Below are 144,179 nucleotides of genomic sequence, written 5' to 3' on the forward strand. Positions count from 1 at the left end.
GAGAGAGAGGAGGCATCCCAAAAGTTTATGCAGGAATATCATAAGCGTGAGGAAGCTACTCAAAAAATGATACAGGATTTGCGTGAACAACTTGAGAATACTCAAAGAGAAAGGGAGGAATGGCGTGAGCAGGCTGAGAACACTCAAAGAGAACTGCAGGAATCCCAGGAACGGGAGGAAAGAGAACTGCAGGAATCCCACAAACGGGAGGAAGCTAATCAAAGAGTAATTCAGGAATTGAGAGACCAGGTAGAGAACACACAAAGATCAGTAAAGGCATTCATGGAATCCATTAACAAAGAGCTGAAGGAAGTCAGGGAGACCACAAAGGGAATGCTGAATGGAACCCAACAGAAGGAATGGGAGTCCAAAGAAATCATAACCAATCAACTAAGTGATTTGAGAACAAACACTGAACACCAAATTAAGGAAGTAAAGAAATTCATACAAGACCTAAAACAGAGCTTCAACAAAGAACTTGAAGCCATCAAAGCTGACCAATTAGAAGGAAAAGAGATAAAAAACAAAGTAGAGAGTCTTGACAGCAGGTTAGAACATGCAGAAGATCGAATCTCAGGGATTGAAGACAGCCTAGATATTATAGAGAAAGAACATACAACCATCCAAGACAAGTCCAAGAAGTATGATAGATCTATTCAACACCTAGAAGACACCATCAGAAGGCCTAATCTAAGGATAATGGGTGTAGAGGAGCACCTAGAAACAGAAGTTAATGGTCTAGGAAATTTGTTTAACAGGATCCTAGCAGAGAACTTCCCAAACATACAAAAAGATAGGCCTATTCAGATACAAGAAGCTTTTAGAACCCCAAATAGACCAGACCAGAATAGGACATCCCACCGTCACATTATAATCCACACAGGATCAACTCAGACCAAGGAAAAGATCCTTAAAGCTGTCAAGGAGAAAAGGTTAATCACCTATAAAGGGAAACCAATTAGAATCACCTCAGATTTCTCAGCAGAGACAATCAAAGCAAGAAGAGCCTGGAATGATGTATGCCATGCCCTAAAAACAAACAACTATCAACCAAGAATACTGTACCCAGCTAAACTCTCCTTCATAACTGAAGGCCAAATAAAAACCTTCCATAGCAAAGAAAAATTGAAACAATACATCTCCACCAAACCAGCCCTACAAAAGATTCTTAAAGATGTCCTACACATAGAAAACCAACAAGACCGCAACAAAGGCCAAGAAACTGCACCCAAACTGAGAATCCAAGAACCATAGGAAGAACCTAGTTTTCGCAGCCCCCAAGAAGGTGGATAACATGGCAGGAACTCCCAAATACCTCTCAGTCCTATCTCTTAATGTTAACGGACTGAACTCTCCAATTAAGCGACATAGACTGTCTAGTTGGATTAAAAAACAAGACCCTTCTATCTGCTGCCTGCAGGAGTCACATCTTGCCCGTAAAAACAAACACATTTTCAATGTTAAAGGCTGGAACAAAATCTACCAAGCAAACGGCCCCCATAAACAGGCGGGAGTTGCAATCTTAATATCAGATAAAATAGACTTCAAATTAAAATTCGTGAGAAGAGATAAAGAAGGTCGCTACATACTAATTAAAGGATCTCTCCTTCAGGAGGATATTACAATTCTAAATATCTATTCGCCAAACAATGGAGCACCCAAATTTATCAAAGAAACACTACTTTCCCTCAAATCCCATATAGATCCAAAGACATTAATTGTTGGGGATTTTAACACACCACTCTCCCCACTAGATAGATCAACTCGGCAAAAACTCAACAGAGAAACCGCAGATCTAAACAGCTGCATAGATCAACTAGACTTAACAGACATCTACCGAACATTTCACCCAGCAGCATCAGAATACACGTTTTTCTCAGCAGCACATGGAACGTTTTCTAAAATAGACCACATTTTAGGCCACAAAGCAAACTTGTCTAAATTCAGAAACATTGAAGTTATACCTTGCATTCTCTCTGACCACAAGGGAATAAAATTAGAACTCAACACCAAAAGCCACCAAAGAAAGTCCAGTATCACATGGAGGCTGAACAACACACTGCTGAATCAAGAGTGGGTCATGGAAGAGATTAGAAAGGAAATTCAAATGTTCATGCTATTCAACAAAAATGAACACACAAATTACCAGCTCCTCTGGGACACAGCAAAGGCAGTACTCAGAGGCAAGTTTATAGCTCTGAGCTCCCATATCAACAAATTGGAGAAATCTGAAACTAGCAATTTAATGACACATCTAAACCTCCTTGAAAAGGAGCAGCAAGATAAACCCCAATCCAGTAGACGGAAAGAAATAATCAAAATTAAATCAGAATTAAATGAATTAGAATCCAAAAAAACTATAGAAAGAATCAACAAAACAAAGAGTTGGTTCTTCGAAAAACTTAACAAAATTGACAGACCCTTAGCAAATCTTATCAGAAAAAGAAGAGAACACACCCAAATTAATAAACTCAGAGATGAAAATGGAAACATCACCACGGAAACAACCAAGATTCAGAACATTATAAGGGAATACTTCTCAAAACTTTATGCTAATAAGTTTGAGAACTTGACAGAAATGGACCTTTTCCTAGCAAATATTGACATGCCAAAACTAAACCAAGATGAGTTAAACCAGCTTAACAGGCCCATATCAAGCATTGAAATAGAAACAGCAATAAGAGACCTCCCAGCTAAGAAAAGTCCAGGACCAGATGGTTTTACAGCGGAATTTTACAAGGCCTTCAAAGCAGAGCTCACACCAATACTCCTCCAACTCTTCAATGAAATTGAAAGAGAAAGCTCACTACCGAACACATTCTATGAAGCCATCATAACCCTCATCCCAAAACCAGGCAGGGACTCATCAAAGAAAGAGAACTATAGACCCATTTCTTTGATGAACATTGATGCAAAACTTCTCAACAAAATTTTGGCCAATCGACTTCAACAATTCATCCAAAAAATCATACACCACGATCAAACAGGATTCATTTCAGGGATGCAAAGCTGGTTCAATATACGCAAATCAATTAATATTATTCATCACATCAACAGGAGCAAGAATAAGAACCACATGGTTATCTCAATAGATGCAGAAAAAGCATTCGACAAGATCCAACACCCCTTTATGATGAAGGTTTTGGAAAAATTAGGAATCCATGGAACATTCCTCAATACGATAAAGGCTGTATATGACAAACCTACAGCCAGCATTATAGTCAATGGTGAAAAACTAAAGCCATTTCCTCTTAACTCAGGAACAAGACAAGGATGCCCACTCTCTCCACTTCTCTTCAATCTAGTATTAGAATGCCTAGCTACAGCAATAAGACAAGATGCAGACATAAAGGGGATCCAAATAGGGAAAGAAGAAATAAAACTCTCCCTCTTTGCAGATGACATGATCTTGTATTTAAAGAATCCCATAGACTCCACTCCCAAATTACTCAAGCTGATTCAAAACTTCGGCAAAGTAGCAGGTTATAAAATTAACCCCCAAAAATCAATGGCTTTTCTGTATGCCAACAATGAGAAAAGTGTGGCTGAAATTAGGAAAGCAACTCCATTTGTAATAGCCCCACAAAAAATAAAATACCTAGGAATTAACTTAACTAAAGAAGTGAAGGACCTCTATGATGAAAACTTTAAAATCTTGAAAAAGGAAATCAACACAGAACTTAAAAAATGGCAAAACCTCCCATGCTCCTTGATTGGAAAGATTAACATCGTGAAAATGGCAATACTTCCCAAGGCTATCTACAAATTCAACGCAAAACCTATCAAAATTCCACCCTCATTCTTCAAGGAAATAGAAGAGGCAATCCAAAAATTCATATGGAACAATAAAAGACCCCGAATAGCAAAAACGCTCCTGAATGGAAAGAACACTGCTGGAGGAATATCAATACCAAACTTCAAACTCTACTATAAAGCCATAGTAATCAAAACAGCTTGGTATTGGCATAAGAACAGACCTCAGGACCAATGGAATAGAATTGAAAACCCAGAAATGAACCCACAGACCTATAGCCATCTAATCTTCGATAAGGGAGCTAAAACAATAGAATGGAAGAAAGACAACCTCTTCAGTAAATGGTGCTGGCAAAATTGGTTAACTACATGTAGAAAACTTAAGCTAGATCCTTATATATCACCCTGCACCAGAATCAACTCCAAATGGATCAAAGACCTTGAACTCAAAGCAGACACTCTGAAAACATTACAGGATGGAATAGGAGAAACCCTAGGTCTCCTTGGCTCAGGCCGAAATTTTCTGAATAGAGACCTGGAAACACAACAAATCAAAGAAAGGTTGGACAAATGGGATTGCATAAAGTTGCAGAGCTTCTGCAGGGCAAATGACATAGCTAGCAAGATCAATAGAAAGCCCACGGATTGGGAGAAGATCTTTACTAGCCATACAACGGACAAGGGTCTCATATCTAAAATATACTTGGAACTCAAAAAATTAAACCCCCCAACAACAAATCCTCAAAGAAACAACTGCCCAATAAACAAGTGGGCGAAAGACTTAAAGAGAAACTTCTCTGAAGAAGAAAGAAGGATGGCCAATAGACACATGAAGAAATGTTCAACATCCCTAGCCATAAAAGAAATGCAAATCAAAACAACATTGAGATATCACCTCACTCCAGTGAGAACGGCAAAAATCAAGAACTCTAACAACAACAGATGCTGGAGGGGATGTGGACAGAAAGGAACCTTAATTCATTGTTGGTGGGAATGTAAACTTGTTCAACCACTTTGGAAAGCAGTATGGAGGTTCCTCAAAAGACTCCACATAGAGCTCCCCTATGACCCAGCAATCCCACTTTTGGGCATTTACCCTAATGTTTACAAACAAGACCACACTAAAGCTACCAGCACAACTATGTTTATTGCAGCATTATTTACCATAGCTAAGATATGGAACCAACCCAGATGCCCCTCAGTAGATGAATGGATCAAGAAAATGTGGTATATATACACAATGGAATTCTATGCCTCCATCAGAAAGAATGACATTGCCCCATTTGTTAGGAAATGGAAAAACTTGGAAAAAATTATATTAAGTGAAGTAAGCCAGGCCCAAAGAAACGTAGGTCCCATGGTTTCCCTTATTTGTAATATCTAGTATATGTATGAGTCAAGCGGAAAAGGTCAGATAATGTGATGTCAGGAAAATGAACCCTTAGATGTGTATTTTAATGTTTTTTTCTTTCATGCATGTGTTTCTAACACATTTATAAGATTATCTCTTTGTTGCTTTGTATGTCCCTCCCCCACAATATAACCCTTGCTTTCACTACATTTGATGTCAGTATAACTTGTGGAGGAGATGGGGAAAAACCAGTTGTTTAAGGATACAGGTGGACCTGTTGCAACAATGAGAAGTACAAGTTGTCATGTCCAAAACGAACTTTACAATGTTGGTGGGGGGGGGGCTGGGGGGAGGGAGGAAGGAGAAGGATTGGGATTAGGGGGGGAGGGGGGAGGCTGGGAAGGGATGTGAAGGATAAACAAAGGAGGAGGCTGCAATGCTTGGTAAGAAATGTACACATTATCCTGCCCATGTAACTGTAACTCCTCTGTACAGTATGTTCACAAATAAAATTAAATTAAATTAAAAAAAAAAAAATTAAAAAAAAAAAAAATTAACTTGAGTGTTAATTCAACATTCAAAAAAAAAAAAAAAAAAAAAAAAAAAAGAAAATGCTTAGGACTACTCCTAGTTTCTTCGTGTCTAGGATTTCATGTAAATACTAGTGTAGACTTAAACTCAAGAATTGGAATCATGTTCAAATATTTCTGCAAAATTGCACCCAATATTTTATAAAATTCAAAAGGAAAAATACCACTTTCTACATATGCACATCATCATAAACAACGTGATTTCAAAACGACCATAGCTGGTGATCACATTCTGAATTCAAAAGTCTAACTTATATTCAAATTATAGTTCCCAACTTTCTTTCACACCTTAGATTTTCATAAATTTTACTTATTAACCAGTATACGTAGCAGCCTGAATGTTTACAGTGTATTATTCCTTCATGTGCAATACAGGCTAGAAATGAATTATATTTTCAGAAAAAAGATATGCATAACACTGGCATGTATGAGCAATGAAAGACTTTATGGGAAAAACACAAGCATTGATGATTTCCCTCATTGGTAAAATCGATTAATTGGAAATTGATTGGGAAGTGTTTATAGCATATCAGTACTTTCAAAATGTGCAGTAATAGAGTTCTTAGCATTTATCCTAATTGTATATTAGAAGATTGTAATTTGTCTTTGACACAGGGTAGAAAGATCAAAAACATAATTCTAAAATTATCATGACGAAGCATTTTTAAAGAACTATCATTACACTGTTCTTAAACCTACATCAAATGTTTATGGTTCCCTTTGCTCTATGAAAGAATTAGAAAGTGACAGAGCCTTCCTTTATGCCCTTTCTTCTTCATATTTCGTGTATTTGGTTTGTTGGCAATTACCATTCATTCTTCATCCTTTCATTTTTATGAATGGAAATCTCAAAATATTGGTCATGATAACTCTCATCTGGAATTTAGCATAACAAAGAATATTTGAAGGAAGATTTTGGACTATTAAAAATATCCTCAATTCAATTTCATGCCTGTTTTTACACTGTAGAATGCATTACATCAAACTACTATCAATCAGTCAAGGAATATTTGTGTCCTTTTAGTCAATTGGTTTTGAATCAAACATATTTATATGAAATTTCATGTCTTCAATATTATTCATCCAACATACAGGAAAGACATGATATAAAAATACATGAAAATATATCAAAATGAGTGATTTACTATCTTCAAGAAAATTGCATGACAGTTGTATCTGGGCAGGTAGTAAATTGATATGCAGTAACTATGCTCAGCTGGATCTACTGAACATGATTCTTGAGGCAAGTTTTAACCCTTCAAGTATTACTCAAGTAGGAAATTATAAAAGCATGTCCCTCTCTCCTCTAAGTTTTATGTGATTGCTACTTTTTAGTAAATGATCAATAAAAACTGACAATTGTGTACAAATGTCTGATAACTATGTATATGGTAGAGAAAGTTTTATCGTATAATGAAAATTTTTCCATTGAAAATTATTTGCTGCCTTAAGTACTAAAATGAGAGCAGGATGTAAGAGTTGATATACAGACTATGCCATTGGAAATTAGCCAGTGATACTTCCTAAATGCTAAATCAAACACACTGTGTTAAAGAATTTTCACCTTTTTTCTTGTGTGAAGGCTGGAGTTTCATTGATTCATTCAGAAAAGTGAACAGCAATTAAACTGAAATAAAATTTTAATGTTTACCACTTGTTAATTAATATCTACAATGACTTATTAGTGTCAGAAAAAAAATATTGTCAAATACATTCTGGTTTGAAAAATGAGGAGAAAAATCATGAAATTACAGGTCTGAAAGAAGATGGTGGATGTTCAGCTGGGGATTAACAAGCTCTCGCATAGAAAGTAGGTTAAGGTTTCTAGTGAAAAGTCCAAGTCTTCAGAGTCACACCAAGTGTGCCAACGTAGTACACAGACTTTGTCCAGAAATGAAATATCCAAGTGCTCATATCCAGATTTGAGTTGTTGCAGTGTGGTGGTGGTGGTAGCTCCTACCACTGCCTACATATCAATTGAGAGAGCCCAGGAAAAAGGTGCCAGAAGTGATCTAGGAGTGGAATCTACTCATTGTCATAAAGAACCAAGAAGAAGTGAAAATCTTCATCCTACTGACCACAGACAGTAGACAATTGAGGACAACTCTGAAACCAAGAGAAAGATGTGTGCACCCCCACAACTTCCTAAAACCTCACGGAGTAGTAGTGGGAAAATAAACCTGCACGCATCAATGGAGAAGATCTCAATCTTTGATACTGACAAAGACCTGACCGGAGTAGCCAGCACATAACTCAGCTTTTTGGAAGAAGACAATAGGAGCCATTCAACAGGTCAAAGTAACTTCAATTACATGGCTCAGCTTGCCCCAGGCAGAGGAAGATCAGCCCATGGAAGAGTGACTTTCTTTACTGGGTAAACAAAGTCAGCAGATGCCACTATGCCTTGCAGCATAGGCAACAGACTTGGTAGCAGAAGGCATAAAAGAGACGTAATTGAAACTCAGGAAACAAAAATCCTGAGAATTGCTCCAACCTGAGCTGTGTGAGTGTCTCAGGAGCTAGACCCTTAAGGAAAAGCTACTGACTGTTGAAGGTCTCAACCCTACCCACAACTTAGCCCCACCAGAGCAACTCCAAGATAGAGGAAACAGGAATCTCCCTGTTTGATGATCAAAGCTGATTTACCTCCCATTGAACTACTCTCGAAGGAGGGTCATAAATTCTCTGAGAAGGCAGAGCTTCTTTATGTATGCTCAAACTGATTTAAGAAACCAGTCAAGCCATGAGACTTTCAAACAGAACAGGAAAACAGAGATTCCACCAAGAGACTGGTTACAAACACAGGGTACACCAATTTTTCCCCGCTTACTGAAATAATCCAGTAACTCCTTTCTACCTAATTTTTAAAAAAATGTTGTTTTCTTGTTTATTATTTTCATCATTTTTATTTTAGGTGTGTGTTCTAAAAAATTATTTCTATATTTTTCTCTTTTGGTCATTTTGTGTGTGTGTGTGTGTTTTTACAGCACTTAGTTGCTTTTGTATTCATCCACAGGTATATATGCAACTTCTATTATTAGGTCTTGTCCATTATTGTTTTCATCCTTAATTCAGGTATAAATCCCTCAATTCACAAACTGTGATTTAACTTCTTTTATTGTACTATTATTACTTTATACATATATAATTTTTAGCTGTTTCATTTTTATTTTTTTCAATTTTCGTTTCCTTTTTTTTCTTTTACTCTTCCTTTCCTTATATGCTCTCTGAACCCCTCACTCCTTTTCCCTCCCACATTCCTCTAATCTTACTTTTTCACCACAATTCTCCCTACACCAATTAATTTCTGATCTGCTGATTCCTTCTTTGACTTGCTTAGATAATTTATTCAGGTTTGTTCGTTTGCTTACTTGCTTTTTGTTGAACTAGATTGTATGTGTTGAACTAGATTTTATGTGTACTTACATTGACTGCATCAAAAAATCTGGGCAACTACAGGTCTATGGTTGATTCTTGCCTTAAAATAGTGTACTAGCACCGAATTGATTTTCTTTCATTCTCAAACTTGAAGAACGAGTCAGAGGGACACAAGAAAAATATCATCCAGGAACTCAACTTCCTTCATGATAATCAGCAACAGATGTGTAAATGAGTAATCCAGACAAGAGTTCCAAAAATTCTCCACAAACAGTACTGTAAACATGGTGAATGAAAGGAAAGAAAGCTTGGACAGGTTCTGAGCATAATGGGATTACCCAAACATTATTACAGGAATTATGGAAGCATGATGTCTACCTAAATATTAATAAATGAATTTCAGATAAATACAGGAATTGCATGAGAAGGATGAGAATAAGTAAAGATTAATAGAGGCAATCCTGTAATCCACAAACAGAAAGCGAGGGAAATCCATAGGGGCCATAAAGGGAATGCTGAATGATGTCCAATAGAAGGAAAGGAAGTCTAATGAAACTATAAGAACTGAACTAAGGAATTGGAGAATGAACACTAAAACTCAAATCAAGGAATAAAAAAAGCTTAAACAATGCTCCAGCAAAGAAATCAAATGACAGAATCTGAATGTTTACAAGGAAAGAAAATTAAAAAAATAAAAATAAAAAAGCCTTTTCAGTAGGTTAGCTAATGAAAAAGACTGGATTTCTGGGATTGAAAGAGCTAGCCATTACTAAGAAACGACAACTATTCAAGACAAATCCAAGAAAAGTGATAGATCTATTTCATATTGAGAAGACAGCATGAAAAGGTCTTATTTATGGCTTATGTGTGTAAACAAATGTTTATAAAAAGAAGTCTAGGAACTTTATTTAACAGGACTTTTACAGTGAACTTCCCAAATTTGCTAAAATATAGGGCCATTCTAATACAAGAAGCTTCTAGAACCACAAATGGAGACTGGTCCAGAACAAGACATCCTGATATCACATTTTAATATGCACAGGATCAAATGAGACCCAGGAAAGGATCCTTAAAGCTGTTACAGAACAAAGATTAATCACTATAAAGGGAAAACAATCAGAATAACTTCAGATTTCTAGTCAGAGTTAATTAAAGCAAAAAGAGTCTGGAATGATATATGCAATGTCCTATAAACAAACAACTATGAGCCAGGAAAATTGGATCCAACTAAGTCTCCTTCAAAGAAAAGGTCAAATAAACTATCTTCCACTGCAAAGAAACATTCAAACAATATATCTCTACCAACCCAGCCCTACAAACGATACTTGAAAAATCCCACATCTAGAAATCAAATAAGAACATGATAAAAGCAATGAAATAGTTTCGAAAGAGAGAATCTAAAAATCATAAGAAGACTCCAGATGGCACAGGTCAGAAGACAATGAATAACATGGCAGGAACTACCAAAAACCTCCCAGTTCCAATTCTCAATATTAGTGGATTTTCCAAGTAAGCAACATTGATTGTCTAGTTAGAATAAACAAGATGCTTCTATCTGCTGCCTTCAAGAAACACTCCCTTTCACATAAACAAACGTATTCAGAAAGTAAAAGACTGGAATAAAAAGGACAGAGTTGCAATACTAAATAGCAGATAAAATAGATTTCAAATTACAATAAGCAAGAAATGACAAAGAATTAATGAATCAACACTTCACAGGGATACTAGAATTCTTAATATCTCTTCACCAAAAAACAGAGCACCCAAATTCATCTAAGAAACTCTAGATTCCCTCAAGTCTGATATAGATCCAAAGACATTAATTCCTGGAGAATTTAACACATCACAATCCCTACTGGTTAGATCATCCCAGCAAAAAGTCAACTGAGAAACCTCATATCTACACAACTCCATAGATCAAATAGACAATACACATCTACCACATAATTCACCCAGCAGCACCAGAATACACATTCTTCACAGCAGCACATGGAACATGCTCAATAATAGCCCATATTTTAGGTCACAACGCAAATTTATTCAAATTCAGAAACATGGAATTTATGTCCTGCATTCTCTCAGACCACAAGGGAAAAAAATTAGAATTCACCACCAAATACCTCCAAAGAAAATACTGTAACACGTGGAAGCAGCACAACACACTGTTGAACCACAAATGGGTCATGGTAGAGATAAGAAAAGAAATTCAAATATTCAGGATATTTAACAAAAATGAACACAAAAATCATAAGGTCATGTGGGATACATCAAAGGCATTAGTCAGACGCAAGTTTATAGCTGTCAGTTTCTATATCAACAAACTGTATAGACCTGAAATCAACAATTTAACGAGGCACATAAAGCTTTTTCAAAAAGAGCAACGAGCTATACCCCACTCCACTAGAGGGAAAAAAATTATTAAAATTTAATTACAATTAAATGAATTCAAGTCCAAAAATACCCTAGAAAGCATCAAGAGAGCAAACAGTTGGCTCTTTGAAAAAATTAACAAAATTTAGACCCTTAGCAAATCTTATCAGAAACAGAAGAGAATACAATCATATAAACAAATTCACAGATGAAAATGGAAACATCAACACCTAAAGAACCAAGATTCAGAACATTATAAGGAAATACTTCTTATAACTTTATGCTAATAAGTTTGGGAATCTGGAAGAAATGAACACATTTGTACGTAATATTAACTTGACTCAACTCAAGAAGTTTATTTAAACCAACATAATCGACTCATAACAAGCATTGAAATAGAAAGAGCAATAACAGTCCTCCAACCCAAGGAAAGCACTGGACCAAATGAAGTTACAATGCCTTCAAAATAGAACTCACATGAATACTCCAACTGTTCAATGACATTGAAAGTGATAGTTCAGTGCCAAACTCTATGAAACCATCAAAACCATCCCCAAACCAGGCACGGACTCATCAAAGAAAGAGAAATATAGAACCATTACTTTGATGTCTATCAGTGACAAATTACTCAACAAAATTTTGGACAATCGGCTTCTACAATTCACCAAAGAATGATACACCATTATCAACAGAATTAATTTCAGGGATGCAAAGCTGGTTCAATATATGCAAAATAATTAATGTAATACATCACAATAACAAGAGACAAGATAAGAACAAATGGATTATATCAATGGATGCAGAAAAGCATTTGACACAGTCCAACACATCTTTATGATGAAAGTTCTGGAATAACTAGGAATTCATTGAACATTCCTCAATAAAATAAAGCCTGTTTATGATTACCTACAGCGATGATTATACTTAATAGCAAAAAGATACTCATTACCTGTACACTCAGAAATGAGAGACGGATGTCCTCCACTTCTCTTTAATTACAAGGCATAGAAAGGTGAAAATATAAAAAGGATCTACGCAGGGAAAAATGAGGAAACACTCTCATTCTTTCCAGATGACATGATCTTGTATTTAAAGAATTCTCAAGTATCTACTCAGAAATTACTTGAGCTGATCAGAAATATTGGCAAAGTAACAGGATACAAAATTAACCCTCAAAATCAAAGACCTTTCCATATGCAAACAATGAGAAGAGTCCAGCTGAAATCAGGGTATGAAAAACTCCTTTTGAGTAGCCCCATATAAATAAAGTACCTAGGTGTTGAGTTAAATGAAGAAGTGAAGGACCTCTACAATGAAAACTTTAAAAACTGAAAAAGAAAATTAAACAGAAGTAAGGAAGTGGAAAAAAGCCTCCCATGCCCCAGGTTTGTGAAAGTTTATGTGAAATTACAATACTCTCAATGGCTAGCTACAAGTTAAATGCAATATTGGTCAATGTTCCAACTTCACTTCATTCTTCAATGAAATAGAAGAAGCAACCCAAAAATTCATATGGAATAATAAAAGACTCTGAATAGCAAAAACACTCCTTAGAAGAAACAACAGTGCTAGAGGAATAATAACACCAAATTTCAAACTTTACCACAATGCCATAGTAATGAAAACAGCCTGGTACTGGCACAAGGAAAAAAAGAGAATGAAAGAAAGACAGTCTCTTCTGTAAATGGTGCTGACAAAGTTGATTAATCACCTGTAGAAAACTAAAGATAGATGCCCATATATCACCCTGCAATAGAAACAAACAACTGCAAATGGTCAAAGACCTCGAAGCCAAAGCAAACACTCTGAAAACATTGGATTAAGAACTAGGAGAAACTCTAGGGTTCTTTGGCACAGGCCGAAATGTTTTTTAATAAAATCCCAGTAACTCAAAACCTCAAAGGAAGTTTGGACATGAAACTACAGAGCTTCTGCAACGCCAAGAGCATAGAAAGACCAATAGAAAGCCCACTAACTGGAAGATCTTCACTAGCTATACAATGGACTGGGGTCTCAAAGCCAGGAGCAGGTGACTCAGCCTTTAATCCTAGCTACTTAGGAGGCTGTGATTTCAGGATCACAGCTCAAAGCCAGCCTGGAGAGGAAAGTCTGTGAGAGTGAGATTCTCATCTCAAAAAACAGTATAAAAGTCGGCAGTGGCCCTGTGGCTCATGTAGCCCACCTTGAGCTGAAAAGCACAGAGATACAGTCCAAGCGCAGAGATTAAGCCTCTTGACGATAAATTTAAAAATACAGAAATAAATGAAATATATTAGAATTCAAAAAATTAAAACCCCAACAGAAGATCCCCAAAGAAACAACTGCCCAATAAATAAGTTGAGTAAAGTCTGAAAGAGAAGAATCTCTTAAACAGAAGTAAGAATGTCCAATAGACAGAGGAATAATTGCTCAACTTCTCTAACTATAAAAGAAATACAAATCAAGACAAAATTAAGAATCCACCTCATCCTACATAGACTTTCTTTTTTTATTGTGAAAATACTGTACAGAGGGGTTACAATTACATTGGGAAGATAGTGAGTACAGTTCTTATCAAGCATTGTAGCCTCCTCCTTTGTTTATCCTTCCTATCCCTTCCCATCTTCCCTCCCTGCCCACCCAATCCTCTCCCACCCGCAAGTTGTCTATAACCAAGAAATGTATGAAACATTCCTCAATACAGTAAAGGCTGTATATGAAAAAAACTACAGCCAGAATTACACTCAATGGTGAAAAATTTAAGCCATTCCCTCTTTACTCAGTAATGAGACAAGGATGCGCAACCTCGACACAGCTATTCAATATAGTATTAGAATGTCTAGCTACAGCAATCACACAATATACAAACATAAAGGGAATCCAAATAGGGAAAGAAGAATTAAAACTCTCCCTCTTTGCAGATGACATAATCTTGTATTTAAAGAATCTCATGGACTCAGCTCCCAAATTACTCAATGAGATTCAAAACTTTGGCAAAATATCAGGGTATAAAATAAACCCTCAAAAATCAATGGCTTTTCTGTATGCCGACAATGAAAAAAGGGTGGTTGAAATTACGAAAGCAACTCCATTCATAATACCCTCAGGAATTAACTGAACAAAAGAAGTGTAGGACCTCTATGATGAAAACTTTAAAAACGAGAAAAAGGAAATCAAAACAGAATTTAGAAAGTGGAGAAAACTAGCATGTTCCTGGATTGGAAAATTAACATCGTGAAAATGGCAATACTTCCCAAGGCTATCTACAAATTCAATGTGATCCTATCAATATTCCAACCTCATTTTTCAAGGATATAGAAGAGGCAATGCAAAACTTCACATGAAAAAATAAAAGACCCTGAATAGCAAAAGAGTTCCTTAACAGAAAGAACAGTGCTGGAGGAATATCAATATCAAATTTCAAACTCTAATATAAAGCCATAGTAATCAAAACAGCTGGGTACTGGCACAAGAACAAACCTTGGGACAAATGGAATAGAATTGAAAATCCAGACATGAACCTACAAACTTATAGTCATCTAATCTTCAATAAGGGAGCTAAAAGAATAGAATCAAAGAAAGAAAACCTCTTCAGTAAATGGTGCTGGCAAAATTGGTTAACTACTTGTAGAAAACTAAACCTAAACCCTTATATATCCCCTTACACCAGAATCAACTCCAAATGGATCAAAGACTTCGGGATCAAAGCAGTCACTCTGAAAACATTACAGAATGGAATAGGAGAAACCCTAGGTCTCCTTGACACAGGCTGAACATTTTTTAATAGAGACCCAGAAATACAACAAATCAAAGTTTGGACAAAAGGGATTGCATAAAATTGCATTGGATTGCAAGATCAATAGAAAGCCTACAGATTGCGAGAAGATCTTCACTAACCAATCAACAGACAAGGGTCTCATATCTAAAGTATAATGGAACTTAAAAAAAAATAAATCCCTAAAAACAAACCTTCGAAAAACAACAGCCCAATAAAAAAGTGGGCTAAAGACATAAAGAGAAACTTCTCTGAAGAGGAAAGAAGGATGGCAAGTAGACACATGAAGAAATGCTGAACCTCTCTAGCCATAAAAGAAATGGAAAACAAAACAACACTGAGATACCACCTCACCCCAATTAGAATGGCTATAATCAAGAACTCAAATAACATATGCTGGAGGGAATGTAGCCAGAAGGGAACGTTACTACAATGTTGGTGGGAGTGTAAACTTGTCCATCCACTTTGGAAAGCTGTATGGAGGTTTCTCAAAAGACTCCACATAGAACTCCCCTATGATCCAGCAATCCCACTTTTGGGCGTTTATCCAAATGATCACAAACAAGACCATAATAAAGCTACCAACACAACCATGTTTATTGCAGCATTATTTACTATAGCTAATATATGGAACCAACGAGATGCCCCTCAGTAGATGAATGGATCAAGAAAATGTAGTATATATACACAATGGAATTCTATGCCTCCATCAGAAAAATGACATTTCCCCTTTTGTTAGGAAATGGAAAGACTTTGAAAAAATTTTATTAAGTGAAGTAAGCCAGGCCCAAAGAAAACACAAGTCCCTAGATATTATAGAGAAAGAACATACAACCATCCAAGACAAGTCCAAGAAATATGATACATCTATCCAACACTTGGAAGACTCCATCAGAAGGCCTAATATAAGGATAATGAATGTAGAGGAGCACTTAGAAACAGAAATTAATGGTCTAGGAAATTTGTTTAACAGGATCCTAGCAGAGAACTTCCCAAACATGCAAAAAGATAGGCCAATTCAGATACAAGAAGCTTTTAGAACTCCAAATAGAACAGACTAGAATAGGACATCCTCTGACACATTATAATCCACACAGTATCAACTCAGACCAAGGAAAAGATCCTTAAAGATGTCAAGGAGAAAAGTTTAATTACCTATAAAGGGAAACCAATTAGAATCTCCTCAGATTTCTCAGCAGAGACAATCAAAGCAAGAAGAGCCTGGAATGATGTATGCCATGCCCTAAAAACAAACAACTATCAACCAAGAATACTGTACCCAGCTAAACTCTCCTTCATAACTAAAGCCAAATAAAAACCTTCCATAGCAAAGAAAAATTGAAACAATATATCTCCACAAAACCAGCACTACAAAAGATTCTTAAAGATGTCCTACACATAGAAAACCAACAAGACCAAAATAAAGGCCAAGAAAATGCACCCAAACTGAGAATCCAAGAACCAAAGGAAGAACCCAGTTTTCGCAGCCCCCAAGAAGATGTATAACATGGCAGGAACTCCCAAATACCTCTCAGTCCTATCTCTTAACGTTAACGAACTTAATTCTCAAATTAAGTGACATAGACTGTCCAGTTGCATTAAAAAACAAGATCCTTCTATCTGCTGCCTTCAGGAGTCACATCTTGCCCATAAAACAAACACATTTTCAATGTTATAGGCTGGAACAAAATCCACCAAGCAAACGGCCCCCATAAACAGGCGGGAGTTGCAATCCTAGTATCAGATAAAATAAATTAAATTAATTTTTAAATTAAAATTATGAGAAGAGATAAAGAAGGTCGCTAAATACTAATTAAGCGATCTCTCCTTCAGGAGGATATCACAATTCTAAATATGTATTCACCAAACAATGGAGCACCCAAATTTATCCAAGGAACACTACTTTCTCTCAAATCCCACAGAGATCCAAAGACATTAATTGTTGGGGATTATAACACACCATTCTCCCCACTAGATAGATCAACTCGGCAAAAACTCAACAGAGAATCCACAGATCTAAACAACTGGATAGATCAACTAGTTTTAACAGACATCTACCGAACATTTGACCCAACAGGCTAAAAATACACGTTTTTCTCAGAGGCACATGGAACACTTTCTAAGACCACATTTTAGGCCACAAAGCAAAGTTGTCCAAATTCAGAATCATTGAAGTTATACCTTGCATTCTCTCAGACAACAAGGGAATAAAATTAGAACTCAACACCAAAAGCCACCAAAGAAATTCCGGTAATACATGGAGGCTGAACAACACACTGCTGAATCACGAGTGGGTCATTGAAGAGATTAGAAAGGAATTTGAAATGTTCATGCTATGCAACAAAAATGAGCACACAAATTACCAGCTCCTCTGGGACACAGCAAAGGCAGTACTCAGAGGCAAGTTTATAGCTCTGAGCTCCTACATCAACAAATTGGAGAGATCTGAAACCAACAATTTAATGACACATCAAAACCTCCTTGGAAAAGAGAAGAAAGATAAACCCCAATCCAGTAGATGGAAAGAAATAATTAAAATTAAATCAGAATTAAATGAATTAGAATCCAAAAAAAGTATAGAAAGAATCAACAAAACCAAGAGTTGGTTCTTCGAAAAAATTAACAAAATTGACAGACCCATAGCAAATCTTATAAGAAAAAGAAGAGAACACACCCAAATAATAAACTCACAGATGAGAATGGAAACATCACCACGGAAACAACCAAGATTTAGAATATTATAAAGAAATAATTCTCAAAACTTTATGCTAATAAGTTTGAGAACTTGACAGAAATGGACCTTTTCCTAGCAAATATTCACATGCAAAAACTGAACCAAAATGAGTTAAACCATCTTAATAGGCCCATATCAAGCTTTGAAATAGAAACAGCAATAAGAGACCTCCCAGTTAAGAAAATTCCAGACCAGATGGTTTTACAGCAGAATTCTAGAAGGCCTTCAAGCAGAGGTCACACCAGTACTCCTCCAAGTCTTCAATGAAATGGAAAGAGAAAGTTCACTACCGAATATTCTATGAAGCCATCATAACCCTCATCCCAAAACCAGACAGGGACTCATCAAAGAAAGAGAACTATAGACCCATTTCTTTGATGAACATTGATGCAAAACATCTCAACAAAATTTGGGCCAATCGACTTCAACAATTCATCGAAAAAATCATACATCATGATCAAACAATATTCATTCCAGCGATGCAAAGCTGGTTCAATATACACAAATCAATTAATATTATTCAACTACAACAACAGGAGCAATGATAAGAACCACACGGTTATCTCAATAGATGCAGAAAAAGCATTCAACAAGATCCAATATCCCGTTATGATGAACGTTTTGGAAAAATTAGGAATCCATGGAACATTACTCAATACAGTAAAGGCTGTATATGACAAAACAGCCAGCATTATACTTAATGGTGAAAAACTAAAGCCATTTCCTCTTAATTCAGGAAGAAGACAAGGATGTCCACTCTCTCCACTTCTCTTCAATCTAGTATTAGAATGCCTAGCTACAGCAATAAGAAAAGAAGCAGACATAAAGAGGATCCAAATAGGGAAGGAAGAAATAAAACTCTCCCTCTTTGCAGATGACATGATCTTGTATTTAAAGAATCCCATAGACTCCACTCCCAAATTACTCAAGCTGATTCAAAACTTTGGCAATGAAGCAGGGTATGGGTTTTCTGTATGCCAACAATGAGAAAATTGTGGCTGAATTTAGGAAAGCAACTCCGTTTGTAATAGCCCCACAAATAATGAAATACCTAGGAATTAACAACCAAACAAGTGAAGGACTTCTATGATGAAAACTTTAATATCTTGAAAAGGAAATTTAAACAGAACTTAGAAAATGGCAAAATCTCCCATGCTCCTGGTTTGGAAAGATTAACATCGTGAAAATGGCAATATTTCCCAAGGCTATCTACAAATTCAACGCGATACCTATCAAAATTCCAAGCTCATTCTTCAAGGAAATAGAAGAGGCAAACCAAAAATTCATATGGAACAATAAAAGACCCTGAATAGCAAAAACGCTCCTCAACGGAGAGAACACTGCTGGAGGAATATCAATTCCAAATTTCAAACTCTACTATAAAGCCATAGTAATCAAAACAGCTTGCTATTGGCATAAGAACAGACCTCAAGACCAATGGAAAATAATTGAAAACCCAGAAATGAACCTACAGACCTATAGCCATCTAATCTTCGATAAGGGAGCTAAAACAATAGAATGGAAGAAAGACAGCCTCTTCAGTAAATGGTGCTGGCAAAATTGGTTAACTACTTATAGAAAACTAAAGCTAGATCCTTACATATCACCCTGGACCAGAATCAACTCCAAATGGATCAAAGTCCTCGAAGTCAAAGCAGACACTCTGAAAATATTACAGGATGGAATAGGAGAAACCCTAGGTCTCCTTGTCTCAGGCCGAAATTTTCTGAATAGAGACCCGGAAACACAACAAATCAAAGAAAGGTAGGACAAATGGGATTGCATAAAGTTGCAGAGCTTCTGCATGGCTAGGACATAGCTAGCAAGATCAATAGAAAGCCCACGCATTGGGAGAAGATCTTTACTAGCCATACAATGGACTAGGGTCTCATATCTAAAATATACTTGGAACTCAAAAAATTAAATCTCCCAACAACAAATCCTCAAAGAAACAACTGCCCAATAAACAAGTGGGCGAAAGACTTAAAGAGAAATTTTTCTGAAGAAGAAAGAAGGTTGGCCAATAGACCCATGAAGAACTGCTCAACATCCCTAGCCATAAAAGAAATGCAAATCAAAACAACATTGAAATACCACCTCACTCCAGTTAGAATGGCAAAAATCAAGAACTCTATCAACAACATATGCAGGAGGGGATGTGGACAGAAGGGAACCTTACTTCATTGTTGGTGGGAACGTAAACTTGTTCAACCACTTTGGAAAGCAGTATGGAGGTTCCTCAAAAGACTCCACATAGAACTCCCCTATGACCCAGCAATCCCACTTTTGGGCATTTACCCAAATGTTTACAAACAAGACCACACTAAAGCTACTAACATAACTATGTTTATTGCAGCATTATTTACCATAGCTAAGATCTGGAACCAACCCAGATGCCCCTCAGTAGATGAATGGATCAAGAAAATGTGGTATATATACATAATGGAATTGTATGCCTACATCAGAAAGTATGACATTGCCCCATTTGTTAGGAAATGGAAAGACTTGGAAAAAAGTATATTAAGTGAAGTAAGCCAGGCCCAAAGAAACCTAGGCCCCATGGTTTCCCTTATTTGGAATATCTAGTATATGTATGAGTCAAGTGGAAAAGGTCAGATAATGTGATGTTAGGAAAATGAACCTTTAGATATGTATTTTAATGTTTTTTTTCTTTCATGCATGTTTTTCTAACGCATTTATAAGATTATTTCTTTGTTGCTTTGTATGTCCCTCCCCCACAGTATAACCCCTGCTTTCACTATATTTGATGTCAGTATGATTTGCGGAGGAGTTGGGAAAAACAAGTCATTTAAGTATACAGGTGGACCTGTTGCAACAATGAGAAGTACAAGTTGTCTTGTCCAAAACGAGCTTTACGAAGTCGGTGGGGGTGGGGGGAAAGGATTGGGACTGGGGGGTTGGCGAGGCTGAGAAGGTATGTGAAGTGTAAACAAAGGAGGAGGCTGCAATACTTGGTAAGAAATGTATGCATTATCCTGCCCATGTAATTGTAACCCCTCTGTAGAGTATGTTCAGAAATAAAATAAAATATTAAAAAAAGAAAAGACAAAAAAAAGGAAAAAAAAGAAATAAGAAAAGTCCAGAACCAGATGGTTTTACAGCAGAATTCTACAAGGCCTTCAATGCAGAGCTCACACCGATACTCCTCCAAGTCTTCAATGAAATTGAAAGAGAAAGTTCACTACCGAACACATTCTATGAAGCCATCATAACCCTCATCCCAAAACCAGACAGGGACTTATCAAAGAAAGAGAACTATAGACCCATTTCTTTGATGAACATTGATGCAAAACATCTCAACAAAATTTTCGCCAATCGAATTCAAAAATTCATCAAAAAAATCATACACCACGATCAAACAGGATTCATTCCAGCGATGCAAAGCTGGTTCAATATACGCAAATCAATTAATATTATTCATCACAACAACAGGAGCAACGATAAGAACCACATGGTTATCTCAATTGTTGCAGAAAAAGCATTTGACAAGATCCAATACCCCGTTATGATGAACGTTTTGGAAAAATTAGGAATCCATGGAACATTACTCAATACAGTAAAGGCTGTATATGACAAAACTACAGCCAGCATTATACTTAATGGTGAAAAACTAAAGCCATTTCCTCTTAACTCAGGAAGAAGACAAGGATGTCCACTCTCTCCACTTCTCTTCAATCTAGTATTAGAATGCCTAGCTACAGCAACAAGACAAGATGCAGACATAAAGGGGATCCAAATAGGGAAAGAAGAAATAAAACTCTCCCTCTTTGCAGATGACATGATCTTGTATTTAAAGAATCCCATAGACTCCACTCCCAAATTACTCAAGCTGATACAAAACTTTGGCAATGAAGCAGGGTATGTGTTTTCTGTATGCCAACAATGAGAAAAGTGTGGCTGAATTTAGGAAAGCAACTCCATTTGCAATAGCCCCACAAACAATAAAATACCTAGGAATTAACAACCAAACAAGTGAAGGACCTCTGTGATGAAAACTTTAAAATCTTGAAAAGGAAATCAAAACAGAACTTAGAAAATGGCAAAACCTTCCATGCTCCTGGATTGGAAAGATTAACATCGTGAAAATGGCAATATTTCCCAAGGCTATCTACAAATTCAACGAGATACGTATCAAAATTCCAAGCTCATTCTTCAAGGAAATAGAAGAGGCAATCCAAAAATTCATTTGGAACAATAAAAGACCTGAATAGCAAAAACATTCCTCAATGGAACGAACACTGCTGGAGGAATATCAATTCCAAATTTCAAACTCTACTATAAAGCCATAGTAATCAAAACAGCTTGCTATTGGCATAAGAACAGATCTCAGGACCACTGGAATAGAATTGAAAACCCAGAAATGAACCTACAGACCTATAGCCATCTAATCTTCGATAAGGGAGCTAAAAAAATAGAATGGAACAAGACAGCCTCTTCAGTAAATGGTGCTGGCAAAACTGTTTAACTACATGTAGAAAACTAAAGCTAGATCCTTATATATCACCCTGCACCAGAATCAACTCCAAATGGATCAAAGACCTTAAGTCAAAGCAGACACTCTGAAAACATTACAGAATGGAATAGGAGAAACCCTAGGTCTCCTTGTCTCAGGGCAAAATTTTCACAATAGAGACCGGGAAACACAACAAATCATTGCAAATGGACAAATGGGATTGCATGAAGTTGCAGAGCTTCTGCATGGCAAAGGACATAGCTAGCAAGATCAATAGAAAGCCCATGGATTTGGAGATGTTTACTAGCCATACAACAGTCAAGGGTCTCATATCTAAAATATACTTGGAACTCAAAAAATTAAATCCTCCAACAACAAACTCTCAAAAAAACAACTGCCTAATAAATAAGTGGGCTAAAAACTTAAATAGAAACTTCTCTGAAGAAGAAAGAAAGATGGCCAATAGACACATGAGGAAATGCTCAACATACCTAGTCATAAAAGAAATGCAAGTCAAAACAACATTGAGATACCACCTCACTCCAGTTAGAATGGCAAAAATCAAGAACTCTATCAACAACATATGCTGGAGGGGATGTGGACAGAAAGGAACCTTACTTCATTGTTGGTTGGAATGTAAACTATTTCAACCACTTTGGAAAACAGTATTGAGGTTCCTCAAAAGAGTTCACATAGAGCTCCCCTATGACTCAACAATCCCACTTTTGGGCATTTACCCAATGTTTACAAACAAGTGCACACTAAAGCTACTAGCACAACTCTGTTTATTGCAGCATTATTTACCATAGTTAATACATGGAACCAACCAGATGCCCCTCGGTAGATGAATGGATCAAGAAAATGTACTATATATACACAATGAAATTCTGGAAACCATGGAAAAAATTATATTAAGTGAAGTAAGCCAAGCCCAAAGAAACATAGGTCCTATGGTTTCCCTTATTTGCAATATCTAGTATATGTATGAGTCAAGCGGAAAGGTCAGATAATGTGATATTAGGAAAGTGATTGCTTAGATATGTATTTTAATGTTTTTTTTTCTTTCATGCATTTATTTCTAATGCATTTATGATTATTTCTTTGTAGCTTTGTATGTCCCTCCCCCATAGTATAACCCCTGCTTTCACTCTATTTGATGTCAGTATAATCTGTGGAGGAGATGGGGAAAAACAAATCGTTTAAGGATACAAGTGGACCTGTTGCAAAAATGAGATGTTTAAGTTGTCATGTCGAAAATGAGCTTTACAACGTTGGTGCGGGGTGGGGGGATGGGAGTAGGATTGGGTGGATGGTGGAGGACGAGGCTGGGAAGGAATGTGAAGGTTAAACAAATGAGGAGGCCGCAATGCTTGATAAGACATGTACGCATTATCCTCCCCATGTAATTGTAACCCCTCTGTACAATATGTTCACAAAGTGGCTGGGAAGATGGCTCAGTGGTAGGGTGCTTGCCTTGCATGCTTGAGGCCCTGGGTTGGATTCCTCAGCAGCACATAAGCAGAAAGAAAATAGCCGGAAGTGGCGCTGTGGCTCAAGTTGTAGAGCGCTAACTTTGAACTGAACTGCTGAGGGACAGCGCCCAGGCCCAGAGTTCAGGCCCCACGACCGGACCTCCCCCGCCAAAAAAAATATGCTCACAAAAAAATAAAATAAAATAAAATGAGAAAAAAAATAAAAATAATAATTTAGAAAACTTTTTCCATATTCATTTAAAAGTTGTCGGGATACATCATTCTCTGTTTTAGTATGATGAAGAAAAATGCTTAAAATATATGAAATATTTTGAGTTAAAAGTTATACATTCCTACAGCTTGCTATAAGTGACCATAATTTTGGTAGTAGACAGATATCAATACATGTCAATTCAAGTGTGTCTAGCAACAAAAAGTATTAGAGATGAATAGGTTCTATCAAGTCGTTTCTCATATCGCTGATGAAATCAAAACTTTTAAGAAATGTGGTTTTGAAGTATTTCGTCATGCTTTCTCTCAGAATTTTTTTATCCGCAGCACTTGTTGATATTTAGCTGTCTGTCAAAATGGAAAAAGGTAAACATGTTTACGCACTTGTTATGGGAAATTACTTTAAATGATCTAGTTCATGCTATTTTTTCTTGTTTGGAATCACAGAAAGTATATTGACAGGAACTGAGAGAAAAGGATAGTAGGATTCGTCTTGATTGAATCTGAAACTTTAGACATTTTGATAATTATAAGTTTAACTTTTGATGTGCTAGATTGAAAGGTAAAAAGAATGTAAATTATGGGTACATTCTAGATTGAAATGTAAGAAAGCATTTAAATCAGGGGCACTCAATGTATGTATGCTTTCAGATGTTAAAAACAAATTCCAGAGTAATTTCCTTTGTCATATTTTGAATCTATATTCCCCAAATAGGGATTCCTGAGCTAAGGTAGAATTAGTATGGGAAAAAACATTGACGACTTGCATGTTCTCCAATATATTGATTTTCCAGAGCTATTTGTTCTCTTTCAGAGGAATCTGTGGATCCTGAGAGGTTATTGCAGTGTCCCTATGATAAAAATCACAAAATCAGATCATGCAGGTTCCCATACCATCTTGTGAAATGTAAAGAGGTAATGTTTCTTTAGAACATGTTGATAATACATTTCTTTAATTCATGGATAAATTTGAGTATTGTTTTTGTAATAAATTGTGGGAAATGTATGTGAAAATATGAGAGAGACTGTGGGCATAAATGTCATAGTGAGATTTTTGTATTTCTTCTGATATCTCAGCAGCATGTAATGGAAAGTAAGAAAATCATAGTCCAACTTTCTTTGTTGACACGTATTTCTAGATCCCTATTCAAAGCACAACAAAGGCAAGATGTTTTGTGTGGGCAATTATGTCAAACTGTGTGTGCCATATTTCACTAATATTAGAGGTAGTTCCCTTTTCCTCCCCATTGCCTAATGGCCATCAATGGTATTCTTAAACATTAAATTATTTGTTTAAAACACCCACTCTATTATCATATGGCCTAAAATTCAGTTTGTGTACTTTACTTTTCATGCCACGGTTATAAACAAAACATGGGAGGTGCATTGTCTCTTTTCTATATAGAAGGTATTTATTACAAAATTGCTCTTATTTTTATCAAAAACATTGCAATATTTGAAGATGCACTGTACTATGGGTAGAAAATTACTATTTTTCTTCATGTGACACTGCTACAATAAGTTCCAAAGCTTTAGTAGAGACATAGTTTCTGCTATTTTGTTTGTAAAAAAGACAAATGAGATAGCCCTTGGTTTTGGATATTTTCAAAAATGTTGTCAATCACCCTATCTATGCATTGGTCAATTGTATATAAATAATACATACTTGAGTAAACATAGGCCAAATTTAGCATATGTGTATTTTTCTACAGGTCCATATACAATTTATGGATACTGGTACTGTTTCCTCATTAAAGAGAATGTTTTGAGATCACTGTATCATTTTTTTAATGCCAATCCAGGCAGGAGAGTCATAAACCTTCTTATCTACACTATCAAATGAGAATAGAAGAAGTGCTGTGGCTAAAATTGTAGAAGTCTAGCCCTGTGCTAAAGGATGCCCTTGTTTTTTCTCTTCCTCACCCAAATTAGGTAAATGTATATACAAAATGCATTGCACTAGAATAAAATACAGTGAAAATAGAGTTTATACCATGGGGGAGGAAGAATCCAAATGAAAAAAGATATCACATAATTTAGTAAAATACATTAAAAAACTATAGCAAGTAAGAAAAACACCACTCAAATCCCAATCTTTGAGTTTATTTCATTTAACATCTTTTTTAAAAATAAGTTTTTTATTGTGAAAATACTTTACAGAGTGGTTACCGTCACAAGAATATAATAATGAGTATTTTTCTTAAAAACATTGTTGCCTCCTCCTGTAACTTTCCCTTGCCATCCCTTCCCCAGTCTCCAGAACTACACTCCCCTGCTTAAATTATAAAGTTCATTTTTGACATTGTGTATTTTAAAATAATTTTATTGTGAAAAAACTGTACAGAGGGGTTATAATTAATAAATACATTTCTTATCTACAATTATTGCCTCCTCCTTTGTTTTTCCCCTACCATCCCGTCCCTCCCAACTCTTCAACTACACACCCTCATCCCCATTCTTAGCCCTGTCTAGATTGTAAACGTGGTTATTTCAGTCTTGTACATACACTTGTTGAAATGGGTCAATCTGTATCCTTAGTTAAGCATTGTGTTATTTCTCTTCCTCTTCCCAAATTATGTAAGTATCAAATACAATGGAAACAGGGGTTATACCATGGGACATGGACATACAAAAAAAAAAAAAATCACATACTCCCTTAAATCTACGTTAGAAAAAATAGCAAGGAAGAAAACAAAAAAAAACCCTATGTCCCGATCTTGGGTTCATTTCGCTTAAAACCATCTTATTTGACCTTTGCTGCTTGTGCCACATATATACTAGTTGTTGCGAATAAGGGAAACTATGGGACCTCTGTTTCTTTGGGCCTGGCTTACTTCCCTTCATGTAATTTTTTCCCAAGTTTTTCCATTCCCTAACAAATGGGGCGATGTAATTCTTTCTGATGGAGGCACAGAATTCCATTGTGTATATATACCACATTTTCTTGATCCATTCATCTATTGAGGGGCATCTGGGTTGGTTCCATATCTTAGTTATGGTAAATAATGCTGCAATAAACATAGTTGTACTTATAATTTTACTATGGTCTTTTTTTTTTTGATTATGTGGGTAAATGCCAAAAGTGGGATTGCTGGGTCATAGGGTGGCTCTGTGTCGAGTCTTTAAAGGAAACTCCATACTATTTCCAAAATGGTTGAACAACATTACACTCGCACCAATAATGCAGTAGGATTCCCTTCTGGCCACATCTGCTCAAGCATCTATTGTTATTATAGTTCTTGATTATAGCCACTGTAATGGGGAGGGGAATCTCAATGTTGCTTTGATTTTCATTTTTTTATGGATAGAGTGGTTGAGCATATCTTCATGTGTCTATTTGCCATTATGATTTCCCCTACAGAGAAGTTTTTCTTTCTGGCTTTAGGCCACTTATTTATTGGGCAGTTGTTTCTTTGAGGATTTGTTGTTGGGGAATTAATTTTTACAATTTCAAGTATATTTTGTATATGAGACCCTTATCTATTGTATGGCTAGTGAAGGTCTTTTCCCAATGTTTGGGCTTTCTAATTGATCTTGCCAGATATGTTCTTTGCCTTGCAGAAGCACTCAGCTTCATGCAATCCCATTTTCCAAATTTTCATTGATTTGTTGTATTTCTGAGTCTCTATTAAGAAAATTTCTGTCTGGGCCAAGGAGACCAAAGGTTTCTCCTATTACAACCTGTAACATTCTCAGGGTGTCTGCTTTTACTCCAAGGTCTTTAGTCCAGTTGGAGTTGATTTTGGTGCAGTGTGATATTTAAGCATCTAGCTGTAGTTTTCTACAGGTGATCAACCAATTTTTCCAGAAACATTTACTGAAAAGGTTATCCTTCCATTATAGTTTATTTCGATCCCTTATCAAAGATTATGTGGCTATAGGTCTGTGGGTTGATTTTTGGATTTTAAATTCTGTTCAATTAGTCCTGAGGTCTCTTCTTGTGCCAGTATCAAGCTGTTTTGTTTAATATGTCTTTTTAGTAGAGTTTCAAATTTGGTGTTGGTATTCCTCCAGCATTGTTCTCTCTGTTAAGACTTGTTTGTGCTAATCAGGGTCTTTTATTGTTCTATATAAAATTTTGGATACTTTCTTCTATTTCCTTGAAGAATGGGGTTGGAATATTGATAGCTATCGCATTGAATTTGCAGATAGCTTTGGGAAGTATTGCCATTTCCACTATGTTGATCATTCCAACCCGTGAACATGGGAGGTTTTTCCACATTTCAAGTCCTGTTTTGATTTTCGCTTTCAGACTTTGAAAGAAGTTCCTTCACTTCTTTGATTAATTCCTATGTATTTCATTTTTTGTGGGGCTATTACTAATGGAGTTGCTTTCCTTATTTCAGGTGCTCTCTTCTCATTATTGGCATACAGAAAACTCATTGATATTTTGAAGGTTTCTTTTATAACCTGCTACTCTAAATCAGCATGAGTAATTTGGGAGTGGAATCCATGGGGTTTTTTGAAAATAAGATAATATTCTCTGCAAAGAGGGAGAGTTTTACTTCATTTTATACTATTTGAATCCCCTTTATATTTGCATCTTGTCTTATTGCTGTAGCTATGCAATCTAGTATTAAATTGAAGAGAAGTGGAGAAAGTGGGCATCCTTGGCTCCTTCCTGAAGTTAGAGGAAATGACTTCAATTTTTCACCATTGAATACAAAAATGAGCCTTTATTGTTTTGAGGAAGGTTCCATGGATTCCTAGTTTTTCCAGAGCCTTCAACATAAAGGAGTTTGGATTTTGTCAAATGCTGTTTCTGTATCAATTGAGATAACCATGTGATTCTAATCCTTGGTCTTGTTGATGTGATGAATTATATTAATTGATTTGCATATATGGAACCAGCTATGCTTCCCTGAAATGAATCCTGATTGATAGTGTTGTATGACTTTTTAAATGAACTGTTGAAGTTGATTGAGCAAAATTTTGTTGAGAAATTTTGCATCGATGTTCATCAAAAACATGGGTCCATAGTTCTCTTTCTTTGATGAGTTCCAGCCTGGTTTTGGGATGAGACTTACGATGGCTTTATAGAAAGAGTGGTAGTGTACTTTCTCTTCACATTCATTGAAGAATTGGAGAAGTATTGGTGTGAGCTCTGCTTTGAAGGCCTTTTGGAATTCCTCTGGAAATGCATTCAGTCCTGGGATTTTCTTAGATGGGAGGTCTCTTATTGCTGTTTCTATTTCAATACTTGATATGTGCCTGTTAAGATGGTTTAACTCATCTCGGTTTAGTTTGGTATGTCGATGTTTATTAGGAATCGGTCTATTTCTGCCAAAATCTCAAACTTATTAGCATAAAAGTTTCAGAAGTATTCCCTTATAATGTTCTGAATCTTGGTTTTTCTGTGATGATGTTTCCATTCTCATCTCTGAGTTTATGTATTTGGCTGAGTTCTCTTCTTTTTCTGATAAGATTTCTAAAGTTCTGTCAATTTTGTTAATTTTTTTCCCCGAAAACCCATTTGTTTTGTTGATTCTATATATGTATGTAAATTTTTTTAGTTATAATTTATTTAATTCTGATTTAGTTTCAATTATTTCTTTCCATCTACTGGTTTGGGGGTTATCTTGCTGCTCTTTTTCAAGAAGGCTCAGATGTCTCATTAAATTGTTGGTTTCACATCTCCCCAATTTTTGATATAGGAACTTAGACCTATAAACTTGCCTCTGAGTACTGTCTTTGCTCTATCCCGGTGGAGATGGTAATTTGTATGTTAGGTTTTATAGAATACATGAGTATTTGACTTTCCTTTCTAATTTCTTCAGTGACCCACTTGTCATTCAACAGTGTATTTTTCAGCATCGATGTCTTACAGGACTTTCTTTGCTGGCTTTTGGTATTGAGGTCTAATTTATTCCCTTGTAGTTTGAGAGAATGCAGGGCATAATTTCAATGTTTCTGAATTTGGACAAGGTTGCCTGTGACCTAAAATATGGTCTATATCTGAAAACGCCCCATGTGCTTGAGAAAAACCTGGATTCTGGTGTTGCTGGGTGAAATATTAAGTAGATGTCTTTTAAATCTAGTTGATCTATGTAGATCTTTAGATCGGCAGTTTCCCTGTTGAGTTTTTGCTAAGTTGATTTATCTAGGGAAGATAATTGTGTGTTAAAGTCCAGGAATTAATGTCTTTGGGTTTATATGTGACTTGAGGGAAAATAGTTTTTCTTGGATGAATTTGGGTCTCTGTTTTTAGGCGAATATTTAGAATTTTAATATCCTCCTGAAGGAGAGATCCCTTAATTCGTATGTAGCAACCTTCTTTATCTCTTCTCACTAATTTTAATTTGAAGTCTATTTTACCTGATATAAGTAGGGAAATTTCTGCCTGTTTATGGGGGCTCTTTGCTTGGTAGATTTTATTCCAGCCTTTAACTTTCAAAAAATTTTTGTTTTTATGGGAAGGTGTGACTCCTGAAGGCAGCAGATACAAGATTCTTGCTTTTTAACCCAACTAGTTAGTCTATGTCCCTTAATTGGAAAGGTAAGTCCATTGATATTGACAGTTAGGACTGAAAGATGTGCTGTCATGTTATCCACCTTCTTGGGGGCTGTGACAACAGGCTTCTTCCTATGGTTTTTAGATTCTGAGTATGGGTGCACATTCTTTAGACTTAATTTTGGTCTTGTTGGTTTTCTATGTGTAGGACATCTTTAAGTATCTTTTGTATGGCTGGTTTGGTTGAGATTTATTGGTTCAGTTTGTCGTTGCTATGGAATGTTTTTATTTGACCAGTTATGAAGAAGTGTTTACAGTATTCTTGGTTGATAGTTGTTTAATTTTAGAGCATGGCACATATCATTACAGGATCTTCTTGCTTTAATTGTCTCTGCTGAGAAAACTGAGGTTATGCTAATTGGGTCCCTGTATAGGTGATTAATATTTTCTACATGATAGATTAAAGGATCTTTTCCTTGGTCTGAATTGTTCATGTATGGATTATAATATGACAGTGGGATATACTGTTCTGGTCTGGTCTATTGGGGACTCTAACAGCTTCTTGTATCTAAATAGGCCTATCATTTTGCATGTTATATAAGTTCTCTTCTAGGTTCCTATTAAATGAATTTCTCAAACCATTAAGTTCTGTCTCTCAGTGTTCCTCTACCCCCATAATCCTCATATTAAGCATTCTGAAGGTGACTTCCAAATGTGGAAAAGATCTATCATGTTTCTTGGGTTTGTCTTAGTTAGTTGTGCATTTTTCTCTCTGCTATCTAGTCTGTCTACAATCCCTGTGATTCATTCTTTTCCATGGTCTAACCTACTGTCAAGTTTTTGCACTCTATTCTAATCATCTTTTCTTCAATTTATCGACTTTGATGGCTTCCAATTCTTTTTTGTAGTTTAATTTTTGATCTATGAACTTCTTTACTTTCTTAATTTTGTGTACAGTGTTTATTCTCAAATGAATTAGTTGATTATGGTTTCCCTGTACTCCCTTTCCTTCTGATGGCCTCCATTCAGCAATCCCTTTGTGGTTTCCCTGGATTCCTTCAGCTTTCTCTTTATGGATTCCATGAATGCCTCTATTGATCATCTATTCTTATCCTGCTCATCAAATTCCTGTATTTGTCTTTGATTAGCTTTCTCGTGCTCACATTTCCTGTGTTTCTCTATGGGTGTCCTCAGCCTGGTCACACAATTCCTGTCGTTCTCTTTTATGTTTTCATCTATTCACACAATGCCTTTCTCTTTGACTGTTCTCACTCTGCTCGTGCAATTCCTATTTTAAACTTTGAGTGGATTTCTAACACTGTGGAAATTCCTGTATTATTCTCTGGTTTTCCTCCTCTTGGTCCTTATCTTACCGAGTCCTTTGCAGGTTTTTAATCTTTTCATTCATTACATTTACATGTATTGTTTTTAGAGCTTTTTGGGATCTTTCCTCTGAATTGGTCATCTCCTCTGAATTGGTCATCTCCTACCCCTGATAAGCAGGTGACAAAAACACCTGCTTATCAGGGGTAGGAGATGAGATACCCAGACTTGGCATTTTCCTTGTGTTTTTCCTCCTTTTTCTGCCCATTTTGTATGAAAATATCAACAATTTTGTTTTAGAGCAGTCTTAAGGAAAGCATCAACCAAAGTCCTGTTGTTGCACAGTCAAAATGGCTGTAGGTACAATCTAGTTCAAGAGATACAATCTATTCAACATCAAACACCATGGATTAACAAACTAAGAAGAAGAGACAGGGATTCAGCAAACCAGAAATTACTAGTTTTAGGGAGAATTGTGGGGAAAAATAGGATTAGAGATATGGAGAGAAGTAAAAGGAGAGTGAAGTCAAAGAAGCCCTAATCTCAGAGGGGAAATGGATTTGACAGAATGATAGGAGGGAGATAAAAAAGCAAGAAAAATGGAAAAACAAAAATATAAATCTAAGAAATGAAACAGTTCAAATTATGTAACTATGAGGAAATGATATTGATAGAGGAAAAGTATAGGAAGAGAGGAGGCAAGAAATAAAAAGGAACATGAAAAATTAAAAAATAAAAATTCTTAAAATTGGAATAATTGAAAGTTACATAGGTACAAAGAGGTAATACGAATTAAAAAATTAAGCCTAAGAGGTTGTGAAATGAGTAATACTTTCCTGGATTAAGTATTTACACAGTGGGGGATTAGGTCTTATAAACCTTAAGGGTATATATCTGGGGATAAGCAGAACAGCAATTAAGTCATGTAAAAAAGAGAGAAAAATATAAAAAAAAAACCCAAAAAATAGAAAAATAAAACAAAAAAGGGCCATAAGATCAAAGGAGATTAATATATACACCTAAAATAAAAATATGAGATTTAAAAATGATAGAAAATATTGTTAAACAAAATAAAAATAAAACAAAGTAGACAAAATAGTTTTGTGATTTATTTTTTTGGGGGTGAGGAAATTCTTGTATCTCCTGTTTTTCTGGATGAAGGCTCTTGGAGTCTCTGGTCTGCTTGTGGTGTTTGCTATCCCTGTTGTTTGATTGGCTTCTTGTCAGTTTGAGTAGTCAAAAAATGCTCTGCATTGCTCAGGATTTTGTGATCTATCCCCCGAGGCTATTTCAGTGAGAGGGAGATCTGCTTTGAGTATCACAAAAGAGGGAAATGGATGTTTCCTCTAGCTTGGAGTTGATATGATAAGGCAAGGGTTTGGGGAGGGGTGAGACTTATCAGCAATCAGTAGCTTTTCCCTGAGAGACTAGCTCCTGAAAAACTCACAGAGCCCAGATTGGAATCATCTCAGGGTTGATGTTTACTGAGTTTCAATTGTTTGTCTAAGCTGCTGTGGGCAGGGGCAGGCTCTGGCTCTGTTTACCCAATGAAGGAAGACAAGCCTCCAGGGATGAAGCTCCCTCTGCCTGGACAAAGTGACTTTCCTTGGGTGGAGCTCAGCCTGGTAGGTCAGGTCAGGTTCTTGGGACCTGCTAAATGGCTGTTTTTGTATTCTTCCAAGGCCTGAGTTGGAGCTAGATGCTCTGTAGGGCCTTTGTCAGTATCAAATATGATGATCTCTGGTGGGGGAGGGCAGCCTTCTCACAGGTGCTCCATGAGGAGTACAGATGTCATGGTTGTACTCCTGCCACACTCTTGGTTTCTGGGCCATCTCCGGTTTGCGATCCTCAGGATGAAGATTTCTGCTCCTTTTCAGTTCTTACTGGTGGTGAGTTAAATGCACTGGCCCACGGCATCTGATGCCTCTATCCCAGACTCTCTCTGTTGGTATGGTGGCCATGGCTGCCTCCTCCACTGCAGCCACTGAAGCTGCAGCTACCTGCAAGGCTAAGATCTGTCCCTGGCTGGGCTTTCCCTCTCTTACCAAACTCTCTGTACTGTAACAGCACACTTGGTGTGTCTCTCCAGCCTAGGACTGTTCACTGGAACACTAAAATTGCATTCTATGCAAGAGCTTGTTTATCCTCCAGCTTCTCTTCCACCATCTTCCTCAGGACTTCCTACATACAGGAGTTATACCATGGGGAAGGGACATTCAAAAAATAAATAAATAAAAATCATGGGGTGTGAAGACTCAGGGTTTATGTTGAAGGGTCAGAATGATGCAGGCTCCGGCCTCAGGATTATCTGAGCACTGTGTTCCTGTATGTGTAAAGCTCTTGGAATGCCGGGCTAGAGAGGGAACAAGTTCTCTCTCTTATGCCAAAACACATATCACAGACTCCTCCTGGGAACTGAGGAAGTAGCTCTTCTGCTTGCTTTAGCATAGATGATCAGCTAGTCAAGCATTTTCCTGAGATTGGGGAAGTGGTTTGAGCTTGCTCTAAAATAATTTAGATAATAATATACAAAGAAATAATCTCATAGGTTAAGTAAAAATGTATCTGTTGAAAATTTTTGTGTGAATGTCTCCTGATTAATCTTGGCAAAGAATCATGCTTGCTTGCCTTTAAATACCCACTAGCAATAAAGAACAGCCTGCAGTGGCAATTGTTGTTTTCACTATGCATCCCCTGTGTCCTGATTTCGTGACCCTTACCCAGGGACCCCAACACCTTACACGTTGACAATGGGGAACCTTATAGATACATTAGAAACAATAGCAAGAAAAAAAAACAAACTTCTGTCCTTATGTAGGGTTCTTTGCTCTTAACATCATCTTATCTGAGCTTTTGTGCTTGTCTCAGACTTATACTAGTTATTGGAAAAAAAAAGAAACCTTGGGAACTATGATTCTTTAGGCCTAGCTTACTTCACTTAATATAATTTTTTCCAAGTCTTTCCATTTCCTAAAAAAATGGGGCAATGTCATTCTTTCTGAAGGAGTCATTGAGCAATTTCTCTTCTCTTTTATTTTTCATCTACCATTCCCTCATTCCTACCTCCTCAACTATAATCGATCCCTGCCTTAAACGCCTCTTTAATAGTAAAATTCATTTTTAATGATCCTATATACATCGCTTTTGAACATTTCTGCTTATCTTAAATATATTTCAAATAAGGGAAACAATGGACCTATGTTTCTATGGGCCTGGTTTACTTCAATTAATAAAATTTTTTCAGAGTCTTTCCATTTCCAACAAATTGAGCAATATCATTCTTTCTGATGGAGGCATAGAATTCCATCTTAATATATATACCACATTTCTTTAATCCATTTATATACTGAGGGCTTCGGGGTTGGTTCCAAATCTTAACTATGACAAATAATGGTGTTAACTTTAGTATGGTCTTGTATGTGATCATTTGGAAAAAGCACAAATGTGGGATTGTTGGGTTACAGAGGAGCTCTATGTGGAATATTTTGAGGAAACTCTATACTGCTTTGGGATACAGGTTGACTCATTGTAAGAATGAAATCTACAAGATATGTTGAAAAAGAACTTTACAACTTTATCTGTGTGGGCGGGAGTGGTAGAAGAGAGGAGTTGGGGAGATGAGGAGGGAAGAGATCATAGGGGAAAAACAGTGGAGGGAGTAGCAATGCTCTATAAGAAATGTTCTCATTACCTTATTCACATAATTGTAATCCCTCTGTACAGTATCTTTTCAATAAAAAAATGTATTAAAAAAGAGGGTGTAATAGCACAGTACCTATACCGTGGTGTCAGGTCCATGGTAGATATACTACCCAAAGTAATCTAAAAAGAGAAAATTTGAAAATGTTTCTCCATATTTGAACTTTTGTTATACAGAATCATCTTGATATTCCTGCCAAATTGACTACTTGTCCCTTTAATGCTCGCCACCTGGTTCCACGAGATCAACTCAGTGAACATATTGCAACTTGTATGCACAAAACTTCTCTTGAAGATGATGTAGATAAGCCTGATAACTAAAACACAATCCAGATCAATGAAGGCCATTTGCACCTGAATCCTACTGTGATACTAGTTTTTTCTTTGTTTGTAGATAACATCATATGGAACGAGAAACAAGACAAGAGTTCTGAATGTATATGGCAATATGTTTCCTCTGAGGAAGACTGGGATAAAGGTAAAAACTGGTTGAATTTTCTGCATTTTCCATTATTGAATCTCAACTTACCTTGTGCTGTTGTATGATTTCTTCCTTTGGGAGTGAAGTTAAAAATTCTTTGTTCAACTTGGATTGTCTTATATGCTAATATCAATAACAAATATGAAAATATGCAGTATTAACTGATTAAAAACCACGTCAAACATTTAAATGATATGGTTTTGCACATGGCTAAGAACTCACACTTTTCAATCTTCATTATCAGGCTAAAAGTTTCTTGGAAAGCTCTCGAGGCCTTCAACCTTGTTGTTTTTCTTTATCAAAAACAAAAAACAAAAAACCTTGTTTTTTTTTTTTAAATCAATGTATAAGTTTGAGCAATTCTAATCTAGCACCTCAATCAAGAATGTAACTTTCCCTTTGGCAGAATCCTTGGAAGATCCTAGCCCAAGTTTTGTTAGGGGCACAATCAAATCATCTGGCAAAAACAGATAAAGGAAATGCTTTCCTTATGATGTACTATTGTCTCTTAAAATTCACAGTAAAGAAAGATAAATGAATAACAAACTTTCTGTTCTATATACCCATATATTTTGCTCACTAAAAACGAAGCGTTTGATTGCTTTCTGAACTGGTGAACCTACGATTGGTGGCAAAAGTGAAGTATAGTTTCCCTAGGACCGATAAGAAATGTAAATACCCAATTTCCTTCAAATCACAATTACCTTATCTGAATGTTCTTCTCATTCTCTTATAATGAATTTAAATCAAGGCCAATCTTTTTATAATCATTTTCATGATATCAGGATTCACTCCTCACATCAATTCTGATAGTGTAAATGGCAATATCTTCAGTTGGTAATTGATAAATGTACTGACTTATGGATTTGTTACCATATATACCTTCTGAAATTCATTAATGAATAATATAGGAATGACTGATTTAAATTTTCTCCACGAATTACTGTAAGCTATTTGAGGAGATTCTTGAGATGATTTACAAATTGCACTTTGCAAATATACATATAGTAAAAGGTACTTAGAGTTATTTTAGCAGCCAATACATACATGGATTTCAAATTTTACATTCCTGTATAGAGTATATATACACATTGGATATGGTATAGATTGGAAATCCAAAATTAAATGTATAACTACGAAAGGTATGCTATCAATTAGTGAGTATTTATGAGATTGTTTAAAGAATTCTAATTGCTAGAATGAACTTGTCAGAAAATAGATTACATTTTTGATTTTATGGAATTTGAAAACATTGAGTCTCTCTGACATGGTAAGATGGCAAATAAAAGAAAACGTGAACAGTAATTGTTTTTTCCTGGAATTCTTCATGAACATTTATTTCATTTGGAATGATGTAATTTGTCTTGCTTGCCAATATGAGACCTCTTCCTTTTTATAAGTGAGACAAGAGATTCTAGATGTATTGATAATGTTAAGAATTTTCTCCTCTGATCAGTATAGAAAAAAAAGACAACCTTTTTCAACATAATACCAAGTTGAATTTATGTGAGCCTATCATCACGGTCAGGCCTCATATATTCTTCCTGTGAAAAGGTATTAAGCATACTAAGTATTTGTATTGAAATGTCTGCTGTATGTCAAACATATTACAATATTATGTGAAGGATGAATTGGCAGTTTATATAGTGAAGAAATTGTTGAGGAGGAGGAATAGTGATAGATAAATTCACCCTTGCATCTGATGAGAAGTTACTAATTCATGAAGATTATAGCAAGGACTAAAACTAATCCTATTTAAAAACTGAACAGATCAATTTAGAATTTGATCAACAGAATACATTTATTCTTTGGGTTAGGGAGTTTCTCATCCTCTGTCATGCAAAGGTAAATGAATATGTTATGGAAAACAATTTTTGGGGTAGAAAACCACACTTGAGCCAGGCCAGGTGATAATGTTAATTCCAGCATCTCACATGTTTGAAAAATAAGGATCTAATCATAGATTAATGAAGTGAAGGATTTTTTCAGATTCATTTCTAGAATTAATCCTCTCAAAATCAAAGACTATGGAGAGCATTATCTTTAAGAAAAACCATGGTTACTCATAGACTGGCAGTGTGCATGAATGTTGGGAACAGACAAGCTCAAAAATCATCAGCGCACTCTGGAGAACAGAGAAAAAAAAGCTTGATACAGGTTGCTGAGGGACCTGTAGGAGGCTGAGATCTGATCCTCAGAACTCAGTAATATTTGTCACACTCTCATCACCAATTAACCATCTCAAAACTGGAAGTGGCTCTGTAGCTCATGTGGTAGAACATTAGAGCTCTGAAGAGCTCAGGTATCGTGCCCAAGCCCAAAGTTCAAGGCCAATGACTAATAAGAACAAAAACCGAAGACAGGAATGTAATGCAATATTCATCACCAATGCCCCATACTCACTGGTATTTCCAAAATCTCTGATTTTTTTTCCTTTCCACATAAGAGCCAGTTAGATTTTATTTAGCCCCTATTCTTAATATCATGTATTTTCTCTCTGAATTTCAGAGAGTAATGTTTGATGGAGCAGTGATATTACTTTACTTCACTTTTTTTTTGGGGGGGAGGGTCCGTCGTGGGGCCTGAACTCTGGGCCTGGGGCTGTCCCTTAGGTCTTCAAATCAAGGCTAGCTAACACTTGAGCTACAGCGCCACATCCAGCTTTTTTTTTTTTTTTTTTTTTTTGCTTGTATGGTTCTGAGGAATCGAAGCCAGGACCTTATTCATGCAAGGCATGTGCTATACCACTGAGTCAGGTTCCCAACCATATTTCCTTACTTCATTGGTTATTAGAACACTTAATGTGACCCATTGGGATTACTAATTCTCCTCCCTTATGCTAATTTGTTTACTTATGGAATCATAATTTTCTGGCATCTAAAAGGTAGATGATACTAAAGAATCTGTAAATTCATGAGAAAATCTGTGACACTGTAGGAGACCATGTTACTTATTGATGGGTCTCTTCAAGATTTATCTAATCCTAGCTTTGCCATTTTATAGATAGTTAGATACGTGATCTGATTTGTGTTTGTGAACAGATACTTCTGTTACCTGTCCATTTATGGATGCAAATTTGTGTTTGGGTGTGTACAAACTAAAATGGTGTACATTTTTCCCACTCTGTTTCAACACCCATAAGTGGATGTTTTTTGGAATTGAAAAGTGAGGATAGTTTTCCGGCCTTCAATTCTTGATTTTACTCACTCATAATAAAAATTAATCTCAAGATTTCACGAATTTTTTTAAATGTGTCTTCTTTGGCAATTAGTATTGAATCCTTGATTGGTCCATTGATATTCAAGCCTCTTACCCTGGGCTTGATCCAAGTGATATATTCCAAATGTTGGTATGTCTCTGTCATATAATTCTCGTAACCATAACTATTTGAGAAAGCAGTGTTCATGTAGGAATATTACCCTAAGTTAAGTAAATTTTCTATGCTCATTTCAAAGTCCAATATTTCAGTGTTCTTACTGAGAGAGGATATGCATATGTGTCTTAAAGTTGATTATTTTTCAGAACTTCGGAATATATTTACCTGATACCACTTCACAATGTAATTGTGACTTCACAATAGCATTTGTTTTGTCCACACATAAGAATGGAAAAGCCGTTTATTTGTATGAGCCATGGAATATTTCTTGTAATTGTACCTGAAGGTATTTGCATGGAACCCCTTCATATTTTACTTATCTACCATAAAGCATGTATCTTTTGGTAGGATACATCCCATAAAACAATCACTCTTTGTGGTTTGTTTTTATGCATCCGTTCACAAGTATTGAAATGGAGTGTTGATTTAAGTTCATTGTAATAACATTATATAGTAAAACCATATGGATTTTCTTTAGTGTACAACCACGTGAAGTATATTTCTTCCTATTTTCCTGGATGCATGATACGTCCATATATATATTACAAGAGACCTAGTTCAGAAACTGTGCCAAGACATGGCGAAGCCTGAAAGGGTGATATTAGAATAAATTTTAAGAGCTGAAAAATAATCGCTGAAATAACAGATTGACTAGGGTCACACTTCAATTGTTTAGTGAAGTGTGAATGTGTTGAGGCAGAGAGTGTCCAAGTGTAATTAGTGTGGTTTGTATATAATGAACAAATTTCAATAGAAATGGAAGTGGAAGTACGCATGATTTTTTTAAAATAACTGATGATATGCTCTTATTAGTTTTTGAATATCGCTTGAACTGCTAGTGAAGTTCTTGTTCATGTGCAGAATTCAGAAATACATATTCCAGTGTTTTCCACAGAAAGGAAAATAATATATTTTTTTCTATTTCTTTTCAGGAATCATTCTATGAACAAACCACGAGGTCAAACTATTTCTCATTTTTTCATCAACGTCTTACATTTATTAATACATTGTTGATGCTCATTCAACCAAATGAATTCCTTTTAATTTCTACTACCTATTCAATCCCTATTCACCCTTTCCTTGAATCCAGAAGCAAATCTGGGTGTTTATGTCCTTACTGGAATTCACCATGTCACTATCCACATAGACATAGTAAGGTTGGAATATAGAAACTTTAATGATCAAATCGAAATCTACATTTGTTTCCCAATAGAGAACAAATCATACTTCTTTATTCACTGTCCTTAAGTTTGCCTGTGAATATCATCTTCCATTTCATATATTGATATAATTTCAGAGCCTAATAAATACATAACAAAAGTGTAATGATATTAGACCTCTCATACAAATTTACACCAATTATGTATTTCCATATAGAATGGCCATTAAAATTTCAAAGGGATTTTTCAACGAACATTTTGAAGTATAGTTCTTACTATAGAAGCTTCTCGTCTATCTCAATCATTTACACATGTAATCTCATCTAAGCAAGGATTCTGAGAGGTCCTCCCAAAACATGTGGCAGAAAAAAACCAGGTTAATGTATGTGCACACAAAATGACATTCAAAACTTATTCTTTTGAGGGGCCAAACTGCAATTTGTGAAGATAGCATGATTGTGCGCTACAAATGTGATAATTTTAGGGCAAGAGGATATGCATCTTTTGGCAGTGTATGATGTTCCAAGAAAGAGTGGACTGTATATGTAGAGTATTACAACCACACTTTTATAGGACTATATTCAATGACTATCTTCATATGTAATTTGTGTGTAATTGCCACACATATATATGCCCCCAAATCTTTATAGTGGTCCAAAATATTCTTGATGCAAAATGGAATAATTTTTGAAGCATATTTTAGGAAGATCCACCTTGTAAATATTGTTGTTAGGACTCCTGTGTAATAAATTTAGTTGGATCATTTGGGTACAGATGAGGAAGTTAAACATGTAAGAATGTGCCTCATATTTATTATTGCTGTTGAAATGGGAGAGTTTCTGATTATGGGTTTATTTGTGCACCTAGTATATAATTGCAAATATTTCCTGGTTATCCTTCAGAAATTGTTAGCAGGAATGAATTCAACATTAATTTGTGAAGGATAGTTTAGAACCTTCAGAATCAGGGAACTGAGCCTTTTCTAGTAGGGAGCTGAAGAGAACAGATCGTTCAACACATGTCTGCGTATAGACTGAAAGCCAATCTACATACACATCCATGTGTAAACTTATGAATATTAAAATAAACGTATCAATACTCTTCTTTTTCTTTAAACACATTGTCAGTGTAATGTACAAAGTGATTATAATTATGTATCTAAGGCAGTGAATGGTTTTCTTTTCACATGTTACTTTTTCCTCATTTTCCTTTATTCTCATTCAAAAATCGCGACCACCCCCGCCCCCCGCCTGCTGTAAAAGTCGTTTCCAACCTGATGTCTTGTGAGGAATTTTGTGGCATTGGTTCACCCCTTGTCCTCTATCTCTAAATTTTGATTTCTCTTCTTTGCCTATTCAGATTAAAGTTTATACAGTCCACAGTCTACCAAAATCAAATATAGTGACAAGAAGAGAGAAACCTTATGAAAAATAAAGGACAAAAACCAACAAAAAAGAAATAATTTTTCATAGTATTTTTAAAGAAAATACCAACCATGATAAACCTCATGTTTCTTGGAGATTATTTTTCTTACCCTAATCTTGTTCATATATACCTAGCAATTAAGCTCTTGCATTCCTCTTTGGATGAAACTGGACAGATACCAATTAAGACAAAATAGAAAGTAGGGCACCTATATTTTAAATGCCACTGCTAAAGAAAAAAATATGACTCTTCATTAGGAAGTTTAAAAAGAAGCAGTGTAAATGCTTTAAAATGAAAAATCAATATTTAATAAATAGTGTTGTAATACTCATTAAATTCTTATAAAGCTTAAAGATATATTATAAATCACCCTGTGTCAAAACACTTTCTTAATGGATTAGACCTGGAGGTTAAAGCAAATACCCAGAATGGAAGCAATAGAGAAATACTAGGTCTCGTAGAACAGGTTGAAACTTTCTCATTACAGATGCACAAATGTATCAAGTCAAAGAAACGTTAGACCAACTATATTGCTTGAACTTGTTCCAATTCTTTATACGAAAGGACATAACTAAGTAGGTAAATAAAAAGCGGAAAGATTGGGAGAAGATCTTCACTAGCCAAGAAAGAGAAAAGGAACTTAGGACTGAAATATAAACAAAATTCAAGTGAAATACCCCCGCAAAAAGAAAACCTGAACAATAACCCCACTCTATGAAAAAAAGTCTAAAAATTTAAAGAGAGACTTCACTGATGGCTAATTGAGAATGGCTAAAAGATATAGGAAGAAATGCTGAATGTCTGTGACAATAAAATCAAGCCAAATAAAATCAATACTGAAATTCAACCACGTTCCATTAGAATGTCAAAGTTATGTGCATTGCATAGGGAAAACCAGTAACCATTCCAGATGCCTGAGAGCAAATTAATGGATCAGAAAATGTTGGGTATAAACACAGTGGAATTATATTTTCCATTAGAAATAATGACATAGTGCCATTTGTAAGGAAATGGAAAAACTTAAACATGAATTAAAGGGCTCCAAACCCAAACAAATCTAGGCTCCATCGTTTCTCTTATTTCTCAAAACTGGTCTAAGTCCATTTTAGTCCTAGAATAGTATCACAATAGCATAATAGTAATATACATATGACCATAGAATATTAGGCTAAACAAACGCAACTCTGCAATAAAAATTAGTTTGTTTCTCTTTCTTGATTTTTTAAAATGTAGTATGTGAAGGTATTTCTCTTCACTTGCCTTTTTCCTTTATTTTCCTATGTTTTGTACAATGTTGTCACTGTATTTGATTTTGGTACACACTGCATTTCATGTAAGGTATTGAGAATTAGGCACAGGGAGGGAACAACAAAATCTGAGACAAAGGACAAAGGGCGAACCATACAAGAACAATCCCAACAAATCTATATGTAGGGAATAAATATTACACTTGGTGGGAGAGGATAGAGATTTTAGGCAAAAAACAGTAAAAGTGAAATATGGGTAAAAACCTATGATGAGACAACTACTCATTCATTGTTTACATATGTAGTTCAAATCCCTCTGTACATCACCTTGACAAAATTCCATTAAAAAAAAGAATATTGATTCATCCACTCTTCTCAAGTCTCATAAGTTTACCTGTAGATAATTAAGTCAATAGTACACACACGTCTGATTTTTTGACATTCCTAAAAGCAGACAGATTTCCCTAGGTCATGAGGTTTCAAGCCCACATTGACAAATTCATGTTGCAATCATTTTTTTCAAATATTTTGGTAGGAATCCAAATAGTCATTTGAAATCGCAAACCAAGAGATACTGATGCTCAAATATGCTCCAAATTAGCAACCTTCACATTTTCACAACTATCCTAATTGTAAGCAAGACTTTCCGATTTGAAACTTCCTCATCTGTAGTCAAATACTTCATCTCTTTTGATTACATAGGAATCTAACCAGTAATAAATATTTTTTGGCAAGGGAGATCTTCCTAAAATATACTTGAAAGTTTATTCCATTTACAAATAGGAATGTTGTGGGCCAAGAATGCCAAATGAACTAAAAAATGGTGGAGGGGCATAAATATGAGGGGCAATTTATACACAAGTCGAAAACGAATATTCATGATATATGGTTTCATGAACTGATCTTGAATTAAAATCATAACTTACAGATTCTTCTTCTCAGAACAAATTCTTGTCTAATAAATCACAGGTTCTCTGTACAAAATATGGTATCTTCAAAGAGTGCACATTGCCCCGCAAAACTAATAAATGTCAGCTGTTTGTACTCCTGCAAGAATCTATTTTTCCCTGCCACAGAAAATCGGAAGAATTCACAGATTTCTTCTGCAGATTAGACTACACATGAAAAATATTGAGATGATTTAGAATCTTGTGCATTGACAAATACGTTGTAAAATTAGGTGGTTTAAAAAATCGGTAAAATTTTCCTACCCATTCTTCTTTTTGGAACACAGAAATTATAGGGAAATTTGTATTAAGAACCACATATTATTTTAGTTTTCTTATATTTTTCTTATATTCTACATGATTAATAAGTGAAATGGAACATATTATTCCCAGACAAAAGTAACTATTGTGAGGGGTCAACTTACATTTAGAAGTTAGGAAACAATCCTTTCCTCAGGTTTCTTTCTTCACCCAACAACCTAGGCATGCTAATGGGCACTAGGGTAAGTCAAAGGTGTCCATGATACACTCGCTTATGCCTTGTATGCCATTCATTCCCATATTTTGTTTGATTGAATGTTCTCCAATTAGGCACAGTTATTCATTTTGTAAAATAGTCAAGATTCTTGATTCACCCTAAGATCAGAAAAAAGCTGATTCTTTTATATTTGCCTGGACCATTCCCTGTAACTCATGTCCCTGTCATTACAGTACAAAACAGTGTTATAACTTTTGCATTCTCAGGAGAGAATTAATTCCAAATTCAGTGATGGCATGTTAATATTCCCAAAGATTCCCTTGTACATTGGTAAATATCTAAAGTCAGTAACACATTCATGGAAAAGTTTGATAGTACATAACACATTGTTAAGAATGAAAGTATATGTAGGAAACGGCCATTAATATCAATATCACACATTCTCCCTTACATGGAAACCCCTTCGTAATGAGATTGAGATGTTTTTGAGGAAAATTTTGAATTGATAGATTCTGAACTTTGGCAAAGCTCTCTATACAATCCCTGCAAAAATGTCATGCCATCATAAGGCAGTGAATAATTTGAAACACTTCTGCCAAATATATTATACAATTCTTGCAAAAATGTCATCTCATAATAAGACAGTGAGTATTTTAAAACACTTCTGTCAAATACTATGCTTCCTAGACCTTCAAAATTACACAGAAATATTGCAAATGCTTCTCTTCTGGCTTTTTTTGTCTGTCTTGGAATTTGTACTGTGAGGTTGGGCGTTGTCTCTGCACACTTTAGCTTCAGGCTTTCGCTCTGCCCCTTGAGAGAGACTGCCATTTTCACTTTTCTGGTGGTCATTTGAAGAAAAAAAAATCTTATGGATTTTCCTGCCGATGCTGACTTTGAACCTTATCATCAGATCTCACCTTCCTGAGGATTACAGACCAGAGCCACTTGCGCTCAGCTGTTCTTACTCTTTTCTAATAAAATACCATAATATTGGTAACTTAAAAATTATCCACCGGTATTTAAACAACATTGAAGAAATTTGACAGCATCTCTGAAAAGAAAATGTGCATTGAAATGTTCCACTTCATTTTTATGTTGCTTCCTCCTGTAGAGGAAACACAGACATAAAGGAGGAAGGAAAAGGAAAATTATCAGACATGTAGATCTAAAATTAATAACTACACTCACAAAATATTGAAAATGTTGTAGGAAAATCGTCTTTCATGTGCACAGAATTCATTTAAGTGAGATTACATTATAACCCAGTGTTTTTCATTTTTAACCGTTGTTTATAAGTTTAGACACAGTTTCTCCACTCTATTTATTATCTACACAGTGAAATATCTTTCTCATCTAATATTCCCTTTCTGAAGAAAATTACTTTATACACAAGTACTTTTATTCACGACGACAAAACTTGTTAATTCACAACATTCACTATTCCTCACTATCCCCACATTTATCCTTCTAACCTTCATTGAGAAATGAATTCAATGCCTCCATGAGAAAGAATGACATCCCTCCATTTTTTAGGAAATGGTAAAACTTGGAAAAAGTTATTTTTTTTCCATTTTTTTTTATTTTTTTATTGTGAAAATACTGTAGAGAGGGGTTACAATTACAATACCAAGATAATGAGTACATTTCTTTTTTTTCTTTTTTTCTTTTTCTTTTTTATGAACACACTGTACAGAGGGGTTAAAATTACATGTGCAGGTTAATGCCTACATTTCTTATCAAGCATTTCAGCCTCCTCCTTTGTTTACCCTTCACATCCCTTCCCAGCTTCCCCCCACCCCCCCAATCCTCCCCGCCTCTCTCCCCTACCCCCTACCAACCTCTCCCCCCCCCCCCCCCCGCACCAACATTGTAAAGCTCATTTTCGACATGACAACTTGTACTTCTCATTGTTGCAACAGGTCCACCTGTATCCTTAAACGACTATTTTTTCCCCATCTCCTCTACAACTTATACTGACATCAAATATAGTGAAAGCAGGGGTTATACTGTGGGGGAGGGACATACAAAGCTACAAAGATATAATCTTATAAATACGTTTGAAACAAATGCATGACAGGAAAAAAAACATTAAAATACATATCTAAGGGTTCATTTTCCTAACATCACATTATCTGACCTTTTCCGCTTGAATCATACGTATCCTAGATATTGCAAATAAGGGAAACCATGGGACCTATGTTTCTTTGGGCCTGGCTTACTTCACTTAATATAATTTTTTCCAAGTCTTTCCATTTCCTAACAAATGGGGCAATGTCATTCTTTCTGATGGAGGCATAGAATTCCATTGTGTATATATACCACAGAAAGGAACCTTACTTCATTGTTGGTGGGAATGTAAACTTGTTCAACCACTTTGGAAGCAGTATGGAGGTTCCTCAAAAGACTTCACATAGAGCTCCCCTATGACCCAGCAATCCCACTTTTGGGCATTTACCCAAATGTTTACAAACAAGACCACATTAAAGCTACCAGCACAACTATGTTTATTGCAGCATTATTTACCATAGCTAAGATATGGAATCAGTCCAGATGCCCCTCAGTAGATGAATGAGTACATTTCTTATCAAGTATTGTAGCCTCCTCCTTTGTTTCCCCTTCCCATCCCTTCCCGGCCTCCCCCTATTTCCCCACCCAATCCTTCCCCCCCACAAGTTGTAAAGTTCATTTTCGATATAACGACTTGTCCATCTCATTGTTGCAATGGATCCACCTGTAACCCTATTTAAACGATTTGTTTTTCTGGAAAATATTATATTAAGTGAAGTATGCCATGCCCTAAGAAACATGGGTCCCATGGTTTCCCCTATTTACAATAAATAGTATAAATCGAGGAGGACCAGAAAAGTCCAAAAGCTATATACCTATGGCCATACAAGAAGATGATAAATGAAATGAATCCCTAGATAGGGACATAAGTTGTTTCTAGTTTCTTGAATTGCTTTTATGATTCTAAACTGTCCTATATGATTTGTTTCCCTTGTATGTTCTTCCCCCAAGTTATAAGCCCTGATGACAGGACCCTGCATCTTTTATATACATTTTTCTAATTTGTGGAGTTGAGGGACATAACAAATGCTGAAACAGGATACTGGTTGACATATTGTAGCAATGAGATGTATAAGATATTATAATGAAAAACACCTTTACAATTTGGGGTGTGAGGGAGTTGAGGAGGTGGGGTGGGAAGAGATTGTAGGGAAAAACAAAGGAGGAGGTGATAATGCTTAATTGGAAATGTACTCATTACCTTAGTCATGTAATTGTAACCCCTCTGTACACTATTTTTACAATATTTTTTTTAAAAAAGAAACTGAAGTTGTTCCTGCTGCCTCATTGTCGAGGCAGAAGAGCATGGTAACATGCTGCTTATATCTTCATTCTTTCAGTGTGAATTTTTGGTGGGACAATGTGAGTGTGTGTGTGTGTGTGTGTGTGTGTGTGTGTGTGTGTGTGTGTGTGTGTGTGTGTGTATGGTGAAATGTTCTGATCAGATACTAGGTTGTGAAATCAAACTAAAAAATGTGTACAACATGATTTATCATTTGGTACAATTATTATAGGTTGGAGTCAAGACTAAATTTTTTAGGTCCGGAAAGTGACTAAATATTAGTGTTCTTGCCAAGTATGCATGAGATTCTGGGTTTGATTCCTTGTAGAGAGCTAGCCTTGAGCTGAAGTATTGAAGGACAGTGCTAATGCCCAGATTTCATTCCAATGGCAGACAAAATAATTAATTTTTATAAGAAGGAAAAAGCTGACAAATTTGAGCTATAGTTACAAGTCTTTTTAACATCTTCCTAATTACCATTATCAACTTGAACCCATTTTGCCTCTAATAGCTTTATGGAATTTACAGGATGTACACATTTCAAGAAATGGTTATATGCAGTAGGCCAAAGGGGACTGATCTACCAGTGTTTGTTCCATTCATTAGCTATATTAAGTAATTATAACAATATTCATAGTCATGTTGCTATGTTTATTGTATACTAGTATGCAATCCTTCAGGTCAATGCAAAGGAATAGGATTGCTGATTGATACAGGAGCTGTGTATTTAATATATGAGCAACCTCCAAAATGCTTTGCAAGGTGGTTGAATCTAGTCTACATTAATACAACAGAATAGCAGCATTCCCATTTGGTCACATATGTGCCAACTTCTGATATGATTTCTTTTTTTAACGGGAGGTAGTAGGAATCTCAGTGTAGTTTCCATTTGCATTCTTTTATTCCTGGAAGTTGTTTCAAATTTGCAGTCAAACTTGATGTTAATGCAAGGAAGTTCCTTTGCTCTATATTATCAATCTTTTAGGGTAAGAAATATTCATTTGCTACCTGAGTAAGTGAATATCTAAAAATTACTATTATCAACATTGATTCTTTTTTCCTTAAAAGGCATTTGCATATTACTAGCCACATTCAAGGATAACAGATGATATCAACAGATAGGACAATAGATTAAAATCTTAAAGGAGAAATCATTAATATAAAAATATTAAATTCAATACAAGGTGCATCAAAGAGGACAAACTAAGAATACATTCACAAAAATCAACTGTGTGGAAAGATTATCAGCCCTTGTTTTCAAAACAGCTCACTTGAGTTTGGGGTTGAATAAATATCTTACCAAAATTAAAAGTAAATCAGTTCAATATAGTAATGTGTCTTACAGCCATAAAAAACCCTCATATTTCTTATCAGATTTCATGCATATAAATTCATGGTGATTGAAGTCACAAAGCTTCTGCATGGCAAAGGACATAGATAGCAAGATCAATAGAAAGTCCACGGATTGTGAGAAAATTTTTACTACCCATTTGATGGACAAGGGTCTTGGATATAAAATATACTTAGAACTCAAAAAACAATCCTCCAACAACAAGTCCTCAAAGAAACAACTGCCTTTCAAAGTGGTTGAACAAATTTACATCCCCACCAAAACTAGAGTTGGGTTTCCTTCTGTCCACAACCCTCCAGCATTTGTTGTTATTAGAGTTCTTGTTTATAGACATTCTAACTGGGGTGATGTGGTATCTCAATGTTGTTTTGATTTGCATTTCTTTTATGGCTAGAGATGTTGAGCATTTCTTCACGTGTTTATTGGCCATCCTTCTTTGCTCTTCAGAGAAGTTTCTCTTTAAGTCTTCAGTCTACTTATTTAGTTGGCAGTTGTTTCAAAAGTATTGTGGAGGCTGCTCAAAAGACTTCACATATAGCTCCTCTATGACTCAGCAATCCCACTTTGGTCATTTATTATAATGATTACAAACAAAACCATACTAAATCCACCAGCACAACTATGTTTATTGCAGCATTATTTACCATAGCTAAGATTGGAAACCAAACTAGATGCCCCTCCATAGATGAATGGATCAAGAAAATGTGGTATATATCCACAATGGAATTCTATGCCTTCATCAGAAAGAATGACATTGCCTCATTTGTTAGGGAATGGGAAGACTTGGAAAAAATTATAATAAGTGACGTAAGCCAGGCGTAAAGAAATACGTTCCATGGTTTCCCTTAATTGCAATAACTAGTATATGTCTGAGAAAAGCAGAAAAGTTCAGATAAGTTCATGTTAGGTGAAATGAATCCAAGATAAATATTCAATTTTTTTCTTTCTTGAGATTGTTTCTAATATATTTATAACATTATTTCCTTGTTGCTTTGTATGTCCCTTTCCCATGGTATAAGCCTTGCTTTCACTGTATTTGTTGTTGGTGTAATTTGTCTAGAGCAAGGGAAAAAAGAAACCGTTTCAATAGGGATACAGGTGGACACATTGAAACAATGAGAATTATTTATGTTGAAAAACGAACTTTATAACATTGGTAGGGTGGGGGTGGGTGAGTTGTGATTGGGGGGCAGATGAGAAGGGATGTTAAGGGGAAATAATGGAAGAGGCAACAATGCTTCATAAGAAATGTATTCATAGCCGGGTGCTGGTGGCTCACGCCTGTAATCCTAGCTACTCAGGAGGCTGAGATCTGAGGATTGCGGTTGAAAGCCAGCCCGGGCAGGAGAGACCGTGAGACACCTATCTCCAATAAACCACCAGAAAACCGGAAGTAGGGCTGTAGCTCAAGTGGTAGAGCGCTAGCCTTGAGCTGAAGAGCTGAGGGAAAGCGCCCAGGCCCAGAGTTCAAGCCCCACAACCGACCAAAAAAAAAAAAAAAAAAAAAGAAATGTGCTCATTACCTTGCCCATGTAATTGTAACCCCTCTGTACGGTATTTTCACAATAAAAATTAAAAAAAAAAAAAGAACGAAAGAAACAACTGCGTGGTCAAGAAGAAGGCCAAATACTTGAAGTGAAACTTCACTGAAGGAGAAATTAGAAAGCCAATATACACGCGAAGAAATGCACAACTTATATAACAACTATTAAATATCCCCATGCTGCTGATCACATGTATCGTGTATATGTATACACCATTATATATATAGACTGTATTAGACAATTTGTTCCAGGAAAGTTAGAATGAACTTGTGACTTTAAATGAGCATCATTATTCCACAATACTGTGAAATTTGTGAAATTATGTAATCACTTAATCTCAATTAATTAAAAAAAAAAGATCCTAGGGGAAGGTAGGGAGGGAATGGTTGGTAGGGGGAAAACAATGGAGGGGGTAACAATGCTCAATAGGTAGTGTACTCATTACCTTTCTCATGTAACTGTAACCCTCTGTATAGTATCTTTACAATCAAAAATTAAAAAAGGAAAGACTGCACATAGAGTTCCCCTATGACCCATCAAACCCACTTTTGAGAATTTACCCAAATGATCACGAATAAGAGCATACTATACCTACCACACAACTATGTTTATCATAGAATTATTTACCATAGCTAAGATAGGAAACCAAGCCAGATGTCACTCATTAAATGAATGGATCAAGAAAGTGTGGCATATATACATATGTAATATACATATATACACATATGTATATTATACATATATGTACATATATATATATATATATATATATAAATTTTATGCCTTCTTCAGAAAGAATGACCATCCCATTAGGTAGGAAACAGAAAGAATTGGAAAAAATTATATTAAGTGAAGTAAGTCAGGCCCAAAGAAACATTGGTCACATGGTTTCCTTTATTTGGAATAACTAGTATAAATTTAGGGCAAGCAAAAAGGACAGAAGCTAAATAAATATGTATAGGCATAGAGAGAAAGACATATACACACAAACACACACAGACACACACACACACACATATATATATATATATGATATATATACATATATAAATAGATAGAGATATATGATGGTGTTAAGAGAAATGAACCTGAAGATAGGAACACGTGCTATTGTTTTTAATGTATTTAAAATGTAGTATGCGCTTTTTTGTTTCTTTGGTATGTTTCCCCCCCCCCCACACACACACACAATATAACCCTTGTTTTCACTGTATTGATTCAAGTGTCCTGTCTGTTGTAGATATATATTTCTAATTTGGGGAGGGGAAGGAAAAAAAACCAGAATGCTTAAATTGGTATACAGGCTGAACCAACGTAACAAGGAGATGTCGAAGGCCCAATGTTGAAAATGAACTTTACAGCTTCAGTGTGGGAATAGATGGGGAGGTGGGGAAGGAAGTAGTGGTAGGAGAAAAACAAAGGAGGAGGCAATGATACTTGATAAAAATGTACTAATTACCTTACTCATGTAACTGTCACTCTTTCGTACAGTATTTTACAGTATTCATGCTAATGAATACTTTTGATATACACTGTAGTTATTTGCATTTCGATTTTGGCCAGAGATATTAAATATTTCCGCATGCATCTATTGGTCATTTTTATTTCATACCCATAAGAATCTCTTGGATAATTTAGACAACTTATAAATGGGGTGGTTGTTTCTTAATGAATTTTTTAAAGATTTTTTATTTCAAAAATACTGTACAGAGGGGTTTCAGTTACATGAGAAAGATAATGAATACATTTCCTATCAAGCATTGTTCCCTCTTCCTTTGTTTTTCCCCTACCATTCCTTCCTCCCACATCCACAACTATACCCCTCCCCCTCCAGCCTAAATTGTAAAAATTGTTTTTCAACATTCTTGTATATCTCATTCATACAATGGGCCAACTTGTATCCCTCTGTAATCATTCTCTTTTTTTTTCCTTTCCCTCCCCAAATTAGAGAAGATGCAGGGCACTGACATCAAATACAGTGAAAACATGAATAATAATGTGGGCAGGAACATAAAAAGCAACCAAAAAAATCACATGGTACCTTATAAATGTGTTAGAAACACTAGTAAGTAAGAAAAAAACCACTTGTGTCCCTATCTTGGAGTTCATTTCACTTAGCATCATTTTATCTTGTCAAATGTACATAGTTTTGAACTTTTTTGCTTGTCCAAGACATGTACTATTTATTGCAAATAAAGGAAACTATGGGACCTATGTTTCTTTGGGCCTGGCTTACTTCACTGAATATAATTTTTCCCTTGCCTTTCCATTTCCTAACAAATGTTTTCTGATGGAGGCATAGAATTCCATTGTGTGTGTGTGTGTGTGTGTGTGTGTGTGTGTGTGTGTGTGTGTGTGTGTGTGTGTGCCACATTTTCCTGATCCATTCATCTACTGAGGGGGATCTGTGTTGATTTCATTTCTTATCTATGGTAAATAATGCTGCTTTAAACAAAGTTGTTCTGATAGGATTAGTATGGTCTTGTTTGTGATCATGTGCTGGGTCATAGGGCAACTCTATTCAGAGTTCTAGGATCCAACATACTGCTTTCAAAAGTGTTTAGACAAGTTTATATTCTCAACAACAGTATAGTAGAATTTCCTTTTGCCACAACCCTTCCAGCATTTGTTGTTATTAAAATTCGTGATTATAGCCATTCCAATTGGGATGAGGTGGAATCTCAATGTTGTTTGTTTGAATTTCTTTTATGGCTATAGAGGTTGAACATTTCTTCATGTGTGTATTGTTCATTGTTATTTCCTCTTCAGAGAAGTATCGCTTGTGTCTTTATCCCACATAATTATCAGGCAGTTTTCTCTCAGTATTTGTGAATTTGTTATTGAGGAAATTTAATTTTGGGAGCTCTGTCACCCTTTCATGTTGTAGTTAGAGTTCAATAGATTGTCTCCCAAATGGTGGGTTTATTACGCATATTCCTCTTGCTACCTCTGAATATTGCCATGCAAAATTCTCCAGTTGAACACAATCCCTTATATTCAGGCCTCCTTTGATTCTTTGTGACTGGATTGTTATGTAGTAAATTTTGACCTGATTACGCAGTTCAATACGTCATCCCCTAATCCATACTATCATATTTCATGATACATAAACCTACTTTAAGGGCTTTGTTTCATTTAGACTTGGCTCCAACTTAAGTTGAAATATAAATTTCTACTTTAAATTATTCATACATGTATAGCTATTTTTATCTTCACCATATTGAGAAGAGTTTTCCTTTCCTCTATCTGATGCTTTTGGCACCTTTATCAAAATTTAGGTGGCCATAAATCGCTGGGATGATTTCTGTGTCTTTAATGTTATTCCATTTGTGTTTAGGCCTGTTTATGTGCCAATTCTAATTTTATATATGTATGTATGTATATGTTTGTGGACACACATCTGTGTATATATGTGCATATGTTTGCATATATCTGTATTATATGTGTGTGAGTGAGTTTGTGTGTATTTTGAGGTTTTCTGTATGTTTAATAATAGAGTTTGCAGTGCAGTATTGATATTCTTGCTATGAATTTCCTGCTGAGGGTTGTTTTCTCGTTCGTATACATTTCTGTGTGACTTTTTTGATTACTTCTTCTCTTCCATTAAATTATGTTTTAGGGATGTTGATCAGTACTGCTTTGAATTTGGAGGTAGTAGCTTTTGAGAATTTCCCAAATTTCTCAATGTCAATACTTCAAATACAGGAGCGTGTGTGGTTTTCTCATGTTATTAAATATGCTTGAATTTCTATTTTCAGATGATTAATGTGTACATCACAGAGGTCCTTCACTTCCCTGCTTACGTGAAGTCGTAGGTATTTTCTTTTGGAGGCTATGACAAAAGAAGTTTTTTTGTGGTTTAAGTTTCATTCTTCTCATATCGGGCATAACGAAATGATTTATGTGAGTTCATTGTAAGCTCTGTTACTTTGCCAAAAGATTAGAACAGCCAAAGGATTGTGATTGTAGTCTATAAGTCTTTCAATAGAGAATCAATTTATCTGCAAAGAAGTAGACATTCATTTCTTCTTTCCCTATTTGCGTCCCATATTTTGTCCTTTGATATATATATATATATATTCATATATAAACAAATAAATATGCATATATAGTGAAAATATCATAGAGCGGTGTTACAATTACATGAGCAAGCTAATGAGTACATTTCTTATCAAGCATTGTTGTCTCCTCCTTTGTTTCCCCTTAACATCCTTATCCTCCCATTCCCCACACCCCCACTCAAAATTGTGAAGTTCCTTTTCGAACATAATGTCTTATACATCTCATTGTTGCAATGGGTTTACTTGTATCTCTATTTAAATATTCGTTTTTTCCCTTCCTCTCCCCAAATTAAACCAGTATTAGTTCAGTTAGAAATTCCTATTGTATACTGAAAAGCTTTAGGGAGCAGAGATTCATTCTCTCATTCCTAATTGTGGAAATGTATTTTCTTTTCACCATTAAGTATAAGGGAATAGTCGGATTGTCATAGAGAGTCGTTATTATATTGAGGAATATTGCATAGGTTTCTTTTTTCTCCATAATTGTCATAATAAGGTTTCATGGGATCTTATCAAATGCCTTTTGACAGCTATATGCATGATCCTGTGATTCGTGTGCTTCTTCCTACTGATGTACTGAATTACATGGGTTGACTTGCATATGTTGAAGCAACTTTCCCCTCTGGTATGATTCCACTTTGGTCAGAGTTTGTGGGTTATTTTTATTAGTTCTTCATGTCAGTTCTATAGAAATTTGTTGAGAAAATTTGCACTGAAGTTCAAGCAAGAAATGTTTCTACTTTTCTTTTATTCACGAATCCAAATGAGGTTTTTGGTTAAGCAGTATACAGGCATCATACTGCAAGTTCATTGTGTAAGTTCACTGTCTGCTTCATGGAAGATTTTAAGAAGACTATAGTAGGTTTTCCTTTGAAGGACTTTCAGAAATGACCTGTAAATTCATTTTATCTAAGGCTTTATTTTACTAGCTTTTCACAATATTCTCTTATCCTCTTCTGTATCTTGACTTTGTCATGAGGTTATATATCTCATCTCTGGTTTCACTCATTTGGATACATTCTCTCTCTGTGTCCCTCTTCTCTCGACTCCCTCTGCTTTCAGATTTGCTAAAGGTTTATCAGTTTTGTTATTTTTTTCCACCTAACCTACTGCTGGCTTATTCAGTCCTCGTTATCATTTTGACGATTGTCATTTTTAATTCCATTTTATTTATAAGCACTTCGGTCCATGTATTCCCGTGGTGTATTTATTTCCTCTTCCACGTCTATTTAGTTTAAACCAGAGAAGTTGAAGAGATAGAAACAAATATCATTCTAAGATTTATTTTGATGACTTGTCAATAAACTTTATTATGTTTTGCTATTACATATAGTAAGCGAACATTCTACAGAAGAACTGTGGGCTTCCAAATCATGCAGTCATTTCTTTTGCTATCACTCTCTGAATGGTGCTGCAATTGTCCAATTGATACATTAACTAATTGACAGATTTTTCTAAGTTCACCATAGAGGAATTTCAAAATTGTGTTGTCCTAGAAATACCTGGGATGTATGCGGTCATATTACAAAACAAGATATTCATATTTCTCCTTTGTAAAGTGTCTAGTTACTTCCATGAAGCATTACAATTAAGAAGGTTTCTGCAAAATGAAATAGAGTTCCATTCATAACATTTAACTTCTATGAATTCAAAATATACTCAATGTTTTTGATGAAAATTCTCTGCAATTAACACTAATATAATTCTTGCAATTTCTCAATCAATCATGGGAAGAAAGAAAGATATAGACAGAATGATGTCTTCAAACTGACAACTTCTACCTAGGAGTACACATTCCCAATAGGGTTACAGATTTTATTGGCTACTTTTTAATATGTAACATTTTTCTCTTCTTGATGAAGAATTTACATATTCTCGTCAAAATTTAGGCTCAAAATTTTAGATGTGGTCCTAGAGTTTCATGAAACTATACAAAGAATGCCATATATTTTTTATACGTCAATATGTGATATTATTTTTCTTTATTATTACATTTTAATATTACTTCAGGATAAGGCACTTCAGACAATGATCTGCATTAATAACTCTAAAGAACGTTCACATCATTTCCTATGAAAAAAATGATTTAGTATAACAGAGTACTGATCAATACACATTCAAGGATATAACTCCAAGATAAAAATTATAATGAGCAATAAAGTGATATGTAGGTATTGAGAGCATACCTCGATGGATGCCTAGTTGAAAAAAGGAATATATTAGTTCTTGAAGGAAAATATTAGTTCTTGAAGTAAATTAGGTCTTTATTGGCAAGAAGAATGACATATATGCAGTGTGAAATATATTATTAATAATATATGCTTGCCAAATTTCATCCAGCTATTGTCATTTATATGTTGCCAGAATTGAAGACATGGTTTTTCTTTTTTCCCTTCTCTTCCAGCCACACTAGAGAATTTGAGGATTTCAAGTATCATCCAGAGTACTTAAAAGTTGAGGCCCAATTGTTCTATGTCACAGTTGGTTGGCAGGTTTCATGAAAAGACCAGTATTCCGATTTTCTGTCTCCACACACACTTAAGGATTCTAAACCATACTAGTCAAGCTTATTTTTACTTTTTTGCTGTGATAAATGCGATAACATAACTGTAAATTTTCCTCCTCTGATTTTATTTCTAGACAAAAAGTGGAAGAGAATAATGGGGTGTTACGTGTGCATAGCCAAAATAGTCCAAGGAAAGGTGTAATGTCTGCTAGGATAATCATGGAAAATACAGAAAATTGAAACAAGGCACACATCTTAAAACAGCACAGTTGCCATGAAATTCATTAAATAAAAGAATAATGACCGTAATGTACACCTTGTCAGGTTGTTTTATGTTTCAGTTGACTGAAGAACAAGTTGATTTGAGAGTTCTGAGGTCATGAAAAGGAAATGGCCAGTCTTTTCCCTATCACAATGAAAAAGACAAAACTCAAGGACATAGTCAAAAAGGCTACAATTGGTGGTAAACCAGGCAATGAAGATGTTTTCTTGGAGGATCTGCTTTACTTTAGGTGATATCAACTAAAATGTATCATTTGTGCACCTTCTAAATACTATTTCTAAAGGTCATTTGGTTCTTGGTTGTTTCTACCTTAACAAATAATAATATTATTCTTCTATTTCTACTTTCCCATGCATGTTTTGATGGTAGTTTCTAAAAACTGCAGGTTTTGTCCTATATGTACAGCAACACCACAATGCTTCTGTTTCTATCACTTTAGAAAATTGCTTTCTCAAAGAGATAAAAAAAACAAAGTAGAGAGTCTTGACAGCAGGTTAGACCATGCAGAAGATCGAATCTCAGGGATTGAAGACAGCCTAGATATTATAGAGAAAGAACCGTACAACCATCCAAGACAAGTCCAAGAGATATGATAGATCTATCCAAAACTTGGAAGACACCATCAGAAGGCCTAATCTAAGGATAATGGGTGTAGAGGAGCACCTAGAAACAGAAGTTAATGACCTAGGAAATTTGTTCAACAGGATCCTAGCAGAGAACTTCCCAAACATGCCAAAAAATAGGCCTATTCAGATACAAGAAGCTTTTAGAACTCCAAACAGACCAGACCAGAATAGGACATCACACCGTCACATTATAATCCACACAGGAACAACTCAGACCAAGGAAAAGATCCTTAAACCTGTCAAGGATAAAAGATTAATCACCTATAAAGGAAAACCAATTAGAATCACCTCAGATTTCTCAGCAGAGACAATCAAAGCAAGAAGAGCCTGGAATGATGTATGCCATGCCCAAAAACAAACAACCATCAACCAAGAATACTGTACCCAGCTAAACTCTCCTTCATTACTGAAGGCCAAATAAAAAAACTTCCATAGCAAAGAAAAATTGAAACAATACATCTCCACCAAACCAGCCCTACAAAAAATTCTTAAAGATGCCCTACACATAGAAAACCAACAAGACCACAGTAAAGGCCAAGAAACTGCACCCAAACTGACAATCCAAGAACCACAGGAAAAACCCAGTTTTCACAGCTCCCAAGAAGGTGGATAACATGGCAGGAACTCCCAAATACCTCTCAGTCCTTTCTCTTAATGTTAACGTACTGAACTCTACAATTAAGCGACATAGACTGTCTAGTTGGATTAAAAAACAAGACCCTTCTATCTGCTCCCTTCAGGAGTCACATCTTGCCCGTAAAAACAAACACATTTTCAATGTTAAAGGCTGGAACAAAATCTACCAAGCAAACTGTTTTATAAACAGGCGGTAGTTGCAAACCTAATATCAGATAAAATAGACTTCAAATTAAAATTCGTGAGAAGAGATAAAGAAGGTCACTACATACTAATTAAGGATCTCTCTTTCAGGAGGATATTACAATTCTAAATATCTACTCACCAAACAATGGAGCACCCAAATTTATCCAAGAAACACTACTTTTCCTCAAATCCCATATAAATCCAAAGACATTAATTGTTGGGGATTTTAACACACCACTCTCCCCACTAGATACATCAACTCGGCAAAAACTCAACAGAGAAACTGCAGATCTAAACAGCTGCATAGATCAACGAGACTTAACAGACATCTACCGAACATTTCACCCAGCAGCGTCAGAATACACGTTTTTCTCAGCAGCACATGGAACATTTTCTAAAATAAACCACATTTTAGGCCCCAAAGCAAATTTGTCTAAATTCAGAAACATTGAAATTATACCTTGCATTCTCTGACCACAAGGGAATAAAATTAGAACTCAACACCAAAACCCACCAAAGAAAATCTGGTATCACATGGAGGCTGAACAACACACTGCTGAATCACGAGTGGGTCATGGAAGAGATTAGTAAGGAAATTCAAATGTTCATACTATTCAACAAAAATGAACACACAAATTACCAGCTCCTCTGTGACACAGCAAAAGCAGTGCTCAGAGGCAAGTTTATAGCTCTGAGCTCCTACATCAACAAATTGGAGAGATCTGAAACCAACAATTTAATGACACATCAAAACCTCCTTGAAAAAGAGCAGCAAGATAAACCCCAATCCAGTAGATGGAAAGAAGTAATTAAAATTAAATCAGAATTAAATGAATTAGAATCCAAAAAAACTATAGAAAGAATCAACAAAACAAAGAGTTGGTTCTTTGAAAAAATTAACAAAATTGACAGACCCTTAGCAAATCTGATCAGAAAAAGAAGAGAACACATCCAAATAAATATACTCAGAGATGAGAAGGGAAACATCACCAAGGAAACAACCAAGATTCAAAACATTATAAGGGAATACTTCTCAAAACTTCATGCTAATAAGTTTGAAAACTTGACAGAAATGGACCTTTTCCTAGCAAATATTGACATGCCAAAACTGAACCAAGATGAGTTAAACCAGCTTAAAAGGCCCATATTAAGCATTGTAATAAAAACAGCAATAGGAGACCTTCCAGCTAAGAAAAGTCCAGGACCAGATGGTTTTACAGCGGAATTCTACAAGGCCTTCGAAGCAGAGCTCACACCAATACTCCTCCTACACTTCAATGAAATTGAAAGAGAAAGTTTACTACCGAACACATTTTATGAAGCCATCATAACCCTCATCCCAAAACCAGGCAGGGACTCATCAAAGAAAGAGAACTATAGACCCATTTCTTTGATGAACATTGATGCAAAACTTCTCAACAAAATTTTGGCCAACCAACTTCAACAATTCATCCAAAACATCATACACCATGATCTAACAGGATTCATTTCAGGGATGCAAAGCTGGTTCAATATACAAACATCAATTAATATTATTCATCACATCAACAGGAGCAAGGATTAGAACCCCATGGTGATCTCAACAGATGCAAAAAAGCATTCGACAAGATTCAACACCCCTTTATGGTGAAGGTTTGGGAAAAATTAAGAATCCATGGAACATTCCTCAATACAATAAAGGCTGCATATGACAAACCTACAGACAGCATTATACTTAATGGTGTAAAATTAAGCCATTTCCTCTTAACTCAGGAACAAGACAAGGATGTCCACTCTCTCCACTTCTCTTCAATCTAGTATTAGAATGCCTAGCTACAGCAATAATACAAGATGCAAACATAAAGGGAATCCAAATAGGGAAAGAAGAAATAAAACTCTCCCTCTTTGCAGACGACATGATCTTGTATTTAAAGAATCCCATAGACTCCATTCCCAAATTACTCAAGCTGATTCAAAACTTTGGCAATGTAGCAGGGTATAAATTAACCACCAAAAATTAATGGCTTTTCTGTATGCCAACAATGTGAAAAGTGTGGCTGAAATTAGGAAAGCAACTCCATTTGTAATAGCCCCACAAAAAATAAAATATCTTGGAATTATCTTAACCAAAGACGTGAAGGACCTTTATGATGAAAACTTTAAAATCTTGAAAAAGGAAATCAAAACAGAACTTAAAAAATAGCAAAACCTCTCATCCTCCTAGATTGGAAAGATTAACATCGTGAAAATGGCAATACTTCCCAAGGCTATCTACAAATTCAACGTGATACCTATCAAAATTCCAACCGCATTTTTCAAGAAAATAGAAGATGCAATCCAAAAATTCATATGGAACAATCAAAGACCCCGAATAGCAAAAACGCTCCTCATCTGAAAGAACACTGCTGGAGGAATATCAATACCAAATTTCAAACTCTACTATAAAGCCATAGTAATCAAACAGATTGGTATTGCCATAAGAACAGACCTCAGGACCAATGGAAAATAATTGAAAACCCAGAAATGAACCTACAGACCTATAGCCATCTAATCTTCGATAAATGTGCTAAAACAATAGAATGGAAGAAAGACAGCCTCTTTAGTAAATGGTGCTGGCAAAATTGGTTAACTACTTGTAGAAAACTAAAGCTAGATCCTTATATATCACCCTGCACCAGAATCAACTCCAAATGGATCAAAGACCTCGAAGTCAAAGCAGACACTCTGAAAACATTACAGGATGGAATAGGAGAAACCCTAGGTCTCCTTGGCTCAGGCCGAAATTTTCTGAATAGAGACCCGGAAACACAACAAATCAAGAAGGGTTGGACAAATGGGAGTGCATAAAGTTGGAGAGCTTCTGCATGGCAAAGGACCTAGCTAGCAAGATCAATAGAAAGCCCACGGATTGGGAGAAGGTCTTTACTAGCCATACAACGGACAAGGGTCTGATATCTAAAATATACTTGGAACTCAAAAAATTAAATCCCCCAACAACAAATCCTCAAAGAAACAACTGCCCGATAAACAAGGGGGCGAAAGACTTAAAGAGAAACTTCTTTGAAGAAGAAAGAAGGATGGCTAATAGACCCATGAAGAACTGCTCAACATCCCTAGCCATAAAAGAAATGCAAATCAAAACAACATTGAGATACCATCTCATTAGGGTTAGGATGGCAAAAATCAAGAACTCTAACAACAACAGATGCTGGAGGGGATGTGGACAGAAGGGAAACTTACTTCATTGTTGGTGGGAATGTAAACTTGTTCAACCACTTTGGAAAGCAGTATGGAGGTTCCTAAAAAGACTTCACATAGAGCTCCCCTATAACCCAGTAATTCCACCTTTGGGCATTTACGCAAATGTTTACAAACAAGACCACACTAAAGCTACCAGCCCACCTATGTTTATTGCAGCATTATTTACCATAGCTAAGATATGGAACCAACCCAGATGCCCCTCAGTAGATGAATGGATCAAGAAAATGTGGTATATATACACAATGGAATTCTATCCCTCCATCAGAAAGAATGACATTGCCCCATTTGTTAGGAAATGGAAAAACTTGGAAAAAAATTATATTAAGTGAAGTAAGCCAGGCCCAAAGAAACATAGGCCCCATGGTTTCCCTTATTTGCAATATCTAGTATATGTATGAGTCAAGCAGAAAAGGTCAGATAATGTGATGTTACGAAAATGAACCCTTAGATATGTATTTTAATGTTTTTCTCTTTCATGCATTTGTTTCTAACGCATTTATAAGATCATTTCTTTGTTGCTTTGTATGTCCCTCCTCCCCAGTAAAACCCCTTCTTTCACTATATTTGATGTCAGTATAGCTTGTGGAGGAGATGGGGAAAAACAAGTCGTTTAAGGATACAGGTGGATCTGTTGCAACAATGAGAAGTACAAGTTGTCAGGTCCAAAACGAGCTTTACAACGTCGGTGCATGGGCTGTTGGGTAGGAGAAGAATTGGGATTGGGGGGAGGGGGGAGGCTGGGAAGGCATGTGAAGGGTAAACACAGGAGGAGGCTGCAATGCTTGGTAAGAAATGTATGCATTATCTTGCCCATGTAATTTTAACCCCTCTGTACAGTATGTTCACAAATAAAATAAAATAAAATTTAAAAAAACCAAAAAGTGGAAAATAAAAATAGGAAAATTGCCTTCTCAAACTCGAATAAATGGAAATGTCACTAATATTCATGTTATAGTTTTGAAAACAAGATGTTCATATGTTTTCTCTTGTGCAATTCAGTCACTTCACTTGCATATTAAGAAGTTTGTTACCATTTAAAAGAACATTCTAACAACAGCTTTTGATTGTCAATATTCCCAAATTTTACTTTTCCTTCTTTGAAGAATCAACTTTAAGATATTTTGTGTAGAACGCCGGTGTCTCATGCCTGTAATTCTAGATAATCAGGAGGCTGAGATCTGAGGATCCCAGTACAAAGCGAGCTCGAGCAGGAAAGTCCCGGAGGCTTTTATCTCCACTATACCACTCAGAAAAATGGGAATTGGTTCAGTGGCTAAAGTGGTAGAGAGATAACTTTGAACTGAAAAACTGAGGGACAGCATTCAGGCCCAGACTTCAAGCCCATGACATACAAAAAAAATAAATAAATAAATCTTGTGTAAAATTTTGTAGCTGAGTCCTGATGGTCACGCCTCCAATCCTAGCTACTCAGGAGGATGGTGGGTTTAAGCCACTATGGCAGGAGAGTCTTATTTCGAATGAAATACCAGATCAAAGGAAGCATCACATTGGTTCAAAACAATAGAGAGTTGAACTTGAGTAAAAAGACCTTAGAGATATGGAAGGGTCCTGAGGTCAAGCACAATGATATTTAAAAGCCTATCTGTTATGTATCAGAATTTGCCAGTTGCAAAATAGGAAATTTCAAAAAATGACATTATTGCTAATGACTATTACACATCAGTAAACATTTTACAAATAGTTTCACACAATTTGAATATAATTGTGAATTGTTTTCTTCTTTCATTAGTTATCAAGAAAAGTTCCAAAAATATGAGCAATACATTCTAGGCCTGCCAAGTTATAAGGACTAACTGCTACTATATATCTTTATTTGACACCTATATTGAGTACTTCCCTCTGTCTTGCTCTTAGTCATCAGTCGTTTAGAGAAAACCCAGAGGATGTGGTGTTAGCATTACATCAGAACTTCGCATCACTTTCCCTTCACATTATTTTGTTAATTTTTTGAGAACATTTTAAATCAAAAGGTGGCATATCATATAACACCATGTCACATCCTTTTTTCTTTCTTCCTTTTTTTTTGTTGGGGGAAGGGTTGAACTCTGGGCTTGGATGCTGTCCTTGCACTCTTCAGTTCAAGGCAAGTGCTTTATCACTTAAGCCACAATGCCACTTGTGGATTTTTACTGGTTTGTTGGAGATTAGTGTCTCACAGAATGTCCTATCAGGACTGGCTTTGGACCTTGATCCTCAGATCTCAGCCTCCTTAGTAGCTAGGATTACAAGCATGTGCCACCAGCATCCAGTTCCATGTCACATTTTAAGGTACAAGATTAACATACTTTTTAAATATAATTAATTCTACATCATTCTATATCTTTCCTTATACCTACATACTGTGACTGTAATTATTTTACAAACATTGCACACTTCCTAAGGGAAACAAACTAATTCTCTGTTTAAACACAGGGACACCATTATGCATGACAGGCCTTTTTCAATTATATTCAAGATTTTTTTTATCATCACTTGACAATTTTTTGTAAGTTGATATATGTCTTGAATCAATTAATTGTAGTCTCCTCATCACACTGTGATATTCAAGACTTCTTTTTGTCAATTGTGGTCTCAGCATTGTCCCTCACCTTTTCAGGTCATGGCTAGTCCTGTACTACTTCACTCCCAATACCACTTCTACAATTTTCTACTTATATGGTGCTGAGCAATCGAACCTAGGGCCTTATGCATGCAAGTCAAGAACTCTATCAATGAGGCACTTTCCAGGGCAAGACAACTGCTATTTTCAGTCTGGTATCCATAATAATCCCTATCAATATACATGCCTGTTATTTCCAGATTACAGAATGTATGTTAGAGTCCTTTGCACAGAAATTATATAAATGAGGTGTTGTTACCAGTGAATAGTATTCTCCAATTCATGTATTGATTTTACTACCAAATAAATCACAAAATCTGATATTCTCTAGAAATTTTAAAAGGATATATATGCTCCAAACACAGGAATTTACCATGAGAATGGAACGAGAACTTTCAAGAAAACTTTTAGACAAGAATCGACTACTGCCAGGATTTTGACAGAATCATTCTATCACAGGTGATCACTGAGTAAAATTATTAAAGTAGTATGCACTCTTAAGTTTGAAGTAGTTACTCCTATTGAAGAAGGACCTACAAAGAGAAAGAACACATGCTGAATATTTTAAGAATGTGATTTGTCACTTCATTGAACCCAGCAATATGTAAAATTATACAAAGTCTTATATGGTGAAATTCATAAATGTTAAGAAATATTCCAGAGCATGTTAAAACTATTGGCAAGTTACACCTACACACACACACACACACACACACACACAAGCTCACACACACACAAGTTCACCCACCCCCCCACACCCCCCCACACACACAAACAACCCCCCAAAAATGTTGTCCATGTGATTCATGCATGGACAAGAGCCTAACATAGAATCAGAATATGTAAGCAGTAATAATTGTTCTGCTCAACACAAACAAGCTTTCATTTTGGTGACCTGAACACTTATGGAAATGCGTAGAAATTTATAGAAAATGATTTACTTCTTGGTTTGTGTTGGCCACTGACTGGAAGGGCAAAATTACTCAATCTCTTTATGTTCTCATATTTTTCAATTTTAATATGACATGTGATAGTTTTCTAGTTTGTTGATTCCTTGATCCTTCCACAGCCTTACACCATCCAATATGAATAGAAAATCCTTAGGGCTATCCATAGACTCTGGGCCTAGGCCTTGAATTCAGGTGTGGGAAATGAATTCCCTGCCTCAGCTTTGAACTTGGCACCTAGGACTTAAATTTTCTGCCTGGCTTTGAATTTAGTATTAGGACTAGAACTTTCAGCACGGGTCTTGAACTCAGGGTATGAACCTTGCACTCAGTGCCTGGGACTTGAATGGTCAGCCTTAGCCTTTAACTCAGGACCAGATCCTTGAACTTTTGACCTGGTCCTTGAACTCATGGGTCACGATATGAACTTAGCACCTGGTAATTAAGTTGCAGCATGAGCATTGAACTTGATACTTGGGCCTTAAACTATCAGCCTGGGTCTTGAATTTGAGCCTGGAATTTAAAGTCAATACCCTGACATTTAGTTTGGGGCCTGGGCCTTGAAATTGGGACCTCAAATTTGAATTTAAGCTTGGGAGTTGAACTAAGGCTTGAGGCTGGTACTCACAAGTTGGGCCTTGAATTCACAACCTGGGACTTGAACTGGGGTCCTAGACCTTGTACTCAGTGTTGGGCCTTGAATTCACAGGGTTCAATTTTGAAATGCGGCCAGGGACGTTAACATACCCTGGGACATGAAGTTTGCCTGGAAGTTGTTCTTCGAATTTGGGAGTTGAACTCAAACTTGGGACTGGAACTGACATGCTGAGTCTTGAACTCACAAACTGGGATTTGAAGTAGTCCCTGGACCTTGACCTTAGTGTCCAGGCCTTGAACTTACAGTGTGTAAGTTGAACATGAAGCCAGGGATATTAAAAAATGTGGGACATGAACTTGGCCTAGGGTTTGAACTCAGGATGTGGGACTTAACCTCAGGGTTCAGGCTTAAATGAAGAGCCTGTAACTGGAACTCACAGCCTAGGGCTAGAACTCATGTAGTGATATGTGAAATGTTGGCCTGGACCTTGAAATCTGAACATGGTGTTTGAATTCACAGCCTGGGCTTTGAATTCACAACCCAGGTCCTGAACTGAGTGCCTAGAACATCAAGTTGCAGCCTGGGAATAGAACTCATATAAGGGTGTAAAACTTTGGGCCTGGGCCTTGATCTCACAAACTGGGCCTTGCATTCACACCCTGAGCCTTGAACTCACAGACTGTGACTTAAATGACTGGCCTGGGACTTCAACTCACAGCCTGGCCTTAATCTTATTTCGTGGTTCTTGATCTGGGTGCCAGGACTTTGAACTCAAAAAGAAGTGGGTACTGAGATTTCATTTTGGGATTAGACTTTGAAGTCTTAGTCTGGGCCTTAATCTCATGGTCTGAGCCTTGAACTGAAAGCCTGGGATTTGATATCTGGGCCTGGGCCTTGAATTTAATGCTTTGCCCTTCAATTTGTAACAAGGGCGATGAACTGTGTGTTTCAGCCTTGAATTGGGACCTGCAACTTGAACAAATACTCTGGGCCTGAAGCACTGGGCCTGGGTCTTGAACTCACAGAATAGTCCTTGAACTCACAGCTAGGGCCTTAATCCCAAAATGTTGAACTACAGGAGGTAGGGGGGTGCTGGGACTCCAACATGGGGACTAGGACTTAAACTCGCAGCACGGGCCTTAAACTTGCACACGGGCTTTCAAGTCCATGCCTGGGAATTTCATTGCAGCGTGAGCCTTGAACTTGGGGCCTGGGCCTTGAACTTTCATCTTCACACTGGAATTGGATCATAAGTCTTGAACTCAGGGCCTGGGACTTGAATTTGCAGCTTCTATTTTGAAGTACTGGCCTGGGCTTTGAACTGTCAGTCAGAGATTTGAATTTGGGGCCTCACACTTGACGTGTCAGCATAGGACTTCAATTCAGGGCTTGGGCCTGGAACTCAGTGCCTAGGAGTTGAACTGTTGGTCTGGGCATTGAATTATCACCCTGAGACTTTAATTCCAGGCTTAGGAATGGAACTCCTGTCTTTGGCATTAAACTCAGGACCTGGGCCCTGAACACATGACCTGGAATTCAAACAGTGGGCCATGGACGTTCAACTCAAGGTCTTGCCCTTGTAATCAGGACCTGAGATGTGAATTCTTAGCGTGGAATTTTACTCATGATCTGCTACTTGAAATCTTGGCCTGAGATTTGAACTGCTGGGATTTGAACTAATTTCCTGTGACGTGAATTCATGACTTAAGCCTTGAACTCAGTACCTAGGCCTTAAGCTGTGTTCCTGGGACCTGAATTCATACTCTCATCTGAGATTATGGAGTAGGGTATTCAATTCCTGGACTGTGCCTAAAACACACAACCTGGGCCTTGAATTCATGGACTGGTACTTGAACTGGGGCCCTGGATCTTGAATTCAGTGGGAAAAGGGGCACTGAGACTTCAAATTGGGGATGGGGCTTTTAGCTAATAAGCTGGACCTTAAACTCATGGGCCCTGGTATCGACTTCTGGGCCTGGAACTCAATGTTTGGGATTTAAATTCAGGGTCTGAGTATTGAACTTGTGTCTTGAGCCTTTAACTTGGGGCTTGGACCTTGAATTCAAAGCCTAGAACTTAAACTCAGAAACTGAGCCATTAACTCTCAGCCTGACATTTTTATGTGGCCCCTGTACCTAGAATTCAGGGTCCGTGATTTAAACTCAGGGCTTGGAATTTGATCTCAAAACCCCAGCCTCGAACTGCTGTTTAGTCCTTGAACTGTTTTCCTGGAACTAGAAATAATAGCTGGGCCTGAAACTCTGGGCCTTAAGTCACAGCCTAGGCCTTGAACTCATAGCATGGGACATGAACTCATGAGCTGGTAGTTTAAATGGGGCCCAGGATCTTGTAATAAGAGACTAAGTGTTGAAAGCGTAGTCTGAGCCTTGATCTCAGGGCCTGCAACTTGATGTGTAGATCTGGCATTTTAACTCTGGAGTCCTTGGGTTCTTAGCTTGGGCAGGCCTGCTCAGGCATAAGCGTCCTCTATACTGTAGGCTCTTGGCACTGTGCTTGCTTATCCTGGCATCCTTTGTTCTGGCAGTGCTGTTTATCCTGCTACTGCACTTGCAGCATCGGTATTGAGGCCTCTAAGTACAGTGTATGTATACTCTGAAATATTTGGGTTTGTAAGTACGAGTGAACCTGCTAACATCTAACATACTCTGGATGCACATTCATGCCGTTTAATCATGTGCTCTTTTGCTATGACACACCACTGTCTTTCAAAATCAAAAGAAAAGAAATAGAATAAGTGAATAACAAACTTTCTTTTCTCCAAACCCATAAAATTTCCTCACTACAATGTAAGTTTTACACATGAGGCTCTCATTATAAATCAATAAAGTCAAGGATTTTTCTCAGCTTCATTTAGGGAATGAAGCCCCTCAAAATGAAATACTATAGAGCATTATCCTTGAGGAAAATCATGGGTGTTCATAGACCTCCAGTAGGCATGAAAGTTGGGGATAAACTAGCAAAAAAATGCTATCAACACAGTTTGTATACAGAGAAAAGCTTGATACTGGTCATTTAAAATCCTGAGGATCAGGTTTCATGGCAGCACACCAGGAGCCTCTAGGAGGTTCTCATCACTCATTCATCACCTCAGAATTCGAAGTGGAATTTTTGTTCAATTGGTAGATGATTCGCCTTGAGGGGAATTGGTATGGGCTTGCACCCAAGCCCAGAGTTCAAGCCTAATGACCACCACCACCAACAAGCAGAAAAACAAATGTAGAGCAATATTAATCAATAATGTCCCAAACTCATGGTACTACCAAAACATGAATTATTTTCACTGAAAAAAGACCATTTCATTTTTATTTACACTCCATTTGGACCATCTTGCATTTTCTCTTTGAAATTCAGAAAGTAATGTTTGATGGGGAGGTGGTATTTCCCTAACTACCTCTGTAGCTAGAACTGAATATGATTCCATGGTAATAAAGTCCTGTTTCCTTATGCTTTATATATCTAAGAGAATCATATTTTTTTTCTGGCTTCTCAAAAGTGGATGGTACTAGAGAACTTGAGAATTAATGAGAAAATCTGTGGCAATATAGGAGTCCAGGTTACTGGCTGATTTGTCTCAAAGATTTAATCAACAATACTCTATCATTCTATATATGTGAGCAGATTTGTATGTGTAATCAGGTATTTTTCTTGCCTTGTCCATTTGTAGATGCAAATCTTTGTGTGTATTTGTGTGCATGTGTGTATGTGTGTGTGTGTGTACAACTTGGAAGTTCGCAATTATTCCCTATTCTATTTCAGCACCCATAAAATGAAGCAAGGCAAATTACTATGATTTTAGGAATTAAAAATGAGGAGATGTTGCCTGCCTACAATTCTTGATTTTATTCAATTATGATAAACATTAATCATAGTTTTTCCAGGATATTTTTCTTATATTTCTTCCTTGGTAATGAAGATTGAAACCATGATTTCACCATTGGTTTCAACCTCTTACCCTGGCCTTGATCACAGCCAAGTATTCCAAATACTGATGTATCTCTGGCATAGAATTCTCTGTCAAACATATTTGAGAAAATAATCTTAACAAAGAAATGCTAATGGCAATCTTTTCAATATTCATAGCAAAGTCCAATATTTCCATGTTCATACTGGCAGGTGACATGCATATATTCCTTAAATATTAATTAGTTTTCTGGCCTGATGAACATATTTCCCTGATAACATTTCACAATGTAATTTTCACTTCACAATGAAATTTGTTATCTATAAAAACCAATGAAAAAAGTTTATTGTTTTAACAATAGCGCCTTGCTTTAATAGTATGTTAAGGTATTGGAAGGGTCCTGAATTCAAGCTAAATTACCTTTACGTAAGCCTATCTGGTATGTATCAGAAGATGCCAGTTGCAAAAAGAGAATTTGGGGAAAAAAAGTCATTATGGCTAGTGGCTATTACACATCAGTAAGCATTTCACAGTTTCAGACAATTTCACATATGCATGAGAATTGTTTTCTTCTTTCAGCTGTTATCAAAAAAAAGGTCTACAATATGTGGGTAATACATTCTAGACATGGAAAATTGTAAGAACTAACTGCCACTTTATATCTCTTTTTGTTTGATTTAATATAAAATAAACACCTATATTGAGGCCTTCCGTCTGTCTTGTTCTTACTCAGTAGTAGTTTGACAAAACCACAGGAAGTTTAGGGTTATATGAGAACATATCATTTTCCTTTCACAATCCTAAATTTCTCACAATCGTTTTACACGTACAAGTGTATCATATTCCTCGATGTCATAGTTAAGGCACAGGTTTTACATACTTTTATACATGTTACACAGCATAAAATATTTCCTAACTAAAGACACATTTATTAAAATATATATGTATATATTCTAATTAAAGATATACTTATTAAGATATATATACATATATATTTACCAAGCAAGTAATTCATTCCTTGCTGCATAAATTTCACTAATAAGAAAATATTCTGCACTCCAGTCACCTTGTTTCAGGAGCTGAAATGTTACAACCCAGGTATTTTCACGGAGGTCTGGGAATATTATTAGGAAAGAGAAAAATTCTCTACAACAAACAAACCTTCGAAACAAGAGTGATATAAAGCACTTTTACCTAGGTATAATCACTATGATCCTGGTTCACATGAGTTAGAGGTGAAGAAAACACCAGCACCACCCTTCTCTTGAAGTATAGCAGAATTCCAGTGAATTTTATGATGAAAATCATAGTACTCAGTAGTGGAATCTTTCCTTCTGTCTTTGGTGCAGAAAGCAGCATTTCACTTGACATAGGCTGATTTGCTGATGAAAGACCTGAGATGATGAAACGGAAAAAGATTATATCAGAACAACAGTAATTAGTACTCCACATAGAGAAGACAGTGGATGTGACCAGTGCAAATAAAATGTCTATTTGATGGAAGGGCTTCCTGCTATATTTGCTGTGTCTATTTATCTTTCATACACACCATTTTCTTGCAATCCTGTGGGACATAAACTGGAAAACAAGAAAGTAGGACACAAGTCACAGTAATGAAGGAAAAATCAATTAGGGATGAAATTGACTAAGGATTCACATCACCTAATTTTGAAAAACTACGGAAAAAGAATGTCATTTTACATTATCTATATTATTTTTTGAATTGAGTTATTTATCCATTCAATTGATATCTTGTCTGTGAATGGGTAATGATTAATTTTATGTCCTACAATAGGATCAACTTTTCATGCAGTCAATAGGAATTATATTCACATATTCACTTTTTCGGTGTACACGTTATTTGCATCTGACCTAAAAAGAACAAAAATATATGAGTGGATACAAAATCACCAGCTACTTTTATTTTCATCTAAAGCTAAATTTAATCAAGGAAATTTATTGAAACTTGTTAAAGTTGTTAATTTGAGGCAGCACCCCATTTGCTGAATCTGAAATAAAATGTCTCTGAATTTCTAGAGAGAAAATCTCCAAAGGCTGTTTGCTTGGGGATCATATATATATTTCATTAAATTTTTCAAAGATAAACATAGGCAACACCATATAATGTGACTCCATGATAATTGAAATATTTTACCTGCTGCCGAAAATAATTGGCAGCTTAAATTATAATTTTTTAGTGTGGAAGAAAACAATAGTCCAAATAGTTGTGTTGAGAGAACATGAGAAAATATAAAGACCAAATTAATGTCTTCTGTTTTTTTATCATAAAAATTTAAATCATTGATTTGCACCTTTGTGATGAACTGTGTTAATGTGTACTATGGCTTTGTAGTAGAGTTTGAGATTTGGTATTGATATTCTTCCAGCATAGTTCTTTATGTTGAGGATCGTTTTTGCTATTCAGGGTCTTCCATTGTTCCTTTTTATTTTTGGATTGCCTCTTCTATTTCCTTGAAGAATGAGGTTGTGTTATTGATAAGTATCGCAATGAATTTGTAGATAGCCTCGAGAAGTATTGCCATTTTCACAATGGTGATCCTTCCAATACAGGTGCATGAGAGGTTTTGCCACTTTCTAAATTCTATTGATTTCCTTTTTCAGGTTTTTAAAGATTTCAACTTAGAGGTCCTTCATTTCTTTGGTTAAGTTGATTCCTAGGTATTTTATTTTGTTGAACCATTACGAATAGAGTTTCCAGATTTCAGACACGCTTTTCTCATTGTTGGAATACAGAAAAGCCATTGATTTTTGAGGGTTAATGTTATATCTTGCCATTTACCAAAGTTTTGAATCAGCTTGAGTAATATGGGAGTGGAGTCTACGGGAATCTTTAAATACAAAATCATGTCATCTGCAAAGAGGGAGAATTTTAGTTCATCTTTTCCTATTTGGAACTCTTTTTATTTTTCCTTCTGGATATACATTTTTTTTAATTTAATTTAATTTTATTTGTGAACATACTGTACAGAGGGTTTACAATTACATGGGCAGGATAATGCGTACATTTCTTTCCAAGCATTGCAGCCTCCTCCTTTGTTTACCCTTCACCTCCCTTCCCAGCCTCCCCCCTCCACCCCCAATCCCAATCCTTCTCCTTCCCCCCTTCCCCCCCTCCCCCCCCCCACACCGCCATTGATGTTGTAAAGCTCGTTTGGGACATGACAACTTTTACTTCTCATTGTTACAACAGGTCCACCTGTATCCTTAAACAACTGGTTTTTCCCCATCTTTTATGTTCACATATTTTCTTATTGCTGTAGATAGGCATTCTAATACTAGATTGAAGAGAAGTGGAAAGAGAGGACATCCTTGTCTTGTTCCTGAGTTAAGAGGAAATGGCTTTAGTTGTTCACCTCAGAGTATAATACTTGCAGCAGTTTTGTCATATACAGCTTTTATTTTATTGTGGAATGTTCCCTGGATTCCTAATTTTTCCAGAACCTTCATCATAAAAGGGTGTTGGATCTTGTCAAAATTTTTTTTCTGAATCTATTGAGATAAACATGTGGTTCTTATCCTAGGTCTTGTTGATGTGATGAATTATATTACTTGGTTTGTGTACATTGAACAAGTTTTGCTTCCATGATATGAATTCTGTTTGATTGTGGTGTATGATTTTTTTGGATGAGTTGTTAAAGACGAATGGCCAAAATTTTTTTGAGAAGTTTTGCATCAATGTTCATCAAAGAAATGGGTCTATAGTTCTCTTTCTTTGATGAGTCCCTGTCTGGTTTTGTGAAGAGGGGTATGATGGCTTCATAGAATGTGTTCGGTAGTGAACTTTCTCTTTCAATTTCATTGAAGAGTTGGAGGAGTATTGGTGTGAGCTCTCTTTGAAGGTCTTGTAGAATTCCACTGTAAAATCATCTAGTCCTGGACTTTTCTTAGCTGGGAGGTCTCCTATTGCTGTTTCTATTTGAATGCTTGAAATGGGCCTGTTAAGAAGGTTTAACTCATCCTGGTTTAGTTTTGGCATGTCAATATTTGCTAGGAAAAGGTCCATTTCTGTCAAGTTCTCAAACTTATTAGCATAAAGTTTTGAGAAATATTCCCTTATAATGTCCTGAATCTTGCTTTTTTCTGTGATGATATTTCCATTTCTATCTCTGAGTTTATTTATTTGGGTGTGTTCTCTTCTTTTTCTGATAATTTTTGCTAAGAGTCGGTCATTTTTTTTAATTTTTCCAAAGAACCAACTCTTGATTTTGTTGATTCTTTCTGTGTATTTTTTAAAATTCTAGTTCATGAAATTCTGATTGATTTTTAATTATTTCTTTCCGGGTACTGGATTGGGATTTATTTTTCTGTTCTTTTTCAAAGAGATTCAGATGTTTCATTAAATTGTTGGTTTCAGATCTCTCCAATTTGTTGACGTAGGAACTCAGAGCGAAAAACTTGACTCTGAAGACTGCCTTTGTTGTGTCCCAGAGTAGCTGGTAATTTGTGTGTTAACTTTTATTGAATATCATGAACAGTTGAATTTCTTTCTAATCTCTTCTATGACCCACTAATTCAGCAGTGTGTTGTTAAGCCTCAATATGTTACAAGACTTTCTTTGTTGGCTTTTTCTCTTGAGTTCGAACTTTATTTCCTTGTGGTGTGAGAGAATGCAAGTTATAAATTCAATGTTTCTTAATGTGGAGAATATTGCTTTGTGACCTAAAATGTGGTATATTTGGCAAAATGTTCCATGTGCTGTTGAGAAAAACGTGTATTTTGATGCTGCTGGGTGACATATTCGTTAGAAGTCTGTTAAATCTAGTTGATCTATGCAGTTGTTTAGATCTGCGGTTTTTCTGTTTAGTTTTTGCAGAGTTGATCTAGCTAGTGGGGATAGTGGTGTGTTAAAGTCCCCAACAATTAATGTCTTTGGATCTATGTGAGGTTTGAGGGAACATCGTGATTCTTGTATAAATTTAAGTGCACCAGTGTTTGGCAAATACAAATATAGAATTGTAATATTCTCCTTAAGGACAGATCCCTTAATTAGTATATAGCGACCTTCTTTATCTCTTCCCACTAATTTTAATTTGAAGTCTATTTTATCTGATATTAGGATTGCAACTCCTGTCTGTTTATGAGGCCGATTTGCTTGATTGATTTTTTTCTTACCTTTCACTTTCAAAATATGTTTGTTTTTATGGGCAATGTGTGACTCTTGAATGCAGCAGATAGGAGGATCTGGTTTTTAATACAACTAGACAGTCTATGTCGGTTAATTGGAGAGTTGTCTGATTATATTGAGAGACAGGACTGAGAGGTAGTTGGAAGTTCCAGACATTTTATCCACCTGCTTGGGGCTGTGGCAACTGGCTTCTTCCTATGGTTCTTGGATTCTCAGTTTGAGTGTGATTTCTTGGCCTTTATTGTGATATTGTTGGTTTTCTATGTGTAGGACATCTGTATATCTTTTGAAGGATGTTTGCGTGAGATATGTGGTTGCACTTTTTCTTTGCTATGGAAGGTTTTATTTTACCTTTGGTTTTGAAGGAGAGTTTAGCTGGGTACATTATTCTTTGTTTATAGTTGTTTGTTTTTAGGGCATTCTATACATCATTCCAGGCACTTAATTGTCTCTGCTGAGAAATCTGAAGTGATTATAATTGGTTTCCCTTTCTATGTGATTGATCTTTTCTCACTGATATCTTTAAGAATCTTTTCCTTGGTCTGAATTGATCTTTATAATGTGACAGTGGGATGTCCTCTTCTGATCTGGTCTCTTTGGGTTCCCAAAAGCTTCTTGTATCTGAATAGGCCTATCTTTTTGCATGCTTGGGAAGTTCGCTACTAGGATCCTTCTAAACAAACTTGCTAGACCATTGACTTTGGTCACTAGGTGCTCCTCTACATGAATTATCCTCAGATTATGCCTTCTGATGGTGTATTCCAAATGTTGAATACATGTAACATATTTCTTGAATTTGTCTTGGATAGCTGTATATTCTTCCTCTATAATATCTAGAATGTCTTCAGTCCCCAAGATTTGATCTTCTGCATGGTTTAACCTACTGTCAAGATTTTATACTTTTTTTTTTAATTTTTTTTCCTTCGAATTGGTCAGCTTTGATGGCTTCATTTTTTTTTTCTAACTTTGTTTTAGATCTTGTGTGAACTTCTATATTTCCTTAAGTTGGTGTTCAATGTTTATTCTAAAATCACTTAGTTGATTGGTTATGGTTTCCTTGGACTCCCATTTCTTCTGTCGGGCTCCATTCAAGCATTCCCTTTGTGGTCTCCCTGAATTCTTTCTTCTGTCCGTTTATGGATCCCATGAATGCCTCTATTAATCTTTGCCTATTCTCATCCTGCTCTTGCAGATCCTGTATTACTCTTTGATTAGCTTCCTCACGTTCACCCAATTCCTGTAGTTCTCCTTGACTGTTCTCAGCGTGCTCACGCCATTCCTGACTTTCTCTATGTCTATTCTCAGGCTACTCACGTATTTCTGGTCTCTCTCTTTGTCTGTTCTCAGACTGTTCACGCAATTCCTTTAGTTCTCTTTGAGCCTTTTAAATCTCCTCACACAATTCCTGTATCAAACTTTGAGAAGCTTACTCACACTCATGATATTCCTGTATTGACCTTTGGTTTGCCTCCTCTCTCTCCCTATCACGTTCACACTGAGTCCTTTATGGGTTTTCAATGTATTCATTCACCATGTGTTTATCATTAGTGTTTGTAGAGCTTTTGGGAACTCTCCTCTGGGTTATTTATTATCTGTTCTGTCCCCTGATTATCATGAGCTGGAGTTGAGATACCCTTACTTGCCATTTTTCTTGTGTTTTTCCAGCTTGTTCTGTCCATTTGGTATGAAACTAATACCAGTTTTTGCTAGCAACTATTTTAAGGCAAGTTTTATCCAAAGTCCTGTAGTTACACGGTTAAAGGGCTGAAGATACAATCTAGCTCAACAGATACCAATCTATTCTACATCAGACAACTATGTATTAATGGCCTAAAAAATAAAAGAAGAATTTAGCAAACCAGAAATTATTAGCTTACGGAGAAATCAGAAAAATAGGATTAGGGAGATGTAGAAAGGTAAAAGGAGAGTGAAATTAACCAAGTCCTAATCTCAAAGAGGGAAATGGTTTGGACAGAATGATAGAGAGAGAAGGAAAGAGATAAGAAAAAAAGGAAAAACAAAAATGTAAATTTAAAAAGTGAAACTAAAATTATCTAATATTAAAGAAATTGAGAGAAGAGCAGGGATTGGATGACAGTAGAGGAGGGATAGAAAGGAGACATTAAAAACTAAAAAAAATAAAATTCTTAAAAAAATGGTACTCGGTCGGTTCCAAGCTGTTTTGATTACTATGACTTTACAGTAGAGTTTGAAATTTGGTATAGTTATTCCTCCAGGACTGTTCTTTCGGTTAAGGATCGCTTTTTGCTATTTGGGGCCTTTTATTGTTCCATATAAATACCGAAATGAACATATAGACTTATAGCCAGCTAGTCTTCAATAAGGAAACTAAAAAATAGAATGGAAAAAAGACAGCGTCTTCAGTAAATATTGCTGGCAAAATTAGTTCACTACTTGTAGAAAATTAAAGCTAGATTCTTATGCATCACCCTGTATCAGATTCAACTCCAAATGGATTAAAGACCTCAGAGTCAAAGCAGACATTCTGAAAACATTAGAGAATGGAATAGGAGAAACCCTAGGTCTCCTTGACACAGGCCAAAATTTTCTTAATAGAGACCCAGTAATACAACAAATCAAAGAAAGTTGGACAAATGGATTTGCATGAAATTGCAGAGCTTCTGCATGGCTAAAAACATAGCTAGCAACATCAATAGAAAGCCCACGGATTCGGAGAAACTCTTCATTAGCCATACAACAAACAAGGGTCTCATATCTAAAATATACCTACAACCCAAAAAATTAAAACTCCTCAACAACAAATCTTCAAAGAAACAACTGCCCAATAAATAAGTGGTCTAAAGACTTAAAGAAAAACTTCTCTGAAGAGGAAAGAAGGATGGCCAATATACACATGAAGAAATGCTCAACCTCTCTAGCCATAAAAGAAATGCAAATCAAAACAACCAGTTAGAATGGATAAAATCCAGAACTCTAAGAAGAACAGCATTGGAGGGGATGTGGAGAGAAGGAACTTTACTGCAGTGTTGGTGTGATTGTAAACTGGTTCAACCACTTTCGAAAGCAGTATAGAGTTTTCTCTCAAGACACATAGAGCTCCCCTATGATGCAGCAATCCCACTTTTGGATATTTACCCAAATGTTCACAAAAAAGACCACACTAAATCTACTAGCACAACTATGTTTATTGCAGCTTTATTTACCAGAGCTAAGATATAGAACCAACCTAGATGCCCATCAGTAGATGATTGGATCAAGAAAATGTGCTATATATACACAATGGAATTCTTTTTCTTTTTTGAATTTTAATACTTTTATTAGATGTAATGAACACTATGCCACAATCATCTCTTGAAAATTCATAAGTGAAAAACTGAGATGCTTGATATTCTCACTATAAATATTTTATAATTATGTATATTATTCTATATTACATTTCTTTTTTTCATTTTATTTTTTTGTGAACATATTGTACAGACGGCTTACAATTACATGGGTAGGATACACCATGGAATTCTAATGACTTTTATGACATTGCTCCATTCGTTAGGAAAGGGAACGATTTGGAAAAAAATATTTTATGTCTTCATTTATTTTATTTTTTATGTATTCATTTACTTTGGAAAACCAAGTAAGTATTTCACATGTATCTAAATTAAGGGGAACATATTATATTAGTCTCTTTTTAAGCTGGAAGCTATAGATTATGTTTGTTTGTTTTTTATACTCTAATTAGGGACAATGATCTGCTGTCAGTTATTTTCTTCTTCTCCTCTTCTTTGTACATTTCATTGTTGCAATAGGTCCACAGTATCTCTATGTAAACGAATTTTTTTTTCCCTGCCCGTCCACAAATTATGCCAACATCAAATAAAGTTAAAGCAGGGGTTATACAATGAGGGAGGTACATACAAAGCAACAAAGAAATCATCTTAAAAACATGTTAGAGACAATTGGATGAAAGAAAAAAGATTGAATACTTATTTGGGGGTTCATTTCCATAACATCAACTTATCTGACCTTTTCTGCTTGACTCAGACATACACTGGTTATTGCAAATAAGGGAAACTATGAGACCTATTTTTCTTTGGGCCTGGCTCACTTTCTTAACATAATTTTTTCCAAGACTTTCCATTTCCTAATAAATGGGGTAATGCCATTCTTTCTAATGGAGGCATGGAATTCCATTGTGTATGTATATACCATATTTTCTTGATCCATTCACTTACTGAGGGGCATCTGAGTTGGTTCCTTATCTTAGCTATGGTATATAATGCTTGGATAAACATAGTTGTGCTGGGAGCTTTAATATGGTCTTGTTTATGATCATTTGGGTAAATGCCCACAAGTGGGATTGCTGGGTCATAGGGGAGCTCTATGTAGAGATTTTTGAGGAACCTCCTTACTATTTTCCAAAGTGTTTGAACAAGTTTACACTCCCACCAACAATGCATTATGGTTTCCTTCTGTCCACATCCCTACTAGCATCTGTTGTTATTAGATTTCTTAATTATAGACATTCTTAATGGGGTGAGGTGATATCTCAATGTTGTTTTGATTTGAATTTCTTTTATAGTTAGAGACGTGAGCATTTGTTCATATGCCTATTGGCCATCCTTCTTTCCTCTTCAGAGAAATTTCTCTTTCAGTCTTTAGCCTGCTTATTTATTAGGCAGTTGTTTCTTTGTGGATTTGTTGTTGGGCGATTTAATTTTTTGAGTTGCAGGTATATTTTAGATATAAGATCTTTGCCCCTTGTGTGGCTAGTGAAAGAATAAGCTATTATTTCTATGAAAATGAATCCCAAGCTTTTATGCCATAATCTCTTCTTAGCTCATCAATTTCCAACTTGTAAGCTGCACCTTTAAATTCCCTTAATTTAAAACATTACTAGCTTATCACTATTGTTAAAAAACACTACACCTCTGCTAATGTGATGACCTTCCAATTATGGAAAGAATACTGCACTTAATTTGCTGCATCATTTTTCCTGATGGTATTCTTGAGATGAGAACAATTGCAAAATATTATTTATATTTATAGTTTTAAATATCTTAGATGTTCTGGGGACTGAGATCTGAAGATTATGGTTTGAAGCCCACCCAGGAAGGAAGATATCTGAGACTCTTATCTCCAATAAGTCCTCAGAAAAAGCTAGATCAAAGTGGCACTGACATTTCAGTGGTAGATGATTTGAATTGAGCACAAAAAGACTCAAGAACAATGTCCAGGCCGAGCTTAAGCATTAGGACCAAATAGCTCAAGCCTTCGGACCAAGCAACACAAAATAAAAAAATAAAAAACCTCATACCTAGCATTTTTCTTATTGTATATAGAGTCACGTAATTAAGGAAATTTCTTCCTGTGTTACATATTGGTAGAAGAACCACGATTTCACACAAATACTCTCTTCATATCATGTTATAACAAACCCTGAAATATTACTCTTTTTCTAAATTTATAAATTAATATCCATGTGTTGGAAACTCTGTCTAGATTCTTCACATTATCAATTCTTACATGAACTATTTAAATTATCTATTAATTCAGTTCTAATTTCTCCTCTCTTGAAAGAATATTCTAGGCAAACAGCATGCCAGAATCATTTTTGAATTTGTAAATTAAATATGCTACTTAAAAAGAATTTTGTACTGTCCCATATAATACCCAATTACAAACAAAAACAAGATATTTATTTAAATCTATATTCTAATTAAGGAAGGTCTACAAATTCCTACATTAGATGAACTTTGCTATTTCTCCAGGCTTCAGCTTCTGTAATCCATCATTTATTTAAATACAACAGAAGGGTGCTTAGGTTTTCCCAATTTGGTTGGTAACCACGAGCGATATTACATTTACAAATATTCGCTAATGAAGAGAGCATTTAAAACACAAATGAGGATTGCAAATGAATTGCATTTCAATAGGAAACTTGACTTCCCAAAACATAATGATAAAATTAACCCAAACTTCCAACTCTGTATCCCTTTCTTGTTGTTTGGTTTGTTTTATTGAGACAAAATTATACTACCTTTTCCAGGGAAGTTATCACTGTGTAATTCTAATCTCTAATCTCCTGTCTTAGACGAACTGCTGGAATTCAAGGCTTGTATTACATTGCCCTGCTATAGTTTGTTGTTATTTAATCTAGATACAGAGTAGCAATTCTGAACTTCTCCTATGATCTTATCCACTAGAATGACTGTTCAGGCTGTATGTATTATTTTCAAAGATGTTCTAACATTGGACACAGCATATGAATATTTTCAGAGGCACTGGCAGTGGTCTCTGATTGATTCCTCCATGGATCTGATACCTTTAGTAACCATTACTCAAATTTCTGACTATCTCTGCTCCCTACCTTTTTGGAGGATAGTTCATATGAGGACTTTCTAGTATTAAAAATCATCAATTGATTCCACTACTCAGGACATATTTTCTACTGTTTTCTAAAATTTCTACACATTCTGAAATATATCATTTGTGTATGTGTGTTTGCACATATAAGTTCCTCTGTGTGTATGTGTAGGTTTGAATTACGTAAGCAAAAGCCTCAAGCTCTTATTAAGCAATCTTGCTCATGACTAGTATTCCATCACTTGAATCATTCTTCCAAAGCAGCTTTGGACTGGTTAATTATAGGTAGTGTCTCAAAGACTGTTCTGCTAACGCGGCCTGCAAACTGCATTTCCCATCGCTCTTTACATACTTAGGTTTAATTTTTCCAGGAGTATCAATTTTTAAACTGTGAGTGTGAAGTGTAAGTTGTAGCCCCTGATTTTGAACCCCAGAATTCATACAAATAAAGATGTTCATACACATTGAAATATCCTGAATGTGCCCTGTTCAAGATGAGATCTTAAACCCAGTGTCAGTGGCTCATGCTTGTAATCCTATCTAAGCAAAAGACTGAGTTTTGAGAATTGGAGTTCAAAGCCATCTCGAAGAGAAAAGTCCTTGAGACTTGGTTTTGTTTTTTTTTATTTTTTTGTTTTTTATTTTTGTTTTTGTTTTCCCTTGGTCTGTCCTGGGGCTAGAACTCTGGGCTTGGGCACTGCACCTCAGCTCTTCAGCTTGAGGCATCACTCTATCACTTGAGCCTGAGTGCTACGTCCAGTTTTCTAAGTGGTTTATTGGAGATAAGAGTTTCACAGACTTTCCTGCCTGGACCAGCTTTGGACCGAGATCCTCACTTCTCAGCCTCCTAAGTAGCTAGCATTGGAGGCTTGAGCCACCGGTGCCCAGGTCCATGAGACTGTTATCTCCAATTAATCACAAGAAACCTGAAAGTGGCACTGTGGCTTGTATGGTAGGACTTTGGCCTTGAACTGCAGAGTTGAGGGACAACATCTAAGCCCAGACTTCATGCCCCAAAAACAACCAAAAAAATAAAAAATAAAGAAAAGAGAAGAAAAGGAAAGGAAAGGGAAGGAAAGGAAAGGGAAGGGAAGGGAAGGAAAGGAAAAGAAATGATCCTTGACACTAACTCATTGCTAGTATAATCCTTGCTTTCTCAATATGGCCTTTTTTCCAATTAAGTCCATGCTCTTATACCTGAGTTGCTTTGGAACCAGAATTATTCTTCCTTCCTACTTTTTAACAATTTGTGTGATTAGCAACCATGATTTAGAGCCAGGAGATGAAAGAGGGTGGCTACATCCTTCATGTTCCACTTAGTAATGCTTTTTCTATATCGCTCCCATAGATGAACATACTGGCCTTGGCTTTACTGTTTCAATGTTGTCTATGTATAGAGTCTTCTATAGTGTATTGAACCCTTACATTTAAGACAGTACTTCTCTTTCTTTTATTCCTCTTTTTCCTCTACAGTTAACTCATGAACACTTGGGAAATAATGCACAACACACACACACACACACACACACACACACACACACACACACACAATTTTCTGAGAATTCTTCCTACTTAAAATTGGCCTTACTTTATGAAGCACTTATAAAATTTGAACTCAATATACTCCTGGTTAATTTTTTTATAAGCCTTTAAATTTCACATTTTCTCTTTACTAAGTTGCCTCTGAAACACATGTTATCTCATGTCCAAAGATATCCTTGTGCTATTTCAGTGAAGCAAGAAAATATTCGTTGTATATTAACACCTTTAAAAGAGCAGTACCTTATATTTTTATTGGAAGTAACTGGAAGGGACTGTTACTGGAAGTGGAAACTGATCAAGGAGAGAAATTGAACATAGAGGATGACAAAGTTCAAGGTAATTTGTGCTCTTCTTTTTACTGTACAAGAAGAGAATCGAAGGCTTAAAGGAAACTGTGTTCCTGACTTGTTCGAGTGTGTTCATTACCCATTTAAAACTTGACTGTAAAGTTCTAGTTGAGAGTATTACAAAAGGAAACTTTATGCAATTTGAAGGCCAACATCAAAAAAGGGAAATAACTTTGTTTTCAAAGTGTTCTACTGCCAAGAAACAAAAACATGGAGGTTTTATAATGCCTTTTGGGTGGATATTTCACTCCTGAAATTATTCTCTTGTGGCAGGAATCAGTTATTAATTCCTATAGTCTGGCCTTGGGTTCTCCATAGCAACAAGGATTCCTAAAAAGCAGGATCCGGTAAATAAGGGTCATAGATATATCTGGTGGCTTTCCTGTTTTTGTTTTTGTTTGATTGTTTAGTTTGTGCTAGTTCTGGGGCTTAAACTCAGACTCTGGACCCTGCCCCGGAAGAGTTGACTTCTCTGTCCACCTGTCCCCAAAGCTAGTACTCTACTGCTTGAGCCACAACTCCACTTATGGCTTATTGGTTTTAATTACAAGTATGAGTTTGACAGGTTCTCCATCCTGAGTTGGCTGTGAAATGAGATAATAACTAAGACAAGTGAAACCAATTGTATCAAGAGTTCTGTTTTGAACTGAGAAATATTAGTAGAAATTCATTATAAAGCTAATATTTGACAATTTTTGAAAGAGAATATGTCCAGCAAAGAAGTCATAGCTTTAACTCAACAAAAGTAGGTGCACTAAATTATTTTTTTCTGCTTGGGAAGATTAATATTGACATCAAAATTTCTCTTAGGGATACCCAAAGTCATATTTTCTTTTTTAAAATTTTGGTCTTGGGGCTTGAACTCTGGTCCTGGGCCTTATCCCTCAAATCTTCAGCTCATGATGATTGCTCTATCACTTTATGTACCTCACTGCTTCCAGTTTTCTTGTACTTACCTAATTGAAGATAAGATTCTTATGGACATTCCTTCCCAGGGGGACTTTGAACCTCTATCCTCTGGGCTCAGCCTCCTGATTAGCTAGGATTACAGACATGAGTCCCTGGCACCCAGCTCATATTTGCATTTGTGTACACTTAATGACACTATGTAGACAAATCATGGAAATTTGAATGAAATAATGACATTGCATCTATTCAGAATAATTGAAATAGCAATAAATATGTCCTCTTTTTCGGTGTTACCTTAATGACTGATTAGCTATGGAACCCTTACATTATTGTCCTCTGCCTACTAGATAGGTGTACTTTCATAGAGAAATAGAGAAAGACTGAGATTTTTAGAAATCAAAAGTGATTGGGTATGAAAGATCAGCATAGAAGAAGATATAAATTGGTACACATAGGTTAAGCTAGCGTAAGAGATTTAGAATGCTAAATGCAAGGAGGAATAAGCCTAGATGAATAAGACTAATTCTTCAATATCCAAAAATGGCTCCATGGAACAGTTTCTGGTATACCTTACTTACTATCATTTATTCCTTCTATCTGGAATTATTCCTTCTCTTTTGTCATAACTATTAACTACCCTCTGCATTTTTGGTGCTGTACCTGACCAAAAAGATTTCTAAATCTCACTGCGATTATCCTTTTCATTCTAATTAGAAGTGACCATTCAAAAACCTGGAATCTTTGGATTTCAAGGAATAATCTTCACCTATATCTAAGCACATTCCTGGCATTAATTACCATGACCTAATGAACAATACTTTTTTTTCAACACAGTATCCTAATATAGGGAAGCACATAAATTAGGGACTCTTGTCAGGAATCAGTTTGGATGGAGCAATTATATATTCCAAGTATGGGTTCTTTATTTTGCATTTACGAATTCAATGACATTTTTCTTCCAGTCCTAGGGTTTGAATTCAAGACTTTTTTCCCGCTCAAGGCTAGCAATCTACCACTTGAGCCACAGCACCACTTCCTGTGTTTCTTTTTCTGTTTATGTGGTATTGAGGAATTGAACTTAGGGTTCCATGCATGCAAGGCAATCACTGTAACATGAAGCCTCATTTCCAGAGCCCTAAATGACTTTCTTAAGATGCTATTGTATTTTCATTCCATTACACGGTATCACAATTTTGGCTAGGTGCTGAAAAGGAAGTAGAAAACAGTACTAAGTCCAGTCACATCACTAAGTACAGTTAAGACCTGCAGGACTCATAGAACTGTTGCATGTAGCATTATTATGTAAAACAGCATAAACAGGCAGCTCCAACATCCAAACCATTCTGCTTCCACTTTCAAGGTCAAGAGCCAAATACCTAAGCCTTTTTTTGGTTGAGAGTGTTTTCTAGGAAGGAAGGAGGAGGAGGTGAAAGGCGCTAGTGGAAAAATATGTGTATTAGCTAACAATCCACTTATTTCGCATTTTAAAAAGTGCTTTTTTATCTAATTGACTATGCTCTCTTCACAAGACGCAGATAAATGTAGAAATTTATTCTTGTGGATAGTCACATATAGTTAACAAAATATATTTATATAAAAAGGAAAGATAGTACATTACAAAGTATAAAGTTCTTCTCCTAGTATTGAAGAGATTGCTCCAGTTTTATTTGAGATTTTATGAATTAAGTATCACAATATTCTCTAATTCCTGTAACATCCAAGGCATGAAAACATGATTTGAAATTCTAATAGTTTATAAACAAAGATACATAATAGCTTCCTTCCTGCAGAGACATGTGATAGAAAGTATTGTTGATTGTATTATAATACTCTTTTTTTCTCTTTTTCTCAAGTGTTACATATCCTTTCAAATAATTGTATGACCTACATCAGCTTCCTGTAAGTGAGATTTCCCTCGAATCTGGAATGTCAAGATAGGTCATGTGACTTACTTCAGCTTACAAAATTGAACCAGAAGGAAGTGCTGAAAAACTATTTCTAGAGGAAGATTTTTTCCCATTGTCTGTTCCTAACAGATGATTGTTTTTCCATACCTATAAAAGTAGCATATTTTGTGGCAAAAGTGATAGATTGCTAGCCTTGAGCTGAAGAGCTGAGGTGCAGCACCCAGGCTCAGAATTCAGGCCCACGACTGGACCCAAAATAAAACAATAATAATAAAAAAAAAAAGTAGCATATTTCCAGAGGGAGTCTTCTTTCAAATTATATACTGGAAGACTAAAGCATGTGAAATAAAGGCAAAACTCAAATGCAGCCTCATATAATACAGGAAAAACTAAGTTAATATTAGAACATATATTAAGATGTTAGTTTCTTGACATCCTTGTATACCTTCATAAGAATTGACTATAGAACACCAGAATTTAACAACTTCTAAAAAAGAAGTAAACAAATAGATAAAATTTCGTGCTTGATGCTATTACATTTTTTCTATCAATAAGCATTCTCCATGTGGTCACTTGCATGTGGGGTTATCTTTTCTATAAATGAGTTTAATCACTCTTGAGCATGATATTTAATATCCACAATCATTATCCAGACATTGTGATTGAGATGTGGAGAAACATTATGCCTACATTTCTCCTTCATATTCACCTTCTCCTTTTTCTAATATGAATTTTCATCCTTTCTCCAAAATCTCCTATTAATAAAGGATGAATGACTCATTGTGGATATTAAGCAAAAGACATCCATGCAAGAATTTCATTCTTTCAGAAATCGCTTAAATAAATCACAGTGGCTAATAGAAGAATAAAAAACTGATTCTCTTTCCTTCTCTGGTTTCCACCATAGTGTCTGAACATGATTCTAAATATCTAAGAAACCATTTGCTTTGGCTAAACTTTTAAAAGGAATAAATAGGATTTTTTTGTTTGCTTTTGAGATACCTGAAATAATGTTGCAATAACATTGTGTGTTGAAAGGCTAAATTTTATCAGAATCTAAACATAATGAAAAATAGATGATTTTAAGACAAATAGCTGCAGGTATATTTTCAATGTGACATACACAAAGAGACTTTTTTTTCTTTTCCTTTCCATACTGATTCAACTTCAATAAGCAGTTCAAATAATTCAAATAATTATGTTTCTTTCAGAAATGGATTAGGCACAAGAAAGGTAGAAAAAGAGAACAAGTATTGGTTGATACATTCTTTAAAAATAGCAGTAAAGTAAATATAAACCACATTACCAAAAATAGCAGTTGATTGCAATTGAAAAGAGAAACTTTTTAAACAGAGAGTATAAAAAGTGACAGTGCCAGAATTGTTTCAGGAGCTGTTCTCTGGGATTTAAGGTTTCTAGTATGTGACAATGTTTTAACAGTATTATTTTCAGGGAATAATTTATTTTTTTAGTAGATTTCATTGAAGAAATACGTTGTTCAAATCTAATGAAAGTATAACAGGACATAGTAGAAAGAATGTTACACATTCATTGTGGTAGGCAGAAAAATAACTTCGCAAAACATCTATTGTCCACAAATATGTAAGCCTTCAAATGTAGATTTGGGTTATCAGTAAAATAATCACCTTTCCTTACTCAAGGAATGCAAATTTGAACAATTATCACATGGAGGAACTATACTCAAATGGGTACTTAAATGTCCCCGTTGTAGTTGGAAAGGGCAATGATTGGGTCCTAAACATCAGAAAGGTGTAAAGATGGTACATTCGAAAATAAAGGAAAAGAGAAGAACCAGATTGTGAAATCGAAAATAAAGGAAAAGACAACAGCCATATTGTGAAATTTCTGAAAAGTGGAACAGAAAGTAAATGCCTTGTAATGTTCGTTTTTCGACATTATGACTTGACATGATATTGTTGCAATCTGTCCACCTGTATAAATGATTTGTTTTTGCCCTTCCTTTCCACTAATTATACCAATATCAACTACAACTTTGGTGTCGGGGTTAGGACCGAGTGTGGGGACTTAGGGAGAGTATGGGAAGTGATAGGAAGACAAAACAAAGAGGAGGGAACAATGCTTGATAAGAAATCTACTCGTTATCTTGCCCATGTAATTGTAACTCCTCTGAATGGTATTCTCACAATTAAAAAAAAAAAAAAAAGAAAAAAAAGTAAATGTCTTTTCTCTTAGAATAATCTGAAAATATTTCAGCTAGTGTTTGTTGCTAGATTTTAATCTAGTGAGACTTCTTTTAAGTATCTGTCCTTTAGAACTGTAAAATTATAAATATGGATAATGCAATCCATTGAACTTGAAGAAATATGTTACAGCAGTTTTGCTTTAGTAAACTAAACTCAAGTACACAGTTTTCCTGATGCAACTACAAGGACACCACATATGCTAGTTTCTAAGAATAAGTAAAAATTGCCACCAGTTCTGTTCACATGTATGATGTACATACCAAGGGCATTGCATTAATGAAGTCTTGAAATTCTAAAGAATACCTAAATAAGCAGCTCTCCATCTTTATTTTCACATTTGGTGATCACTAAGTACCGAAGACTAGAGTAGGAATACGTAAATGAAATCTGTCTCCTGACATTATATGTCATTTTGAGTAACAGTTCCTAAAATAATAATAATAAAAAAAGGTAAAACAAAAACAGAAATTCAATTTTTTATCCTTCTGGCCCTTCCAACAGAAACGAGACAATCCAGTAAATATACAACAATTCCAAGAAGTTATTAGATATTATAGGATCATCAGATGGAGAAAAAAAGAAAACAAAAATAGGCCCCCTGAAACAATGGGAAACAAAATCTACACGTACAGACTGTTATTGCTAGAAAATAGTTTCCAGTATTCTCTTTTATGTTTTAGGTTTCTTTATGAAACAACTTTCCTTCCTAAGAAAATGACTCTTTATTAATATGCAAGTGTTTGCACCTTGTACCCCAGCAACAAATAATGTTTCTAGATCTAAACAAGCATGATAGTAAGAGTAACCAAGACTACCTCTGTTGCTATCATTTGTACAATCTCATTGTACTGGTTTATGTTGAAACCTGGCTATTAGGTTACACATGAATGAGTAGATTGGAATAGCTAACAGAGTAGAGATTGCCTGTGACTCTGCACTCTCCCATACTGTAAAAACCTCAAATCATGCTTCTCAATTGAAATGAAACACCATGTTAGAGACTGTTCAGTCCACATAGAGAGAGGTCTTTTTTGAGGCTTCAGACCAGACTTTTGTTGATAAACACACCTGATTTTCTGCCCTTCCCTTGTATAACTATACCTTCCTTAGATGCTACCTAGCAAGGCTTTGAGCTTCACCCCCTGCCTTAATCTCTCATTTCTCATGCTTCAGATCATTTCACATGTTATCTATGTCTTACCATCAGTTATTACCTTAATAATCCCCACGGGAAACCTCTTATGTTCATGTAAACCCACTATAAATATCCTAGTTATAAAAGTGAGTAAGGTTAAGCATTGGCCGAGGCTCTCATGTGTAGGTTTGCTCCCTAGTAAATCTGTGCTACACAATACTTTTTTTTTTTTTTCTAGATGACTTTAGAATGACACTGCCCCATTTGTTAGGAAATGGAAAGCCTTGGAAAAAATTATATTAAGTGAGGTAAGCCAAGCCCAAAGAAACATAGGTTCCATGATTTCCCTTATTTGCAATATCGAGTATATGTATGAGTCAAGCAGAAAAGGTGAGCGAAAATGATGTTAGGAAAATGAACCCTATGATATGTATCTTAAATGTTTTTTTTCTTTCATGCACTTGTTTCTAACGCAATTATAAGACTATATCTTTGTTGCTTTGTATGTCCCTCCCTGACAGTATAACCCCTGCTTTCTCTTATTTGATGTCGGTATAATTTGTGGAGGGGAAGGGGAAAAACATGTCGTTTAAATAAGGATACAGGTGGACCTGCTGCAACAATGAGAAGTACAAGTTGTCATGTCGAAAACGAACATTACAACTTGGAGGGGTTGGATTGGGTGGGGAGCGAGGGAGGATGGGAAGGGAAGGGAAGGATAAACAAAGTAGGAGACTACAATGCTTGATAGGAAATGTACTCACTATATTGCCCATGTAATTATAACCCCTCTGTACAGTATTTTCACAATAAAAAAAATAAAAATTAAATTAAAACAAAGAAAAAAAGAAATAATATAGGTGAGCAAAGTTAGAATTGGGGATGATCAAGTCATCTCCCAGAGCAACACAGATTTTTCAACAATAGCATATAAGGGCATAATTTTTGAGGGAAGCATGTTTTACTTACAAAGTAGCGACTATATTTTATATAGGAAAGTGAATGAAATTTTAATAAATAGGGAAGTTATTTCAAAAGTCATAATTTTTTGAATTATGTGAAAAACGTTTAAGCAAAGACTAGATCTATTCTGGACTTCTATTGGTGAAGGTTCAAAGCAAAAACAAGAGACAAGAACCTACGTCAAGTGGTTATTCTGGAATTGCATGATGTGAAAAGAGAAGAGAACAGAGTGCAGCGGTAATGAAATTTTTATAGAGGATGCAGATTGTAAAAAATGTAGGGATGGCAGGCACCTCAGTCTCGAACATTGTGGTGCTAAAGGAGCTCCAGACAATGTGAAAGAGGATAAAGCTCGGCATGGTATAATGTATTAAAAGATAGAGATTCCCTATAGCTTACAATAATTGGTACTTTCGGATATTTGTCTATTTTTCCATCACTTAAAACCGTAAAAAATATTCTTAGCTCCAGATCAAAGCACGATATAAAAATCATAGACTACTTTTTGCAGATTCCTGGTCAAGAAAATTAACCTCTGAATAAAAGAATCCAAACAGGAAATGACAAGTGTTGTTTCTGAAAGAGTTAGAAGAATATTCTGAGCATTGTATAAAAAGTCATGTAATTTGAGCAAATTATCTGTGACATTCAAGGGAGCTGGCTGCCAAGAGTTAAAATCTAGACTTATTGAGATGTATAAGGTTTTATGAAACATAGCCCTTTCATTATTATACAAGCAATAGAATTTAGAGTTGCTTTAAAAAAGAAGCCACCTCTTTCTACCCATGATTCTTACACTTGCCCCCCCCCCCAACGTAAAATCTTGATTTTAGTGGTTCTACAAACCTAAGTTCTATTCTTGGCCCTCTCATGATTGCTAGTTAACTAGCTTTTTCCATCTCAGTGTACTGTTCCATGAAATAAAGGAATCTTAGTGGATCAAGAAAGACATGAGAGAGCAAGCCTTTATATGAAAGCATTTAGCAGAATATGCAGAATATGCACCTATTCAAATACCTTTTAAATTTCTCTCCTCAAAATGATTGCAATTTGATGTTCTAAGTGGATTTCTGATAGTTGTCAATAGAGTTATCTGTTTCCTAATTTCAGATTTGGTGAAATACTGTAGTAAATAGCACTATCAATGAGTATTTTCTGATAGAAGTATTGCTTGAGCTTTTTAAATATGCTTATATTGCATGGATTTTTGATGATCTGCAAATATGTCTGACAATTACCATGTATATCTCACGTGAATGCAAGGATGCGTTAAACTTTCATTAGACTCTCTTTCCATCTGCTGGGTTTCATTCAACATATCTTTTCTGGCTTCGGATTCTCCCCGATTTCTGCTTGTGGATTCCATGAATGCTCTATTAATTTGTATTTATTCCCATCCCACCTGAATAATTCCTCAATTAATTATTGATTAGCCTCATCTTGCGCATTAATTTTCCTATCACACTCACGCCTTTTCCTGTCATCCTTATACAGTCTTTTGCATGTATTCAATCTTTTTATTTAGCATTTTTACTAGTTTTTATCAGTGTTGTAGACCATTTGTGGAACTTCCCTTGGATTATTAACTACTCTATTGCCTGATTATCATGAGTGGGAGTTGAGATTCCTGGAGTTGCCATTTTTCTTTTGTTTCTCCACTTTTTCTTCCGCTTTGGGTATTAAAGCAAAACCAATACCGTTCAAGAACACTATTTTAGGGCAATCGTCAATCAGAGTTCTCTAGTGGCACAGATTTTTTGAAACAGTCAAAATGAATACATGTATATTCAAGTTCACTAGATACATCTAGTTCAACAACAAATAAGTAAGGACTAAGAAAATCAAAGAAGGAGCCAGCAGACCAGAAATTGATAGGTTTAGGGAGAATTGTGTGAAGAAAATAAGATTAGACGAACATGGAGATGGAATGGGAGAGAGGGACTATAACCAAGATATATGCAGAGAGAGGCAAAGGATAGAAAGAAAGAAAAGAGATACAGACCAAGGAAAATGAACAAATAAAAAATTTTAAAGTGAAACAAAAAATTACATAAATGTGTTAAACAATAGCAAGAAAGGAAAACATGAGTCCTTACCTTGTTCTTGTAATTCTAACCCCTCTGTATTTACACAATTAAAAAATCTTATTAATAAAAATAAATAAATAACGACATTGGAACATGAATAAATTACATAAGTAAAAGGAAATAATACTACAGTTAAAGGAGTCATGGCTGAGGGTTTGTGAATTGAGTAATTGATATCTGAATTAAGCATGCATACACAATGAAGGAAATGGTCTTATATAAGATGTGTGTTTACTCGGGAATGAATAGAACAGCAATTATGTAAAGCCAAAAAACAAAAAGTACCAATAGGAAATAAAGTAAAAAGAATTCAAAAGTTCAATAAAAATGATGAAACACATGAAAGCCGTTTAATTTTAAAAAATTACATAGATCTTTTTGGGAAGTTATTGCGCCTCTAAGAGGTTATACCAGGCTTAGGATGTCCCAGTGTGCTTCTGATATAACAATGGCAACGTGATGTCACAATGATTTTGTCATACCACAGTGATGATGCAGTGACAATATCTGTGAGGTCACAATGTATTTGTAATATCAATAAGTATATGAATTCACATAGGGACCATGATGTCTTAAAATACATGTGTTGTCACAACTGTGATGAAGTCCTATGAGGTTTGTGATGTCACCATGTGATACAATGGTCATGAAATCTGGCAGTGTAATGTCAGTGTGGTCATGACATCTCAGTGGATTTCTGATATCACATAGGCAGCATGTCATAAAAGTTATGAGGAGAGACAGGTTTGTGAATTCACAGTGTTAGTTACAACATATTTGCACGGTGATACCACAATAATTGTGATGTCACACTGCATTTCTGATATCAAAACACATGTCACATTTGAAATAGAATGAAATCACAGAATAGGTATTCCCAATGTGTCTATGGCATCATAATGACACTGTGATGTGAGAATGCAATGAAGTCACTGTAGTTTTTGATGTCTCAATGAGCTGATTTTGTCATAACAAATATGTGATTTTATACTGATGATGATGACACAAATGGGTTGTGATGTTACTATGGCATGACATGACATCTCAATTATATTTAGATCACAAAGAGGATAATGATAAAGATAGGGATTGTGATGTCACAGAGGCAATGTGTTTTTTCAAAGAAGATTTCATAGTAGGTTTGCAATGTCACAATGTGATTGTGAAAGCACAATGGCAATGTGATTTCACAATGTGTTTGAAATTTTACAGTGCTGATGCAATGGGGACATCAAAAAGAAATTGTGATGTGACAATGATTATGGAGACACAATGTGTTTCTGCTATCAACACACATGGAAATGTGAAATGCAATGAAATCACAGAATATGCATTCAGAATGTGCTATCACATCCCAACAAATTATGATGTGATAAGGCGGTCACAATAGTTCAATGATGTCACAATATCTGTTAATAGCATATTAAAAATTTGATATCACTCAAGATGATGTCACAAAGGATTTGTGATGATACATTTAAAAATATGATCTTAAGTCCGGTCAAAATGAAGATATGGAAACACAGACCATGAAGTCACAAAGACCATGTGTTTTTTCAAAAGTGCTAGGAGGTCAAATTAAGTTTGGTGTGTCACAATGTGATCATGATGTCACAATGTCAGTGTTATTTCACAGTGGGTTTGTGAATGACGGTGAGCTCACATTGGGTTAGTGATGTCTCCATGAATTTTTAATATCACAATGACATTTCCAATATCAATATCAAGCAATATTTTAACTGCAACTATAAGGCATAAAACAGATAATTCGATTATGAGCTGGCAAAAGTCCTAAGGTATCACAGTGATGGCTTCTCAAGAAGCACCAGATGACCTCCAGAGGAGGTGGGAGATGACATGACAGATAAATTCTCTAGGAGGACCCCAATCACTTCCCAAGGAAGCCCAAATGACCTCTCAACAAGGTCCCAGATGGCATCTCAAGGAAGCCTCAAATGACCTCCAGAAAAGGTCTGCAACAGGCTATCATGCTTATCAAGGCTCAACACTAGAGGATTTCTAAATGAGTCTAAACTTTGTTGGTCCTTGGGAAACAAATACTGAAGGGAGATTTTCAGTACTGAGGCCTGAGAGACTTACTTAAGTGGGGTTTCCTTGAGTCCAAGCCTACGGCCATCTCACTGGAGCCTCCAAAAATAATAACCTCTAAAGCACAAAACAGTGCATAGAGGCACATTTAAGAGAATAAACAAATTTATTTACACAAAAAGGGGCTGAGAATGCCTGATATTGTGCTGGATATCCAGAGACAAAAGCAACCTTGACCAACAAACCTCTGATCGCTAATGGGCAGCCTCACCCTTTGTTTACTGGTCTGCAAATCACTCCCCCCCCCTACAATTATGATCTCCAAATCTCTATACTTCCAAAGGCAAGGCTTTTTATGTTTATCTTCCTCTCTGCCTCTCTACTGACTTGTCCTTCCTTCCAAGGTCTTTCCCTTTTTCCTATCTACCTCTTCCTTCTTCTCTTTAGGACTTTCCACATTGCACAGGATTGCCCTTCTGTCCCAGTGGCCAGTTGCCATTTTTGCCGTATGGATTTCCTTCAATTCCTCTCCTCCCAGGTCTTTCCCCCCCTGCTGTCTCACCATGTCCTTCGTTCTAGGTATTTCCCTGCATTTACTCCTATTCAGTTGTTAAGAACACATAGCCTGTAACCCACCCAACATCAACCAGTATCCTTTCTAAGATATTTCAATGGTCACTTCCCAAACTGCCCACTGCCCAATCACTACTTGATTGCTAAGCATGTGGAGCTTGATATCCCACCCCTTCCAGCAGAACACCCAACTGCCTGTAGCAACATGTCCTGCCCTCTCCAGACAGCTAGAGCAAAGGGCCATGATGATTTTCAGTTTCTGCAGAATTTAGATACTCCCTTGGTTATCATGGTGGCCTCGTTTTGAACATGTCATTGTGATATTACAAAGTGTAATGAGATCATACCGTTATGACATCTAGTTGTCATTGTGAGATCATAGACTAATTGTGAATACCTATTCTGTAATTTCATTCTGTTTAAATGTAATGCATATTGGTTGATATGAGAAACCCATTGTGACCTCATAACCATTGTGACATCAAAATCTCTTTGTGATATTACAAGCCATTTTGATATCACTAACACACTGTGATGTCATAAACCTGTCCTGTCCCCATATCTTTGTTGACATGGTTCCATTATGATATCTTAGGCCTTTGTGAGCTCATAATCTGTTTTCAGCCTCATAATATTCCTCATATGATATGTGATTTCAGAAATCCACTGTAACATCATGCCCACTGTGACGCTACACTGTCAGACATCATCACTGTGCCACCTAGTGTATCACACACTTGTTGGGACTTCATCACATTTGTAACAAAACATGTCTTTAGAGACATCAGAGTCCATTTTTGAACCCATATACTAATTGTTAATTAATGAAAATTGAGATCTAGAATGCCATTGTGACATCAACACATTTTTACATCACAAACCTATTGTAACTTCATCAACATTAGGGCATTACCAACTCATTGTGACATAAAAACATTATTATAAAATGATATATTGACAACTTGCCATCATGATATCACTGTTCCTTTGTGATTTCATGAATTATGACCTTATAATCTTTTAGAAAATTCACCATTGGGACTTCAAAGTCCTTCTGTGAACTTGCATCCTCACAGCAATTGAATGTGGACATGTACTTTTGATATTTCAAAGTTATTTGTGACATCACAAACCCATTGTGACATCACATTGCTGTTATGACATCATAATCCCATTGTGATACCCTAAACCTATTATGACCTATTAGCACACGTAAATACACAAATATACTTTGTGACATCACTGTCTCTTTGCATATCTTTAGTCTAAATGTAAACTATTGAAATGACATTATACATTCCATTGTAAGCTCACCTTTCCTTTGTGACACCATTTTGAGGTCAGTTGTCATTTTTACACCATCAACTCATTGTTACATCACTAAAGTAAAATGACATCGTACATTAAGGATTCCTATTCTGTGAGTTCTTTCCATTTCAAATGTGGCATGTGTGTTGAAATGAGAAACCCATTATGATTTCATAACCATTGTGAAACTACAATGCTTTGTGACATCATTTTGCCATTATGATAACACTGTGATATCACAAACCTGCCCTGTCCTCATAACTTATGTGACATGCTGCCATTGTGATTTCTTATGCCATTTTTGAACTCATGATCTGTTTTTGACCTTGTCATATGTTAGGTATGATTTGATAGGAGAAATCCACAGTGACATTATGACCACTGTGATATCACACTGCCAGACATTATGACCATTTTGTCACATTGTGACATCACAAACCTGTTAGGACTTCCTCCCATTTGTGACAACACAGGCTGTTGGGACATAACCATCCCTTTTCGAACACATGTACTCATTTAGAGTTAAGGATAATTGATATATACCATGCCATTGTGACATCACCAATTCATTGTGATCTCCCAAAATTATTGTGACAGTATCACCATTATAGATCACCAATTGTGTCATCAAAACATTTCTATGACATGATATTGTGACATCACATTTCCATTAGGATATTATTGTACTAATGTGTTTTCAAAATTCTATTATGACTTCATAACATTTTACAAAATCGATGGTCTTTGGACATCAAGCTATTTCTATGAACTAGTATCCTCATTGTGAAACATTCTCAAATGATATCAGACATGAGATGATCATATTCCAAGCTCATGGTGACATCACTCTCACATCGTGACCTCATTACCATTGTGACATTACAAACCCACTGTGACATCACATTGTCATTGTGATATCATTATCACATTGTGATATCCCAAACCTAGTTTTACCTCTTAGCACCTTCGATACAAATCAGAGCCTTTGTGACATCACAGTCCCGTTGTGTACCATATCCTGATATGATCCTAGAACAATTTATATCAGACATGCCTTTTAACATCACATACATTTTGGGTCATCAGCAGTGTCACATCACATTGTCATTATGAATCTATCAGCTTACAGTGATATCACCAAAGTATAATGAATTCATAGCATCTTGACATCACATTATCATATTGATACCTATAATTCAGGCTTTACCTCTATGAATCCATTTCTTCAAATTAACCATGTGAGGTAACTTGCATAAACACTCTCTCCATGAGTTCAAGCTTTCCAGCATTTACCTGTTGGGAAATTTCTCCATACATTACATACTCTTTTAAGGCTGAGGACCAACGGTTTTAGGCATTGGCGTGGGACAATTTACCAGGGTGCCTGATAACCAGATATAAACAGACAGAAATCTTGAGCCTATAACAATTTTACAGAAATTTAGTGTCCACACTTGCACACTTGGTATCACTATTTTTCATCATCCTTTCAATGGTAATGATTAGTATCTGTAGACAATACTTGTGTTTAGAGTGTTCTCTCAAGCTACTTGATAATCTCAGTTGTTTCTCTGAACCTCAGGGATCTCTATTTTCTTTAACTCCTATTTAGTAGTACTCTGACCTCAGTACTGGAACTTGGAATTCTCTTCCCTTTTATCCTCCTCTTTTCTTTGAAGCTAGATTTCATGATCCCAATCTCCATGTCAAAGTCCTCCTTATCCTGAAAGTGTTCCTCCAGGAGCACACAATTCCTTTTACTCTCCAACTGCTGCTCCTTCTCACAACACCTCTAACTGGTCTTCAGCTAGTTCTTTAAATTTGAAATGGTGCTATTAAGAGGGTTTTTTTTCCACCTTCCACAATTCCATTGAGACCTGCTACTTCTGCATTATATTTTTGGTGAGATCTCAAAAGTCTCTTTGGCCTTTTGCTCTAATAGCTTCTATTTCTTTTCCCTTTAGTGTATTTTGTGACAGATCTTTTAACTGTTTAACTGTTCTGTTTTTCTGCCTAATGCTCTTTCCCTTTCCTGGGCATTCCCCATCAAAGCATGCCTGTCCTTTATCTCTTTCTGAAGAATAACAATCTCTTTCTTGATTCTGATATTCTGCTGTTCAGTTTTCATGGCCTCTTCTATGACATGGCATCTCTAGTCACCCCCATTAGCCGCTCTTTCTATTGTTTCTTTGTTGAATTTCAGCTCACATGCTTCATAGCTTATAATTTCTATGCACTTCATCCTAATATATTGTTGCATCATGTCCAGCTCCTTTCTCTGGGCCTTGATTTCCATGGAGAGTGTCAGGATATTCTCCTGCCCTTTTTTGTAGTCAGCAAGGATGGCAGCATTGCATCCTGATCTTTGTTCATAAACATGGGAAAGCTATATCAACAGAAATGTCTAACCACAATCTGTACAGTCCCTGCAGTCTTTGCAACATGTTATTGGGCTTATCCTCTGGCCTCCAGAGAAAAACTCCACCCATCTTTCTTTCCTGGAGAGCTGGTCTGGATAAAAAGGCATCTTGCTCCTAAATTTGAGCCCATTTGAAAGAAACTTACTTGGAGTTGCTAATTACATCATCGATTATTAATGCTGCAGGGAAACAGTACTGGATCCATCATTCTCAATGAAACAATATCCAGAGAAGACGATGTACAGTGCAGAGAAACTCTAAGAATCCATTCTGGAAAGATTTACCAAGTGTTAGTTAGTGCTAACTAGTGTTTTTTTATGGTTTACTCCTTATTATTTGTTATAATTGTATTTTAAATCTGTTGAGGGCAGGGGGGAGAAGGGAATGTTTAGGATTTGTTCCAGAATGAATCCATGATTTGATTGTACATGAAAACCAGTGGAGATATACTATGCAGTGGGGACCCAATAGTCACCACGGCCCAATAATCAGGGTAGACTCTTGGCTTGATATGCTGGAGTGGACAAGGCTTTCCACCAAATGGGACAGAGCATGCTGTTGGAGGGGATAGTGTGTCAAGCCCGACAAGGTGAGCTGTCACTTAGTGACTGGGCAGTGTGCAGTCTGAGATTGTTTAAAATTATACAGCAGGAGAGCCATTGATGTGACAGAGGGGTACAACCTATCTATACGCTGTGTGTTCAGAACAATAGACCAGGAGAGAAAGAGGAAAAAGTCCTGGAAGGAAGATAGTGGTGAGACAGTACGATGGGAATTCCCTGGGAGGAGTCAGAGTTGAGAGAGAATAGGAGGGGAAGCATGACAATTGGGCACCAAGGTAGAGCAAGTCAATTGTGTGGAGGGTGGAGGGGATTGAAGAGAAGGAAGTGGTTGAAGGGGAAAAGGGAAGAACCTGGAAGTAGGAGAGGTGTGTAGAATAGGTGGGAGGAAGGGAAAAGAAAAAAAGCCTTGCTCTTTGAAGTTTGGAGCTTTGGAGATTTTAATTTGGGGGTTCTTGTTTTGCAGACCAATTAATAAAGGACAGGGCTGCCCATTGGTGATCTGAGGTGGTCGTGGCTGCTCATTTCTCTGGGTATCTAGTCCAGTAAAAGATAGCTGTAGGTCCTTTTCTATTGTAAATAAATTTGTTATCTTAAATGTGTTTAGAAGGATTGTCTTGATTTTATGGGTCATAATATACATGTTAATATGGAGCTTAAAGTCCCAAAGCCGATGAATTTTCTAAAATGTTATAAAGTCATAATGTGTGTGAAAACCCAATGGAACAGAAATATCACAATGGCAATATGATATGTCATGATTATGTAATGTCACAATTTTTAGTTGATGTCATAATGTTGAGGATGTCACAAGAATTTTGTGATGTCCCTATGGGTTGTCTAACTGCCAATGATTATATGAGCTCAGGAAGGGATTGTGAGGTCTCCAAAGGCATGTGTTGGCAGGACTGTGATGAATTCCTAACACGCTTATGATATTCAAAATGTGACAAAGTGGTCATGAACTCTGACAATGTTATGTCACAATTTTCATGATGTCACAGTGTTTTTATATCACATGTCATAAATATTATGTGCTTGAAAGCAGAATATGAGCTCACAAAGGGCCTAAATATCCCACTGGCAGCATTTCAAAAGTTATGACAAGGGGACAAGCTTGTATTGTCATACTGGGGATGAGGTCACTATATGTTTCTGATGTTGCAATGGAAGGTGTGTTGTCCTTAATCCACATTGAGGATATAAGTAAATAAAGGGACTTTGATGTCACAAAGAAGGCCTTTTGTTTTTTTCAATGGTTCTGAGAGGTCATAACAGGTTGAGATGTCTCAATGTGATAATCATGTCACAACAACAATTTGAGGTCACAATGTTTTTGTGATGTCACAGTGGTTATGACATCAGCAATAGGATAATGATGTGACCATACTTGTAATACTTCAATCACAGGTCTGATTTCAATTGCTACTGTTTTCCAATGAGGATCTGCTTTCGAGGAAGGAGTTAGAAGTCCCAAAGCACATCAGTTTTCTAACATGTGATGGAGTTAAAATAGGTTTGTGAAAACAAAATGCGACAATCATATCACAAAAAAGTGATGTCACCATACCATAACATAGTGATTTGATGTCATAAATAATTGTTGATGCCATAATTGTGATGAGGTCATAGCAGGTTTCTGAGGTCACAATAGAATGCTGAAATCAAAATGTCATGGTAGATTTCTCTTGTCATTTATTCTAAATAAATATATAATTTCAAAAAGGGATTGGGATATCTCCAAATGCTGGTCTCAACACAAATGCGATAAAGTCCAAGGAGGTTTGTGATGTCACTATGTGACACAATGTTCATGACATCTGGCAGTGTGATATTACAGCAGTCATGTTGTCACAGTGGTTTTCTATGACATGTCATACATGAAATAATAGGTAGTCAAAAACAGATAATGAGCTCACACATGGCCTAAGATATCACAAATGAAATATTTTATCAAAATTATGAGAACAGGAGTTTGTGATGTCACAATGGATTATTGATACCACAATGGTTATGCAGTCACAATGGGTTCCTGGCAACAAAACACATGTCACATTTGAAATAAAAGGATTTCACATGATACACATCCATATTGGATGTATGATGTAACAATGCATATGTAATATAATAATACTATTATGAAATTGTAGTATTGTGAGGCCAAAATGAGCTGATGGTGTCATACCAGGAATGTGATGTCCAAATAGTGATGATGTAACAAGGGTTTTGTGTTATTACCATGGCATATCTCAATTGTCACTAGTTCACAATGAGAATATTGTTAGAAAAAGGGATTGTGATGTCACAATGGACTTGTGTTTATTCCAAGGAGCTAAGAAATATTCATATGCTATGAAGTAATTATGACATGATATTGTGACATCACATTGTTAGGGTAGTATTACTGTCCCATGGGGTTTTCACAAACCTATAATCGTCACAATGTGATCATGATTTCAAAATGGCAATTTAACATCATAATGGGTTTTTGTTTTTTTTTTCTTTTTTTTTTATTTTAATTTAATTTTATTTGTGAACATACTGTACAGAGGAGTTACAGTTACATGGGCAGGATAATGTGTACATTTCTTACCAAGCATTGCAGCCTCCTCCTTTGTTTACCCTTCACATCCCTTCCCAGCCTCCCCTCTCCCCCCCTAATCCCAATCCTTCTCCTTCCCCCCCCAACCCCCTCCCCCCCGCCCCGCACCAACGTTGTAAAGTTCGTTTTGGACATGACAACTTGTACTTCTCATTGTTGCAACAGGTCCACCTGTCAAACATAATGGGTTTTTTATATGAGCCGGGTGATTAGGTCAAATTGTGTTTGTGGTTAAACAAAGTGAGATTGAAATAACACAAGTACTTTTTCAATTTTATTTGCTCCTAGTACAGGAGTACAGGAGTTCAAGGAAAGAGCTTGGAGTGCCAAAGGCCAGGAATTTTCTAAGATATTATGAGAACATACTAGGTTTGTGAAAACACAATGGGCAGTTATATCATAGAGGCAATGTGATGTAAAAATATGATGTAATAATGTTTCAATGTCATAATTAGTTCGTGGTGCCACAAGCATGTTGAAATCACAATGGATATGTGGAGCCACATTGGTTGGTGATGTCACAATGGAATGCCAAACCTCAATTGTCATTAATGCACAAATGTTTCCAAAAGGGCTGTGATGTCTCCAACGTCATGGGTTGTAAGCAAGTTATGAAGTCCTAACATATTTCATTATATACTTCATTGTAAATATACTGTCCAAAGAGATTTTATTTATTGATTGATTGATTGATTGATTTTTACTGTGAAAATTCTGTACACAGGATTTACATTTACATGGGCAAGGTAATGAGTAGCTTTGTTATCAAGCATTGTTGCTTCCTCCTTTTATTCAACTTCCCATCCCTTCCCACTTCTCATCCTCACTCCCTGACTCTGCTTTCCTGCCTCATTTACCCCTTCCCCACCCCTCACTCTCACCCCCAAATTCGTAAAGTTCATTTTCGACATAACATCTTGAACATCTCATTGCAATGTTTCCACCTGTTTTCCTACTTAAACACTTTTTTTCCTTTCTCTTCCACAAAATATACCAACAACAAATACAATGAAAACAGTGGGTGATGTCATGGGGGAAGGACATACAACGTAAAAAAGAAATCATTTTATAAATGGGTTAGAAACAATGGCAAAAAAAGAAAAAAAAAAACATTTGGGTCCTTATCTTGCACTTCATTTCGCCTAACATCAACTTATTTGACCGTTTCTGCTTCTCTTAGAAATATACTAGTTATTGCACACAAGGGAAACCATGGGACCTATGTTTTTTGGTCCTGGCTTAATTTACTTTACATAATATATTCTAAGTCTTTCTATTTCCTAACAAATGGGGCATTGACAATATTTCTAGACCCCAAAAAACAATAAACCAAAGATGCTTCAGTTACATGAGTACAATAATGAATACACTGTCTATTAAGAATTATTACTATATAATATATACATATATACCTATATTTTATATATAATATGTATATAAACCTATATATGAAATATGATATAAAAATATATATACCTACATATATAGGTATATACATGTATGTACCTACATAATAAGTATTATAGGTTTATATGTAATTTATTATATATAATTCATAAATATGTAAAGTAAAATATGAAATATATTACATATATAACTTGTATATATATATTTAATATGAATATATATAATATCTATATATAAATATATTACATATGTTACATATTATATATAGGGATATATACAGATATATGCATATAAGATTTAGTTATATATGTTAATATGAAGGAATATATACAAATCTATAGCTATAATATTTAAGTATCTATAGGCAGATACATATAGGTATATATCATTTATAAATATACAGAATATATTACATATTATATATTATATAAATATATGACATATTTATATTTAAAATATACCTACAAATACATAACATTCATATTATTTGTAATAGATAGGCTTATATATTATATTTATATATCCATTTATATACCTATATATTATATTACATATTATATATTCTATATATTTATATCTATATGTATGTATATATATAAATGATAATATGATTATTATGTATTTTATATAATATATACTTCATGTATTTTTTGTTACAATATTACTCATAATAATATATGATATGATACATATTGTATATATAAATATATGTATATATACAAATATTATATATGTTATATATATGAATGTATATAAATATATATTATAAATACTTATACATATACAATATATACAATATATGAAAATATATACATTTCTAATATATAATCTATTTAATATCCATATATATGCATCTATATACATAGATACATATATATGACTATATGTGTAAACATGTATATATATATATATATATATATATACATGTTTACACATTTCAAATATATATTCAATAAAATATATTCTCCCTCTCTCTATATCTTTGTATCTATCACATTTTTTTGATCAGTTCATCTACTGAGGTTTTGAGGTTGTTACTAAATCTTAGTTATGGTGAATAATGCTGATAAACATTCGTATGCTGATAGCTGTTTTATGGCGTTGTTTGTGATCATTTGTGCCAATAGCCAAACATGGGATTGCTGGATGATGTGTGAGCTCTATGCATAGTCCTTTGAGTAGCTTCCCTACTCCTTTCAAAGGTGGTTGAACAAATTAATACTCCCACCAAAAATGAACTAGGGTATACATTTGACCACATCCATTCCAGGATCATTCATTAGATTTCTTGATTATAGTCATTTTAACTGAGGTGATATGGAATCTCAATGTTGTGTTGATTTGCATGTCTTCTGTGGCTAGAGAAGTTGAGCATTTCTTCATGTGTCTGTTGGCCATTCTTATTTCCTCTTCAGAGAGGTCTCTCTTGAAGTCTTATTAAATAAGTTTTTTTTTTTATTGTAAGAATACTTTATATGTCTTAGCTAAGATAAATAATGCTGCAGTAAACATAGTTGTGCTGGTAGATTTAGTATTGTCTTGATTGTGATCACGTTGGTAAATGCCCAAAAGTGGGATTGCTGGGTCATAGTGGAGTTCTACGTGGAGTTTTCTGAGGAACCTCCATACTGTATTCCAAAGTACATGCTCCTCAGTAGATGAATGGATCAAGAAAATGTGGTATATATATATATATATATATATATATATATATATACAATGAATTCACTGCTTCCATCAGGAAAATTATATTGCCCCAATTGCTAGGAAATGCAGACTTAGAAAAATTATATTAAGTGAAGTAAGCCAGGCCCAAAGAAAAATAGGTCCAATTGTTTCCCATATTTGTAGTACCTAGTATATCTGAAACAACCAGAAACGTTAAGACAAGTTGATGTTAGGCGTAATGAACCCCAAGATAAGGACCTAAATGTTTCTTTTTTTCTTTCTTATTATTGTTTCTAACATATTCTTAGATATTTCTTTGTTGTTTTGTTGGACCCTTGCAGACTGTATCACCCCTGTTTTCACTGTATTTGATGTTAATATAATTTGTGGAGGGGAAGGGAAAAAGAAATTGTTTAAATTGGAATACACGTGGACCCATTGCAACGAGATGTACAAGATATTATGTGGCAAAATGATCTTTTCAACTTTGTCAGGGGGGTATGCGGGGTGAATGGGTATTGTGGGAGGAAATGGGAAGGGACAGTAAGGGTAAACAAAGAAGGATGCAACAATGCTTAAGTAGAAATGTAATCATTTCATTGCCCATGTAATTGTAACCCCTTTGTACGGTATTTTCACACAAAAAAAATACTGTACAGAGGGGTAACATTTACCTGAGCAAGGTAATGAGTACATTTCCTATGAAGTATTGCCTCTTCCTTTGTTTTTCCCCTACCATCCCTTCCGCCTCCACAACTACATTCTGCCCCCCCCACACACACACCTATTGTAAAGTTCCTTTTTCACCAACGTGTCTTGTTGATGTCATTGTTACAATGGACAACCTGTATCCCTATATAAACTTTTTTTTTCTCTTTCTCTCTCCAAATTAGAGAAGTGTGTATACAAGATGCAGGGCACCGACATTATATACAGTGAAAACAGGGTTTATACTGTAGGGAGGAACATACAAAGCAAAAAAAAAAAAAAAAAGAAGAAGAAAGAAAGAAACAAGTTATTTGCTAAAACTAGTATATGTCTGGACAAGTAGAAAAAGTAAAATTCTATGTACATATTGACCAGATAAGATGATGTTAAGTGAAATCAACACCAAGTTAGCTAAGCAACTGGTTTTTTCTTTCTTGCTATTGTTTCTCTGCAAGACTTTAAACCATTTATTAGTGGGGCAGCTGTTTCTTTGAGAATTTGTCGGTGTTGGGTTCAATTTTGTGGGTTATGATTATATTTTAAGTAAGAGATCCTTGTCTGTTTGATGGGTAATGAAGATTTTTTCCCAATCCCTGGGCTTTCCTTTGATCTTGGTAGTTATGTACTTTCCCCTATAGAAGCATGCTGTTGCACGAAATCCACTTTTCTTCGAGTTTTTGTGTTTCTGGGTCTTTCTTCAGAAAAATTTGTCCATTGTCAAGGAACCCTAGAATAATTCATATTCCTTCCTCTAATGTTTCCATGGGTCTGCTTTCATAGTGAATTTTTTGATCCATTTGGAGTTGATTCTGGTACAGGGTGATATATAAGAATTTAGGTTTAGTTTTTTTGTTTACTATTATTTGAAAGCAGCATTTACAAAAGATGCTTTCATTCATCCATTCTATTGTTTTTGCTTCCTAATATAAGTTTAGGCAGCTACATGTCTGTTGGTTCATTTCTGGGTTTTCAGTTCGATTCCATTGTACCTCAGGTCTATTCTTGTGTCAGGAAAAAGCTGCTTTGATTACTAGAGCTTTGTATTGGAGTTTGAAATTCTTTTTGATATTCTCCCAGCACTGTTCTTTCTGTGAAAGATTGCTTTTGTTATTCAGTGTTGCATGTGAATTTGGGGGTTGCTTCTTGTATTTCATTGATGAATAAGATTGAAATGTTGATAGACATTGCATTAAATTTGTAGATAGCCATTGGCAGAATTGTCAAATTATTGGTTTTCAAATCTCTCCAATTTGTTGGTATATGGACTCAGCTATAAACTTGCATCTGAGTACTACCTTTGCTGTGTCCCAGAGGAGCTGGTAATTTGTGTGTTCATTTTTGTTAAATATCATGAGCATTTGAATGTCCATTCTAATGTGTTCCATGACCCACTGGTGGTTCAACAAGGTGTTGTTCAGCCTCCATGTTTCCAGGATAATCTTGGGTGGCTTTTGGTGTTGAATTCTCCTTTTATTCCCTTGTGGTTTGAGAGAATGCAGGGGATAATTTCAATGTCTCTGAATTTGGACAAATTTTCTTTGTGACCTAAAACGTGATCTATTTTGGAGAATGTTCCATGAACTGCTGAGAAGAATATGTATTCAGATGCTGATGGGTGTTATATTCTGTACATGTCTGTTAAGTATACTTGATCTATGAAGTTTTGTATCTGAGGTTTCTCCCTTGAGTTTTGCTGTGTTGTTGTATCAAGCCAGGATAGTGGTGATTTAAAGTCCCCAACAATTAATGTCTTTCAATCTATATGAGATTTTAGGGCAAGTAATTAATTAATTTGGGTGCTCTGTTTTTTGATGAACAGATATTTCAACTTGTAATATACTTCTTAAGGAGAGATCCCTTAATGAATATGTAATGATATTCTTTATCTATTCTTGATAATTTTAACTTGAAGTCAATTTTACTTGACATTTGGGTTTCAACTCCCACCTGTTTATGGTGGCTGTTCGCTTGCTAGATTTTATTCCATCCTTCCATTTTCACAAGTCGTTTGTTTTAGTAGACAAGGTGTGTTTCTTGAAGGCAGATTTTTTTTTATCCAAATATACATTCTATGTCGCTTCATTGGAGAGTTGATTCCATTTAAAACTGAAAATTAGGACTGAGGTGTTTGGTAATTGCTGCCATGGTTTCCATCTTGTTTGGGACTGTGCCCACTGGATTCTTTCTATGATTCTTAGGCTCTCTGTTCGGAGCTGCTTCTTGGCTTTTATTGTGCTCTTGCTGATTTTTTATGTGTAAGATACACTTACATGTCTTTTATACTGCTATTTGGTTGAGATATATGGTTTCAGTGTTTGTTTTTTGTGAAAGATTTTTTTTGTCCTGATGTTATGAAGGAGAATTTAGCTGAGTGAAGTATTCTTAGTTGAGAGATGTTTGTCTTTAGAATGTGGCATGCATCATTCCATGCCTTTTTTTGGGGGGGTGGGGTCCAGTCGTTGGGCCTGAACTCTGGGCCTGGGCGCTGTTCCTCAGCTGTTCATCTCAAGGCTAGCGCTCTACCACTTGAGCCACAGAGCCAATTTTGGCTTCTTTCTTCTTTCTTATGTGGTGCTGAGGAATCAAACCCAGGGCCTGAGCCACCATCCCAGTCCATTCCAGGCCCTCTTACTTTCATTGACTCTGCTGAGAATTCTGAAATTATTCTGATTGGTGTCCCTTTATAGGGGATTAATTTTTCTCCCTGAAAGCTTTAATCAGCCTTACCTTTGTCTCAATTGATCCTGTTTGGATTACAATGTGACAGTGGGATGTTCTATTGTGGTCTGTTCTATCGGGTGTTCTAAAGTCTTCTTGTGTCTGAATGGACCTATCATTTTGCATGTTTGGGAAGTTCTCTGCTAGGATCCTGTTAAATAAATGTCCTAGAAGTTTCACTTTTCTTAGCCTTCTTCTACAACCACTAGCCTTAAATTAGTCCTTTTGGTGGTCTCTTCTAACTATTGAATAGATCTATCATATTTCTTAGATTTGTACTTTTTTATATTGTCAAGGCTGTCTTCAGTCCCAGAGATTGGATCCCCTGCACAGCCTAACCACTATCAAGGCTTTCTATTGTGTTCTTATTTCCTTTCCTTCTAATTGGTCAGATTTGATGGCTTCAGGTTCTTTGTTGGAGCTTTGTTTTACGTCATGTATGGACTTCTTTACCTTCTTAATATGGTTTTCAGTATGTATTCTAAAATCTCTTGATTGGTTATAAGTTAATTGGACAAACTTTCCTTTCATTGGGCTTCACCCAGCATTTCCTTTGTAGCCTGTAGGGATTGCCCAAGCTTTCTGTTTATGGATTCCATTAATGCATCTATTTATCATTTTTTCTCATCTTGCTCATGCAATTCCTTAATTACTCTTTGATCAGCCTCGCAGGCTCATTAATTCCTATATTAATCTTTCCTTGGCCTCCTCATGCTCTTGCATTTCCCTATCACGTTCACACAGAGTCTTTTGCAGGTTTTCAAACTTTTCATTCAACATATGTACCAGTAGTGTTTGTAGAGGATTTTGGGAACTCTCCTCTGGATTATTATATTTATTATATTTTTATTGTGAAAATAATATACAGAGGGGTTACAATTACATAAGCAATTAATGAGTATATTTCTTGTTAATCATTATTGCCTCCTCCTTTGTTTCATCTTCCCATATATTCCCATCCCACCACCACTTCTGCACTAATGTTGTAAAGTTCGTTTTTCAACATTAGGTCTTGTCCATCTCATTGTTGCAATGGGTCCAACTCTATCCCTATTTAAACAATTGGTTTTTCCCTTCCCCTGCACAAATACAATGAAAATAGGGGTTATTCCTTGGGGAGAGCATGCAAATCAACAAAAAAAATCATAAATATGTTAGAAAAAATATCAAGAAAGAAAAAAATTGAGAATTTGTCTTGTAAATTTGTTCAACCAACTTGGAAAGTAGTATTGGAGGTCCCTCAAAAGATTCCATATAGACCTCCTCCCCTTGACCCAGCAATTTCACTTTTGGGCATTAACCTGAAGAATCACAAACAAGACCAAGACCATATTGAAGCTACCAGCACAACTATTTTTATTACAGCATTATTTATGATAACTAAGATATGGAACCACCTCAGATGCCCCTTAATAGATGAATGGATCAAGAAAATACTGTATATAGACACAATGGAATTCTCTGCCTCCCTCAGAAAGAAGGCCATTTCCCCATTTGTTAGGAAATAGAAGAACTTGGAAAAAATTATATTAAGTGAAGCAAGGCAGACTCAAAGAAAAATAGATGCCATGGTTTTCCTTATTTGCAATAACTAGTATATGTCTGAAACAAGTAGAAACGGTCAGATAAGTTGATGTTAGGTGAAATGAACCCCAAGAAAAGGACTCCCACTCATTGTTACTGGGAGTAGAGATACCTAGCCATACCATTTTTCTTGTTTTTCTCCACCGTGTTTTGCCAATTTTTGTATGAAGGCAAAACCAATACTGTGCTAGCACACTGTTTTAGGAAATCATCAACCTAAGCTCTGTAGTTGCACAAATTGTTTAACACAGTCAAAATAAGTACATATACAATCCAGTTCATTACATACAATCTAGTTCAACAACAAACTACTAGGGATACATAGATTAAGAAAATCAAAGAAGTCAGAAGACCAGAAATTAGTAAGTTCAAGGAGAATTGTAAGGAGAAAATAAAAATAGAGACATATGGAAATGGAAAGGGAGAGAGATAACATAATACCTAAATGCTGAGAGAGGTAATGGATAGAAGAATAGGAGAAAGGAGATACAGAAAAAGGAAAAAGGAAACATTTTTAAATGAAACTCTTAAAAATGTAGAAAGGAATAATACAACTAAGGGAGTTAATGATGAGTGTTTGTGAATTAAGTAATCAATACATTAAATAGTAGTATGTGCACAATTAAGAATATATATAAGATATATATCTGAAGATGAATTGAACAGCTATTAAATATAGCAAAAGAAGCACAAAAGTACCAAGAGAAAAAAGTAGAAACAATAAAAAACTATAATAAAAATGATAAAAAATTAGAAAACAATTTTTTTAAAAATTCTAAAAACAGATATACAAAAGGGTTCTTCCATTTTTTTTCACACAGGATCTTCTATCTCCCCTGAGACCTTAACCAGTTTATTGGTGCTCTGGTTTGCTTACAGTGTTTGATTTTCCTGTGGCTTCATTGGTTTCTTAAATCAGTTTTTTTCAGCAGGCAGAACAAAGCTCTTCCTTACTAGAGATTTTATAACATCTTCCCAGGTTAATTCAATGGGATGGCGATTTCCTTTGAGTATCACAAAAGAGAGAGATGGCTGTTTCTTCTAGCTTGGAGTTGCTCTGATGGGGCTAGGCTCAGGGTCATGTTGAGGCCTGACAGAATGTGTAGCTTTTACTTGAGGAGCTAGCTCCTGAGACACTCATATAGCCCAGCCTGGAGCCATTAACAGGATTTATATTTACTGAGATTCCAATTTTTTTTTCTTTTACTCTCAGGCATCTAGGTCTGCTTACTGTGCTACATTGTGGTGAGGTAGCCTCTACCCCAGTGATGAAAGTCAGTCATCTACGGGCAGAGATTCCTCTGCCTGGAAAGTAAAACTTTCTCCTTGCCTGGATCTGAGACTGGCATGTCATACTGGTTTCTTCAGAGGTCTTAATATGGGGTGTTCTGCTATGTCTTTGTCAGTATCAAGGAGGGAGTTCTCCTCTTGTGGTTGCAGAGTATCTACTTTCCCACTCTTGCTCTGTAGAAAGGATTAAGGAAGTCTTGCTTGTTTGGTACTCACGACTTTCCATGGGTTTCCAGGCCATCTATGGTCTGCGAATGTCTGTGGTGAGCAGGATGAAGACATTTGCTCCTTGTCAGTTTTTGCTGGTGGTGAATATAATCTGCTCACACACCACTTCTGGTGACTGTGTTCTGGACTGTATTTGTTTATGAGGTGGCAATGTTAACAGCTGCTGTAGCTACTGCTAAGGACAATTTTGAGAGCTCAAGTCTGTCTCCATAACCAAGCTGCATGTATTTTTCCCATCTGTCCAAGCTCTCTTGAGAGCTTGGTCATGAGAGTCTAAAGTCTTGGACTTTGCACTAGAACAATAAAACTGGTTTCTATGAGAGATGTTGAATAAAACTATTATGACCACTAAGCACTTTTAAAAAACACAGGACTTTGTGACACAATACTCTCTAGTATACCCATATATTCATTGTGAATTACAGACAATTGAGATTCAACCAGCCATTGTAACATCAAAAACTTTTGTGACACCAACTGTGTTATATTGTCCTTATGATAGCATCATATCATTGTGATATCACAAAACTTACAATCACGTCATACCCTATGACATCACATTGCATTGTGACATCATAGACACATTGTAAATGCCTATTCTGCAATGTCATCCTATTTCAAATGTGGCATATGTGTTATCAGAAACCCATTGTGATCTAATACCATTGTGACATCACATTGACATAATGATATCAGTAACCCACTGTGACAATACAAACCTGACTTCTCCACAAATTTTCTTTGCCATTTGATACTTTAGGCTAATAATTTGTTTTCAATTTGTGAGCTAATAATTTGTTTTCAAACATAATATTTCAGATATGACATGTTATAAAAGACATCTTCTGTGATATCAAGGCCACTCTGACATCACACTGCCAGATATCATGACAATTCTATCACATAGTGAAATCAGAAACTTGCTAGCACTTCATCACATTTTTCACAATACATACTTTAGAGACATCACAGTTCTTCTGTGAACTCACATATTCATTATGAGTTAGTGAAAATTGTGACCCTGTATACCATTTTGCTATCCATATGTCTTTGTGACAACTCAAACCTACTGTGATCTCATCACAGTAGGCATCAACAATTAATGGTGACTTCAAAACATTATTATGACTTTATATACAATAAGAAAAATGCTAGGTATGGGATTTGTTTTTATTTTGGTTTTAAATTCTGTTCAATTGGTCCTGAGGTCTCTTCTTGTGCCAGTATCAAGCTGTTGTGATTACTATGTCTTTTTAGTAGAGTTTATTTGGTATTGGTATTCCTCCAGCATTGTTCTCTCTGTTAAGACTTCGTTGTGCTATTCAGGGTCTTTTATGGTTCTATATAAAATTTTGGATTGCTTCTTCTATTTCCTTGAAGAATGGGGTTGGAATATTGATAGCTATCACATTGAATTTGCAGACAGCTTTGGGAAGTACTGCAATTTCCAAGATGTTGAACCTTCCAACCCGTGAACATGGGAGGTTTTTCCACATTCTAAATCCTGTTTTGATTTTCTTTTTCAGACTTTGAAAGTTTTCATCATAAAGTGCCTTCACTTCTTTGGTTAATTCCTAGGTATTTTATTTTTGTGGGGCTATTACTAATCGAGTTGCTTTCCTTATTTCAGATGCTCTCTTCTCTTGTTGGCATACAGAAAACTCATTGATATTTTGAAGGTTAATTTTATAACCTGCTACTCTGCCAAAGTTTTGAACCAGCGTGAGTAATTTGGGAGTGGAATCCATGGGATTTTTAAAAAATAAGATAATGTCCTCTGCAAAGAGGAAGAGTTTTACTTCATTTTATACTAGTTGTATTAATAGTATATATATTTGCATCTTGTCTTATTGCTGTAGCTCTGCAATCTAGCATTAAATAGAAGAGAAGTGGAGAAAGTGGGCATCCTTGGCTCCTTCCTGAAGTTAGAGGAAATGACTTCAATTTTTCACCATTGAGTACAAAAATGAGCCTTTATTCTTTTGAGGAAGATTCTATGGATTCCTAGGTTTTCAAGAGCCTACAACATAAAGGAGTTTGGATCTTGTCAAATACTATTTCTGGAATGATTGTGATAACTATGTGATTCTAATCCTTGGTCTTGTTGATGTGATGAATTATATACATTGATTTGTGTATATGGCACCAGCTATGCCTCCCTGAAATGAATCCTGATTGAGAGTGGTGTATAACTTTTTAAATGAATTGTTGAAGTTGGTTGACCAAAATTTTGTTGAGAAATTTTGCATCGATGTTCATCAAAAACATGGGTCCATAGTTCTCTTTCTTTGATGAGTTCCTGCCTGGTTTTGGGATGAGACTTATAGTGGCCTTATAGAAAGAGTGGTAGTGTACTTTCTCTTCATATTCATTGAAGAATTGGAGTATTGGTGTGAGTAGTCCTTTGAAGGCCTTTTAGAATTCCTCTGGAAATTCATTCAGTCCTGGGATTTTCTTAGGTGGGAGGTCTCTCATTGCTTTTTCTATTTCAATGCTTCATATGTGTCTGTTAAGATGGTTTAACTCATCTTGGTTTAGTTTTGTTATATCGATGTTTATTAGGAATAGGTCTATTTCTGCCAAAATCTCAAACTTATTAGCATAAAGGTTTCAGAAATATTCCCTTATAATGTTCTGAATCTTGGTTGTTTCTGTAGTGATGTTTCCATTCTCATATCTGAGTTTATGTATTTGGCTGAGTTCTCTTCTTTTTCTGACAAGATTTGCTAAAATTCTGTCAATTTTGTTATTTTTTTTCCCGAAGAACCAACTATTTGTTTTGTTGATTCTATATATGTATGTATATTTTTTTGGTTATAATTTATTTAATTCTGATTTAGTTTCAATTATTTCTTTCCATCTACTGGATTGGGGATTATCTTGCTGCTCTTTTTCAAGGAGGCTCAGATGTCTCATTAAATTGTTGGTTTCACATCTCCCCAATTGTTGATAAAGGAACTCAGAGCTACAAACTTGCCTCTGAGTACTGTCTTTGCTGTATCCCAGTGGATTTGGTAAATTGTACGTTATGTTTTGTTGAATACATGAATATTTGAATTTCCTTTCTAATCTCTTCAGTGACCGACTGGTCATTCAACAGTGTGTTGTTCAGCATCAGTGTCTTACAGGATTTTCTTTGGTGGCTTTTGGTATTGAGGTCTAATTTATTCCCTTTTGGTTTGAGAGAATGCAGAGCATAATTTCAATGTTTGTGAATTTGGACAAGGTTGCCTGTGACCTAAAATGTGGTCTATATTCCAAAATGCCCCATGTGCTTGAGAAAAACGTGGATTCTGGTGTTGCTGGGTGAAATATTAAGTAGATGTCTTTTAAATCTAGTTGATTTATGTAGTTCTTTAGATCGGCAGTTTCCCTATTGAGTTTTTGATAAGTTGATTTATCTAGTGGTGATAATTGTGTGTGAAAGTCCCCAGGAATTAATGTCTTTGGGTTTATATGAGGCTTGAGGGAAAGTAGTCTTTCTTGGATAAATTTGGGTGTGCTGTTTTTAGGCGAATATTTAGAATTTTAATATCCTCCTGAAGGAGAGATCCATCAATTCGTACGTAGCAACCTTCTTTAACTCTTCTCACTAATTTTAATTTGAAGGCTATTTTACCTGATGTAAGTAGTGAAATTTCTGCCTGTTTATGGGGGCTCTTGCTTGGTAGATTTTATTTCAGCCTTTTACTTTCAAAATATGTTTGTTCTTATGGGAAGGTGTGACTCCTGAAGGCAGCAGATACAAGATTATTGCTTTTTAACCCAACTAGTTAGTCTATTTCTCTTAATTGGAGAGTTAAGTCCATTGATATTGAGTGTTAGGACTGAAAGGTGTTTGGTAGTTCCTGCTATGTAATCCACCTTCTTGGGGGCTGTGACAACTGGCTTCTTCGTATGGTTCTTAGATTCTGAGTATGGGTGCACATTCTTTAGACTTAATTTTGGTCTTGTTGGTTTTCTATGTATAAGACATCTTTAAGTATTTTTTGTATGGCTGGTTTGGTTGAGATTTATTGGTTCAGTTTGTCTTTGCTATGGAAGGTTTTTATTTTACCTTTGGTTATGAAGAAGTGTTTACAGTATTCTTGGTTGATAGTTGTTTAATTTTAGGACATTGCACATGTCATTCCAGGATCTTCTTGCTTTAATTGTCTCTGCTGGGAAATCTGTGGTTATGCCAATTGGGTCCCTATATAGGTGATTGATATTTTCCACTTGATAGCTTAAAGGATCTTTTCCTTGGTCTGAATTGCTCCCGTATTTATTAAAATATGACAGTGGAATATCCTGTTCAGGTCTAGTCTATTTTGGGCTCTAACAGCTTCTTGTATCTAAATAGGCCTATCATTTTGCATGTTATATAAGTTCTCTTCTAGGTTCCTATTAAATAAATTCCTTAGACCATTAACTTCTGTCTCTGGGTGTTCCTCTACCCCCATTATCCACAGATTAAGCCTTCTGAAGGTGACTTCCAAACGTGGAAAAGATCTATCATGTTTCTTGTGTTTGTCTTGGTTAGTTGTGCGTTATTCTCTCTGTTATCTATACTTTTTTTCAATCCCCAAGATTCATTCTTTTGCATGGTCTAACCTACTGTCATGTTTTTGCACTCTGTTTTAATCGTCTTTTCTTCAAATTTATCGACTTTGATGGCTTCCAATTCTTTGTTGTAGTTTATTTATTGTTCTTCTATGAACTTCTTTATCTTCTTAATTTTGTGTACAGTGTTTATTCTCAAATGACTTCGTTGATTGGTTATGATTTTCTTGTACTCCCTTTCCTTCTGATGGCCTCCATTCAGCAATCCCTTTGTGGTCTCCCTGGATTCCTTCAGCTTTCTCTTTATGGATTCCATGAATACCTCTATTGATCATCTATTCTAATCCTGCTCATCAAATTCCTGTATTTGTCTTTGATTAGCTTCCTCAAGCTCACACTTCCTGTGTTTCTCTTTGATGTTCTCAACTATTCACACAAAGCCTTTCTCTTTGATTGTTCTCAGCCTGCTCATGAAATTCCTGTTTTAAACTTTGGGTGACTTTCTAACACTGTGAAGATTCCTGTATTATTCTCTGTTTTTCCTGATCTTGGTCCTTATCTTACCGAGTCCTTTGCAGGCTTTCAATCTTTTCATTCACCACATTTACATGTATTGTTTTTAGAGCTTTTTGGGATCTTTCCTCTGAATTATTCATTAAAAGTTTGACACCTGCTTATTATGGGTGGGAGTTGAGATACCCAGACTTGCCATTTTCCTTGTGTTTTTCCTCCTTTTTCTGCCCATTTTTGTATGAAAATTACAATTTTGTTTTAGAGCCGTCTTAAGGAAAGCATCAACCAAGTCTTGTATTTGCACAGTCAAAATGGTTGTAGATACAATCTAGTTCAAGAGAAACAATCTATTCAACATCAAACAACCATGGAGTAAATAATTAAAAAGAACAGAGAGGGATTTAGCAAACCAGAAATTATTAGTTTTAGGGAGAATTGTGGGGAAAAATAGGATTAGAGGTATGGAGAGAGGTAAAAGGAGAGTGAAGTTAAAGAAGCCCTAATCTCAGAGGGGAAATCAGTAGCTTTTCCCTGAGAGACTAGCTCCTGAAAAACTTACAGATCCCAGGTTGGAGTCATCTCACAGTTGATGTTTACTGAGTTTCAATTGTTTGCCTAAGCTGCTGTGGGCAGGGGCAGGCTCTGGCTCTGTTTACCCAATTAAGGAAGACAAGCCTCCTGGGATGAAGCTCCCTCTGCCTGGACACAGTGACTTTCCTTGGGTGGAGCTCAGCCTGGCAGGTCAGGTCAGGTTCTTGGGACCTGCTAAATGGCTGTTTTTGTATTCTTCCAAGGCCTGAGTTGGAGCTAGATGCTCTGTAGGGCCTTTGTCAGTATCAAATATGATGATCTCTGGTGGGGGAGGGCAGCCTTCTCATGAGGAGTACAGATGTCATGGTTGTACTCCTGCCACACTCTTGGTTTCTGGGCCATCTCCGGTTTGCGATCCTCAGGATGAAGATTTCTGCTCCTTTTCAGTTCTTACTGGTGGTGAATAGAATCCACTGGCCGACAGCATCTGATGCCTCTATCCCAGACTCTCTCTGTTGGAATCGTGGCCACGGCTGCCTCCTCTACTGCAGCCATTGAAGCTGCAGCTACCTGCAATGCTCAAATCTATCTCCTGGCTGGGCTTTCCCTCTCTTGCCAAACTCTCTGTACTGTAATAGTACATTTGGTGTGTCTCTCCAGCCTAGGACTGTTCACTGGAACACTAAAACTGCATTCTATGCGAGAGCTTGTTTATCCTCCAGCTTCTCTTCTACCATCTTCCTCAGGTCTTCCTACATACAGGAGCTATACCATGGGGAAAGGACATTCAAAAAATATATAAATAAAAATCATGGGGTGTGAAGACTCAGGGTCTATGTTGAAGGGTCAGAATGATGCAGGCTCCGGCCTCAGGATTATCTGAGGACTGTGTTTGTGAGTGTGGAAAGCTCTTGGAATGCCGGGCTAGAGAGGGAATATGTTCTCTCTTCCTATCTCAAAACACATGTCACAGACCCCTGGGAGCTGAGGAAGTAGCCCTTCTGCTTGCTTTAGCATAGATGAACAGCTAGTCAAGCACTTTCCTGAGATTGGGAAAGTGGTTTGAACTTGCTCTAAAATAGTTTAGATAATAACACACGAAGACATTGTCTCATAGGTTAAGTAAAAATGTATCTGTTGAAATTTTTTGTGTGAATGTCTAATGACTAAATCTTGGCAAATAATATGCTTGCTTGCTTTTAAATACCCACTAACAATAAAGAGCAGCCTACAGTTGCAATTGCTGTTTTCACTATGCATCCCCTGTGTCCTGATTTCGTGACCCTAACCCAGGGACCCCAACACCTTAGACGTTGACAATGGGGAACCTTATATATACATTAGAAACAATAGCAAGGAAAAAAAAAACCTTATGTAGGGTTCTTTGCTCTTAACGTCATCTTATCTGAGCTTTTGGGCTTGTCTCAGAGATATACTAGTTATTGGAAAAAAAGAAACCATGAGAATTATGTTTTTTTGGGCCTAGCTTACTTCACTTAATATAATTTTTTCCAAGTCTTTCCATTTCCTAACAAATGGGGCAATGCCATTCTTTCTGATGTAGTCATTGAGCAATTTCACTCCTCTTTTATTTTTCCTCTACCATCCCCTCATTCCCACCTCCTCAACTACAATTGACCCCTGCCTTAACCCCCTCTTTAACAGTAAAATTCATTTTTAATGATCCTATATACATCGTTTTTGAACATTTCTGCTTGTCTTAAATATACACTAGTTATTTCAAATAAGGGAAACAATGGATCTATGTTTCTTTGGGCCTGGTTTCCTTCAATTAATACAATTTTTTCTGAGTCTTTCCATTTCCAACAAATTGAGCAATATCATTCTTTCTAATTTAGGCATAGAATTCCATCTTAATATATTTACCACATTTCCTTAATCCATTCATCTACTGAGGGACTCCGTCTTAGCTATGACAAATAATGGTGCTAACTTTAGTATGGTCTTGTATATGATCATTTGGAAAAAGCACAAAAGTAGGACTGTTGGGTCACAGAGGAGCTCTATTGGAATCTTTTGAGGAAACTCCATACTGCTTTGGCATACAGATTGACTCAGTGTAAGAATGAAATCTACAAGATATTATGTTGAAAAAGAACTTTACAACTTTATCTGTGTGGGTGGGAGTGGTAGAAGAGAGGAGTTGGGGAGATGAGGAGGGAAGAGATCATAGGGGAAAAACAGTGGAGGGAGTACAAATGCTGTATAATAAATGTTCTCATTACCTTATTCACATAATTGTAATCCCTCTGTACAGTATCTTTTCTATAAAAAAAAGTATTAAAAAAGAGGGTGTAATAGCACAGTACCTATACCGTGGTATCAGGTCCATGGTATATATATTGCCCAAAGTAATCTAAAAAGAGAAAATTTGAAAATATTTGAACTTTTGTTAAACAGAATCATCCTGATATTGCTGCCAAATTGACTACTTGTCCCTTTAATGTTCGTCACCTGGTTCCACAAGATCAACTCAGTGAACATATTGTAACTTGTATGCACACAACTTCCCTTGAAGATCATGTAGGTAAGCCTGATCACTAAAACACAATCCAGATCAATGAAGGCCATTTGCACCTGTATCCTACTGTGATACTAGTTTTTTCTTTGTTTGTAGATAACATCATAAGGAAGGAGAAACAATACAAGAGTTCTGAAAGTACATGGCAATATATTTCCTTTGAGGAAGACTGGGATAAAGGTAAAAACTGATTGAATTTTCTGCATTTTCCATTATTGAATCTCAACTTACCTTGTGCTGTTGTATGATTAATTCCTTTAGTAGTGAAGTTAAAAATTCTTTGTTCACGGGCTGGGAAGGTAGCTCAGTGGTAGAGCGCTTGCTTTGCATGCCTGAGGCCCTGGGTTTGATTCCTCAGTACCACATAAGCAAAAAATAAAAAGGCAGAAGTTGCACTGTGGCTCAAGTGGTAGAGTGGTAGCCTTGAGCTGAGGAGCTGAGGGACAGTGCCCAGGCCCAGAGTTCAGACCCCACGACCAGACCAAATTTTTTCTTTGTCCAACTTGGATTGTCTTGAATGCTAATATCAATATCATATATGAAAATATTCAGTATTAACTGATTATAAACTACATCAAACATTTAAAAGATATGGTTTTGCACATGGCTAAGAACTCATACTTTTCAATCGTTATTATCCAGCTAAAAGTTTCTTGGAAAGCTCTCGAGGCCTTCAAACTTGTTGTTTTTTTATCAAGAAAAAAAAACCTTGTTGTTTTTCTTTATCAATGGATGAGTTTGAGCCAAGCTAATCTAGCACTTCAATCAAGAATGTAACTTTCCCTTCGGCAAAATCCTTGGAAGATCCTAACCCAAGTTTTGTTTGGGGAACAATCAAATCATCTGGCAACAACAGGTAAAGAAAATATATACCCATATGTTTTGCTCACTAAAAACGAAGCTTTCGATTGCTTTCTGAACTGGTGAACCTATGATTGGTGGCAAAAGTGAAGTATAGTATCCCTAGGACCGATAAGCAATGTAAACACCCAAATAACTTAAAATCAGAATTACCTTATTTGAATGTTCTTCTCATTCTTTTATATTCAATTTAAATCAGGGAGGCCATAGATAACAGTATTAAGTTGGTCTAATCATTTTTAACCATTTTCATGATATCAGGATTCACTTGTCACATCAATTCTGATAGTGTAAATGGCAGTATCATCAATTGGTAATTGATAAATGTACTAACTTATGGGTTTGTTACCATGTATACCTTCTGAAATATGAATAATATAGGAATGACTGATTTAAATTTTCTCCACGAATTAGTATAAGCTATTTGAGGACATTCTTGAGATGATTTACAAATTACACTTTGCAAATATACATATAGTAAAATGTATTAAAAATATTTTTAGCAACCAACACATACATGGATTTCAAATTTAACATTCCTGTATAGAATGTATATACACATTGGATATGGTATAGATTGGAACTTCAAAATTAAATGTGTAACTAAAAGGATATACTATCTCTTAGTGAGTATTTATGAGACTGTTTAAAGGATTTTAATTGCTAGAATGAACTTATCAGAAAATAGATTACATTTTTGATTTTATGGAATTTGAAAACATTAAGTCTGTCTGACATGGTAAGATGGCAAAAAAAGAAAAAGTGAACAGTAATTATTTTTTTCTGTAATTCTTCATGAATATTTATTTCATTTGGAATCATGTAATTTGTCTTGCTTGCCAATATGAGACCTCTGCCTTTTTATAAGTGAGACAAGAGATTCTATATGTATTGATAATGTTAAGAATTTTCTCCTCTCATCTGTATAGAAAAAATAAAAACAACAAGCTTATTGAACATAAGACCAAGGTGAATTTATGTGAGCCTGTCATCATTGTCAGGCCTCATATATTCTTCCTGTGAAAAGGTATTAAGCATACTAAGTATTTGTATTGAAATGTCTGCTGTATGTCAAACATATTACAATGTTATGTGAAGGATGAATTCCCAGTTTATATAGTGAAGAAATTGTTGAGGCGGAGTAATAGTAATAGATAAATTCACACTTGCATCTGATGACAGTTTACTAATTAATGAAGATTATAGCAAGGACTAAACTAAAAATCCTATTTACAAACTGAACAGATCAATTTAGAATTTGATCAACAGAATATATTTATTCTTTGGGTTAGGGAGTTTCTCATCCTCTGACATGCAAAGGTAAAGGAATATGTTATGGGAAACAATTTTTGGGGTAGAAAACCACACTGGAGCCAGGCCAGGTGATAATGTTAATTCTAGCATCTCATGTGTTTGAAAAATAAGGATCTAATCATAGATTAATGAAGTGAAGGATTTTTTCAGATTCATTTCTGGAATTAATCCCCTCAGAATCAAAGACTTTCAGGAGCATTATCCTTAAGGAAAGCCATGGTTACTCCTAGACCGACAGTGTGCATGAATGTTGGGAACAGACAAGCTCAAAAATCATCAGGGCACTCTGGTTAACAGAGAAAAAAAAAGCTTCATACAAGTTGCTTAGGGACCTGTAGGAGGCTGAGATCTGATCCTCAGAACTCAATAATATTTGTCACAATCTCATCACCAATTAATCATCTCAAAACTGGAAGTTACTCTGTAGCTCATGTGGTAGAGCATTAGAGCTCTGAAGAGCTCAGGGACCGTGCCCAAGCCCAAAGTTCAAGTCCAATGACTAAGAAGAACAAAAACCAAAGACAGGAATGTAATGTAATATTCAGCTACATACTCACTGGTATTTCCAAAATCTCTGATTTTTTTTCCATCCACATAAAAGCCAGTTAGATTTTATTCAGCCCCTATTCATAATAGCATGTATTTTCTCTCTGAATTTCAGAGAGTAATGTTTGATGGAGCAGTGATATTTCCTTACTTCACTTTTTTTTTGGGGGGGGGTCCCGTCGTGGGGCCTGAACACTGGGACTTGGCGCTGTCCCTCAGGTCTTCAGCTCAAGGCTAGCACTCTACCACTTGAGCCACAGCGCCAAGTCTGGCATTTTTTTGCTTATATGGTGCTGAGGAATAGAATCCAGGGCCTCATTCATGCAAGGCAAGTGCTCTACCACTGAGCCAGTTTCCCAACCCTATTTCCTTACTTAACTGGTTAGTAGAACACTTAATGTGACCAAATGGGATTATTAATTCTCTTCCCTTATGCTAATTTGTTTACTTATGGAATCATAATTTTCTGGCATGTAAAAAGTAGATGATACTCAAGAACCTGTAAATTCATGAGAAAATCTGTGACAGTGTAGGAGACCATGTTACTTATTGATTGGTCACTTCAAGACTTATCTAATACTAGCTTTGCCATTTTATAGATAGATAGATAGATAGATAGATAGATAGATAGATAGATAGATAGATAGATATGTGATCTGATTGGTGTTTGTGATCAGATATTTCTGTTCCCTGTCCATTCATGGATGCAAATGTTGTGCTTGGGTGTGTACAAACTGAAATGGTGTACATTTTTTCCCACTCTGTTTCAACACTCATAAGTGGATGTTTTATGGAATTGAAAAGTGAGGATAGATTTCTGGCCTTGGATTCTTGATTTTACTCACTCATGATAAAAATTAATCTCAGGATTTCACAGATTTTTTTTAATGTGTCTTCTTTGGCAATTAGTATTGAATCCTTCATTGTTCCATTGATATTCAAGCTTCTTACCCTGGGCTTGATCCAAGTGATATATTCCAAATGTTGGTATGTCTCTGGCATATAATTCTCATAATCATACCTATTTGAGAAAGTAGTGTTCATGTAGGAATGTTATCCTAAGTTAAGGAAATTTTCTATGCTCATTTCAAAGTCCAATATTTCAGTGTTCCTACTGAGAGAAGATATGCATATGTGTCTTAAAGTTTAATTATTTTTCAGAACCTCAGAATATATTTACCTGATACCACTTCACAATGTAATTGTGACTTCACAATAGCATTTGTTTTGTCTACACATAAGAATGGAAAAGCTGTTTATTTGTATGAGCCATGGAATATTTCTTGTAATTGTACCTGAAGGTATTTGCATGGTATCCCTTCATATTTTACTTGTCTACCATAAAGCATGTATCCTTTGGTAGGATACATCCCATAAAACAATCACTCTTTGTGGTTTGTTTTTATGCATCCGTTCACAAATATTGAAATGGAGTGTTGATTTAAGTTCATTGTAATAACATTATATAGTAAAACCACTATGGATTTTCTATACTGTACAACCACGTGAAATATTTCTTCCTATTTTCCTGGATTCATGACACGTCCATATATATATATATATCAAGAGACCTAGTTTAGAAACTGTGCCAAGATATGGTGAAGGCTGAAAGAGTGATATTAGAGTAAATTTTTAAGAACTGAAAAATAATCGCTGAAATATTAGATTGACTAGGGTCACACTTCAATTGTTCAGTGAAGTTTGAATGTGTTGAGGCAGAGAGTGTCCAAATGTAATTAGTGTGGTTTGTATACAATGAACAAATTACAATAGAAATGGAAGAGGAAGTAAGCATGATTTTTTAAAATAACTGATGATGTGCTCTTATCAGTTTTTGAATATCGCTTGAACTGCTAGTGATGTTCTTGTTCATGTGCAGAATTCAGAAATACATATTCTAGTGTTTTCCAAAAAAAGTAAAATAATATACTTTTTCTATTTCTTTGCAGGAATCATTCTATGAACAAACCATGAGGTCGAACCATTTCTCATTTTTTTCATCTACGTCTTACATTTATTAATATATTGTTCATGCTCATTCAACCAAATGAATTCATTTTAATTTCTACTACCTATTCAATCCCTATTCACCCTTTCCTTGAATACAGAAGCAAAGCCGGGTGTTTATGTCCTTATTGGAATTCACCATGTTACTGTCCACGTAGACATAGTAAGGTTGGAATATAGAAACTTTAATAATCAAATCGAAATCTACATCTGTTACCCAATAGAGATCAAATCGCACTTCTTTATTCACTGTCCTTAAGTTTGCCTGTGAATATCATATTCCCTTTCATATATTGATGTAATTTCCAAGCTTAATAACTACGTAACAAAACTGTTATGATATTAGACCTCTCATACAAATTTATATCAATTATATATTCTGATATAGAATGGCCATTAAAAATTCAGAGATTTTTCAACCAACATTCTGAAGTATAGTTCTTACCATAGAAGCTTCTCATCTATCTCAATCATTTCCACATGAAATCTCATCTAACCAAGGATTCTGAGAGTTCTTCCCAAAACATGTGGCAGAAAAAAAACCAGGTTAATGTATATGTACACAAAATTACATTCAAAAGTTTTTCTTTTGAGGGGCCAAACTGTAATTTGTGAAGATAGTATGATTGTGTGTTAAAAATGTGATAATTTTAGGGCAAGAGTATATCCATCTTTTGGCATTCTATGATGTTCCAAGAAAGAGTGGACTGTATATGTAGTGTACAACAAACACACTTTTATAGAACCATATTCAATGACTATCTTCATATGTAATTTGTGTGTAATTGCCACACACATATATGCCCTCAAATATTCATAGTGGTACAAAATATTCTTGATGCAAAATGGAATAATTTTTGAAGCATATTTTAGGAAGATCCACCTTGTAAAAATTGTTGGTAGGACTCCTGTGTAATAAATTTAGTTGAATCATTTGGGTACAGATGAGAAAGTTAAAGATGTAAGAATGTGCCTCATATTTATCATTGCTGTTGAAATGGAAGTGTTTCTGATTATGGGCTTATTTGTGCACCTAGTATATAATTGCAAATGTGTCCTGGTTATCCTTCAGAAATTGTGAGCAGGAATGAATTCAACATTAATTTGTGAAGGATAGTTTAGAACCTTCAGACTCAGAACTGAGCCTTTTCTAGTAGGGAGCTGAAAAGAACAGATAGTTCAACACATGTCTGTGTATAGACTGAAAACCAATCTACATACGAATCCATGTGTAAACTTATGAAAATTAAAATAAATGTATCAATACTCTTCTTTTTCTTTAAACATATTGTCAATGTGATGTACAAAGTGATTATAATTATGTATATAAGGCAGTGAATGGTTTTCTTTTCACATGTTACCTTTTCCTCATTTTCTTACACTTGATTCTGCTTCAAAACTCGCCCGCCCCTGCCCGCTGTAAAAGCCATTTCCAACATGTTGTCTAGTGAGGAATTTTGTGGCATTGGTTCACCCCTTGTCCTCTATCTCTAAATTTTTGATTCCTCTTCTTTGCCCTATTCAGATTTAAGTATATACAGTCCACAGTCTACCAAAATCAAATATAGTGACATGAAGGGAGAAACCTTTTGAAAAATAAAGAACAAATACCAACAAAAGAAGAAATAGTTTTTCAGAGTTTTTTTTTAAGAAAATATCAACCATGATAAACCTCATGTTTCTTGGAATTCATTTTTCTTACTCCAATTTCTTGTTCATATATACATAGCAATTAAGCTCTTGCATTCCTCTTTGGATGAAACTGGACAGATACCAATTAAGACAAAAAGAGAAAGTAGGGCACCAATATTTTAAATGCCACTTCTAAAGAGAAAAAAATATGACTCTTCATTAGGTAAGTTTAAAAAGAAGCAGGGTAAATGCTTTAAAATGAAAAATCAATATTTAATATAGTGTAGTAATACTAATTAAATTCTTATAAAAGTTTAATGTTAGATTATACATCATCCTGTGTCAAAACACTTTCCTAATGGATCAGACCTCGAGGTTAAAGAAAATACTCAGAATGGAAGCAATAGAGAAATACTAGGTCTCGTACAACAGGTTGAAACTTTCTCATTACAGATCCACAAATGCATCACGTCAAAGAAACGTTAGACCCATTATATTGCTTGAACTTGTACTGATTCTTTATAAGAAAGCACATAACTAAGTAGGTAAATGAAAAGCGGAAAGATTGGGAGAAGATCTTCATTAGCCAAGAAAGAGAAAAGCATCTTAGAGCTGAAATATAAACAAAATTCAACAAGTGAAATACCCCTGCCAAAAGAAAATCTGAACAATAACCCCACTCTATGAAAAGAATTCTAAATATTTAAAGAGAGACTTCACTGATGGCTAATTGAGAATGGCCAAAGGATATAGGAAGAAATGCTCAATGTCTGCGAAAATAAAATCAAGCAAATAAAGTCAATACTGAAATTCCACCACATTCCATTAGTTATGTGCTTTCCATAGGGAAAACCAGGAACCACTCCAGATGCCTGAGAGCAGATTAATGGATCAGAAAATGTTGGGTATAAACACCATGGAATAATATTTTCCATTAGAAATAATGACATAGTGCCATTTTGCAAGGAAATGGAAAAACTTAAACATGAATTAAAGGGCTCCAGACCCAAACAAACATAGGCTCCATCGTTTCTCTTATTTCTAAAAACTGGTATATGTCCATTTTAGTCCTAGAATAATATCACAATAGCTTAATAGTAATACACTTATGACCATAAAATATTAGGCTTAACAAACTCAACTCTGCAATAAAAATTACTTGGTTTCTCTTTCTTGATTTTTTGAAATGTAGTATGTGAAGGTATTTCTCTTCACTTGCCTTTTTCCTTTATTTCTCTGTTTTGTACAATGTTGTCACTGTATTTGATTTTGGTACACACTGTATTTCATGTAAGTTAATGAGAATTAGGCACAGGGAGGGAACAACAAAATCTTAGACAAAGGGTAAAGGGCGAACCATACAAGAACAATCCCAACAAATCTATATGTAGGGAATAAACATTACACCTGGTGGGAGAGGATAGAGATTTGAGACAAAAAAAGGAGAAGTGAAAAATGGGTAAAAACCTTTGATGAGGCAAGTACTCATACACTGGTTACATATGCAGTTTAAATCCCTCTGTACATCACCTTGACAAGATTCCATTAGAAAGAAGAGTATTAATTCATCCACTTTTCTCAATTCTCATGTTTACCTGTAGATAATTAAGTCAATAGTACACACATGTCTGATGTCTTGACGTTCCTAAAAGCAGACAGGTTTCCCTAAGTCAACAGGTTTCAAGCCCACATTGGCAAATCAATGTTGAAATTATTTTTTTTTAAATATTTCGGTAGGAATTCAATTAATCATTTGAAATCGCAAACCAAGAGTTACTGATGCTCAAATATGCTCCAAAACAGAAGCCTTCACATTTTCACAACTATCATAAATGTAAGCAAGACTCTCCGATGTGAAACTTCCTCATCTGTAGTCAAATACTTCATCTCTTTTGATTACATAGGAATCTAATCAGTAATAAATATTTTTTGGCAAGGGAGATCTTCCTAAAATATACTTGAAAGTTTATTCCATTTAGCAATAGGAATGTTGTTGGCCAAGAATGCCAAATGAACTAAAAATTGGTGGGGGGGGCATAAATATGAGGGGCAATTTATACACAAGTCGAAAACAAATATTCATGATATATGGTTTCATGAACTGATCTTGAATTAAAATCATAACTTACAGATTCATCTTCTCAGAAGAAATTCTTGTCTAATAAATCACAGTTTCTCTGTACAAAATATGATATCTTCAAAGAGTGCACATTGTCCCCCAAAACTAATAAATGTCAGCTGTTTTTACTCCTGCAAGAATCTATTTTTCCCTGACACAGAAAATCGGAAGACCTCACAGATTTCTCCTGCAGATTAGATTACACATGAAAAATATTGAGATGATTTAGAATCTTGTGCCTTGACAAATACGTTGCAAAATTAGGTGGTTTAAAAAATCGGTAAAATTTTCCTACCCATTCTTCTTTTTGGAACACAGAAATTATTGGGAAATTTATATTAGGAACCATATTAATTTAGTTTTCTTATATTTTTCTTATAGTCTACATTATTAATAAGTGAAATGGAACATATTATTCCCAGACAAAAGTAACTATTGTGAGGGGTCAACTTACATTTAGAAGGTAGGAAACAGTCCTTACCTCAGGTTCTTTCTTCACCCAACAACCTAGGCATGCTAATGGGCACTAGGCTAAATCCACGATGCCCCTGATAGACTCGCTTATGGCTTGTATGCCCTTCATTCATATATTTTGTTTGATTGAATGTTCTTCAATTAGGCACAATTATTCATTTTGCAAAATAGTCAAGATTCTTGATTCACCCTAAGATCAGAAAAAAGCTGATTCTTTTATATTTGCCTGGACAATTCCCTGTAACTCAAGTCCCTGTCATTACAGTACAAAACAGTGTCATAACTTTTGCATTCTCAGGAGAGAATTAATTCCAAATTCAGTGATGGCATGTCAATATTCCCAAAGATATCTTTGTACATTGGTAAATATCAACTGTCAGTACATTGGTAAATATCAACTGGAAGAGTCTTGATAATACATAACACATTGTTAAGAATGAAGGTATATGTAGGAAACGGCCATTAATATCAATATCACATATTCTCCCTTACATCGAAACCCCTTTGTAATGAGATTGAGATGTTTTTGAAGGAAAATTTTGAATTGATAGATTCTGAACTTTGGCAAAGCTCTCTACACAATTCCTACAAAAATGTCATGTCATCATAAGGCAGTGAATAATTTGAAACACTTCTGCCAAATATATTATACAATTCCTGCAAAAATGTCATGTCATAATAAGACAGTGAGTAATTTAAAACACTCTGTCAAATCCTGTACTTCCTAGACCTACAAAATTACACAGAAATATTGCAAATGCTTCTCTTCTGGCTTTTTTTGTCTATCTTGGAGTTTGTACTTTGAGGTTGAGCATTGTCTCTGCACACTTTAGCTCCAGGCTTGTGCTCTGCCCCTTGAGAGAGACTACCACTTTCACTTTTCTGGTGGTCATTTGGAGAAAAAAATCTCATGGACTTTCCTGCCAATGCTGACTATGAACCTTATCATCAGATCTCACCTTCCTGAGTACTTAGGATTACAGACCTGAGCCACTGGCGCTCAGCTGTTCTTATTCTTCTGTAATAAAATACCATAATATTAGTAACTTAAAAATTATCCACCGATATTTAAACAACATCAAAGAAATTTGACAGCATCTCTGAAAAGAAAATGTGCATTGAAATGTTCCACTTCATTTTTATGTTGCTTCCTCCTGTAGAGGAAACACAGACATAAAGGCGGAAGGAAAAGAAAAATTATCAGACATGTAAATCTTAAATTAATAACTACACTCAGAAAATATTGAAAATGTTGTAGGAAAATAGTCTTTCATTTGCACAGAATTCATTTAAGTGAGAGAAATATCTTTCTCATCTAATATTTCCTTTCTGAAGAAAATTACTTTGCAAACAATTACTTTTATTCAAGACGACAAAAACTTGTTAATTCACAACATTCATTATTCCTCACTATCCCCACATTTATCCTTCTAACCCTCATTTAGAAATGAATTCAATGCCTCCACCAGAAAGAATGACATCACCCCATTTTTTTAGGAAATGGTAAGACTTGGAAAAAATTATTTTTTTTTCTTTTTTTAATTTTTTTAATTGTGAAAATACTGTACAGAGGGGATACAATCACATGGGCAAGATAATGAGTACATATCTTATCAAGCATTGAAGCCTCCTCCTTTATTTCCCCTTCCTATCCCTTCCCAGCCTCCCCCTATTTCCCCATCCAATCCTCCCCGCGCCCCCCACCAAAGTGCTAAAGTTCATTTTCGACATAACGACTTGTACATCTCATTGTTGCAATTGGTTCACCTGTATCCATATTTAAATGATTTGTTTTTCTGGAAAATATTATATTAATTGAAGGAAGCCAGGCCATAAGAAACAAGGGTCCCATGTTTTCCCCTATTTATAATAAATAATATACATCTAGGAGAAGTAGAAAAGTCCAAAAGCTATATACATATGACCATACAGGAATATGATGAATGAAATGAATCTCTAGATAGGGACATAAGTTGTTTATAGTTTCTTGAATTGCTTTTAATTAATCTAAACTGTCCTATATGATTTGTTTCCCTTGTATGTTCTTTTCCCAAGTTATAACCCCTGATGACCATGCTTTGCCTCTTTTATATACATTTTTCTAATTTGTAGAGTTAAGGGAAAAAACAAATGCTCAAACAGGATCCTGGTTGACGTGTTGTAGCAATGAGATATATAAGATATTATAATGAAAAACACCTTTATAATTTGGGGGTGTGAGGGAGTTGAGGAGGTGGGGTGGGAAGGGACTGTAGGGAAAAACAAAGGAGGAGGTGATAATGCTTAATAGGAAATGTACTCATTACCTTACTCATGTAATTGTAACCCCTCTGTACACTATATTCAATATTTTTTTAAAAAGAAACTGAAGTTGTTCCTGCTGCCTCATAGTCCAGACGGAAGAGCATGGTAAATATTGGATAAATGGCATGATAGTGATAAAACCTTCTTCATATCAGTACATGTCTTCAGTAGGTGATTAAGCAATTTCAGGGGTCATCATGAAGAAAAGTGTTCTACGACACTATATGCACACAATTTTTGGTCTAATTTATAATATATGAATTTCTGATTTCCTGTTCTTATGAAAACTGCCATAAAAACAGTATAAAACCTTCACTGGCAATTAGTGCATCACTCAAACCAGACAGAGGGTAGACCCATCAAATAGATATAAGCAGAATTTTCTTTTTATATGTGAGTTACAGAGGGTAGGAAAGCCACCAAGAGTTCAATTCTACTGAGCAATAGCAGAGTTCTCAGAAAATCTAAAGGGGAAAAAATAGAGCATACTGTGTGAACTTTGCTTTCATAATTTGTACCTGCAGGGAAGCATTGACTTGCCATAAAGTGGGATGATGTTCAATAAAGTGAGTAATCATGACAAAGAGATTATGGTTCTATCAATAATAGAATAACTATAGCCCCATTCTGAAGGCACACTGCAAGCAAGTGACCACTGCTCTTGAGACCCCTACTTGATGTTAGTCCTTATCTATCGAGAGGGTAACGTTTCCTCCTCTGTTGGCTGTATACTTTGACACACATCAGAAAGGCTCGATTTATTTTCATTCTCCTAGCATGTACTAGCTTATATTTTTCACCAACCACTCATACATATATAAAATATTTTGTCCTCAGGGTCTCTAAAGTCACTGGTTTAGCTTCTCCCAGGTTCAGTGTCCTATTCTATTTCCTCTATATTACTGTGTGTCCAAGCAACTAACTACACAATTAAAATGTTTTCTCCCTGTGGAAGTACATTTCAAATCTCTGAAAGTGAAATTAAATATTCGCTCACTTTCCCAACATTTATACATTAAATCTTTCATAATAATTTGGTAAGTTGGACTTCTTGTTGTTAGTCAAGTTACAAAACGGTGTTATAGTTTGGGTAAATGACATCATACTGGTAAAAGGGCCTTAATTGGTCTACAATGGGTGATTCAGAATTTTGTGGAGTAATTTTCAATTATTTAATGTGTAATCCATAATCTAGTAACAAACTTCAGTCATCAAATTATAAAATGTTCAATTTCTCTATATGAGAAAATTGGTTGCATAGAATCATGTTGACATTTCTGCAAATTTAGCTGTTTCCTCTCAATGCTCACCATTGAGTTCCATGGAATCAAACTAATAAGCATATACTATGTTCAATGGAACAAAATTTTAATAAGGAAAGTATATTTAAGCTTCATTTCTAGCACAAGGCCTACAATTAGTAGCCCCTTTAGACCTTGGCAATGTTTGATGATTATTTCCCTGCTCCTGTAGTCAACATTTGGTAATATTGCAGTGTCCTTTCTCTTAAGAGTTTAGTATAAAGAGCTCCTTTAGTTTTCTATTCTTTTTTTATTGCGAAGATAGTGTACAGAAGGGTTATTATTACATGAACAAGGCAATGAGTACATTTCTTATCAAACATTGTTGCGTCCTCCTTTGTTTCCCATTGCCATCTTTTCACATCTCTCCTCCTGCTTCCCCCTAGCCCGCAAACACCGTCCCCCATCACAGGGGCCAAAATTGTAAATGTCCTTTTTCGACATAACATCTTGTACAACAATCTCAATTTTGCAATGGGTCCACCTGTATCTCTATTTAAACAATTTGTTTCATGCATAAATCTCCCTTTAAATAATTTTGACACTTTTATCTGTCATGTTCAATTATTGAATATTTTGCTTAATAATTTTATTCTTACAAGTGAAAATCTTTAAATCCTATCACCATATTACTTGAAGCCTGGCAATTCTAACCAAATGAACAAAGCATGTCTAAAAGAGGCATTTTTAAATTTTCATCTTGAAGCTTTACAACTATTTGTAATTACTGAATTGCTGTTTCATGGTAATAATTTAGTTTCTTCAATACACCTGTTTATATCTTGCGGAAAGTAAATTAAGATTGCAAAGTGCCTGAAATCAGACCTCATCTAGCACCTAAACTCAATATCTGTATCTTAAACAGCAATTATGTTTGGGTATAACTTAGCCCCAAAATTTGGGAACACAATTAAATACTGTCAAAACAGGCAACGGAAATGCATTTTTCATCTGGATCTCATGCACCTTGGTGAGAAGAAAATAAACAAACTATATGAAATGACTAACAAGTGTAATATTCTCAATAAACTTCTTCCTTCCTAACAATTACCACCTTTTTGGAATGAATGCTGATTCTCTAATTAAAAAAAAAATAATCTATGTGGGGTGATGATCACTATAACCAGAAGATTTTAAAGGCAATGAGTATTCTTGATTGAACAATTTCTATTTTCATGAGGGAATATCTACATATTCCTACATTTTAAACTCTTTACACTTTTCAAATTTACCCATCAACTCAATGATAATATCCATGGAAACATGGAAATATTTTTCTGGATTTCTCTGATCAATCATTTTATCCAGTTAGAATCAGTGAAATATTGTTCATATATTTTTCAAAAAAAAGTACTGTGTATTTATAATACATGTCTATGTGTTACTATATAAAAGATAAAAGAATTGTATTGAATGAAAAGTATTCACATGAACATGAGCACTTTACAGGAGTATACTCTTTTCAATATTGAAATATGATAAAAAAAAATTCAAAGGGGAACTACATCATAGAAACCCTAGGGACTTGTTGAGGAACACAATGTCTGAAGATTACTCTTTATTATCTCATTTGGCAATTATCAACTTTTCATGGATTAATAATTTGAATAGAGTGCATAATTATTTGAGTATATATGCTAGTGCTATTTTCTAATTACATGTACCTTTAGATCAATCCATGAATATTCAGGTTATTTATTTCCAACCTTGACATTATTTTATTTTAAGAAAAAAAAAATGTAAGTAGGCCTTAATTGAATTCCTTTGTCAAAATGCCTCCATTTGAAAACTCTACCCATAATTTTAACCTGATTTTTATTGACTCAAATGTAATTTAAATAACTGTATGCTGAATGTAATCATAAGAATCGTTCTTTATTTTCTCTACTAACTCTATCCAATTTGCTATGAATATATATGATTTTAAAGGTAAGTATGTAGATAATTATACTTTAATAGTTGTTGAAGACACAAACACCTGCAGATATTTCTGACTTGGTTAAATTCATATATACACTTTGCAAGAATATTTACTCTGTTAGGAATTGTTAAGAAAATCATCAAAATGCATTCAAGATTGCTTTATTGTAAACAATATCCCATTCATTTTATTGTTTTGCCTGTGAAAAGGATGCTTCATTTTCTGTAATACATGTTACATTATAAAATACTGAATTAGGATATATGATAACAATGGAATTTCACATATTCCATACAGAGAGATGCACAGTGGCTATAGTATGATAATTTTATTATTTTAATTTTTATTTTTTATTGTGAAAATACTGTACAGAGGGGTTACAATAACATGGGCAAGATAATGAGTACATTTTTTATCAAGCATTGTAGTCTCCTACTTTGTTTTCACTTTCCATCCTTTCCCATCCTGCCCCCGCCCCCCAACACAATCCTCCCTGTTACACGCCCTCCCCGCTACCAAAGTTTTAAAGTTCATGTTTAGACGTAACGACTTGTACATCTCATTGTTGCAATGGATTCACCTGTATCCCTATTTAAACGATTTGTTTTTCCCTTCCACTCCACAAATTAGATCGACATCAAATACAGTGAAAGCAGGGGTTATACTGTGGGAGAGGGACATACAAAGCAACAAAGAAAGAGTCTTATAAATGTGTTAGAAACAAGCGCATGAAGAAAAAAAACCCATTGGAATACATATCTTAGGGTTCATTTCCCTAACATCACCTTATCTGACCTTTTCTGCTTGACTCAGACATATACTAGATATTGCAAATAAGGGAAACCATGGAACCTATGTTTCTTTGGGCCTGGCCTACTTCACATAATATAATTTTTTCCAGTTCTTTCCATTTCCTAACAACTGGGGAAGTGCCATTCTCTCTGATGTAGGCATAAAATTCCATTGTGTATATATACCACATTTTCTTGATCCAATCATCTACTGAGGGGTATTTGGGTTGGTACCATATCTTAGCTATAGGAAATAGTGTTGCAATAAACATAGTCGTGCTGGTAGCTTTACTGTGCTCCTGTTTGTAAACATTTTGGTTAATGCCCAAAAGTGGGACTGCTGGGTCATAGGGGGAGCTCTATGTAGAGTCTTTTGAGAAACCTCCATACTACTTTCCAAAGTGGTTGAACAAGTTTACACTCCCACCAACAATGAAGTAAGGTTGCCTTCTATCTACATCTCCTCCAGCATCTGTTGTTTTTAGAATTCTTAATTTTAGCCATTCTAACTGGAGTGAGGGTGTATCTCAATGTCGTTTTGATTTGCATTTCTTTTATGGCTAGGGAGGTTGAGCATTTCTTCATGTGTCTATTGGCCATCCTTCTTTCCTCTTCAGAGAAGTTTCTCTTTAAGTCTTTAACCCACTTATTTATTGGGTAGTTGTTTAGTTAAAAATTTGTTGTTGGGGGATTTAATTTTTTGCGTTCCAGGTATATTTAAGGTATGAGACGCTTGTCCGTTGTATGGCTAGTGAAGATCTTCTCCCATTCAGTGGGCTTTCTATTGATCTTGCTAGCTATATCCTTTGCCATGCAGAAGCTCTGTAACTTCATGTAATCCCATTTGTCCAACTTTTCTTTGATTTGTTGTGTTTCTGAGTCTCTATTAAGAAAATTTCGGACAGTGCCACGGAGACCTAGGGTTTCTCCTAATCCATCCTGTAATGTTTTCAGAGTTTCTGCTTTGATTCCGAGGTCTTTGATCCATTTGGAGTTGATTCTGGTGCAAGGTGATATATAAGGATCTAGCTTTAGTTTTCTACAAGTAATTAACCAATTTTGCCAGCACCATTTAATGAAGAGGCTTTCTTACTTCCATTGTAATTTTTAGCTCCCTTATCAAAGATGAGATGGTTATAGGTCTGTAGGTTCATTTCTGTGTTTTCAATTCTATTCCAGTGGTCCTGTAGTCGATTCTTGTGCCAGTACCAAGCTGTTTTGATAACTATGGCTTTATAGTAGAGTTTAAAATTTGGTATTGATATTCCTCCAGCACTATTCTTTCTGTTGAGGATCGTTTGTGCCCTTCAGTGTCTTTCATTGTTCCATATGAATTTTTGGATTGCCTCTTCTATTTCCTTGAAAAATGAGGTTGGGAATAACAAACCTCCCACCTAAGAATAGTCCAGGCCCAGACGGTTTTACAGCGGAATTCTACAAGGCCTTCAAAGCAGAGCTCACACCAATACTCCTCCAACTCTTCAATGAAATTGAAAGAGAAAGTTCACTACCGAACACATTCTATGAAGCCATCATAACCCTTATCCCAAAACCAGTCAGGGACTCATCAAAGAAAGAGAACTATAGACCCATTTCTTTGATGAACATTGATGCAAAACTTCTCAACAAAATTTTGGCCAATTGACTTCAAAAATCCATCCAAAAAATCATACACTACGATCGAACAGAATTCATTTCAGGGATGCAAAGCAGGTTCAATATAAGCAAATCAATTAATATAATTCATCACATCAGCAGGGTCAAGGATAAGAACCGCATGGTTATCTCAATAGATGCAAAAAAAGCATTTGACAAGATCCAACACCCCTTTATGACGAAGCATGACAATTTTAAAATCAGGTTCCTTGTACATACATAATCTAATGCTCAAGAAAATGAAAGGAATCAAGTTTTTTTTATGTAATTTTAATTTTTATTTTTTGTGAACATACTGTACAAAGGGGTTACAATTACATGGGCAAGATAATGAGTACATTTCTTATCAAGCATTGCAGCTTCCTCCTTTGTTTACCCTTCACATCTCTTCCAAGCCTGCCCCCGCCCTTTCCCCCAATCCCCGCCCTGATCCTGCACCAAAGATGTAAAGTTCATTTTTGACATAACAACTTGTACTTCTCCTAGTTGCATCGGATCCACCTGTATCCTTGAACAACTTGTTTTTCCCCATCTCCTCCACAAATTATACCGATATCAAATACAGTGAAAGCAGGGGTTATACTGTGGGGGATGGACATACAAAGCTACAAAGAAATAATCTTATAACTGAGTTAGAAACAAATGCATGAAAGAAAAAAACATTTAAAATACATATCTTAGGGTTCATTTTCCTAACATCACCTTATCTGACCTTTCCTGCTTGACTCATACATATACTTGATATTGCAAATAAGAGAAATAATGCGAAATATATTTCTTTGGGCTTGACTTACTTCACTAAATATAATTTTTTCCAAGCCTTTCCATTTCCTAACAAATGTGGCAATGTCATTCTTTCTCATGGAGGCATAGAATTCCATTGTGAATATATATACCACATTTTCTTGATCCATTCATCTACTGAGGGGCATCCTGGATGGTTCCAGATCTTAGCTATGGTATATGATGCTGCAATAAACATAGTTGTGCTGGTAGATTTAGTGTGGTCTTGTTTGTAAACTTTTGGGTAAATACCCAAAAGTGGGACTGCTGGATCATAGGGGAGCTCTACATGGAGTCTTTTCAGGAACGTCCATACTGCTTTCCAAAGTGGTTGAACAAGTTTACACTCCCATGTACACATCCCCTCCAGCATCTGTTGTTGTTAGAGTTCTTGATTATACCCATTCTAATTGGGTTGAGGTGGTATGGTATCTCAATGTTGTTTTGATTTGCATTTCTTTTATGGCTAGGGAGGTTGAGCATTTCTTCTTGTGTCTATTGGCCATCCTTCTTTCTTCTTCAGAGAAGTTTCTCTTTAAGTCATTAGCCCACCTATTTATTGGGCAGTTGTTTCTTTGAGGATTTGTTGTTGGGGGATTTAATTTTTGAGTTCCAAGTATATTATAGATATGAGACCCTTGCCCACTTTATGGCTACTGAAGATCTTCTCCCAGTCCGTGGGCTTTCTATTGATCTTGCTAGCTATGTCCTTTGTCATGCAGAAGCTCTGCAACTTTCATGCATTCCCATTTGTCCAACCTTTCTTTGTTGTGTTTCTGAGTCTCTATTAAGAAAATTTCGGCCAGTGCCAAGGAGACCTATGGTTTCTCCTATTCCATCCAGTAAAATTTTCAGAGTGTCTGCTTTGACTCCGAGGTCTTTGATGCATTTGGAGTTGATTCTGGTGCAGGGTGATATATAAGGATCTAGCTTTACTTTTCTACAAGTAGTTAATCAATTTTGCTAGCACCATTTACTGAAGAGCTGTCTTCTTTTCTAAATGTTTTGCTCCCTTATCAAAGATTAGATGGCTATAGGTCTGTAGGTTCATTTCTGGGCTTTCAATTCTATTCCATTGGTACTGAGGTCTGTTCTTGTGCCAGTACCAAGTATTTTGATTACTATGGCTTTGTAGTAGAGTTTGAAATTTGGTATTGATATTTCTCCAGCAGTGTTCTTTCCGTTGAGGAGCGCTTTTGTTATTCGGGGTTTTTTATTGTTCCATATGAATTTTTGGATTGCATCTTCTATCTCCTTGAAAAATGATGTTTGAATATTGATAGGTATCACATTGAATTTGTAGATAGCCTTGGGAAATATTGCCATTGTCACGATGTTAATCTTTCCAATCCAGGAGCATGGGAGTTTTTGCCATTTTCTAAGTTCTGTTTTGATTTCCTTTTTCAAGTTATTAGAGTCTTCATCATAGAGGTCATTCACTTCTTTGGTTAAATTAATTCCTAAGTATTTCATTTTTTGTGGGGCTATTACAAATGGAGTTGCTTTCCTAATTTCTGCCCCACTTTTCTCATTGTTGGCATACTGTAAAGCCTTTGATTTTTAGGGTTAATTTTATACCCTGATACTTTGCCAAAGTTTTGAATCAGCTTGAGTAATTTGGGAGTGGAGTCTATGTGATTCTTTAACTACAAGATCATGTCATCTGCAAACAGGGAGAGTTTTACTTCTTCTTTCCCTATTTGGATCCCCTTTATGTCTGAATCTTGTCTTTTTGCTGTAGCAAGGTATTCTAATACTAGATGGAAGAGAAGTGGAGAGAGTTGACATCCTTCTCTTGTTACTGAGTTAAGAGGAAATGGCTTAATTTTTCACAATTAAGTATAATGCTGGCTGTAGGTTTGTCATATAAAGTCTTTATTGTATAGAGGAATGTTCCATGGATTCCTCATTTTTCCAAAACCGTCATCATAAAGGGGTGTTGTTGGGAGCCGACAGTAAAACTCCAAGGTCATCTTGACCCTTGTGCTCACTTGAAGGCACGTACAAGGAACTGGCTTTCATGAATAACATCAGGTGTCCGGTTTGCCTTGCTATGTCTGTAGAATTTGTTTTACTTTCTATCAGTTGACCTTTTCTTGTTTCTTTCTGCACCCTTGTTTTTATTAAAATTTTCCTTGCTTTTCTGCAGTATGGTGACCTTAGGTTACCTCTTGACTTCTAATAGTATAAATAAGGAGAGTTAAAAATAAATGGGGCTGCAGTCTTGAGCTGCAGACCTTCCGACCCCATCCCTTGTCTTATGTCTTTATAAACAGTAACTTTTGAGCCAACACCAGCTACATAAAATTTATCTGATCAAGAAAAAAGTTTGTAAACCTGAGAGTGTGTTTCTATTAACATCTGTCTAAAGGCCTGCACAGGTGACTTAGGCATTGTTAGAGTCACTAGAGGTCACATTCCTAAAGATGCTTTTACAAACCAGAGTGTGAAACAAGCTACACTGCTGTAGCCGGAGAAAAAGTCTGTGCATTTGTCAAAAGTTAAAATATTGTTCTTAATGACATCTAACCCTGGTAACCTCTTTATAAAATAGACTAAGGTTCCTGGCTAGGTAGGACAACACCCCTGAGTCAGCTTGAAGAAGTTACAGAAGATGAATCTTTGCCCATCATCCCCTTTTTAGAAAAAGGAACAAGAGTCATAAAAAAAAAAGGTGACAAAATAGACAAAAGAAAAAGATATGAAAAATAATAGTACAGGCCTGAGCTCTCTATATCTGCCTAGAAAATCAGCCTTATTAAAAGAACTAGCTAGTTAAAAAAGTTGTCATCTTGGTAAATTGTCCTGGGCTATTGTCTAAATAGTCTTAAAAACTAGTAGGGCCACAACCTGCCAAGCCTACTTGTATCCTTAACCAGTCTGTATAGAAATTTACAGCCCAACACAAGGTGCGACAGTCCCTTGGAGCCACTGAGAGACCCTGCTGCTGCTGCTGCTGCTATAGCCTGACAGTCACATGGAGAAAATCTACATCATTACCCTGACCACCTCCACCGTGGAAAAAGTAGACTAAATTCCTGCTTGATTCCATCTTTTGGATGGCTTTGCTTTGTCCATGTTACCATATGCCTACTCTAATTTTATTATGGCTACTCCTCTTGCCGGGGACACTAACAAACATTGTATTGCCCATTCCCTACATTGCTTTGCCACTATGGGACTTCCTAAACATAATAAAACTAATAATGGTCTGGGATATGTCAGACAAGCTTTTCAAATTTTTGTAAATCTTATCAGATTATTCACACTACAGGTATTCCCTATAATCCTCAAGGTCAAGGAATTGTTAAACGAGCTAATGGTTTGCTCAAATATCAAATATTTAAATTAAAAGGTGGGGAATTATACCCCATCTCTCCTGTTAATATTTTTTCTCATGCTTTGTTTGTACTAAATTTTTTAAACATAGATTGTAATGGCCTTACTGCAGCACAGCGGTTTTGGGAAAAAAGAGAGTAAAGAGCTTTTGCTCAAGTAAAGTGGAAGGATCCTTTAACAGGTGCTTGGCATGGGCCCGATCTGGTTTTAACATGTGGTCAAGGACATGTTTGTGTTTTCTGGCAGGAAGAAAATGACGCCCGCTGGTTGTCTGAACGCTGCGTTAGGATTGTGGAGACTCATTCAGATGACACAAATGCTGACACATTGGGCTTACGTGCCAGATCCCCCGATTGTGCACCCTACAACTTGGGAGGGAGTTGAAGTAATCATTCACGTGAATAGATCAGCATTCAATACAGCCCCTGATCCCTTCATCCAACACACCAAGATGAGGGATATCTCAGCTTCAGATATTGGAACTCCTTTTTGCTTTACCACCAGCTCTAAAGGCTCCATTCCAGGCTGTATTATAATGCTATCCATGACTCATAAAATTTGATTCCCAGACAAAAATCAAATGTACAATATACAGATTACATCTTTGCCAACTGGGCACTTAGTTTATGCAAATTCTACTCCATCCTTTAGGGTACCCCGTTGCATTAATTCTTCACAATTAGTAGAATCTACAGGAGAGCCTCATCCAATAAGGTATAGGCATGTGCAGCAATTTGTTACCAATATTTCTGGAACTAATTCTCAATTAATGGACTGGTCTGGAGCTAATCTTACTAATAAGTACAATCTTGGACTGTGGTGGATGAATGGGCATCCTCAACATCATGTTTGGATGCTGGTAACTGCACTAAACAACATAACCTGGCCCAATTCATCCCTTCTAAAAAAATATTATAAATTGTGTATCACCACCCCATGTCATTATGTATGGACCATTTAATATCTCTGTAGGAGCTAATTATTTTAATGTTACCTGTTCTAATTGTTCTTTTATTAATTGCTTGTATAGCAGCATAACTGAATCCATACTTATTGTTAGACAACCATCTTTTGTTATGCTTCCTGTAAATATTTTTGAAACTTGTATTCAGGTGTTAAAACAACTGAAAGAACTAATGCGCCCTCTTCAATTTGTTGGGCTACTTGTAGCTGATATTTTGGCCTTTATTTCGTTAGCTGCCTCTGCAGCGGCAGCTGCTGTGGCACTAACACAAAATGTTGAAACTGCCCATTATCTTAATCAGCTTGCCCATAATACTACACAAGCTCTACCTCTGTACTCTACAGTGGCAAAAAAACTGTTAAAAAAAACTCTTTAAACAGTTTCAATGCTATATCCCTTCCCTGACTTATGTTAAAGGATTGCTAATGTCATTGAATGGCCAGGGAATGCTTTTGTTGATGGCTTTCTATGCCTTCCTTGTATTATACGTGCACTGTAAAACTCTCTTATGAGTTTAGCCAGCCAGCTACATAAGATCAAGCTCCAAATAAATGAATTCCCCCCAAGAGGAACTGCAGCCAGAGACGGGTAAGAGGGGGTGCCAGTCTGACCAACCTAAGACAGGGCTTTCAGCTTTGCTCTGAAGAAGTTCCCAAAGACGGGTAAGGCAGACAAGGTGATCCACCCAACCTAAGACAGGCGGGTTCGCTTCTTCAAAAAAGAGACGGGGGGGAGATGTTGGGAGCCGACAGTAAAACTCCAAGGTCATCTTGACCCTTGTGCTCTCTTCAAGGCACGTATAAGGAACTGGCTTTCATGAATAACACCAGGTGTTCGAGTTTGCCTTGCTATGTCTGTAGAATTTGTTTTACTTTCTATCAGTTGACCTTGTCTTGTTTCTTTCTGCACCCTTGTTTTTATTAAAATTTTCCTTGCTTTTCTGCACTTTGGTGACCTTAGGTTACCTCTTGACTTCTAATAGTATAAATAAGGAGAGTTAAAAATAAATGGGGTTGCAGTCTTGAGCTGCAGACCTCCTGACCCCATCCTTTGTCTTATGTCTTTATTTTTCCATCCTCGCCCCCTAAATCAGGAGTCCCTTTCGTGGTCAGCAGGCTCCGGCAGTGTGTTGTATCTTGTCGAATGCTTTTTCTGCATCTATTGAGATAACCATGTGGTTCTTATCCTTGCTCCTGTTGTTGTGATGAATAATATTAATTGATTTGCGTATATTGAACCAGCTTTGCATCGCTGGAATGAATCCAGTTTAATCGTGCTGTATGATTTTTTCGATGAATTGTTGAAGTCGATTGGCCAAAATTTTGTTGAGATCTTTTCCATCAATGTTCATCAAAGAAATGGGTCTATAGTTCTCTTTCTTTGATGAGTCCCTGCCTGGTTTTGGGATGAGGGTTATGATGGTTTCATAGAATGTGTTCGGTAGTGAACTTTCTCTTTCAATTTCATTGAAGAGTTGGAAGAGTATTGGTGTGAGCTCTGCTTTGAAGGCCTTGTAGAATTCTGCTGTAAAACCATCTGGTCCGGGAATTTTCTTAGCTGGGAAGTCTCTCATTGCTGTTTCTATTTCAATGCCTGATATGGGCCTGGTAAGATGCTTTAACTCTTCTTGGTTTACTTTTGGCATGTCAATATTTGCTAGGAAAAGGTCCATTTCTGTCAAGTTCTCAAACTTACTAGCATAAAGTTTTGAGAATTATTCTCTTAAAATGTTCTGAATCTTGGTTCTTTCCGTGG

The sequence above is a fragment of the Dipodomys spectabilis genome, unplaced genomic scaffold (genome assembly GCF_019054845.1).
Source record: "Dipodomys spectabilis isolate Male_0828 unplaced genomic scaffold, ASM1905484v1 ptg000028l, whole genome shotgun sequence".
In the NCBI taxonomy this organism is placed as follows: domain Eukaryota; kingdom Metazoa; phylum Chordata; class Mammalia; order Rodentia; family Heteromyidae; genus Dipodomys; species Dipodomys spectabilis.